Source organism: Heterodontus francisci, chromosome 12 (genome assembly GCF_036365525.1).
Source record: "Heterodontus francisci isolate sHetFra1 chromosome 12, sHetFra1.hap1, whole genome shotgun sequence".
Lineage (NCBI taxonomy): Eukaryota > Metazoa > Chordata > Chondrichthyes > Heterodontiformes > Heterodontidae > Heterodontus > Heterodontus francisci.
In genome coordinates, this window is record NC_090382.1 from 111,888,963 (window position 1) to 112,015,067 (window position 126,105).

General features: G+C 42.4%; 3 protein-coding genes across 6 annotated transcripts; all 3 read left to right on the forward strand.

Moving 5' to 3' along the window:
- Positions 1 to 827: 827 nt before the first annotated feature.
- On the forward strand, positions 828 to 70,886 carry LOC137376077 (protocadherin-10-like). 4 transcript variants are annotated; one of them, XM_068044095.1, is made up of 2 exons: positions 828 to 3,496; positions 69,859 to 70,886. In XM_068044095.1, exons 1-2 carry the CDS (start codon positions 1,040 to 1,042, stop codon positions 70,006 to 70,008), a joined length of 2,607 nt encoding a protein of 868 aa, XP_067900196.1. In that variant the 5' UTR covers positions 828 to 1,039; the 3' UTR covers positions 70,009 to 70,886. The 4 variants fall into 4 exon arrangements, with proteins under 4 accessions (XP_067900196.1, XP_067900197.1, XP_067900195.1 ...); XM_068044096.1 differs by lacking the exon at positions 828 to 3,496 and adding an exon at positions 14,276 to 16,959; XM_068044094.1 differs by lacking the exon at positions 828 to 3,496 and adding an exon at positions 32,278 to 34,853.
- On the forward strand, positions 47,283 to 56,571 carry LOC137376086 (protocadherin-10-like). Its single transcript, XM_068044116.1, has 3 exons — positions 47,283 to 49,718; positions 55,947 to 56,165; positions 56,431 to 56,571. Exons 1-3 carry the CDS (start codon positions 47,283 to 47,285, stop codon positions 56,569 to 56,571), a joined length of 2,796 nt encoding a protein of 931 aa, XP_067900217.1.
- A 39,992-nt stretch (positions 70,887 to 110,878) lies between the features above and the next one.
- On the forward strand, positions 110,879 to 113,353 carry LOC137375749 (protocadherin gamma-C5-like). Its single transcript, XM_068043138.1, has one exon. The coding sequence runs from the start codon at positions 110,879 to 110,881 to the stop codon at positions 113,351 to 113,353; it is 2,475 nt and encodes an 824-aa protein (XP_067899239.1).
- Positions 113,354 to 126,105: the final 12,752 nt, after the last annotated feature.

A 126,105-nucleotide genomic window follows, 5' to 3' on the forward strand; every position in this document is an offset into this window, starting at 1 on the left:
ACTGCCAAAGGTTAGAAAAGAATTAGGTTTTAAGCAAGTAAAGGGGTGGGGGGGGGGGGGGGGGGGGTGTTGTGTGGGGGGGGCGCGAGTTGGAGGGGAAGAGAACAAAAGGGAAGGTGTGCGATAGGGCACAGGGCAGGTGAGACAGCTTTATTATTTAATCTCTCTTACCCTCTGCCCAATCACACACCTATCCTTTTGTTCTCATCCCTACCAAATGCCAACCGACGCTTCACTTGCTTTACACCTAATTCCTTTATAACCTTTGCCAGTTCTGATGAAAGGTCACAGACCTGAAACGGTAACTCTGCTTCTCTCTCCACAGATGCTGCCTGATCTGCTGAGTATTTCCAACACTTTCTGTTTGTATTTTGTCAAATAGAATGTTGTCGTTTATTGCGAGGGGAACTGAATACCGGGCATTGCTAAGCAAGCGTGTAAACAATCAGCCAGAGCAATTTGAATAGACGGTTTCATCGATTGGATTGATTTTTGTTGAGCCATTCAAGCATTGATGAGCAAGATTAGTCAAATTAAAGGTGTTCAGTACCATGAAATACAATACTAATTAATTTACATGTCAATGAGGACATCATATAAATCATATAATAAAATGTACATCAATGTCAATTAAAGTTGCACAACGTTAAATGCACAAAACAATACTTCGGGTGTTCAGTAGAGGCACTATTGCTTTAAGAGTACTTGCTGTGGTTATTGGCCGAGTCTCTTTGTGTCGCTGTCCACCAATGAGATGAAGAAATGTGGCAGAGGATCCAGCACCACTCCCCCTTCACCAAGCACTGCGCAGTATCGAAGAAACGAGAGGCAATCATCATTCCATGCACTGGATTCAGATCTGAGAAGTGCCCGAGAAAATCTAAGGGGATTTGTACAAATAATCTTGGCGCTGTAGGAAGAATACAGCTTTTCATCTGAAAAACCAAGGTAATGAACAATTACGTTCTTGCCGTTACAATATGGAGCGTAAAATTCATCTGAGAATAAGGCCGTTATATTTGCAGTACTTTGATCCAGAATGGCGTCCATACTAAACAGCCGAGTATCGCAATGGTCCGTTCTTTACGTGATACTCCTGTATCTTTCTGATTCAGTATATGGGAACATTCGCTACTCTATTGCTGAGGAATTAGAGCCTGGTACCTTTGTTGGAAATCTTGCTAAAGACCTCGGGTTAGATGTTAAACATCTATCTGAGCGCAGCTTTCGGATTGCATCTGAAAACAAAATACAATATCTAACCGTGAATTTAAACACGGGAAGTTTGCTTATAAAAGAAAAAATAGACAGAGAGCAGCTTTGTGAACAAGGCCTCATTTGCGTTTTAATGTTGGAGGCTTTGATCGAGAATCCACTTAAGATATATCGTATTGAAGTTGACATTCTCGACATAAACGACAATGCGCCCGTGTTCCAGAAAAGGGAGTTTAACCTAGAAATATCAGAATTGACGCCGCTCGGAACGACTTTTCCACTCCAGAGCGCTCTTGACCCAGACATTGGAACCAACAGTATTCGCTCCTATCAACTGAGTCCAAACGAGCATTTCAGTTTGAAATTACAATCAGACGGCGAGCAAACTGACATCCCAGAATTCGTGCTGGAAAGACCCTTAGACCGAGAGCAACAACCGACTCATCGACTAACGCTGACTGCATTTGATGGAGGGAACCCGAATAAATTCGGAACCACTCAGATTAAAATTACTGTAGTTGATGGGAACGACAATGCCCCGGTTTGCGAACAAAACGTTTATCAAATCACCGCTGCTGAAAATACACCCAAAAATACTTTGATTGTGAAAGTAACTGCAGTAGATATGGACGAAGGCCTAAACGGTGAGGTAATCTATTCTTTCAGCGATCACACTCCTGATAAAGTGCGTGAAACATTTAGCTTAGATTCAAGAACCGGAGAAATCAGGGTAACTGGTATGCTGGACTTTGAAGAAGCAGACAATTATCAGATTTCGGTACAAGTTAAGGACAGAGGCCCACATCCAGTGGCAGTATACTGTAAGGTTTTGCTAATGGTTACTGATATCAATGATAATTCTCCTGAAATAATAACAACGTCTGCGTCGAGCACGATCCCAGAAAACGCTTCGTCGGACACTGCAGTAGCTGTTCTAAGAGTTATGGACCGAGACTCTGAAAAGACAACAGATGTTTACTGCAGGATCCCCAGAGATATCCCGTTTAAGCTGACCACTTCTTTTAATAACTACTATACGTTAGTCACCCATGGTGGTATCGATCGTGAAAAGGTGCCAGAGTACAACATTACCGTCATATGTACGGATACTGGCTCCCCTCCCCTCTCGACCGCGAAAACTATCCGAGTCCTGGTCTCAGACATAAACGACAATGTTCCACGATTTACGCAGCCTTCCTTCACCTTGCATGTACCGGAAAATAATGTTATCGGTGCTTCAATTGGTTCTGTCTCAGCCTTTGATCCAGATTCAGATCAACATGCCGATCTCACATATTCTATTTTGCATAGTCTGATACACGGTTTGCCTGCGTCCGCTTTCGTCTCAATAAATGCAGCCAATGGTGTGATGTCTGCTCACCAGTCTTTTGATTTTGAACAGATAACAAGTTTTCAAGTCCTTGTGAAAGTAAAGGATTCTGGATCCCCTCCGCTCAGCAGTAATGTAACCGTCAATGTGATCATCGTGGATCAGAATGACAATGCCCCTGTGATCGTGTCACCTTTGCCAAATAAAGGGTCGGTAGCAGAGGACACAATGCCAAGATCTGCCGATCCAGGTTACTTCGTTGCAAAAGTGACAGCCACGGATGCCGATTCTGGACTGAACGCACAACTTTCTTACCAAGTCCTCCAGCCCACTGATGAAAGTCTGTTTACCGTGGCACCAGAAACAGGAGAAATCTGGACGATTCGCCACTTTACACGTAAAGATTCACTCCGGAAAAAAGTCGTAATTTTGGTGAGGGACAATGGAATACCATCACTTTCATCTACAATCACCATCAGTGTATCAGTGCAGGATGATACTACGGAAAATGCATCTAATTTCGGCATGTTGGAGACGACTGGACCGTGGAAATATGATTTAAAATTTTATCTAATGATTTTATTTGGCTCAACCTCATTCCTTTTACTTGTGGCTATTGTATGTCTCGGTGCTAAGGTGTACAGGGATAGGAATGATATCAGCAGTGGCTTTTGCTGTTTTAATACTTCATATTTCTCTGGGAACAATTCGCTCCATGGAATTCAAAAGGCTAGTGTAAATGTTCAAATACCACACAATTATTCGGAGAAATATGAAAAGGAGACACTTCCACGACAATTTTGTTGTGATCCAGCTATGAATGATTTCATGTTTCTAAATTTAAATGGTTCGACTGCACCCATGATTGATGTTAACACTGGCACATGTCTCGCCACAAAACATGGAAACGCATTAAACTGTACAAGCAAGGATACTACTGGATTTCACCAGGTGAGAGGCGTCTTACTAAACATGTCTTGGACAAGCTGACTATAAAATTTTGAGGCTATGTAAAGACATAAAGGAGGAGGGAGAGCTGACCTTATTAACTAAAATAAAATTTCAGATACGCTTTTCGTTTTAATAAGGCAACTATCTTTGTTGTTTCCACGCAGTGTTTTGTGCGTACAACTTTCAAAGTTGACAATTTATCATTATTAACAGATTTCCATTTCAAGTTTTGGACCTCTTTATTCACCGTCATTGTCCTTAACTCTCCCCTACCTGACAGGGACAATTTTCTCGATACACCTCCCTTTGACCTTACTGTTTTCACCTTTGCAATACTTATTCTGAGCCCATATGTACTAAGATTCCTTGTCTTGTTGAATTGTTGCTTCCTCAGTGCGTCTTCTTCATTTTCCTTTCCTATTGCTGATATAAATTAGGCTCTGCCAGGAGTAAAGGAGACCTAGTTCAATCCATACGTTGATTGCTATCAGCACCAATCAAAACATAGCAGTCGAAGTGGTGTCTATTATGGAGAAGGCACGATATTGGATCTATAAGAATAATTCGTATAAGTACCAGAACTGGAGAAGGCACTCAGCATATATACTTTGCTGGAAGTGATTACTTGGTGATCTGAGTAACTAGTTACATATGAATAATCCAACTAAATTTTTTTTTAAAACCCAATCTGCCGAATGCTTTGTTTAAACTTACAATGGAACTACTGTTTCAGAACTTTCTATATTTACAGATTAATTGGACAAACTATGTCAGCAATAAGAAAGGAAAATGAAGAAGACGCATTGCAGAAGCAATAATTCTACAAGACAAGGAATCTTAGTACATATGGGCTCAGAATAAATATTGCAAAGGTGAAAAGAGTAAGGTGAAAGTGAGGTTTGTGGGGCAAATTGTCTCTCTCAGGTAGGGGAGCGGTTAAGGACAAGGACTGTGAACAAAGAGATCCAAAACTTGAAATGGATAACTGAAATAACTATAAATTGTCAACTTTGAACGTTATATGCACAAAACACAGCGTGAAAACATGGGGAACGACATGTACTGATTTATAGACTTGACAGACTGTGAACTAAATATGTATGGCGACAAAATGTTGAGGAAATATCAAGAAGCAAAAGATGAGGGCCGGAAGGTTGTGGTATTAATTAAAACACAACTCCAAGTTTTTCTTATTATTAACAAGATTGTGCTCAGACAGAGTCGATCTGGATGGAGGTCTCTTCATTACGCAGATATAAAGTGCAACAAAAACAGGTTATGTAAAAGGCAGCATTTTTTTATTCGTTCCTAGGATCTGGGCATCGCTGGCTCTGCCAGTATTTATTGCCCATTCCTAATTGCGCTTCAGAAAGTGGTGGTGAGCTGCCTTTTTGAACCGCTGCTGCCGTTGTTATGTAGGTACACCAACAGTGCTGTGAAGAAGGCAGTCCAAGAATTTGAACCAGTGACATTGAAGGGACAGTGATATAGTTCCAAGTCAGGATGGTGTGTGGCTTGGAGGGGAACTTGCAGATGGTGGTATTCCCATGTATCTGCTGCCCTTTTCTTTCAGCTGGTAGGTGTCCTGGTTTGGAAGGTGCTGTCGAAGGAGCCTTGGTGTGTTGCTGCAGTGCATCTTGTTGATGGTGCACATTGCTGCAACTGTGCGACAGTGGTGAAGGAAATGAAGGTTCAAGGTTGTGGATGGGGTGCCAATCAAGCGGGCTGCTTTAATCTGGATGGTGTCGAGATTCTTGAGTGTTGTTGGAGCTTCACCCAACCAGACAAGTGGAGAGTGTTCCATCACACTCCTGTCTTGTGCCTTGTAGATGGTGGACAGGCATTGGGGAAACAGGAGCTGAATTACTTGCTGCCAAATTCCCAGTCTCTGACCTGCTCTTGTCGCTGTAGCATTTATGTGGTGAAGTTCAGTTTCTGGTCAATGGTAACCCCCAGGTTGTTGCCAGTGGTGGATTCAGCGATGGTAATACCATGGAACATCAGGGTGAGAATTTAGATTCTCTCTTGTTTGAGATGGTCATTGCCCGGCACATGTGTGTTACGAATGTTACTTGCCACTTATCAGCGCAAGCCTGGATATTGTCAGGTCTAGCTGCATCTGGACACGGGCTGCTTCAGTATCGGAGGGGTTGCAAATGATATTGAACATCGTGCAATCATCAGCAAACATCCCCACCTCTGGCTTTATGATGGAAAGAAGGTAATTGATGAAGCACCTGAAGATGAGTGGGGCTGAGGAAATCCTTCAGTGATGTCCTGGGACTGAGATCTGCAACAACCACAACAATCTTCCTTTGTGCTAGGTATGACTCCAACCAGTGGAGAGTTTCCCCCCTGATTCCCATGGACCTTCGCACCTCACCTCTGGAGCTCAGCTCTTTTGTCCATGTTTGGACCAAGACTGTAATGAGGTCAGGAGCTGAGTGGCCCTGGCAGAACTCAAACTGAGTGTCAGTGAATAGGTTATTGCTGAGCAAGTGCCAGTTGATAGCACTGTCAATGACACCTTCCATCTCTTTACTGAAGATTGAGAGTAGACTGACAGGGTGGTCATTGGCTGGGTTGGCTTTGTCCTGCTTTTTCTTGATAGGACATAGCTGGGCAATTTTCCACTTTGCGGGTAGATGCCAGTGTTGTAGCTGTACTGGAACAGCTTGGATAGGGGTGCAGCTAGTTCTGGAGAACAACTCTTCAGCACTATTGCCGGAATTTTGTCAGGGCCCATAACATTTGCCGTATCCGGTGCCTTCAGCCGATTCTTGATATCACATGGAGTGAATCAGATTGGCTGAAGAGTGGCATCTACGATGCTGGGAACCTCAGCAAGAGGCCAAGATGGATCATCCACTCGGCACTTCTGGCTGAAGATGTCTTTTGCACTGATGTGCTAGGCTCCCCAATCGTTGAGGATGGGGATATTTGTGGAGCCTCCACCTCCTGTTAGTTGTTTAATTGTCCACTACCATTCACGACTGGATGTGACAGACTGCAAAACATAGATCTGATCTGTTGGTTGTGGGTTCACCTGATGCTGCTCCTGGCATACAGTCATGCACTCTTCATTGAACCAGGCTTGGTCCCCCATCTCGATGGTAATGGGGTGGAATATATGCCAGGCCATGAGGCACAGATTGTGGGTGAATACAATTCTGCTGCTGCTAATGGCCCACAATGCTTCATGGATGCCCAGTTTTGAGCTGTTATATCTGTTCTATCCCATTTAGCATGGTCGTAGTGTTACACAACACAAAGGTGGGTATCCTTAATTTGACAACGGGACACTATCTCCACAAGGACATTGCAGTGGTCACTCCAATCAATACTGTCATCGACAGATGCATCTGCGACAGGTGGATTGGTGAGGACTAGGTCATGTATTTTTTTCCCTCGTGTTTGTTCCCTCATCACCTGCCATAGACCTAGTCTAGCAGTTATGTCCTTTAGAACTCGGCCAGTTTGGACTGCAGTGCTGCTACTGAACCACTCTTGTGATGGACATTGAAGTGCCTTTCATATGATCACTGCTTCTTACATTTGGTGTTCAACATGGAGAAGCACTGGTTCATCAGCTGAGGCGGTGGAGGGGGGCAGAGGAGGGGGGTAGGTGGTAATCAGCAGGAGGTTTTCTTGCCCGTGTTTGACCTGATGCCATGAGACGTCATGGGGTTTATTGTCAATATTGTGCACTCCCAGGGCAACTCCCTCCCAACTGCATGCCACTGAGCTGCCACCTCTGGTGGATCCGTCCTGCTGGTGGGACAGGACATACCTATGGACGGTGATAGTAGTGTCTAGGATATTGTAAGTTTTGATACCATGAATATGACTATTTCAGGCTGCTGCTTGGCTAGACTGTGGGGCATCTCTCCAATTTTGACACAAACCCCAGATGTTAGTAAGGAGGACTTTTCAGGGTCGATAGGCTGGGTTTCCAGTGCTTAGGTCGATGCCAGGTGTTCTGTCTGGTTTCATTCCTTTTAGTCATTTGGTAGTACAGAACTTTAGTATTGCTGAAAATAGAGACATGTTGCCGAAGCTTTTCACCTTGCACTCATCAGGACAATCCGAATGAATTGCAATGTCAGGGAAAGCAACAACTTTATACTGTATGAGAAGAGAGTGCTGATTTGTTAGCAAGTGAACTCTGATTGGTACGGGCATTGCCATGGAGAATGGACCAGTTAATGGTGACTGACAGTTGACTGTCAAGATTTGTTTGAAATTTAAAGCAGGCAGCTTGAATCTGACTGGTCAGGGCATTGCTCTGAGGGATGGACCAGCGAATGGTTGTCACCTATTTTGTTTTGCTGAAACAGGCACAATGTTTGTACATGTTCTTTCTATCTGCAAAGAACAGGGCCCTTGGCATTAATATATGTCGCTTCCAGTACATGCAAATTTGCCACACTGCAAGCCCTCCTGACAATCTTAAATTAGTTGCCAGCGTAATTCTTAGCACACTGAGGATTATTTAGCAAATGTTATCCAATCATGGAATCACATCTAATGTTGGACACTGTGTTTTGAGATTTGCTGGCATGGGCTGGTTGGGTACGGCCTGTACCTTGCCCGTTGTGAACAGTGGGAGGGACATGTTGTTTGATACGATCCGCCAGTCTTTGGGATATATGGCCGAAATACCTAGCATCACACCGTTGAGCAACAGGTGAAGCACATATGTGGTGATCGCCACTGACAGGATGCTGCCGTCAGGCCAAAAGGATATCCTGCCTATCACACAAATGTGTAACATGACATATACATTTCAGTGCCAGTGTGATGCTGGGTTTATAGGCTGTATGTCCCGAAGACTGTTTTACTTGAGGCCCTCAGAGAATGTCAGGAATAAATGCTGCTTGAATGTTGGTAAAGTTATTGACCATGTGTCCAGAAAGTCTTCCAATAAGTTCCAAAGTTCTTCTGCACAATTCTAGTCGCAATCACCATATGAACATAAAATGGTGAATATCCTTTTTAAGTAGCACTGGAAGTCGACAACAATGCAGTCACTGTTGGTCACTGTTGGACAGGGCGTTAGTTGAAGGATTATCCAACAGAATTACGGTGCAACCTCTTGAATGAGAGGTAGCAAGCATTTTGTGGCAATCATGTTTGATAGGCCTCCCAGTGGCAGTTCCTAGCACTGGCTTGAACTCTGGTACCACGATGATGCCTTGCGCTTAACGCAGGCTAAACTGGAGTTGCAGCTTAAGAGCCCAACCTGGGCACGACTTCAAAAATCGCCTCTATGAAGTTTCCAACCCAATATTTGAATTGTGCTAGTTTGTTTCGAAGAAGGGGAAGCGCTTTATGTATTTATGATCGAAATAGTAGTTAACTTTCTAAGTACAGGAAACGTGTAGTTTAATGTTTAAATGTTCAGCCTGATCATATCTAAGAAGAATGGTCATTCATTGCAAAATCTGTTTACTTGCATGACAACATAGGCTTGTGAAGGTGCATTTGCAAACCATACCGTTTATAATTTCGACGGGCTGATTAAAAATGAAGGATTTAAGGAACTTGCATTTTGTCTCTCCGATGTAAAACTGTTTTGAAATATCGAAATTGTTTATTATTTTGTGTAAACATGTTTATGGTAACTAATTAATCAGACTCTTTTGAAATTATGGAGCATGGAAAATAATTATACGAATACAATATATATTTAAGTGAACTTTTCAATTGACCTTTCAATTGATCAGTATTGAAGCGGGGACCTCCACCGAGTCCAATGTCCTTTTTGGCGCCTCAAAGTTATTGCCAAAAGTGAGATGAGTTGCCTGTGAGTTTACTGCACGTGAGACTGTCATCAGTATGGTGATGGAAACATACTGGGTCCTGCCACACCGGGATGAAGAAAGGAACCAATATTTATGGCTCTGTGAAGAAATATATATATTCAGTTATTTAAATGTTCAATGCTTTTCGTAGGTCCTGCGAATGGTAGCTTTCTAAAACAGCACGCTGAAGGTCTGCTTCCAGTGATATCAGGTTGCACCTTCCACCGTCCTTTTACCGAAAGGCGCCGGGGCCCAACATGAGGCCCCAACGTCCGAACTGATGGAAAGCACTAAATTTTCTTCCTAACCTGCATTTTCACGGATGGGTGCAGTTGGAACCGTGACGGACAGCAGCGGGAGAAATGGATACACAATAGTTTGTGCTCCCAGGTTGATTTCTGCGACCACACTTCCCCAAATCCTCGAGAGTACATATGATGAATTGGGGTAGGGAAAATCTGATTAATTCTACAGAAACTTTGCGGAGCTCTCGTCCTCTTCTAGTCTATGAAGGTCCAAAGTAAATAGCTGAAATGTCGCAGCTGTGATTGCAAGTAAAGTGCTACATCTGCATCACCATTTTGCTTTTGGGGATGTTTGGACTGCTGTGTTTTCTTGAATAATTTATATACGTGGGTGAATTTGGAATCGGTAAACTGACGGATGTCAGTGGAATGTCATAGCCATTGTTGGTATCCTGTCACAATCTGAAATTATCTTTTCAATCTACTAGACATACGCAGATTGCAGGAAGTACGCACGAACGCTTCCATTGCACCATTCATGCACCATATAACAGTTTACTAAAATGAAACAGATGTTTCTAGGCATAGCTGTCAGCTCACAGGATAGTCTTCCCTGGTGAATCTTTAGACAACGCGGTTGAGAGCGCCAATGGAGTAGTACAGTACTCCAGATTGTATACATTCCTATTCCATGGCACTGAAACTTAACCATGAAGGAATTCCAGTGGACTGTTATTTGTTCCCCCGTCAAATAACAATGAACCTGCAAGGTTAAGTACAATTTTTGATCATCCTTGAGATTGTTTGTTGGATAAACTCGGATTGTTTTCACTGGAACGACGGAGGTGGAGGGGCGACATGATAGAGGTTTACAAAGTTATAAGTGGCATTGACAGAGTGGATAGTCAGAAGCTTTTTCCCAGGGTGGAAGAGTCAGTTACTAGGGGACATAGGTTTCAGTGGTCATTTGTTTATTGGCAAAGCGATCAAATAGGATCAAAGAATCGAGAGGTAATTCTGGAAGCAAATAAGCTTATGAGGACTTGGATGGAAATGAGGGAAAGTAGACAGAGCTGGAGTTTAAGGCAGAGTGGTGGGGGGAAGATGTTGGGGAAGGACTGGTTTCGTGGCAGAGGTGTTAAAGAAGCAGTGGTGACAGTTGAATATATAGCCCCTGTCTTGCTATTAAACATATTCATGATCCCCTGGCGCTTGTACTTATTTGTGAGTGTGGAGTACCATGGAAGATGTTTAAGTAGGAAGATGGGAATTGTAAAGTAGAACCAAGGATTCCAATGTGATCGTACACTAGAACATTGTTTTTGAAGAGGTGATTGAGTCTACTATAGATTGATATGTTGCAGCCAAATCTGGTGATGTTTTGCGAATTCAGGTTATATATGAACATGTGAATTAGGGGCAGGAGTAGACCGCGCTGCCCCTCGATCCTGCTCCTCCATTCAACAAGTTCATGGCTGATCTGATTGTAACCTTAACTCCACATTTCCGTCTGTTCTGATAACCTTTCAACCCTTTGCTTATCAAGAATCTATCTACCCCTTGCGTTTAATATATTCAGAGACTCTGCTTCCACTGCCTTTTCAGGAAGAGGGCTCCAAAGACTTACGACCCTCTGAGAGGAAAAAAGAATCTCCTCATCTCTGTCTTAAATGGGTGACCACTTATTTATAAACAGTGACCCCTAGTTCTAGATTCTCCCACAAGGGGAAACATCCTTTCTGCATTCACCCAGTCAAGACGCTCAGGATCTTATATGGTTAATCAAGTGGCGTCTTACTCTTCTAAACTCCAGTGGATACAGGCCTGGCCTGTCCAATCGTTCCTCATAAGCCGCCCACCTCCCACCCCCCACCCCCCACACAACCAACCCCCGCCGCCCATTCCAGGTATTAATCAAGTAAACCTTCTCTGAACTGCTTCCAATGCATTTACATCCTTGCTTAAATAACAAGACCAATACTGCACACGGTACTCCAGACAGCTTTATTATTTAATCTCTCCTACCCTCTGCCCAATCAGACACCTATCCTTTTGTTCTCATCCCCTCCAACCGCCCACCCCCGCTTCACTTGCTTAACACCTAATTCGTTTATAACCTTTTCCAGTTCTGATGAAAGATCACAGACCTGAAACATTAACTCTACTTCTCTCTGCACAGATGCTGCCTGACCTGCTGAGTATTTCCAGCACTTACTGTTTACATTTCAGATTTCCAGCATCTGCAATATTTTACTTTTCTTAACATTCTATGGACTTTCCTAATTACTTGCTGTACTTGCCTAATAACCTTTTGTAATTCATGCACTAAAACACCCAGATCCCTCTGCATCTCGGAGCTCTGCAATCTCTCACCATTTACATAATATGCTTTTTTTTTTATTTTGCCTGCCAACATGGACAATTTCACATTTTCCCACATTATACTCCATTTGCCAGATCTACGACCACTCACTTAACCTATCTATATCCTTTTGTAGACTCCTTATATCCTCTTCACAACTTATTTTGCGACCTGTCTTTGTGCCATCGGCAAATTTAGCAACCATTCTTTCGGACCCTTCATCCAAGTCATTTATATAAATTGTAAAAAGTTGAGGACCCAGCACTGATCCCTGTGGCACACCATTCACTACATCCTGCCAACGGGGAAATGATCCATTTATGCCTACTCTCTGCTTCCTGTTTGCTAGCCAATCTTCTATCCATGCCGATATGTTACCCCGACACCATGAGTTTTTATTTTCCGCAATAACCTTTGACGTGTCACCTTACCAAATGCCTTCTGGAAATCTAAATACAGTACATCCGCCAGTTCACTTTTAGCCACAGCACATGTTACTTCTTCAAAGAACGCCAATAAATTGGTTAACCATGATTTCCCTTTCACAAAACCATGTTGACTCTGCCTGACTACCTTAAATTTTCTAGGTGCCCTGTTATAATATCTTTAATAATAGTTTCTAACATGTTTCCTATGATAGATATTACGCACACTGGTCTATAGTTTCCTGCTTTCTGTCTCCCTCCCTTTTTGAATAAAGGAGTTGCATTCACTATTTTCCAATCTAGTGGAACCTTCCCCGAAACTAGGGAATTCTGGAAAATTAAGCGCAACACCTCAACGATCTCACAAACCACTTCTTTCAAAAATGACAACAGGTTCTTATTAGAGCTATTCCAGTACAGATTGAAAAATAACGAGGTAGTGGATTTAATGCAATCATGCAGGTAATACAGTCTTAAAAGAAAGAAATGGCAAAAGTGAAGGTCGCAGCCAGAAGCCAGCGAGTAAATGGTGGGGCGAGGGGACGAGAAACTAATAATGTGTGGTCATGAATGGAGTTGGGAAGAACATTCAAAAGGACACTGCTAGTCCGAGAGGAACAGGGATGTTCAAAATATAATCCCAAATCTGCTGTTTCATAAACGTTCCACATCCTGAGACACAACCCTCTGAACACAAATTACAAACTACCGATCATAGCCTCGTTCCAGTAAACCAGGAGTGCCCGAGGAAATTTTTCCTCTTGGCGAAAAAGCATCAACTTCTTCTCTACCCAATTGAAAAGAAGTAGGGAGTTTGGAGCTGGTCCAAATTGCAGCCTTTTGCACTGCACGACATTGAAGTAAAGATGCAGTGGCATTCCAGTGTGATTGTCTTGATTTATCACACCAACCATCCATTTACGTTTCCGCTGAAATTTTACGTAAAGTTATTGAGTATCTGTATTTGTGAAATCTCCAATAGAATGAACACATTCAGATCTGCATCCGCCAAGACATTCCGTTTCCTGGCGCACTGCGTGCAATATTCTTGCACAAATGTGTGGAACAACCAGCTGTTGCCCTTCTCCTTTATTGTGGACTGATAAATACGTTTCGATGGTTTGGTTGGTGAAGGTAATATGTTCAGTCTTATAGAGACAAGCAGACGCCTAATGCGGAATGATACTGAAAACGTTTCAGGTTATGTAACCATTCCCAGAGATGATCAACAATCCGACGTCTGAATGATTGATAGAGCGAAATATTTAACAACGTGTATCACAATGCAGGCTACAATAATCACGTACCATCCGAAATAGGCAGCATTCCTTGCCCATCCCTCGCTGTCCGATAAAAAAAAGTGATGCGATTTCCCCTTGAAATTCTGAAGTCCTCCTCGTGCAGGAGTTTTTATTTCAAGTAAAAACAGGTAAAAGAAAAAATGTTTTACGGATGAGTATTCGCATTAAGCCTGGTTTTTAAGTCTGGTAAAGCACCAAGTCAAGACGGAGAAACATTTTACATTTGGTAGATGATAAATAAATGAATCATGCAAGCGTGTAAACAATCAGCCAGAGCAATTCGAATAGACGGTTTCATTTATTGGATTGATTATTGTTGACATATCCAAGCATTGATGAGCAAGATTCGTCAAAGGAAAGGTGTTCAATCCCGCGAAGTACAATACTGATCAAGTTATAGGTCAATGAGGAGATCATATAAATCATACAATAAAATGTACATCAATGTCAATTAAAGTTGCACAACATTATATGCACAAAACAATTCTTCGGGTGTTCAGTAGAGGCACTATTGCTTTAAGAGTACTTGCTGTGGTTATTGGCCGAGTCTCTTTGTGTCGCTGTCTACCAATGAGATGAAGAAATGTGGCAGAGGATCCAGCACCACTCCCCCTTCACCAAGCACTGCGCAGTATCGAAGAAACGAGACGTATTCATCATTCCACGCACAGGATTCACATCTGAGAAGTGCCCGAGAAAATCTAAGGGGATTTGTACAAATAATCTTGGCGCTGCACGAAGAATGCAGCTTTTCATCTGGAAAACCAAGGTAATGAACAATTACGTTCTTGCCGTTACAATAAGGAGCGTAAAATTCATCTGAAAATTCGTCTGAGAATAAGACAGTATTTGCAGTACTTTGATCCAGAATGGCGTCCATGCTAAACAGGCGAGTATCGCAATGGTCCGTTCTTCACGTGATACTCCTGTATCTTTCCAATTCAGCCTATGGGAACATTCGCTACTCAATTCCTGAAGAATTAGAGCCTGGTGCCTTTGTTGGAAATCTTGCTAAAGACCTCGGGTTAGATGTTAAACATATATCTGAGCGCAGATTTCGGATTGCATCTGAAAACAAAATACAATATCTAACCGTTAATTTAAACACCGGAATTTTGCTTATAAAAGAAACAATAGACAGAGAGCTGCTTTGTGAACAAAGATTCACTTGTGTATTAATGTTAGAGGCTGTAATCGAGAATCCACTTAAGATATATCGTATTGAAGTTGAAATTGTCGACATCAACGACAATGCGCCCGTGTTCCAGAAAAGGGAGTTTAACCTAGAAATATCAGAATTGACGCCGCTCGAAACGATTTTTCCACTCCAGAGCGCTCTTGACCCAGACATTGGAACCAACAGTATTCGCTCCTATCAACTGAGTCCAAACGAACATTTCAGTTTGAAATTACAATCAGACGGCGAGCATACTGACATCCCAGAATTCGTGCTGGAACGACCCTTAGACCGAGAGCAACAACCGACTCATCGACTAACGCTGACTGCGTTTGATGGAGGGAACCCGAATAAATTTGGAACCACTCAGATTACAATTACTGTGCTTGATGGGAACGACAATGCCCCGGTTTGCGAACAAAACGTTTATCAAATCACCGCTGCTGAAAATACACCCAAAAATACTTTGATTGTGAAAGTAACTGCAGTAGATATGGACGAAGGCCTAAACGGTGAGGTAATCTATTCTTTCAGCGATCACACTCCTGATAAAGTGCGTGAAACATTTAGCTTAGATTCAAGAACCGGAGAAATCAGGGTAACTGGTATGTTGGACTTTGAAGAAGCAGACAATTATCAGATTTCGGTACAAGCTAAGGAGAGAGGTCCACATCCAGTGGCAGTATACTGTAAGGTTTTGCTAATGGTTACTGATATCAATGATAATTCTCCTGAAATAATAACAACGTCTGCGTCCAGCACGATCCCAGAAAACGCTTCACCGGACACTGCAGTAGCTGTTCTAAGAGTTACGGACCGAGACTCTGAAAAGACAACAGATGTTTATTGCAGGATCCCCAGAGATATCCCGTTTAAGCTTACCGCTTCTTTTGATAACTATTATACGTTAGTCACTCATGTTGGTATCGATCGTGAAAAGGTGCCAGAGTACAACATTACCGTCATATGTACGGATACTGGCTCCCCTCCCCTCTCGACCACGAAAACTATCCGAGTTCGGGTCTCAGACATAAACGACAATGTGCCACGATTTCCGCAGCCTTCCTTCACCTTGCATGTACCGGAAAATAATGTTATCGGTGCTTCAATTGGTTCTGTGTCAGCATTTGATCCAGATTCCGATCAAAATGCCGATCTCTCATATTCTATTTTGCATAGTCTGATACACGGTATGCCTGCGTCCGCTTTCGTCTCAATAAATGCAGCCAATGGTGTGATGTGTGCTCACCAATCTTTTGATTTTGAACAGATAACAAGTTTTCAAGTCCTTGTGAAAGTGAAGGATTCTGGATCCCCTCCGCTCAGCAGTAATGTAACCGTCAATGTGATCATCGTGGATCAGAATGACAATGCCCCTGTGATCGTGTCACCTTTGCCAAATAAAGGGTCGGTAGCAGAGGACACAATGCCAAGATCTGCCGATCCAGGTTATTTGGTTGCAAAAGTGACAGCCACTGATGCCGATTCTGGACTGAACGCACAACTTTCTTACCAAATCCTTCAGCCAACTGATGAAAGTCTGTTTACCGTGGCACCAGAAACAGGAGAAATCTGGACGATTCGCCACTTTACACGTAAAGATTCACTCCGGAAAAATGTCGTAATTTTGGTGAGGGACAATGGAGTACCATCACTTTCATCTACAATCACCATCAGTGTATCAGTGCAGGATGATACTCCGGAAAATGCATCTAATATCGACATGTTGGAGACCACTGGACCTTGGAAATATAATTTAAAATTTTATCTTATGATTTTATTTGGCTCAACCTCATTCCTTTTACTTGTGGCTATTGTATGTCTCGGTGTCAAAGTGTACAAGGGTAGGAATGATATCAGCAGTGGCTTTTGCTGTTGGAATACTTCATACTTTTCTGGAAACAATTCGCTGCATGGAATTCAAAAGGCTAGTGTAAATGTTCAAATACCACACAATTATTCGGAGAAATATGAAAAGGAGACACTTCCACAACAATTTTGCTGTGATCCAGCTATGAATGATTTCATGTTTCTAAATTTAAATGGTTCGACTGCACCCATGACTGATGTTAACACTGGCACATGTCTCGCCACAAAACATGGAAACGCATTAAACTATACAAGCAAGGATACTACTGGATTTCACCAGGTGAGAGGCGTCTTACTAAACATGTCTTGCACAAGTTGACTATAAAATTTTGAGGCTATGTAAAGACATAAAGGAGGATGGAGAGCTGAGCTTATTAACTAAAATAACGTTTCAGATTCGCTTTTCTTTTTAAAAAGGCATCTATCTGTGTTGTTTCCACGCAGTGTTTTGTGCATATAACTTTCAAAGTTGACAATTTATAAATATCAGCAGATTTCCATTTCAAATTTTGGACCTCTTTATTCACCGTCATTGTCCTTAACCTCTCCCCTACTGACAGGAACAATTTTCTCGATACACCTCCCTTTGACCTTACTGTTTTATACTTTGCAAAAGTTATTCTGAGCCCATATGTACTAAGATTCCTTGTCTTGTAGAATTGTTGCTTCCTCAGTGCATCTTCTTCATTTTCCTTTCCTATTGCTGATATAAATTAGGCTCTGCTTGGAGTAAAGGAGACCTAGTTCAATCCATATCAGCTATCAGCACCCATCAAAACATCGCAGTTGAAGTGGTGTCTATTATGGAGAAGGCACGATATTGTACCTATAAGAATAATTCCATTTGCTTGTGTTGGTCAGTAATTGTGTCCCCTGATTTAGACTTGAGGGGGGCGATCTTCCTGATGGTTGGCCCAAAAGCTCTCATAATGCCATCATACATTCCTCTGATGTTTCCGGTTTTGGAGGTCAGCTGAATACGACTGCATAGGTGTTGCCAGTAGTCATTTGCGCAGCGCCTGGCTGTTATTTGTGCAGCGCCTCTGGCTGCTTTAAGTGCTGCAGATGTTAACTCGCTGGGGGCTTTCTTGTAGTTCAATAGTGCAATGCATTTAGTGACTATGACAGGTTCCAACTGTTCAAAGTGGGATTGAAACCAATCTGCGTTCTGCTTCACATGTTTGCCATAGGTGGTCATTGCTGAGTCAGAGATAGCGTCTCTGATGTGTGCCCACTTGGTCTCTGCATCCCCTGTAGGAGTGTTTTGAAGGGCTTTTTCAAGTGAATTGAGAAACTTATGTTACAGCTGTGCATATGAAATTCTGCTAATGTTGATGCACGGGCGGCCCTACTGCTTGGAGTGATGCAGCTTCTTTGGTTTGAGTCTAACCTTGCTGCACACCAAAGGAGTGGTCGGTGTCACAGTCCATACTGTGGAAGCTTTGTGTGATTTGAACGCTGTTTAAAGAGGCTCGCATTGCGACGATGAGGTCCAGCTGGTGCCAGCAACGTGTTCTTGGGTGCCTCCAAGAATCCTGGTGACAGGGTTTAGTCTGAAAGAATGAGTTGCTGATGCAGAGGTTGTGATAGGTACACAACTCAAGCAGCCTCTGTCCATTCTCATTCATCCTTCCAATGCCATAGCACCCAAGGCAGGAGGGCCATGAGTCATGGTCGGCCCCAACCCTAGCATTAAAATCCCCCAGCAAGGACAGATATTCGCTATTGGGGATGCTACTAATGATATTATGGAGTTCCTCGTAGAACTGGTCTTTAACTTCAGGTGGGGAGCAGAGTATTGGAGAATAGATGTTGAGTAGGTATACTGGACCAGAGGCAGGGAGCAGTCGGATGGACAGTATGCGTTCCGAGCCATTTGAAGGTGGCTCTATCATACAGAGCAAGGAATTTCTGATGGTGAAGCCCACTCCATGCTGTCTTGGTCAGACCCCTTTCCTATCCTGAGTGGTATGAAACAGGACTGTGATCTTCTCCTCACTTCTGCTCTCACATGCGTTCAAGTCTTCAGAAGAAGGAAATTTCCTCCACACAAGATCAGATGGCAGGTTGTTTAACCTTGCCCGTCTAAGAGCAAATCCCAAAGTACGGAAAGTCCTCATCAGGGAACTCCTCTTTGCTGACGATGTTGCATTAACATCCCACACTGAACAGTGTCTGCAGAGACTCATCGACAGGATTGCGGCTGCCTGCAACGAATTTGGCCCAACCATCAGCCTCAAGAAAACGAACATCATGGGACAGGACGTCAAAAATGCTCCATCCATCAATATCAGCGACCACGCTCTGTAAGTGGTTCAAGAGTTCACCTACCTAGGCTCAGCTATCACCAGTAACCTGTCTCTTGATGCAGAAATCAACAAGTGCATGGGAAAGGCTTCCACTGCTATGTCCAGACTGGCCAAGAGAGTGTGGGAAAATGGCGCTCTGACACGGAACACAAAAGTCCGAGTTTATCAAGCCCGTGTCCTCAGTACCTTGCTTCATGGCAGCAAAGCCTGGACAATGTATGTCAGCCAAGAGCGATTTCGCAATTCATTCCATCTTCACTGCCTCTGGAGAATCCTTGGCATCAGCTGGCAGGACCATATCTCCAACACAGAAGTCTTTGAGGCAGCCAACATCCCCAGCATGTACACCTTACTGAGCCAGTGGCACCTGAGATGGCTTGGCCATGTGAGCCGCATGGAAGATGGCAGGATCCCCAAGGACACATTGTACAGTGAGCTCGTCTCTGGTATTAGACCCACCGGCCGTCCATGTCTCTGCTTTAAAGACGTCTGCAAACGCGACATGAAGTCATGTGACATTAATCACAAGTCGTGGGAGTCAGTTGCCAGTGATCGCCAGAGCTGGCAGACAGCCATAAAGGTGGGGCTAAAGTGTGATGGGTCGAAGAGACTTAACAGTTGGCTGGTAAAAAGACAGAAGCGCAAGGCGAGAGCCAACTGTGTAACAGTCTCAGCAACCAATTTTATTTGCAGTGCCTGTGGAAGAGCCTGTCACTCTAGAATTGGACATTATAGCCACTCCAGGCGCTGCTTCACAAACCACTTACCATCTCCAGACGCTTACCCATTGTCTCTCGAGACAAGGAGGCCAAAGAGAGAAGAGAAGAAGAATTCGTATAAGTACCATAACTAGTCAGTTTCACTAAGCATATATACTTTGCTGGAAGTGATTACTTGGTGACCTGAGTAACTAGTTACATATGAACAATCCAACGAAATAAAAAAACAAACCTAAGCTGCCCAGTGCTTTGTTTAAACTTACAATGGAACTATTATTTAGTACTTTATATATTTACAGTTTAATTGGACAAACTATATTAGCAATAGGAAAGGAAAATGAGAATACGCATTGCGGAAGCAATAATTCGACAAGACAAGGAATCTTAGTACATATGGGCTCAGAATAAATATTGCAAGGTGAAAAGAGTAAGGTGAAAGTGAGCTGAAAAGACCAAATTGTCCCTGTCAGGTAGGGGAGCGGTTAAGGACAAGGACTGTGAACAAAGAGATCCAAAACTTGAAATGAAAACCTGCTGATAACTATAAATTTCCAACTTTGAAAGTTATATGCACAAAACACAGCGTGAAAACATGGGGAATTCCATGCACTGATTTATAGACTTGACAGACTGTGACCTAAATACGTATGGTGATAAAATGTTGAGGAGATATAAAGAAGCAAAAGATGAGGGCCAGAAGGTTGTGGTACTAATTAAAAGACAACTCCAAGCGCAAAAGACAAGTTTTTCTCATTATTAACAACAATGTGCTCAGACAGAGTCTATCTGGGTCGGGGTCTCTGTTCAGTATGCAGACATAAACTGCAACAAAAACACGTTATGTAAAAGGCAGCATTTTTTTATTCATTCGTGGGATCTGGGCATCTCTGGCTACACCAGTATTTGTTGCCAATTTCTAATTGCCCTTGAGAAAGTGGTGGTGAGCTGCCTTTCCGAACCGCTGCAGCCCTTGGGATGTAGGCACATCAACAGTGCTGTTAAGAAGGCAGTCCAAGATTTTGAACCAGTGACAGTGAAGGGACAGCGATTTAGTTCCAAGTCAGGAAGGTGTGTGGCTTGGAGGGGGACTTGCAGATGGTGGTATCCCCATGTATCTGCTACCCTTGTCCTTCAGCTGGTAGGTGTCGTAGGTTTGGAAGGTGCTGTCAAAGGAGCGTTGGTGAGTTGCTGCAGTGCATCTTGTAGATGGTGCACACTGCTGCAACTGTGCTTTAGTGGTGAAAGAAATGAATGTTTAAGGTTGTGAATGGGGTGCCAATCAAGCGGGCTGCTTTGCCCTGGATGGTGTCGAGCTTCTTGAGTGTTGTTGGAGCTGCACCCAACCAGACAAGTGGAGAATACTCTTGTGCCTTGTAGATGGTGGACAGGCATTGGGAAAACAGGAGCTGAATTACTTGCTGCCGAATTCCCAGTCTCTGACCTACTCTTGTAGCTGCAGCATTTATGTGGCTGCAGTTTCTGGCCAATTGTAACCTCCAGGTTGTTGATAGTAGGGGATTCAGCGATTGTAATATCATTGAATATCAAGGGGAGATGTTTAGATTCTCTCTTGTTTGAGATGGTCATTGCCTGGCACTTGTGTGGTACGAATGTTACTTGCCACTTATCAGCCCAAGCCTGCATGTTGTCAGGTCTTGCTGCATCTGAACACGGACTGCTTCAGTATCTGAGGGGTTGCAAATGATATTGAACATTGTGCACTCATCAGCAAAAATCCCCAATTCTGGCCTTATGATGGCGGGAATGTCATTGATGAAACAGTTGAAGGTCGTTGGGGCTGAGGAAATCCTTCAGTGATGTCCTGGGACTGAGATGATTGATCTGCAACAACCACAACAATCTTCCTTTGTGCTATGTATGACTCCAACCAGCGGAGATTTTTCCCTCTGATTCCCATGGACTTTCTCACCTCACCTCTGGAGCTCAGCTCTTTTGTCCATGTTTGGACAAAGACTGTAATGAGGTCAGGAGCTGAGTGGCCCTGGCAGAACTCAAACTGAGTGTCAGTGAATAGGTTATTGCTGAGCAAGTGCCAGTTGATAGCACTGTCAATGACATCTTCCATCTCTTTACTGAAGATTGAGAGTAGACTGACAGGGTGGTCATTGGCTGGGTTGGCTTTGTCCTGCTTTTTCTTGATAAGACATAGCTGGGCAATTTTCCACTTTGCGGGTAGATGCCAGTGTTGTAGCTGTACTGGAACAGCTTGGCTAGGGGTGTAGCTAGTTCTGGAGAACAATTCTTCAGCACTATTGCCGGAATGTTGTCAGGGCCCATAACATTTGCCGTATCTGGTGCCTTCAGCCGTTTCTTGATATCACATGGAGTGAATCAGATTGGCTGAAGAGTGGCATCTACGATGCTGGGAACCTCAGCAAGAGGCCAAGATGGATCATCCACTCGTCACTTCAGGCTGAAGATGTCTTTTGCACTGATGTGCTAGGCTCCCCAATCGTTGAGGATGAGGATATTTGTGGAGCCTCCACCTCCTGTTAGTTGTTTAATTGTCCACTACCATTCACGACTGGATGTGACAGACTGTAAAGCTGAGATCTGATCTGTTGGTTGTGGGTTCACCTGATGCTGCTCCTGGCATACAGTCATGCACTCTTCATTGAACCAGGCTTGGTCCCCCATCTCGATGGTAATGGGGTGGGGTATATGTCAGGCCATGAGGCACAGATTGTAGGTGAATACAATTCTGCTGCTGCTAATGGCCCACAATGCCTCATGGATGCCCAGTTTTGAGTTGGTATATCTGTTCTATCCCATATAGCATGGTCGTAGTGTTACACAACACAAAGGTGGGTATCCTTAATTTGACAACGGGACATTATCTCCAGAAGGACAATGCAGTGATCACTCCTACCAATACTGTCATCGACAGAAGCATCTGCCACAGGTAGATTGGTGAGACTGAGGTCAAGTACTTTTTTTCCTCTTGTTGGTTCCCTCATTACCTGCCATAGACCTAGTCTAGCAGTTATATCCTTTAGAACTCGGCCTGTTTGGACTGTAGTGGTGCTACTGAACCACTATGTGATGGATATTGAAGTACCTTTGATACCATTATTGCTTCTTCCATTTGGTGTTCAACATGGAAAAGCACTGGTTATCAGCTCAGGCGGTGGAGGGGGGCAGAGGAAGGGGGTAGTTGGTGGTAGGTGGCAATCAGCAGAAGGTTTTCTTGCCCATGTTTGACCTGATGCCATGAGACTTCATGGAGTCTATAGTCAATGTTGTGCTCTCCCAGGGCAACTCCCTCCCAACTGCATGCCACTGAGCTGCCACCTCTGGTGGATCTGTCCTGCTGCTGGGACAGGACATACCGAGGGACAGTGATGGCAGTGTCTAGGACTTTGTAAGTTTTGATTCCATGAGTATGACTATTTCAGGCTGCTGCTTGACTAGACTGTGGGACATCTCTCCAATTTTGACACAAATTCCCAGATGTTAGTAAGGAGGACTTTTCAGGGTCGACAGGCTGGGTTTCCAGTGCTTAGGTCGATGCCAGGTGTTCTGTCTGGTTTCATTCCTTTTAGTCATTTGGTAGTACAGAACTTTAGTATTGCTGAACATTGAGACATGTTGTCAAAGCTTTTTCTCTTGCACTCATCAGGACATCCGAATGAATTGCAATGTAAGGGAAAACAACAACTTTATACTGTATGAGAAGAGAGTGCTGATTTGTTAGCAAGTGAACTCTGATTGGTACAGGCATTGCCAGTTAATGGTGACTGACAGTTGACTGCCAAGATTTATTTGAAATTTAAAGCAGGCAGCTTGACTCTGATTGGGCAAGGCATTGCCCTGAGGAATGAACCAGCGATTGGCTGTCACCTATTTTGTTTTGCTGAAACAGGCACAATGTTTGTACATGTTCTTTCTGTCTGAAAAGAAGAGGGCCCTGTGTATTAATATATGTAGCTTCCAGTACACGCAAATGCGCCACACTGCGAGCCCTCCTGACAATCTTAAATTAGTTGCCAGCGTAATTCTTAGCACACTGAGGATTATTTAGCAAATGTTATCCAATCATGGAATCACATCTAATGTTGGACACTGTGTTTTGAGATTTGCTGGCATGGGCTGGTTGGGTACGGCCTGTACCTTGCCCGTTGTGAACAGTGGGAGGGGCATGTTGTTTGATACGATCCGCCAGCCTTTGGGACACACCGTTGAGCAACAGGTGAAACTAGCTGTTTCACGCTGCGACTATGCAATAGCAACATGTGTGGTGTTTGCCACAGACAGGATGCTTTGGTCAAGCCAACAAGATATCCTGCCTATCAGACAAGTGAGTAACGTTACATATAGATTTCAGTGCGATTGTGATGCTGGGTTTATAGGCCCTATGTCCCGAAGACTGTTTTACTTGAGGCCCTCGGAGAATTTCAGGAATAATTGCTGCTGGAATGTTGGTAAAGTCTTGACCATGTGTCCAGGAAGTCTTCCTATGTGTTCCAAAGTTCTTCTGCAGAATTCTAGCAGCAATGACCATATGAACATGAAATGGTGAATATCATTTTTTAAGTAGGGCTTCAAATCGACAACAATGCAGTCATTGTTGCTCACTGTTGGACAGGGCGTTAGTTGAAGCATTATCCAACAAAATTATGGTGCAACCTCTTGAATGAGATTTAGCAAGCATTTTGTGGCAATCATGTTTGACAGGCCTCCCAACGGCAGTTCCTTGAACTCTGTTACTACGATGATGCCTTGCGCTTAACGCAGGCTAAACTGGAGTTGCAGCTTAAGACCCCAACCTAGGCACGACTTCAAAAATCGCCTCTATGACGTTTTCCAACCCAATATTTGAATTGTGCTAGTTTGTTTCTAAGAAGGGGAAGCGCTTTATGAATTTCTGATCGAAATAGTAGCTAACTTTGTAAGTACAGGCAAAGTTTAGGGGGGATGTGCGAGGCAGGTTTTTACGCAGAGTGTGGTGAGTACCTGGAACTTGCTGCCAGGGGAGGTGGTGGAAGCAGATACGATAACGACGTTTAAGAGACATCTTGACAAAGACATGAATATAAAGGGAATAGAGGGATATGGACCCCGGAAGTGCAGAAGGTGTTAGTTTCGGCAGGCATCAAGATCTGCGCAGGCTTGGAGGGCCGAATGGCCTGTTCCTGTGCTGTACTGTTCTTTGTTCTTTGTGCAATGTTTAACTGTTCAGCCTGATCATATCTAAGAACCATGGTCATTCATTGCAAAATCTGTTTACTCTCATGACAACATAGGTTTGTGCAGGTGCATTTGTAATTTCGACGGGCTGGTTAAAAATGAAGGATTTAAGGACCTTGCATTTTGTCTCTCCGATGTAAAACTGTTTTGGAATATCAAAATTGTTTATTATTTTGTGTAAACATGTTTATGGTAACTAATTAATCAGACTCTTTCGAAATTATGGAGCATGGAATATAATTATACGAATGCCATATATATTTAAATGAGCTTTTCAATTGACCTTTGCATGGTCAGTATTGAGGCAGGCACTTCCACGGAACCCAATGTCCTTTTTGGTCTCAAAGTTATTGCCAAAAGTGAGATGAGTTTCCTGTGAATTTCCTCCACGTGAGACTGTCATCAGTATGGTGATGGAAACACACTGAGTCCTGCCACACCGGGATGAAGAAAGGAACCAATATTTCTGGCTCTGTGAAGAAATATATATATTCACTTATTCAAATGTTCAATGCTTTTCGTAGGTCCTGTGAATGGTAGCTTTCTAAAACAGCACGCTGAAGGTCTGCTTCCAGTGATATCAGGTTGCGCCTTCCACTGTCCTTTTAACGAAGGACGCCGGGCCCCAAAATGAGGCCCCAACGTCCAAACTGACAGAAAGCACTAAATTTTCTTCCTAACCTGCATTTTCACCGATGGGCGCAGTTGGAACCGTGACGGATAGCAGCGGGAGAAATGGATACACAATAGTGTGTGCTCCCAAGTTGCTTTCTGCAAGCACACTTCCCCAAATCCTAGCGAGTACATATGATGAATTGGGTAGGGAAAATCTGATTTTTTCTACAGAAACTTTGTCCTCTTCTAGTCTGTGGAGGACCAAAGTGAATAGCTGAAATTTAGCAGCTGTGATTGTAAGTAAAGTGTTGAATCTGCATCACCATTTTGCTTTTGGGGATGTTTGGACTGCTGTGTTTTCTTGAATAATTTATATAATTGTGTGAATTTGATATCGGTAAACTGACGGATGTTAGTGGAGTGTCATAGCTATTGTGGGTATCCTGTTACAATCTGAAATCATTTTTTCAATCTACTAGACATACGCAGATTACAGGAAGTACACACGAACGCTTCCATTTTTACCTTTCATGCACCACATAACAGTTTACTAAAATGAAACAGAAGTTTCTAGGCATAGCTGTCAGCTCCCAGGATAGTCTTCCCTGGTGAACCTTTAGACCACGCAGTTGAGAACGCCAATGGATTAGGACAGTACTCCAGATTATGTGCATTCTTATTCCATGACACTCAACCTTAATCATGAAGGAATTCCAGATGAACTGTTATTTGTTCCCACGTCAAATAACAATGAACCTGCAAGGTTAAGTACAATCTTTGATCATCCTTGAGATTCGGTGCTCGCTAATCTTTGCAAGTGTCGTGCAGCTGCCAAGATCTGCAATTTCTCGGGCCTGCTTTGGATTCAATAATATACAGTTTATTGGATTACATAGCTGATCCAAAAGCAGGTAGTCTGTATACTGGTATACAGCATTAGATGGCTCCGTAGCTGAAGTTAACATGTGTGGGGATATGGTGCAAAGGTGGATATATGGAGGTAGGTCGCAGATCAGTCGTGATCACATTCAATGGCAGAACAGGCTCGAGGAACTAAATTGCCCACTCCTGTTCTTGTGTAAAAATTATATTCAACAAAGGGCTCCCGAGAGTGCGACCACTGAGCCTCGGCTATACCGAATTAATGGCTGATCTTGTCCAAAATCGGTTCTGAATATTAAACAAAATGGTACGCACCTGTCTTGAAACATTATTTCGCAGAAGGTGTGGACTGCAGCAGTTGATACTGGGCAGACTATCGGATTGTGAAAACATTCAACATAACAAGTAATGAACTTTAGTTTCAGAAAGCAGGAGTTCTTAAGGTACCCCGTATGTCAACACAGGAAGGAGAACTGTGCGTTTTAACACAATAATCATCCTGGATGAACAGGCAGTTAGGATGGCAAGCATTTGTCATCACCACGTATGTAACTGGATATATACGATTCATAAATAGATATGTAACTCAGTCAGACGAGCTGTTCGACAACCTATCAAAGCTAACAAATGTTTTATTTCGCAAGATTATTTTCAGACTCCATGCAGAAAATACTGTATTTGTACATCCAAAAGGACGAATATTCAGAAACGCGTAGAATAATTCTAATTAATATGCAGACCAAATGAAGAATATAAGAATTATAGAACAGAAATGTTTTCAATTAAAGTTGCACAGTTTTAAATGGACAAAACAGTTCTTTGTTGTGTTCAGTGGAGGCACTGTTGCTTTAAGAGTGTCTGCTGTTTTTATTGGTCGAGTCTCTGTGTCGCTGTCTACCAATGAGATGAAGAAATGTGGCTGGAGATCGCGCACCACTCCCTCTTCACCAAACACTGTAGCGTCTTAAAGATACGGACATACTCATGAATCGATGTTCTCTGTTCATATCTAAGAAGATGATTGAGACATTCTAAGGTTTTTTTTTTCAATAATCGAGACCACATCTCCGCGCTAGAAGTAGAAAAGCAAGATATTGTGTTGTTACGGTCTTGATGCAGCTGCAACGGCCGTATAACGTTTCGGAAAAACAGACATTCATAGCTGTAATACCTCCGCCCAGAATGGCCTACATGCGAAATATTCAAAGAGAAAGTGCAAGTTAAATGACTTATGGGTTTGGGCACAAAATGTTGGAGATGAGGGAATTATTGGCGATCAGGTGCTATTTTGCAAAGGCAGGGCGCCCACAGCTGGATTTCCTAACGTGTGGGACGATGTTGCTGGTTTCAGCAGGGAAAGGCTTCGTGTTTGTCAATGGATGAACCATTTACAATGCCAGTTGGCGTGAGAGCCAGGAGGTTCAGTGGTCATTGGTTTATGGGCAACGCGATCAAATAGGCACAGTGGCGCAGTGGTTAGCACTGCAGCCTCACAGCTCCAGCGACCCGGGTTCAATTCTGGGTATTGCCTGTGTGGAGTTTGCAAGTTCTCCCTGTGTCTGCGTGGGTTTCCTCCGGGTGCTCCGGTTTCCTCCCACAAGCCAAATAGACTTGGTAGGTAAATTGGCTATTATAAATTGTCCCTAGTATAGGTAGGTGGTAGGGAAATATAGGGATAGGTGGGGATGTGGTAGGAATATGGGATTAGTGTAGGATTAGTATAAATCGGTTGTTGATGGTCGGCACAGACTCGGTGGGCCGAAGGGCCTGTTTCAGTGCTGTATCTCTAAACTAAACTAAACTAAAAAATCGGGAGGTAATTCAGGAAGCAAATAAGCTTATGAGGACTTGGATGGAAATGAGGGAAAGTAGACAGAGCTGGGGTTTAAGGCAGAGTGGTGGGGGGAAGATGTTGGGGAAGGACTGGTTTCGTGGCAGAGGTATTAAAGAAGCAGTGGTGACAGTTGACTATGTAGCCTCTGTCTTGCTATTAAACATATTCATGATCCCCTGGCACTTGTACTTATTTGTGAGTGTGGAGTACCATGGAAGGGTTTAAGGAGGAAGATGAGAATTGGGAAGTCGAATCAAGGCCTGTTTTTGGATTCCAATATGATCCTACACTGGAACGTTGTTTTTCAAGAGGTGATTGACTCTACTATAGAATGATATTTTGCAGCCAAATCTGGTGATGTTTTGCTAATCCCGGTTATATACGAACATATGAATTAGGAGCCGGAGTAGACCGCACTGCCCCTCGAGCCTGCTCCTCCATTCAACACGTTCATGGCTGATCTGATTGCAACCTTAACTCCACATTTTCGTTTGTCCTGATAACCTTCCAACCCCTCTGCTTCCACAGCCTTTTCAGGAAGAGAGCTCCAAAGACTCACGACCATCTGAGAGGAAAAAAGAATCTCTTCATCTCTGTCTTAAATGGGTGACCCCTTATTTTTAAACAGTGACCCCTAGTTCAATTTTCTCCCACAAGGGGAAGCATCCTTTCCGCATCCACCCTGTCAAGACACCTCCGGATCTTATATGTTTTGATCAAGTGGCCTCTTACTCTTCTAAACTGCAGATGATACAAGCGTGGACTGTCCAATCTTTCCTCATAAGTCGCCCCACCACCACCATCCCGCCACCGCCCCCCCCCCCCCCCCCCGCTCCCCATCACCAACCCCCGCCGCCCATTCCAGGAATTAGTCTAGTCAACCTTCCCTGAACTGATTCCAAAGCCTTTACATCCTTGCTTAAATAAGAAGACCAATACTGTACACTACTTCAGATATGGTCTTACCAATACCCTTTATAACCTCCCTACTTTGTTATTCAATTCCCCTCGCATTAAACGAGAACATTCTATGAGCTGAAATACAAACAGAAAGTGTTGGAAATACTCAGCAGTTCAGGAAGCATCTGTGGAAAGAGAAGCAGAGTTAACATTTCAGGTCTGTGACCTTTCATCAGAACTGCCAAAGGTTAAAAAAGAATTAGGTTTTAAACAAGTAAAGGGTTGGTGGGGGTGGGGGATGCTGGTGGGGAAGAGAACAAAAGGGAAGGTGTGTGATATGGCACAGGGCAGGAGAGATAGCTTTATTATTTAATCTCTCCTACCCTCTGCCCAATCAGACACCTATCCTTTTGTTCTCATCCCCACCAACCGCCCACCCCCGCTTCACTTACTTAACACCTAAATCCTTTATAACCTTTGCCAGTTCTGATGAAAGATCACAGACCTGAAACATTAACTCTGCTTCTCTCTGCACAGGTGCTGCCTGACCTGCTGAGTATTTCCAGCACTTACTGTTTAAGTTTCAGATTTCCAGCATCTGCAATATTTTACTTTTCTTAACATTCTATGAATCTCTCACCATTTACATAATATACTTTTTTTTAATTTTGCCTGCCAACGTGGACAATTTCACATTTTCCCACTTTATATTCTACGACCATTCACTTAACCTATCTATATACTTTTGTAGCCTCCTTATATCCTCTTCACAACTTATTTTCCTACATATCTTTGTGCAATCGGCAAATTTAGCAAGCATTCTTTCGGACCCTTCATCCAAGTCTTTTATATAAATTGTAAAATGTTGAGGACCCAGCACTGATCCCTGTGGCACACCATTCACTACATCCTGCCAACGGGGAAATGATCCATTTATGCCTACTCTCTGCTTCCTGTTAGCTAGCCAATCTTCTATCCATGCCGATATGTTACCCGGACATCATGAGCTTTTATTTTCCGCAATAACCTTCGATGTGTCACCTTACCAAATGCCTTCTGGAAATCTAATTACAGTACATCCGCCAGTTCCCTTTTATCCACAGCACATGTTACTTCTTCAAAGAACGCCAATAAATTGGTTAACCATGATTTCCCTTTCACAAAACCATGTTGACTCTGCCTGATTACCTTGAATGTTCTAACTGCCCTGTTATAATGTCTTTAATAATTGTTTCTAACATGTTTCCTATGATAGATATTACGCACACACTGGTCTATAGTTTTCTGCTTTCTGTATCCCTCCCTTTTTGAATAAAGTAGTTGCATTCACTATTTTCCAATCTAGTGAAACCTTCCCCGAATCTAGGGAATTCTGGAAAATTAAAACCAACGCCTCAACTAGCTCACAAGCCACTTCTTTCAAAAATGACAACAACAGGATCTTATTAGAGCTATTCCAGTACAGATTGAAAAATAACACCTCAGAAGCGGACCATGAACTTGCAGAAAGAGACGAGGTGGTGGAATTACAGCAAACATGCAGGTAATACAGTCTTAAAAGAAAGAAGTGGCATAAGTGAAGGTCGCAGCCAGAAGCCCGCGGGTATATGGTGGGGCGAGGAGACGAGAAACTAATAATGGGTGATCATGAATGGAGTTGGGAAGAACATTCAATAGGACTCTGCTAGTCCGAGAGGCACAGGGATATTCAAAATATAATCCCAAAACTGCTGTTTCATAAACGTTCCACATCCTGAGACACAAATTTGAACCTCTGAACACAAATTACAAACTACCGATCATAGCCTCGTTCCAGTAAAAAAAGGACTGCCAGGGGAAATTTTTCCTCTTGGCGAAAAAGCATAAACTTCTTCTCTACCCAATTGAAAAGAAGTAGGGAGTTTACAGCTGGTCCAAATTGCAGCCTTTTGCACTGCACTACATTGAAGTAAAGATGCAGTGGCATGCCAGTGTGATTGTCTTGATTTATCACACAATTTCCGTTTCCTCTGAAGTTTTACGTAAAGTTATTGAGTATCTATATTTGTGAAATCTCCAGTAGAATAAACACATTCAGGTAAGTATCTGCATCTCCCAAGATATTCAGTTTCCTGGAGGCGTTGCGTGCAATATTCATTTACAAATGAGAGGAACAACCAGCTGTTGCCCTTTCTCCTTTATTATAGACTGATAAACACGTTTTGATGGTTTGGTTGGTGAAGGCAATATATTCAATCTTCTAGAGACAAGCAGACGCCTAATGCGGAATGATACTGAAAACGTTTCAGGTTATGTAACCATTCCCAGAGATGATCAACAATCAGACTTCTGAATGATTGATAGAGCGAAATATTTAACAACGTATATCCCAGTGCAGGCTACAATAATCACGTACCATCCGAAATAGGCAGCATTCCTTGCCCATCCCTCGCTGTCCTTTAAAAAAGGTGGTGCGTTTTCCCCTTGAAATTCTGAAGTCCTCCTCGTAGAGGAGTTTTTATTGCAAGTAAAAACAGGCAAAAGTAAAACTGTTTTACTCATGAGTATTCGCATTAAGCCCACGCCATTTTAAAGTCTGGTAAAGCAGCACGTCAAGACTGAGAAACATTTTGCATTTGGTAGGTGATAAACTGATAAATCACGCAAGCGTGTAAAGAATCAGCCAGAGCAATTTGAACAGACAGTTTCATTTATTGGATTGATTTTTGCTGACATATCGAAGCATTGATGAGCAAGATTCGTCAAAGGAAAGGTGTTCAATCCCGGGAAGTACAATACTGATCAAGTTACATCTCAATGAGCACATCATATAAATCATATAATAAAATGTACATCAATGTCAATTAAAATTGCACAACATTATATGCACAAAACAAATTCTTCGGGTGTTCGGTAGAGGCACTATTGCTTTAAGAGTACTTGCTGTGGTTATTGGCCGAGTCTCTTTGTGTCGCTGTCTACCAATGAGATGAAGAAATGTGGCAGAGGATCCAGCACCACTCCCCCTTCACCAAGCACTGCGCAGTATCGAAGAAACGAGACGTATTCATCATTCCACACACTGGATTCACATCTGAGACGTGCCCGAGAAAATCTAAGGGAATTTGTACAAATAATCTTGGCGCTGTACGAAGAATACAGCTTTTCATCTGGAAAACCAAGGTAATGAACAATTACGTTCTTGCCGTTACTACAATGAGCGTAAAATTCATCTGAGAATAAGACAGTATTTGCAGTACTTTGATCCAGAATGGCGTCCATGCTAAACAGCCGCGTATTGCAATGGTCCGTTCTTTACGTGATACTCCTGTATCTTTCCAATTCAGCCTATGGGAACATTCGCTACTCAATTCCTGAAGAATTAGAGCCTGGTGCCTTTGTTGGAAATCTTGCTAAGGACCTGGGGTTAGATGTTAAACAGCTATCTGAGCGCAGCTTTCGGATTGCATCTGAAAACAAAATACAATATCTAACCGTGAATTTAAAAACGGGAATTTTGCTTATAAAAGAAAAAATAGACAGAGAGCTGCTTTGTGAACAAGGCCTCAGTTGTGTATTAATGTTAGAGGCTATGATCGAGAATCCACTTAAGATATATCGTATTGAAGTTGAAATTGTCGACATCAACGACAATGCGCCCGTGTTCCAGAAAAGGGAGTTTAACCTAGAAATATCAGAATTGACGCCGCTCGAAACGACTTTTCCACTCCAGAGCGCTCTTGACCCAGACATTGGAACCAACAGTATTCGCTCCTATCAACTGAGTACAAACGAATATTTCAGTTTGAAATTACAATTAGACGGCGAGCATACTGACATCCCAGAATTCGTGCTGGAAAGACCCTTAGACCGAGAGCAACAACCGACTCATCGACTAACGCTGACTGCGTTTGATGGAGGGAACCCGAATAAATTTGGAACCACTCAGATTAAAATTACTGTGATTGATGTGAACGACAATGCCCCGGTTTGTGAAAAAAACGTTTATCAAATCACCGCTGCTGAAAACACACCCAAAAATACTTTGATTGTGAAAGTAACAGCAGTAGATATGGACGAAGGTCTAAACGGTGAGGTAATCTATTCTTTCAGCGATCACACTCCTGATAAAGTGCGTGAAATATTTGGCTTAGATTCAAGAACCGGAGAAATCAGGGTAACTGGTATGTTGGACTTTGAAGAAGCAGACAATTATCAGATTTCGGTACAAGCTAAGGACAGAGGTCCACATCCAGTGGCAGTATACTGTAAGGTTTTGCTAATGGTTACTGATATCAATGATAATTCTCCTGAAATAATAACAACATCTACGTCGAGCACGATCCCAGAAAACGCTTCGCCGGACACTGCAGTAGCTGTTCTAAGAGTTACGGACCGAGACTCTGAAAAGACAGCAGATGTTTACTGCAGGATCCCCAGAGATATCCCGTTTAAGCTTACCACTTCTTTTAATAACTACTATACGTTAGTCACCCATGGTGGTATCGATCGTGAAAAGGTGCCAGAGTACAACATTACCGTCATATGTACGGATACTGGCTCCCCTCCCCTCTCGACCGCGAAAACTATCCGAGTTCTGGTCTCAGACATAAACGACAATGTGCCACGATTTCCGCAGCCTTCCTTCACCTTGCATGTACCGGAAAATAATGTTATCGGTGCTTCAATTGGTTCTGTGTCAGCCTTTGATCCAGATTCCGATCAAAATGCCGATCTCTCATATTCTATTTTGCATAGTCTGATACACGGTATGCCTGCGAGCGCTTTCGTCTCAATAAACGCAGCCAATGGTGTGATGTCTGCTCACCAATCTTTTGATTTTGAACAGATAACAAGTTTTCAAGTCCTTGTGAAAGTGAAGGATTCTGGATCCCCTCCGCTCAGCAGTAATGTAACCGTCAATGTGATCATCGGTGATCAGAATGACAATGCCCCTGTGATCGTGTCACCTTTGTCAAATAAAGGGTCGGTAGCAGAGGACACAATGCCAAGATCTGCCGATCCAGGTTACTTGGTTGCAAAAGTGACAGCCACGGATGCCGATTCTGGACTGAACGCACAACTTTCTTACCAAATCCTTCAGCCCACTGATGAAAGTCTGTTTACCGTGGCACCAGAAACAGGAGAAATCTGGACTATTCGCCACTTTACACGTAAAGATTCACTCCGGAAAAATGTCGTAATTTTGGTGAGGGACAATGGAATACCATCACTTTCATCTACAATCACCATCAGTGTATCAGTGCAGGATGATACTACGGAAAATGCATCTAATTTCGGCATGTTGGAGACCACTGGACCGTGGAAATATAATTTAAAATTTTATCTAATGATTTTATTTGGCTCAACCTCATTCCTTTTACTTGTGGCTATTGTATGTCTCGGTGTCAAAGTGTACAAGGGTAGGAATGATATCAGCAGTGGCTTTTGCTGTTGGAATACTTCATACTTTTCTGGAAACAATTCGCTCCATGGAATTCAAAAGGCTAGTGTAAATGTTCAAATACCACACAATTATTCGGAGACATATGAAAAGGAGACACTTCCACAACAATTTTGCTGTGATCCAGCTATGAATTATTTCATGTTTCTAAATTTACATGGTTCGACTGCACCCGTGATTGATATTAACACTGGCACATGTCTCGCCACAAAACATGGAAACGCATTAAACTATACAAACAAGGATACTACTGGATTTCACGAGGTGAGAGGCGTCTTACTAAACATATCTTGCATAAGTTGACGATAGAATTTCAGGAACATATAAAGACATAAAGGAGGAGGGAAAGCCGACCTTATTAACTAAAATAAAATTTCAGATACGCGTTTCTTTTTAAAAAAGCAACTGTCTGTTGTTTCCACGCAGTGTTTTGTGCATATAACTTTCAAAGTTGACAATTTATAATTATCAGCAGATTTCCATTTCAAGTTTTGGACCTCTTTATTCACCGTCATTGTCCTTAACTCTCCCTTACCTGACAGGGACAATTTTCTCTATACACCTCCCTTTGACCTTACTGTTTTATACTTTGCAATACTTATTCTGAACCCATATGTACTAAGATTCCTTGTCTTGTAGAATTGTTGCTTCCTCAGTGCATCTTCTTAATTTTCCTTTCCTATTGCTGATATAAATTAGGCTCTGCCAGGAGTAAAGGAGACCTAGTTCAATCCATACGTTGATTGCTATCAGCACCAATCAAAACATAGCAGTCGAAGTGGTGTCTATTATGGAGAAGGCACGATATTGTATCTATAATAATAATTCGTATAAGTACCATAACTGGTCAGTTTCACTAAGCATACATACTTTGCTGGAAGTGATTACTTGGTGATCTGAGTAACTAGTTACACATGAACAATCCAAGTAAATAAAAAAACAAACCTAATCTGCTGAATACTTTGTTTAAACTTACAATGGGACTACTATTTCAGAACTTTCTATATTTACAGATTAATTGGACAAACTATATTAGCAATAAGAAAGGAAAATGAAGAAGACGCATTACAGAAGCAGTAATTCTACAAGACAAGGAATCTTAGTACATATGGGCTCAGAATAAGTATTGCAAAGGTGAAAACAGTAAGGTGAAAGTGAGGTGTATGGAGAAAATTGTATCTGTCAGGTAGGGGAGCGGTTAAGGACAAGGACCGTGAACAAAGAGATCCAAAACTTGAAATGGAAACCTGCTGATAACTATAAATTGCCAACTTTGAACGTTATATGCACAAAACACAGCGTGAAAACATGGGGAATTCCATGTACTGATTTTTGGACCTGACAGACTGTGAACTAAATATGTATGCCGATTAAATGTTGAGGAAATATAAAGAAGCAAAAGATGAGGGCCGTTAGGTTGTGGTATTAATGAAAAGACAACTCCAGGTGCAAAAGACAAGTTTTTCTTATTATTAACAAGAATGTGCTCAGACACAGTCTGTCTGGATGGAGGTCTCTGTTCGTTACGCAGATGATTCTCGACAGGAGCGAGAGTAACAGGGTAGTGGTTATGGGGGACTTTAACTTTCCAAATATTGACTGGAAATACTATAGTTCGAGTACTTTAGATGGGTCTGTTTTTGTCCAGTGTGTGCAGGAGGGTTTTCTGACACAGTATGTGGACAGGCCAACCAGGGGCGATGCCACATTGGATTTGGTACTGGGTAATGAACCCGGCCAGGTGTTCGATTTAGATGTAGGTGAGCACTTTGGTGATAGTGATCACAATTCGGTTAGGTTTACCTTAGCGATGGGCAGGGACAGGTATATACCGCAGGGCAAGAATTATAGCTGGGGGAAAGGAAATTATGACGCGATTAGGCAAGATTTAGGATGTGTAGGATGGGGAAGGAAACTGCAGGGGATGGGCACAAACGAAATGTGGAGCTTATTCAAGGAGCAGCCAATGCGTGTCCTTGATAAGTATGTACCTGTCAGGCAGGGAGGAAGTTGTCGAGCGAGGGAGCCGTGGTTTACTCAAGAAGTTGAAGCGCTTGTCAAGAGGAAGAGGGCGGCTTATGTTAGGATGAGACGTGAAGGCTCAGTTCGGGCGCTTGAGAGTTACAAGCTAGCCAGGAAGGATCTAAAGGGAGAGCTAAGAAGAGCAAGGAGAGGACACGAGAAGTCATTGGCGGACCGGATCAAAGAAAACCCTAAGGCTTTCTATAGGTATATCAGGAATAAAAGAATGATAAGAGTTAGAACAGGGCCAATCAAGGATAGTAGTGGGAAGTTGTGTGCGGAATCAGAGGAGATAGGGGAAGCGTTAAATGAATATTTTTCGTCAGTATTTACAGTAGAGAAAGAAAATGTTGCCGAGGAGATTACTGAGATACAGCCTACTAGGCTAGATGGGATTGAGATTCACAAGGAGGAGGTGTTAGCAATTTTGGAAAGAGTGAAAATAGATAAGTCCCCTGGGCCAGATGGGATTTATCCTAGGATTCTCTGGGAAGCCAGGGAGGAGATTGCAGAGCCGTTGTTGTTGATCTTTATGTCGTCATTGTCGACAGGAGTAGTGCCGGAGGACTGGAGGATAGCAAATGTTGTCCCCTTGTTCAAGAAGGGGAGTAGAGACAGCCCTGGCAATTATAGACCTGTGAGCCTTACTTCGGTTGTGGGTAATATGTTGGAAAGGGTTATAAGAGATAGGATTTATAATCATCTTGAAAAGAATAAGTTCATTTGTGATAGTCAGCACGGTTTTGTGAAAGGTAGGTCGTGCCTCACAAACCTTATTGAGTTATTCGAGAAGGTGACCAAACAGGTGGATGAGGGTAAAGCCTTGGATGTGGTGTATATGGATTTCAGTAAGGCGTTTGATAAGGTTCCCCACGGTAGGTTATTGCAGAAAATACGGAAGTATGGGGTTGAAGGTGATTTAGAGCTTTGGATCAGAAATTGGCTAGCTGAAAGAAGACAGAGGGTGGTGGTTGATGGCAAATGTTCATCCTGGAGTTTAGTTACTAGTGGTGTACCGCAAGGTTCTGTTTTGGGGCCACTGCTGTTTGTCATTTTTATAAATGACCTGGATGAGGGTGTAGAAGGGTGGGTTAGTAAATTTGCGGATGACACGAAGGTCGGTGGAGTTGTGGATAGTGTCGAAGGGTGTTGTAGGGTACATCGGGACATAGATAGGCTGCAGAGCTGGGCTGAGAGATGGCAAATGGAGTTTAATGCGGAGAAGTGTGAGGTGATTCACTTTGGAAGGAGTAACAGGAATGCAGAGTACTGGGCTAATGGGAAGATTCTTGGTAGTGTAGATGAGCAGAGAGATCTTGGTGTCCAGGTACATAAATCCCTGAAAGTTGCTACCCAGGTTAATAGGGCTGTTAAGAAGGCATATGTTGTGTTAGCTTTTATTAGTAGGGGGATCGAGTTTCGGAGCCACGAGGTCATGATGCAGCTGTACAAAACTCTGATGAGGCCGCACCTTGAGTATTGCGTGCAGTTCTGGTCACCGCATTATAGGAAGGATGTGGAAGCTTTGGAAAGGGTGCAGAGGAGATTTACTAGGATGTTGCCTGGTATGGAAGGAAGGTCTTACGAGGAAAGGCTGAGGGACTTGGGGTTGTTTTCGTTAGAGAGAAGGAGGAGGAGAGGTGACTTAATAGAGACATACAAGATAATCAGAGGGTTAGATAGGGTGGATAGTGAGAGTCTTTTTCCTCGGATGATGATGGCAAACACGAGGGGACATAGCTTTAAGTTGAGGGGTGATAGATATAGGACAGATGTCAGAGGTCGTTTCTTTACGCAGAGAGTAGTAGGGGCGTGGAACGCCCTGCCTGCAACAGTAGTAGACTCGCCAACTTTAAGGGCATTTAAGTGGTCATTGGATAGACATATGGATGAAAATGGAATAGTGTAGGTCAGATGATCGGCGCAACATCGAGGGCCGAAGGGCCTGTACTGCGCTGTAATGTTCTAATTCTAATTCTAATTCTACTTCTAAATATGAACTGCAACTGAAACAGGTTATGTAAAAGGCAGCATTTTTTAAATTCGTTTATGGGATCTGCGCATCGCTGGCTTTACCAGTATTTATTGCCCATTCCTAATTGCGCTTGAGAAAGTGGTGGTGAGCTGCCTTTTTGAACCGCTGCAGCCCTTGGGATGTAGGCACATCAACAGTGCTGTTAAGAAGGCAGTCCAAGATTTTGAACCAGTGACAGTGAAGGGACAGTGATATAGTTCCAAGTCAGGATGGTTTGTGGCTTGGAGGGGAACTTGCAGATGGTGGTATTCCCATGTATCTGCTACCCTTGTCCTTCAGCTGGTAGGTGTCCTGGTTTGGAAGGTGCTGTCGAAGGAGCCTTGGTGGAGGGAATGTCATTGATGAAGCAGCTGAAGATCGTTGGGGCTGAGGAAATCCTGCAGTGATGTCCTGGGACTGAGATGATTGATCTCCAACAACCACAACAATCTTCCTTTGTGCTCGGTATGACTCCAACCTGTGGAGAGTTTCCCCCCTGATTCCCATGGACCTTCGCACCTCACCTCTGGAGCTCAGCTCTTCTGTCCATGTTTGGACCAAGACTATAATGAGGTCAGGAACTGAGTGGCCCTGGCAGAACTCAGACTGAGTGTGAGTGTATAGGTTATTGCTGAGCAAGTGCCAGGTGATAGCATTGTCAATGGCAACGTCCATCTCTTTACTGATGATTGAGAGCAGACTGACAGGATGGTAGTTTGCAGGGTTGGCTTTGTCCTGCTTTTTCTTGATTGGACATAGCTGGGCAATGTTCCACTTTTAGGGTAGATGTCAGTGTTGTAGCTGTACTGGAACATCTTGGCTAGGGGCGCAGCTGGTTCTGGAGAACAAGTTTTCAGGGCTATTGCCGGAATGATGTCAGGGCCCATAGCCTTTTCCGTATCCAGTGCCTTCAACCGTTTCTTGATATCACGTGCAGTGAATCAGATTGGCTGAAGAGTGGCATCTGTGATGCTGGGGACCTCAGGAAGAAGCCAAGATAGATCATCCACTCGGCACTTGTGGCTGAAGATGTATTTTGCACTTATGTGCTAGCGTCCACAATCGTTGAGGATGGGTATATTTGTGGAGCCTCCGCCTCCTGTTAGTTGTTTAATGATCCACTACCATTCTCGACTGGATGTGGCAGAGTGCAAACCTTAGATCTGATCTGTTGGTTGTAGGATCGCCTGATGCTGCTCCTGGCATACAGTCATGCACTCGTCATTGTGCCAGTGTTGGTCCCCCGTCTTGATGGTAATACGGTGGGGTATATGCCAGGCCATGAGGCACAGATTGTGGGTGAATACAATTCTGCTGCTGCTAATGGCCCACAATACCTCATAGATGCCAGTTTTGAGTTGGTATATCTGTTCTATCCCATTTAACATGGTCGTAGTGCTGCACAACACAAAGGTTGGTATCCTTAATTTGACGACGGGACTTTATCTCCAGAAGGACAGTCCAGTGATCACTCCTGCCAATACTGTCAGCGACCGAAGCATCTGCGACCGGTAGATTGGTGAGAATGAGGTCAAGTATTTTTTTTCCTCTTGTTGGTTCCCTCACCACCTGCCATAGACCTAGTCTAGCAGTTATGATGTTTAGAACTCGGCCAGTTTTGACTGTAGTGGTGCTACTGAACCACTCTTGTGATGGACATTGAGGTGCCTTTGATACCATCACTGCTTCTTCCATTTGGTGTTCAACATGGAAAAGCACTGGTTCATCAGCTGAGGCGTTGGAGGGGGGCAGAGGAGGGGGTAGTTGGTGGTAGGTGGCAATTGACAGGATGTTTTCTTGCCCATGTTTGACTTGATGCCATGAGACGTCATGGGATCCATAGTCAATCTTATGCACTCCCAGGGCTACTCCCTCCCAACTGCATGCAACTGAGCTGCCACCTCTGGTGGAACAGTCCTGCTGGTGGGATAGGACATGCCTAGGGACGGTGATGGCAGTGTCTGTGACATTCTAAGTTTCGATTCCATGAGTATGACTATTCAGGCTGCTGCTTGACTAGACTATGGGGCATCTCGCCAATCTTGACACAAATTCCCAGATGTTAGTAAGGAGGACTTTTCAGGGTCGACAGGCTGGGTTTCCAGTGCTTAGGTCGATGCCAGGTGTTCTGTCTGGTTTCATTCCTTGTAGTCATTTGGTAGGACAAAACTTGAGTATTGCTGAAAATAGAGACATGTTGCCGAAGCTTTTTATCTTGCACTCATCAGGACAATCCGAATGAATTGCAATGAAAGGGAAAGCAACAACTTTATACTGTATGAGAAGAGAGTGCTGATTTGTTAGCAAGTGAACTCTGATTGGTACAGGCATTGTCACGGAGAATGGACCAGTTAATGGTGACTGACAGTTGACTGCCAAGATTTATTTGAAATCTAAAGCAGGCAGCTTGACTCTGATTGGCCAAGGCATTGCCCTGAGGAATGAACCAGCGAATGGCTGTCACCTATTTTGTTTTGCTGAAACAGGCACAATGTGTGTACACGTTCTTTCTGTCTGAAAAGAACAGGGCCCTGTGTATTATATATGTAGCTTCCAGTACACGCAAATGCACCACATTGTGAGCCCTACTGACAATCTTAAATTTGATGCCAGCGTAATTCTTAGCACACTGAGGATTATTTAGCAAATGTTATCCAATCATGGAATCACATCTAATGTTGGATACTGTGTTTTGAGATTTGCTGGCATGGGCTGGTTGGGCACGACCTTTACCTTGCCCGTTGTGAGCAATGGAAGGGGCATGTTGTTTGATACGATCCGCCAGTCTTCGGGACATATGGCCTCAATACCTAGCATCACACCATTGAGCAACAGGTGAAGCTAGCTGTTTCACGCTGCTACTATGCAATAGCAACATGTGTGGTGTTCGCCACTAACAGGATGCTGCGGTCAAGCCGAAAAGATATCCTGCCTATCACACAAATGAGTAAGGTGACATACAAATTTCAGTGCGATTGTGATGCTGGGTTTATAGGCCGTATGTCCCGAAGACTGTTTTACTTGAGGCCCTCAGAGAATTTCAGGAATAAATGCTGCTTGAATGTCGGTAACGTCTTGACCATGTGTCCAGAAAGTCTTCCAATAAGTTCCAAAGTTCTTCTGCACAATTCTAGCAGCAATGATAATATGAACATGAAACGGTGAATATCCTTTTAATTAGCGCTTGAAATCCACAACAATGCAGTCACTGTTGGTCACTGTTTGACAGGGCGTTAGCTGAAGTGTTCTCCAACAAAATTACGGTGCAACCTCTTGAATGAGAGGTAGCAAGCATTTTGTAGCAATCATGCTTGACAGGCCTCTAAGCGGCAGTTCCTAGCGCTGGCTTGAACTCTTGTTACCACGATGGTGCCTTGCGCGTAACGCAAGCTAAACTGGGGTTGCAGCTTATGACCCGAACCTGGGCACGACTTCAAAAATCGCCTCTGTGAAGTCTTCCAACCAGATATTTGAATTGTGCTAGTTTGTTTCTAAGAAAGGGAAGTGCTTTATGAATTTATGATCGAAACAGCAGATAACTTTGTAAGTACAGGAAACGCGTAGTTTAATGTTTAAATGTTCAGCCTGATCATATCTAAGAACAATGGCAATTCATTGTAAAATCTGTTTACTATCATGATACGAATACCATATATATTTAAATGAGCTTTTCAATTGACCAGTATTGGCCAATTGACCAATTGGTCAGTATTGAGGCGGACACTTCCACGGAACCCAATGTCCTTTTTGGTCTCAAAGTTATTGCCAAAAGTGAGATGAGTTTCCTACGAGTTTCCTCCACGTGAGATTGTCATCAGTATGGTGATGGAAACATACTGGGTCTTGCCACACCGGGATGAAGAAAGGAACCAATATTTCTGGCTCTGTGAAGAAATATATATATTCATTTATTCAAATGTTCAATGATTTTCGTCGGTCCTGCGAATGGTAGCTTTCTAAAACAGCACGCTGAAGGTCTGCTTCCAGTGATCTCAGGTTGCGCCTTCCACTGTCCTTTTAACGAAGGGCGCCGGGGCCCAACATGAGGCCCCAACGTCCAAACTGACAGAAAGCACTAAATTTTCTTCCTAACCTGCATTTTCACCGATGGGCGCAGTTGGAACCGTGACAGATCGCAGCGGGAGAAATGGATACACAATAGTCTATGCTCCCAAGTTGCTTTCTGCAAGCACACTTCCCCAAATCCTAGCGAGTACATATGATGAATTGGGTAGGGAAAATCTGATTAATTCTACAGAAACTTTGTGGAGTTCTAGTCCTCTTCTAGTCTATGAAGGGCCAAAGTGAATAGCTGAAATTTAGCAGCTGTGATTGAAAGTAAAGTGCTGCATCTGCATCACCATTTTGCTTTTGGGGATGTTTGGACTGCCGTGTGTTTTCTTGAATAATTTATATACGTGGGTGAATTTGGAATCGGTAAACTGACGGATGTTAGTGGAGTGTCATAGCTATTGTTGACATGCTGTCTCAATCTGAAATTATCTTTTCAATCTACTAGACATACGCAGATTACAGGAAGTCCGCACGAACGCTTCCATCGTTACCTTTCATGCACCATATAACAGTTTACTAAAATGAAACAGATGTTTCTAGGGATAGCTGTCAGCTCCCAGGATAGTCTTCCTTGGTGAACCTTTACACCACGCGGTTGAGAACGCCAATGGAGTAGTACAGTACTCCAGATTGTATACATTCTTATTCCATGGCTTGGAAACTTAACCATGAAGGAATTCCAGATGAACTGTTATTTGTTCCCACGTCAAATAACAATGAACCTGCAAGTTTAAGTGCAATATTTTGATCATCCTTGAGATTCGGTCGTCACCAATCTTTGCAAGTGTCGTGCAGCTGCCAAGATCTGCAATTTCTCGGCCCTGCTTTGGATTCAATAATATACAGTGTATTGGATTACATAGCTTATCTAAAAGCAAGTAGTTTGTATACTGGCATACAGCATCAGATGGCTCCGTAGCTGAAGTCAACATGTGTGGGGATATGGTGCAAAGGTGGATATATGGAGGTAGGTTGCAGATCAGTCGTGATCACATTGAAGGGCGGAACAGACTCGAGGAACTAAATTACCTACTCTTGTTCTTGTGTAAAAATTATATTCAACAAATGGCTCTTGCTTCCTTTCCCAATCGCTTCTGAGTTACCTTATCATAGTCATGGGTTGTAAAACGCGTCACTTGATGAAGGACTACCAGCCCAGCACTACATGTTCTATCTGCTATCTTGTAAATGATACTGGATAATTTATGTTTGTACATTGAGCACAATCCAGATGATTGTAGGGCTGGATGAGTTTACGGATAGAGGTAGAAGTGACACCACGGAGGGATTTGAACAACGATCTGAGAATTTTAAGATGAAATCAAGTGTATTCAATATGTTTGTTCTCTGGGAACTGATATGGGTTGATGGAAAAACGGGACCTGGAGAAACAATGAACGCTGGGGAAATGTCGATTGCAGGGTTGCTGAAGGTCAGAGGGAAGTAGAAGGATGGGTCCATGAATGGATTTAAACAGAGGTATGAGCATTTAAAATTTAATGCTTTGGGGATTGAAAGCCAAAGTAGATAACGAGGACAGGCAAGTGGGACTTGGTGCAGCATAGGATATCGGCCGTGCGAACTAAAGTTTATCCAGGGTGAAGACTAGCAGGACAACAAGGAAAGCTTGAGAATATAGGTGCAAAAGACATGGATCAATGTTTCAGCAGCAAATAGGCTGAGGTAGGGGTGGGGCAGGTAATGTTTCAGAAATGGAAGGAGGTAGCCTTTCTGTTGGATAGGCTTTGTGAAATGAAAGTATAACTTAATTAGGAAATATACAGTTCATTATCTGTGCATTAGTGCTTACAATCAGTCTATCCCAGGTGCATTCACCTACGACTCATACGATAATCAATAAGAAGCTATTATAGTAGTCTCCACACGGATTGGATCCAAAAAATAGTCAAATAAACAAAATGGTCAAATCTTGTGTGCCAAGCAACCCCCCAATATATAAACAATCGCCTGCAGATGCTGAAAATCTGAAATAAATAGAGAAAATGCTGGAAATACTCAGAAAGTCAAGCAGTATCTGTGCAGAGAGAAGAGGTACCGTTTCAGGTGAATAATGCAGCTAGCTAATAAAATACTTCAGCTTAAATAGCCATTGTCATAGATAATTCTCCAATCAGAATAGCTCTGCAGATGGTTAACTCATTAGAATTGGTTTATCCAATGATTTTCTTAAATTGTTTTGTTGCAACCAGGTCAGAAAGGTGTCTGGGGGCCTTTTGCTGTCTTCACCTGGTCTTATTGGATACACAGTTTTTTTAACACACTGTATTTTGAGCTCCACCTTGTGAATCCTTGATCACAGCTTTCCAATTATAACGCAAAGAAATGAACACATCAGGTTTTCTTAGGTTTAAAGAAGAAAAGTGAAATTTATTAAACCTTGACTTAAATTCTAATTCGGTTAATGCCTACGGATACATGCCGCTCCCAAGCTGGCATGCACATGTGATTTGCACATGCAAATAGAGACAGAAAAGAGAAGAAAAATAAAATGGAGAGTTTTGAGGCAATCTCTGAAGAGGTTTTTTTTTACTGTGCTTCATGCTCGCTGTAGGGTCTTTGATTGTAGGTAGTCTTGCTTTTCGTTGGGGCCCAGTATTTTTCTTAAACCTTGTTCACTGAAGGAGACTTTTCTCTCCTGGGGTTCATATGTCTTCAATGGTTTCCGAAGCTGGTGAGAGCGAGATGAGAGCAGACAGGAGGGAGGTCTTTTCCAGTCCAGGAGCACACAGCTTTCTGAGTTCAAATTCCGCGTTGGAAGTTCAAATTCAAAAACCTCCAACAGTAATTTAGTCATGTGACCCAAAACCGGTCCGACCACGTCTGTTTCCGTATTCGGCCACTTTAGCAGTTAACCTGGAATGCTAGCCTTTCCACCTTCAACGTCTGGTAATCAAAAGTCCATTGTGGATTAAATTGGAGCACGGAATAGCCCCTTTGTCTTTTGAAGTACTATCTGTTGATATGCTAATGTTTCTCGCCAGCCAAATTCTCCAATTGGTTTTTAAAGCAAGTTCTTCCTTCACCAACAACAGGCCAAAATCAATGTTCATGTGTCGAAATTCATTGTCTTCATTCTTGGCAGGTGGGGGGCTTACTTGGCATATTGCTGTAGCCCTCGATTTAATTCTATGGTTAACGTGAAGAATCTTCGTACGGTCTCAGAGCATTAATCTACGTACGACCAACTGAAGGCAAGTCGTTGAAAAGTTCTGAGTCTGATTATATCACCAACTAAATAATAAGAAAATTAATAACGTATATACATATAGCGCTTTTCATGTCGTCAACACGGCTTAACATGCTTCCCAGTTAAGAATTTTGAAGTGTAGTCCTTGTGATACAGTAGCCAAATGGGGCACCACCAGAACATCCAACAAAATCAATCAGATAAATGACCAACCTGTCTGAATTCCTCTTCTTCAAAATATGACTTTTCTTGCCATCCACCTGAGCGGACATATGGAACGTTGCTTTAACATCTCATCTAAAAGGTGGCACCCTTAATAGTCCAACATTCATTCAATATTGTACTGAAGTGTTGGCGCAGATTATCTGTTCGTGTCTCTGTACTGTTACTCGAACGCATATGCTTCTGGCTCAGAAGTGAGAGTGCGACCACTGAGCCTCGGCTATACCGAATTAATGGCTGAGCCTTATCCAAAATCGGTTCTGAATATTAGACAAAATGATATGCGCCTGTCTTGAAATATCATATCACAGAAGACGTGGACTGCAGCAGTTGATACTGGGCAGACTATCGGATTGTAAAAACATACAATGTAACAAGTAATGAACTTTAGTTTCAGAAAGCAGGAGTTCTTAAGGTAACCAATATGTCATCACAGGAAGGAGAACTGTGCGTTTTAACACAATAATCATCCTGGATGAACAGGCAGTTAGGATGGCAAACATTTGTCAACGCCACGTATGTAGCTGGATATATACAATTCATAAATAGATATGTAACTCAGTCAGACGAGCTGCTCGACGACCTATCAAAGCTAACAAATGTTTTATTTCGCAAGATTATTTTCAGACTCCATGCAGAAAAGTACATCCAAAAGGACTAATATTCAGAAACGCGAGTATAATGCTAATTAATATGCACACCAAATGAAGAATATAAGAATTCTAGAACATAAATTTTTCAATTAAAGTTGCACAGCTTTAAATACACAAAACAGTTCTTCTTGTGTTCAATAGAGGCACTGTTGCTTTAAGAGTGTCTGCTGTTATTATTGGTCGAGTCTGTTTGTGTCGCTGTCTACCAATGAGATGAAGAAATGTGGCTGGAGATCTAGCACCACTCCCCCTTCACCAAACACTGCAGCGTCAAAGATAGGGACATACTCGTCAATCGATGTTCTCTGTTCATATCTAAGAAGATGATTGAGACATTCTAAGGCTTTTTTGTAATAATCGTGGCGATCCTAACAAGACCACATCTCCGCGCTAGAAGTAGAGAACCAAGGTAATGTGTTGTTACGGTCTTGATGCAGCTGCAATGGCCGTATAATTTTTCGGAGGAACAGACATTTATATCTGTAATACTTTCGCCCAGAATGGCCTACATACGAAATTTCCGTGTGACACAGTGGCGTTATTCTTTGCTGATACTCATACTTGTTTTAGATTCAGTTGGTGGAGACATTAATTATTCCATTGTTGAAGAACAAGAGCCTGGTGCCTTTGTTGGAAATATTGCAAACGACCTGGGTTTAGATGTAAGCCAACTATTGGCGCGTAGGTTTCAGATTGTATCCGGACGAAGAACGAAATATCTGGATGTGAATTTAAACACCGGAATATTATTTATCAAAGAAAAAATAGACCGGGAAAAGCTTTGTGAACAAAGGCTTGTATGCTTTTTAATGTTGGAGGCTGTGATTCAGGATCCTCTAAAGGTAAATCGTGTTGAAGTTGAGATTCTCGACATAAATGACAATGCGCCCGCATTCAAAAAAAATGAATTGCGACTCGAAATCTCAGAAAAGGCGTCGCCTGGAGCGCGCTTTCCGCTACAAAGGGCTTACGACCCGGATACTGGAACCAACAGTGTGCGAGGCTACAAACTGAGCCAAAGCGAACATTTCACACTAGAAATGCAAACAGACAGCGAACAAAGCGGCATCCCAGAACTCGTGATTGAACGGCCTCTAAACCGAGAGCAACAATTCATTCACGAGTTAACACTGACGGCGTTTGATGGAGGGATCCCCGAGAAATTCGGGTCCACCCAGATTAAAATTACTGTGCTTGATGTCAACGACAATGTCCCAGTTTGCGAACAGAACTTTTATCAAATCACCATTGCCGAAAATGTACCCAAAGACACTGTGATTGTGAAAGTAAATGCGGTGGATATGGATGAAGGTCTGAACGGTGAAGTAGTCTATTCTTTCAGCGATCAGACTCCTGATAAAGTCCATGAACTATTTAGCTTGGATACAACAAACGGAGAAATCAGAGTAATCGGCAACGTGGACTTTGAAGAAGCAGCCAATTATCAGATTTCGGTACAAGCTAAGGACAGAGGTTTGCATGCAGTGCCAGTATACTGTAAAGTTCTGTTACAAGTTACTGATGTTAATGATCACGCTCCTGAAATAATGATAACTTCAGCATCAAGTTCGATTCCAGAGAACGCTCCTTCAGAAACAACAGTAGCTGTTTTAAGAGCTACAGACAGAGATTCCGAAGAACTGGGAAATGTGTATTGTCACATCACCAGAGATACCCCTTTTAAACTTGACACTTCTTTTAATAACTATTACACTGTGCTCACTGTGCTCCATATTGATCGTGAAGAGGTGTCCGAATACAACATTACCATTATATGCACGGATGCGGGCTCTCCTCCCCTCACTACCAACAAAACCATCCGAGTTCAAGTCTCAGATATAAATGACAACGCGCCGCGCTTTACGCAAACTTCGTTCACCATGTATGTGACAGAGAATAATGGTATTGGTGTTTCAATTGGTTCTGTATCAGCATTTGACCCAGATGTTGGCAAAAATGCCATTCTTTCTTATTCCATGACGGATAAACTGCTTTTTGGTTTGCCTCCGTCCACGTTTGTCTCGATTGATTCAGCCAGCGGTGTAATGTTTGCGCAGCGCTCTTTCGATTACGAAGAACTCAGAAGTTTTCAGGTTCTTGTGCAAGCAAAGGATTCAGGATCCCCTCCACTTAGCAACAACGTAACTGTAAATGTGATCATCGTCGATCAGAATGATAATGTCCCTGTAATTTTATCGCCCTTAACAGCAGAGGAAACCATGCCCGGATCTGCCGAACCGGGTTACTTAGTCACTAAAGTGACAGCCACAGACGCCGATACTGGACAGAACGCCCGTCTTTCCTATGAACTTTTTAAACCCACCGATGGAAGTCTGTTTACTGTGGCTTCTGAGACAGGAGAAATCTGGACAATTCGCCGTTTTGGGGTCAAGGATTCACTCAAACAGAAACTCGTAGTCTTGGTGAGGGATGATGGAAAACCCTCACTTTCATCTACCGTCATTATTAACTTATCAGTACTTAATTATGATTCCGAAACAGCACCTAATGTCAATATCCTACAGAATATAGGAGCATCCACATCCGATTTAAGATTTTATTTAATCATATCTTTTGGAATAATATCGTTTGTGTTGTTTATAGCTATTATAGTCCTTGCTATTAAGGTCCATAAAAGTGGAGTTAAAATTAAGGGTTGCTGCTGCTCTGAGAACACGATATATGGAACTGAAAAGTCTAGTGTGAATATTCAAATACCTTCTAATTATATGGGAGTGTGCGAAAGTGAAATCCTCCCTGGACCATTTCGCTATGAAGTGTATCCAAGTTTAGATTCAGCCTTGAAGGATTTCATGTTTTCAAAGTTAAATGGCCCTGCCACACCCAAGATTAATACCAAAACTGGCACATGTGTGGTGGAGGAGAATGGGACGGCATCATACTGTATGAATAAGGAAACCATAGAATCCCATCAGGTAAGATATATGCTTTTCCAGTTTCTATTACTTGCAATCCACTTGCTAACTCGATTTATAATACTAACTGTAATCGATTGAATAGTACAACATGTAAGATCCAAGTAAACAGAACGGGAAATCAAACTGCCGATTGCCTACTCTGAATCACGTATTAATTGATAAGCAAAATGATCCACAGTACAACAACGGGGCACTGATTTTTGACGTCCGGCAATAGAACTTTTAGTATTAAGCAGAAAAGCACAGGGCGAATGTTGAAAATCTGGAGTGAAAAGAGGACCAATTTCAAATGTGCCACAGGTCAATAACGAGATGGAAAATAATGATGGTTTATATTTCCAAATTAATGGATTTTCCTAACAATCCCAATGAAGGATTTTATAGGAAATCGAACACTATGTTTTCCTATGGTTTCCAAAATATATATAAATATATGATCAGGTATTTTACTGTCAGAGAGACTGTAGTTTAAACTGAACAATTGTTTTAACAGGATTTATCCATAGAAGGGTATTAATAATAAAATGGGATGATTGGCCAGATAAGAAAGTAGTACATCTGATGTCTGTCATTTATTCTTCACTGAATGGCTTTAAATATTCAAGTCGAATCAGCTTATATCAAGTTATTGATTTAGAAACATTAAGAACAGTCGTAGGTCAATTTGTATATTTGGCTGCTATGACATTCCATTAGCTCACTGTGGCTCTGCACCTCAGTTACATTATTCTGCCTTTGCTACCTTGATACCCTTACATAACAAAAATCTATCCACCTCAATCCTGAAATCTTGAATTTTCCTAGGATCCACAGCCTTTTGAGAGAGAAACTTCTAAATTTGTATTATCCTTTGTGTGGAAAAAGTGCTTCCTGATTTCACAGCTGGATGGCCTTAATCTAACTTTAAGGTTATGCCCCCTTGTTCTGGATTCCCCCACCGAGAAAATAATTTATTCCTATCTACCCCATTAAATGCTTTTAATATCTAAAAAAAAAGCTCGATCTTCTGACTTCTCAATCTGCTATAATGAACGGAATACAAACTAAGTATGTGCCCTCATATTTTCATTTTCTAAGCCCTAATATCATTCTGGTAAATCTAGGTGACACTTCTTCCAAGGCCAGTATTTGCTTCCTATCTCGCACCACAACTATAGTATGCCAACTGTGCTGTTTCCTACTTTCATGCTAAAGTCTGGTGTTGTTTCTAACCCCGAGGCAGTAATTATCAGATTTAACCTAATATAATCAAAAGGGTTATTAACAAACAAATGTTGGCAAACAATGAATGGGCAAAAGGAGGAAACAGAAAACGAAAATGATTGTGTAGTAATATCAGAACTATATCAAATAATTCTGAAGAATGCAAGTAATATTTTGGAATATGGTGCAAGTAATGTGAATAACTCTAAGCTATTGACACTGGGATATTAAATGGAATGCTGCAACTCCACATTATAGAGTTTGCAGAGAGAAAATAGAGAAGGGGTGGAGCAATGCAAATATAGGGAAAGATAATGAATTTATATATACACACTAATATACTAATAAACATGCCAGTATAAGTTTAATGTTAATGTACTTGCCATCTGTCCAGCTAGTAATTGGGAAAAAATCAGAGGAAAAGTTTTTTTTTCTTAAAATGTTGGAAACACTCAACAGGTCAGGCAACATTAGAAGAGAAACAAATACAGATAACGTTTAGCTGTGATTTAAATTATTGACCTGGAACGTTAAATATGGTTTATTTCTTCAAGTATGCTGCCTGACCTGTTGAGTGTTATGAGCAATTTTTATTGTTATGTAAAATTCCCAGCAGTTGCAGTGTTTTTTTTTTTTCTTAATTATTTTCTGGATGTTAGTGATACTGGCAAGTCTGCATTTATTGTTCATCCCCAGTTGCACTTCGAGAGTAGGTGTTTGACCTCTGCTCGAACAATTGCTGTTCTTTTGGTGTTAATGCTCCCATTGTAGTTTGCACGACTTTGCAGTGCGAGTGTTTCTCAGTGGTAACTGGGAGCGAGATACTCAAAGACTTTTCCTGTGGCATGTCCCGGGGTTATGACCAAAGACTCCTGACAACCAAAACCATCTTCCTTTCTGTCAAGTTCTAATCTAGCTACTGGAATGTTGTCCCATTGAACCCCATGAACTTCAATTTTGTGAGGGCTCCTTCGTGCCATACTCAGTCATGCTATAACAGCTACTCTCAGTTCTACCTCTGGCATTTGATTGTAAAAATAAAGAGAATTGTAGGTTTCTAGAAATGGCATGCAGTTGCTTCCATTATTGTTTTCTGCACTAAGGACCATGGTTATTCTCAATTTAATCTTCAGCGGTAACTATTTTTTGGCCAAAATAGAGGATCACTTTGGAAACAATTGTTATGTTACCATTACATATGAAATACTCAGGTTATTCTATAGAGTTCAATATCATTGCATAATTGTACTTTGAAGGGCCAAGGTACACAGCATATTAGCAAAGATAATACTGACTTTCCATAATTAAATTATGAATATAAAATAGGCCTTGCAAGTATGTAGTTTGTTAACATGGGAAAAGCCCCAGGTCAATTCATAGAAGTAGGGAGGGGAAATTGACACTGAACCTGGGAGGAGGGATGAGGAGGATTGACCAAAAGCTTGATTTGTGAAGAGGGTCTTAGTAGGGTCTAGGAGATAGAGGGGCCTAATGGATAATTTTGGGAAGGAATTCCAGTGAGTTGGAGCAAGTTGACTGAAGACACAGTCACCAACTACAGGATGAATGGATGTTGGGATGCTCAAGAGGGTGGATTAGAAGAACTAATGTTTTAGGAAGGCCTAGGCCTGGAGGAGGTTAAGGAGAATGATAAACAAAGGCTTGGAGACAGTTAAACAAAAAGATGATAATGCTAAATTGGACAACAGAACCCAATACAGGGTCATGGACAGCAGGACTTCATGCAGGATAGAGGTTGAGTGGGAGAATTTTCAAAGGACAGAGTCTGATGATGGGTGGACAATGGAAGCTTGGTCAGAGTGATAAGTTGGAACAGTCGAGTTCAGTAGCAAAAAGTGTATGGAATTATAGAATTGTAGATTGGTATACTTTATGACTTTTGTACTCCATGCCTCCATTTATGAAGCCCTGTGTCCCACATTGCATATTACCTGCTTCGCTAAGCTGACTTCAAATATGTGTGCACAAGCAGCCCCAGATCTCTGTCATCTTGCAGCCACTTCAAAATTGTAGCCTTTAGTGTATATTGTCTCTCCTCATTCTTCCTACCATAATGTATCACCTCACACTTTTCTGCATTGAATTTCATCTGTCATGTGCCTGCCCATTCCACTAAACTGACTATGAATACCTGCAATCCTGCAATCTATTACTAGCAGAATTTAAGAGAAATGTCTTCTGTATATTCTGAAATTAAACCCTCTACACCCAAGGCTATGTCATTAACATTCGGGACACAAAAGTGCCACGCAATGGCTATCTCCAACAAGAGATTATCTAACCATCTCCCATGACATTCAATGGAATTGTCATCGCTGAATCCCCTACTATCAACATCTTGGGGGGTTGCCATTGACCACAGACTAAACTGGACCAGCTATATAAATACTGTTGTTACAAGAGCAGGTCAGAGACTGGGACTTCTGTGGTGAGTAACTCACCTCTTGACACCGCAATGCCTGTCCACTATCTACAACACATAAGTCAGGGTCTGGTGGAATACTTTCCAATTGCCTGGATGATTGCGGCTCTAAAAGAATTCAAAAAGCTCGACACCATCCAGAACAAAGCAATTCGCAAGATTGGCACCTCATCCACCAATTTAAACATTCATTCCCTCCACCACTGATGCGCAGTGGCAGCAGTGTGTACCATATGCAAGTTGCACTGCACCAAATCACCAAGGCTCCTTTGAAAGCACCTTCCAAACCCGCGGCCTCTACCACCTAGAAAGACAAAGGCAGCAGACACATGGGAACATCACCACCTGCAAGTTCCCTTCCGAGCCACACACCATCCTGACTTGGAACTATATCACTATTCCTGCACTGTCCCTGCATTAGAATCCTGGAACTCCCTTCCTAACAGGACTGTGAGGGTACCCGCACCAGATAGACTACAGCGTTTCAAGAAGGCGGCTCACCACAATTTTCTCAAGTGCAATTAGGGATGGGCAACAAATGCTGGCCCTGACAGCGATGCCCACATCAAATGAAATATTTTTTTATTAAGTATAAATCCAAAGCAGCAGTGGTCCTAGTACTGAACCTTGGTGAACTCCTCCGTATACCTCCCTTCAGCCCAAAAAAACAATCATTCAACACAGCTAGCTGTTTTTAATTCCTTATCCATTTTTATTCCATGCTGCAATGGCTTCTATTAGTTCATGTGCTTTGATTTTGCTAAAAGCCTGACATGTGTACTTTATCAAATGCCTCTGGAAAATCCACCCACTCATCAACTGCTCTACACTCATACACCTCTCTGCTACCTCATCAAATATCTCACTCAACTTAAGCAAAGATGATTCGCTTTTTTTCAAATCGTGTTAGCTCTCCTTCATCAGTCCTTGATTTTTTTTAAAGTAGCTTTTAGTTTTCTCCTGTTTGTTGTTTCTGAAAGCTTGCCCACCACCAACGAAAAACTGACAGGCCTGCATTGGTCAGGTTTATCCGTTTCACCTTTTTGGAAGAAGGGTGTAACTTTTACCACCCTCTAGCCCTTTGGCACCACCCAGGCATCTAATGAGGATTGGAAGATTGAGGCCAGCTGCTGCACAATTTCTACCCTTATCTTCCTCAGCAACCGAGAATGCATCCCATCCATACTGGATGATTTGCCCATATTAAGTACTGTCAGCCTTTCTAGCACCTCCTTTTTATCTATTTTTTTCTCATCTAGTATCCCAGCAACCTCCTCGTTTTCCAGAGATTTGGCAAAGACCGCTTCCTTTCCCTGCAAATCTGCTCCTCTATCTGTATCCCACTATCTGGTTGCCTCTAAAATACATCAAGTCGCGTGATACTTATTTTATAGTATTGTAACGCCTACCAAATATATTCAGTCCTTGACCCATCAAGGGCATTCTCTATCTAGCACTGTAATGATTTCCTTAGTCAAAACTGCTATTCCTCCTTCTTTACACCCCCCATAGTTTCTGAATACATCGCACAAAGGAATGTTGAACATCCAATTCATCTTCACAAAGGTCTCAGTTATCACCACTACATAATATTTCTACCTGGCTACTTGCACCTGCAGCCCACTGCCCCTATTAATGAGAATACATGCCTCCACGCAGATGCACACCAAAAGTAACTTGGACCTGTTTATATTTTCTATGATCTCAACCAATTCTGTATTATTTCTAACTCTAACTGTCTCTCCTAGTCCACTGTGCACCTTGATTCTACTTTTCAATATTAATCTTGGTGCCCAACATCCTGCTGAATTATTTTAAACCCTCCCCTTCAGAACCAATTAATATGCCAACAAGGATATTGGTCCCCGGTCTTTTCAGGTGCAACGCGTCCATCTTGAACAGGATCCTCCTCTTACGTAAGTGGTCCCAATACTGCGAGAGTCTTCAGCCCTCACTCCTCCGCTATGCTTCTAACTGCGCATTAAATGCCATATCCTCCTATTTCTACTCTCACTAGCTTGTGGCACTCTAGAATAGCAGTGGAGTAATCCAGAGATTAGCACCTTTGAGGTCCTGCTTTTTAAGTTTGTCCCTAACTCTTTAAACTCTTACTGCCGAACGCCACCCTCTTTCTCCCATTGTCGTTGGTTCCGACATGGACCATAGAACATAGAACATAGAACAGTACAGCACAGTACAGGCCCTTCGTCTCACGATGTTGTAGCCCATAGCTTTTGGTTCTTCTCGTTCCCCCGCAGAATTTTATGTACCATCTCCATAATATCCCTTACCCTTGCATTAGGATGGCAACACACGATACGACGTCGGTAACAGAACTTACGGTCTGTCCTCCTGGCTCTTGAATCTCCAATTACGACTACGTCCCTATACGTCACTCTATCCTCCTTTGCAATCCTTTGCATTCCCTTCAGGTATCGTTACCCTCAGCAGTATTAAATGCTAGACATCATTTTCAGAGTGCCACACTCCGGGAGGATCCCTTCACTGCCTGCCTCTTCCTATCCTTCCAGGTGATCACCCACTTGTTATTCTGAAATCTATCTGTGTAATGGTTTCAGTGGCAGATGGTCTCGGTCGGAGTCAGTGCTGTTACGGAGTTGGAAGAAGATGGTTTTTGTGATAAAGAAGGTAGAAAATCAGAAGCTCATCTTCGAGTCAAACGGGGCAATGAGGATGTACACTATCCAGTTCTGCCTGACACAGTGACCAGAAACAGCGATAAAGTCAGTGTCAGGAATAGTGAGTTCAGGAAGACATCTGAGCATGATTACTTCAAAGTAAGAAAATTTATGCCAATCCAAGATTGAATGTTTGAGGCTGCCAAACTACCGTCGAAGGATTGAAGCAGATAGCAAAGAGAAGGGATGGGATTCATTGACGTGAATGGAACAGCTGACTGCAGGCCTATGGATGACGTCATCAAGAGCTAGCATGCTGATCAGGAAGAGAACGGCAGTCAAAGATATTTCCTTGGGCGCTTCAGAGATGAGGTTCTGCTGATGAGAAGTAATTTCTCGTGACCTTTTGGTTGTAATCATACAGGGTGGAGTGGAATCAAGTGAGGGTAGTCCTATGGAATTGCACAGTGAAGGAGAAACGTCAGAACAGAATGATATCGACAAGAAGTTTTGGATTTATTTTTGGAGAAGTCGAACATTTGTGTTGATCATATTGACGTTTTGAAGTTTACCAAGGGAATAGAAATAATCGAAATATTGTGGAATTTAATTAGCATGTAAAATTTCAGCATATCAAGGAATGTACTTCATAATTCGAAAGTTTAAAATGAGAGGAGTAATTGCTTTCACTAATAGAGTTGTGGAAGACACTTCCTGAGAACTCTGGCTAAGCAAAAATAAAAGGTTAGAACGAGAGGCAACTGGATATGCTTCTGGAAAAATAAATGATGGAAGAAAAAGAGAACAGGCTGCTGTGTGGGATTGATCTATGCAAAAGACCAATCCAGCTTTTGTTGCTCAGAATTTTTTTTTGTCCATGATGTTACTTGGAGTCAAAGTATATAATATCAACAATGAAAAATGCAGTTTGAAGAGAGCCGATTTTTCTTTTGATCTTCTGCAGTGTAATTGTTAAGTGCCTTACAATCGGTCTAAAAACTTTATAGCTAGAACTGACCTCTGGTCAGGTTTATGCAAAGTGTAATAATCAAAGCAATTGTACTATAAGAACCCGTAATCGAGCCTGTTAATCAAAACACGCCTCTTCCATTCACCCTGGCGCTAGAATTTCCCAACGTTCAGAATAAATGTTCAGAGTTTTACCTGCTTATGAATGCTTGATTCAATTAATTTTATCTGCCTGTAGTATAAAGTTAGACTTCATCTCAATTTTAAGCTTTATTATTGTATCATTTCAGAAGGTTTTCCTTTTTAGGGAAAGAATAATTTCATTTTCTGGATTTCAATATAACAGAAGTTGGAGTAAACATCCCATAAAGTATCACTATCTGATGAGGGATAATGAGCGATCATACACAATAGTAGTGCGCTTTCTTCTGATCAGGAATACTACATTACGGGAGAAGTATTCTGCTCCAGTTGACATTTGGCAGAATTTATAATTGTGGAAGTTTTCAATAAATTCACATAATAAACTTGTATCGTACAATGTACCATTCTTTTAGGTACATTATAAAGCAACATTATAAAGCAAGGTGAAAATGCATGTCATTAGTGAACAATAATTCTCCTGATTATTCCAAACAAATCCCCGAAACTGTATTGATAGTTCTGGGAAATACTTGGCATTATTTTTTGTCACAGGTACAGCTGGTGCACTGGTGGTTTGTTAGCAAGAAATGTAATTCAACAGCTTTCTGTACAGAATAAATTACATTTTCTTTATCGCTGACGTACCAGCAAATAGATGAAGCATATGTACTATGATTTTTTTTAACAAGATGGAAAAGGTCCCAATCAAATTCATGGCAAGGCATATGAGCCAGAAGCAACGTAGCAGCGATAGTAAATTAGGAAATAGAACAGAACTTTTTCAATTAAAGTTGCACAATGTTAAATGCACAAAGCAATTCTTCTGGTGTTCAATAGAGGCACTGTTGCTTTAAGAGTATTTGCTGTTATTATTGGCCGAGTCTCTTTGTGTCGCTGTCTACCAATCAGGTGAAGAAATGTGGCTGGAGATCCAGCACCACTCCCCCTCCGCCAAACACTGCGCAGTATCGAAGAAACGAACAGGACTCATCTATCTACGGTCTCCATTCATCTCTAAGAGAGGGTCCGCGAAATTACAAGTTATTTATACAAATATTCTCGGTGATTTTGCCAATGGAAACCATCTCGGCGGCACACGCAAAACATAAATCGTCATCAGGAAAATCAGAAAAATGAGCAAATATGGTCTAAACATAGCAAACGCTGAACAATTCCTCGGAGAAGCCGGCAGCTAGATTTACTGTACGTTCATCCATAAATGGCCTACACGCTAAAATACCCTGTGTCACAATGGCACCTCCTTTTTTTAATACTGGTATATATCTCGGGTTCAGTTTGTGGGAGCATCCGATACTCAATTCCTGAAGAATTAGAGCTTCGTGCTGTTGTTGGAAACATTGCTAAGGACCTGGAATTAGATGCAAGCCAGCTTTCAGAGCGCCGGTTTCGGGTTATATCGGAGTATAAAAGGCAATATCTAGACGTCAATTTCAACACTGGAAAACTGTTCATAAAAGAGACAATCGACAGGGAACAGCTTTGTGAACAAAGCCTCACGTGTGTACTGATGTTGGAGGCTGTGATGGAAAATCCATTAAAGCTGTATCGTCTGGAAGTTGAGATTCTCGACATAAATGACAATCCACCCGTCTTCCAGAATAACGAGTTACACTTAGAAATCTTCGAATATGTATCGGCCGGAGCGCGCTTCCAACTCCAGAGCGCGCATGATCCGGACGCTGGAACAAACGGTGTCAGGACCTACCAACTGAGCGAAAATGAACACTTTATTTTAGAACTAAAAACAGGTAATAAGCAAACTGTCATCCCAGAATTAGTACTTGAAAGGCCTCTCGACCGAGAGCAGCAGTCAACACATCAGTTAACGCTGACTGCAATTGATGGAGGGAGCCCTGAGAAATCCGGAACAACCCAAATTATAATCAATGTATCTGATGTAAACGATAACGCTCCTGTTTGCGAACAGAATGTATATGAGATCACTACTGCAGAAAACGTACCGAACGGTTCTCTGATAGCGAAAATAAAAGCCATTGATATAGATGAAGGCCTAAACGGTGAGGTCGCCTATTCTCTCAGCGATGGAACCGCAGATAGATTACGGCGTCTCTTTAGAGTAAATTCCCAAAATGGAGAAATCAGTGTCGATGGTATTGTGGATTTTGAAGAGGCAAAGGACTATGAAATTTCGGTGCAAGCTACCGACAGAGGTCCTCATGCTGTGCCAGTATACTGTACCGTCCTAATAAAGGTAGTGGATGTTAATGATAACGCTCCTGAAATAACTGTGACTTCTAATTCCAGTCCGATCTCAGAGGATTCACCTTTAAAAACTCCAGTCGCTATTTTAAAGGTAATAGATCGGGATTCTGAAGAAAGGGGAAATGTTCACTGTTATATCGCGGAAAATATTCCCTTTAATCTTGTTAACGCTTTCAATGACTATTACACAGTAGCACTTGCTAGTCATATAGACCGTGAAAAAGTGCCTGAGTACAACATTACAATCACATGCAGGGATGGAGGTTCCCCTCCGCTAAATAATCACAAAACTATCCACATTCAAGTCTCAGATGTAAATGACAACCCGCCACGCTTTACGCAGCCTTCGTTTACTATGTATGTGACAGAGAATAACCGTATCGGCGCTTCCATTGGGTCCGTGTCAGCCTTTGATCCAGATTTTCGTGAGAATGCCAGTCTGTCTTATTCCATTTTTGATAGGCTGGTACGTGGCTTGCCTGCGTCCACTTTCGCCTCAGTCAGTTCGGCCAACGGTGTGATATTTGCTCACCGCTCGTTCGATCACGAAGAACTGAAAACGTTTCAGCTTTCTGTGCTAGTCAAGGATGCTGGATCCCCTCGGCTCAGCGACAATGTAACAGTGAATGTGATCATCGTAGATCAGAATGACAATGCTCCTGTGATCCTATCACCGTTGACAAATAGAGGTTCTGAAGCAGCGGAGACAATTCCCAGATCTGCTGATCCTGGTTACTTAGTTGCTAAAGTCACGGCCACGGATGCAGATTCTGGGCAGAATGCGCACCTTTTCTATCAATTTCTGCAGCCCACAGATGAAAGCCTGTTTACTGTATCTCCGGAGACGGGAGAAATCTGGACCATCCGGCGTTTTGGATTCAAAGATTCACCCAAGCAGAAACTCGTAATTTTGGTCAGGGACAGCGGAAAGCCACCCCTTTCATCAACAGTCAGCATCAACTTGGCAGTGTTGGAGAGCAATACTGAAAATGCATCTAATATCGGCATGTCGGGGAATTCAGAACCGTGGATGTCTGATCTAAGACGTTATTTGATTATATCTTTTTCTGCCATTTCATTAATTTTTTTAACGGTTATTATAATCCTCGCAATTAAGATCCAAAAAGGCAGACATGGAATGAATGATTGCTGTTGTTCTTGGCCCATGTTAATGCAGAAGGATTCGCGACATGGAATTCATAAGGCTTGTGTGAATCTTCAGTCACAACCACATTTTACAGGGGTACACGAAAGCGACACGCTCCCTCAAACGGTTCAGTACGAAGTGTGTCCAGATACAGCCATGAATGATTTAATGTTTCTCAAATTATATGGCCCTGCTGCACCGATGATTAACATCAAGACGGGGTCGTGCGTCCCGCAAGAAAATGGAAAAACATTGAATTCTGCATTTAAGGCTATGATAGAGTCGCCTGAGGTGAGTCGTGCTTTCAACCGCTTCAGAATTCATTATCGTATTTATACTAATGTCTAAACCTGGCAGTATTAGTGATCTCATTGAGAAACATCAGATTATCTTCAACTAAGCCGTGACAGTCAAAACAATTATATTGCCAGATTGCATAGCTGAATTAGGAAAATTCTTAAATTCCAAAATATTTTGAGCTGCAAGAGAACTACAGACCCATATTTATCTACGTACTCTTTTGCCATCAGTGAATAAAATTTCATTATTAGTCATTTCATCATTTAAATTAGAATAATGCTAGCCTTCTAGAGCTCATGTAATGAAAACGATACAATGAAAATGCTCGCCACAGCTGAAGCTGAAATTTCCGCTTGCTGTCAAATACTTACATAATTCATCATGTTCTCTGCAATTTCATAGAATTATAGAATACTATGGCGCAGTAGGATGCCATTCGGCCCATTATACCAGCTCTTTGAAAGACATATTCCCATTCCCCTACTCCTTACCTATAAACCTGCAACTTTTCCCCTTCAAGTCTTTATCCATTTCCCTTTTGAAAGTTACTATTAAATCTGCTTCCAACATTCTAGCAGGCAGTGCAAGCCAGATCATAACAATTCACTGTGTAGTGTTGTTTTGCTCATGTCGCCTCTAGTTAGTTTGACTCTGTTTCTCTCTCCAAATATGCTCCAGACCTGCGAAGTTTTTGCAGGATTTTTTGCTTTTATTTAGGATTTCCAGCATTTGCTTTTTTTGCTCTTATCGATAAACTTTGCTTTAATCATTGCAAAGGCTTGTGCAGAAATTATACTAACAAAGGCGATGGTCAAATTAATCTGTACAAATATAATTAATTCCACAATAGGAAATGAGAGCTGCGACACAACATAAAGTGCAAGCTAGTAATGAAAAGTTAGTATGAAAAAGTTAATCAGCCCATTATGGTCATCCCAATAGTGCTCTAGATCCACAACCAGTATTCAACTATATTTTTAACTTCCCTAAATATACTACTTTAAAGTCGTTGACAGGCAGACTATTCCATTTATTATTATTTAGGCAAGATAAAGTTGTAATCTCTGTTCTAAATTTATGATGCACTAATTTCCATGTTTGTCATTGTCCTACTAGTCTAAATTATTCTCGTGTAACGTTCTGAGTTTATTCCATGTATGACATTTAATATTTTATGCACCTCAGATATATTCTCCAAAGTTCTTTGCTTGGCTGCTGAGCTTAAGTTTCTCTAATCTAGAATTAAATCAGAGTATCATAGAATATTACCGCATAGAAATAGGACATTTGACTTAACAAAACTGTGCTAGATCTGCTCCACATACGTCTAGTAACATAACCCCATTCTCATGATTGCCCTCTCTACCCTTGATGAATACTCTAGGTTTGCAAGGAGCCATGTAATATTCTTTCAAAATAGTGTGAAGACTACTTCAACAGCCAGTTGTTGCAGAGAATTCAACATGCTAACAATGCTGTTTATTTTTTTTATTCCATCATGGGATGTGGGCATCACTGGCAAGGCACGCATTTGTTGTCCACTCCTCATTGCCCTTGACAACTGAATGACTTGCTATACTATTGCATAGGGCAGTTAAGAGTCAATCACATTGCTGTGAGTCTGGAGTCACATGCAGGCCAGACCATGCAAGGACAGCAGATTTCCTTCCCTAAAGGACATTAGTGAACCAACAACAATCGATTATAGTAATTGTGCCATGAAACTGAGACTAGCTTTCAATTCCAGATTTGTTGTAAAAACAAGAAATGCTGGAACCACTCAGCAGGTCTGGCAGCATCTGTGGAAAGAGAAGCAGAGCTAACGTTTCGGGTCTGCTTCTCTTTCCACAGATGTTGCCAGACCTGCTGAGTGGTTCCAGCATTTCTTGTTTTTATTTCAGATTTCCAGCATCCGCAGTATTTTGCTTTTATTCCAGATTTGTTGTAGTTTATTGAATGTATTAATTCAGTGAATTTAAATTCCACCAGCTTCTGTGGAGGGATTTGAATACATGTCCCAAGGGCATTAGCCTGGGCCTCTGGATTACTAATTCATTGATATTACCCACCATGCCACCGTCTTCCCCTTAAATAGTTTCTAACCGCCTTTAAATTGTTTCTGCCGTGGTTCTAAATTTATGCGCTGTTGTTACGATCTGTCACCCAATAGAAACTCTACTTCGTCTTGATCCTGGTAATCTTTAAGACCTAGATTATGTCACCTTCGCCGCAATCTACCCAACTTTAACACAAGAGAGCTGCACTTGTCGAATCTCACTTCCTAACTGCAGCTATTCCGCCATGGTAACATTGTAGTGTAAAACACCCTCTTTATACCCATCCTAATGCATGTGCATTCTTTTCAATCCAGCGACTATTTCATATATCACTGGAATTGCCCTCTAGCCAGTGTATTATAACCCTTAATATAACTGTAGACTTTAACGACTCTAACCAACTGAGCTTTGCAACATTCTATTAGAACCTAGTCACTGTTAGAGGTTGCAGTTAATGTCCTGATAAAAACTGTACTCTTTATCTGAATTGTACAGTTTTGGTTGAATTAGTTCTCTCATCAAGTTAAGGGATAGTGATGCTGCAGAAAAGAATAATGCTTCCATTTTGGTCCCAGTATATTAGGCAGTCCCAGATCAGCTATACTGCAGACAGGTGTAAAACGAATCTCTCTCCACTATCTCACAACAGAAATCAAAAAGACAAGCCACTGTGATAGAATTCATTGTGTAAAACTGTTAGAGAAGATTATATTTCATGGTATAACCTGTGCACCATCTAGATGGATTAATAATTGGTGTTGCAATAGATAATGTTGGCAAATGGCGAAAAAAATCTCTGCTTGGAAAACATAAATCAATGAAGTTCTTGAAACATCTGTTTTTCCAGCAACTATGACACTGCATTAGAATTTAACGCATAGCAGATGAAACGATATAAATGGAAGTATTGTTACAGTTGCTGAGAATGTAAAGCTTACCGAAGGAAAGAGATTAATAAAGACTACTGAGGGGATCTTGGGCAAATTAATCACCCAGCTTGAGATGTAGCAGATTTACTTAAATATGGATAAGTGTCAGGCACTGCCTATAAAAAAAAGTTATCAAAGCGTTTAGCAATAATGGTTCCCTTTTGGTGCACAGGTATTAGCATATGTTTTGCCTCGATTGTCTAACTAAGGTGTGCTGACTCAGCATGAAATCACCATTGCATTGAGCATATTCCTATTGTTTCGGGCTCAGAACCAAATTTGGCATCTTATTTAGCTACGAAACCATCATTCGATCTATAACAATAAAGGACCCTATTTTAGTAAGGCGGTGAATTGGAGAACTAGGCAAGCCGAATCATATTAAGTTTCATGTCGACTCTTCCCCTTAAAGAGGGCAACATGATCAAAATTCGCAGAGCGTCTGATGCACAAAGAAACGATATTTGAAACAAAAAAGTGAACAAGTTGAATTAGGACGGTGATCCCAGAAGATATTAGAATAAATGTTCCATGTACCTTTTATTCATTCTCGGGATATAAGCGTCGCTAGCAACCCCAGCATTTGGTGCCCATTCCTACTTGAGAAGATAATGCTGAACCGTCTCCTTGAACGGTTGCAGTCAGTGTAGTGAAGGTGCTTCCACAGCGCAGTTATGTAAGGATTTCCCCAAATTATTTCGGTCGCCAAGCCATCGTCACATCTACGTTTTACGCCATTACTTATTGAACCATCGTGCTAATCCACTGGGCTACTGACTATAACAAATCCTTGCTGTCAGTGATAGTGGCCGTTCGCCTGTCAGACACCCGGCTGGCCGAGAGAGCTTTTGCATCTGCGAGTTTTGATAATCAGTACATTTACTGGGCTTGCAATAGGTCATGCAGCGGTTTGGGGGCGGGGATGGGGTTGTGTTGGTGATGCTGTGCAAAGGGCGCAGCTTCCTGCTACCCCTCAAAAGAGATTTTCTTAGTTTTTCTGCACCATGAACAATAATTTTGCGACACGCTCTGCAGGTCAAACGTTCTTAAAATCTACAGCTGTGCCCGAAAAGGCTGCCAATCAGGATGTATCATGTCAGCAATGGTCATGTATGGTTTATATTTTGCTAGATGTAGGAGGTAGGTTTAGAATTTTTTCATAGAAATTGATTAAACTATTTGGACACGGAGACCAATTGGATAGTCCTAATTTTATCAATTAGGTTGGGAGATGGACACCAGAAGTAGAAGTACAAATAAGGTGCATAAAGGAGTGAGAAAATTGGATCGTACTTGCGAAAGAAGCAGCACCATATTCGATAGGAGAATGAAACGGATTTCGAGGAAAACAAAAACAAGCTTAGAATGCATGTATGTAAACGCACAAAGTGTGGTGAATAAAGTTGGTAAGCTAAAAGCACCAATGGCCAAATGGGAATATGATGTAGTGGCAATAATGGATAAGTTGTTTAAAATGGTGAGGACTGGGTGCTTAATATTTAAGGATGCAAAGTGTTTAGAAAAGATAAGCAAGGAAACAATTGAGGTTGGGCGGCAGTACTGATTAGGGAAGACATTGTCTGATGGGAAAGGGAGGATATAATTGAGTGGACAAAGAGAGAATGCATTTGGTTAGAGTTGAGAAGCAAAAAGGGGATGATTACTGGGGTATTCTGCAGGCCTCCAAATAGTGAGGGAGAGATAGAGAAGCAAATCTCAGAGAAGTCACAGAGATGTATACGAACTATAGAGTGATGATACTGGGGAACTGTAATTACCCAAATATCTATTGTGACAATGTTAGAGTAAAGGAGGAGGAAGATTGTTCTGAAATATGTTCAGGAGAACTTCCTTGACTGGCATGTCCTCAGACCAACTAGGAAAGAGGCATTGCGAGAACTAGTGCTTGGAATGAGGTGGACAAAATGGACAAAGTGTCAGTGGGGTAAGATTTGGATAAGAGTGATCATCGTGTCATAAGCTTTAGAACAGTAATGGAGAAGAGCAAGGAATAACCAAAGCAAGAACTTCTAATTTGTAAGCGGGCTAACTTCAATGGGGAGGACAGGGGATCTGGCCAGGGTAAAATGGAGTCAATGATTGACAGGAAAACTGTAACTGAACAATGGGTGATAATTAAGGGGGAGAAATTTCAGGTACAGGCTAGATACATTCTAACAATGGTGATAGGTAGGGGACCCAAAGTCAGGACTCCTTTGATGCCGAGGGAGACAGAAAATATGATGAAGCATTTAAAAAAAGGTGTATGATGCATGTCAGGTGAATTCTTCAAGCGAGAAGCAGGCTAAATACAATAAGTTGAGAGTGGAAGTGAAGAGGAAATACGATTGGCAAAGAGAGATTATGAGAACAGAATGACAGTCAACAAAAAAGGACACCCAAAAATCTTCTTGCAGCATCTAAATAGTAAATGGGTAGTAAGAGGTTGGGTGGGGACCTATTAGGAACAAAGACGGTGATATATACTTAGAGGCAAAGAGCAAGGCTAGAATACTTAATGAGTACTTTGTTACTGTGTTTGATAAGGATGAGGAGGCTGACAAAGTATGGGTAGAAATGGAGATGGTAGAGGTACTGGATGAGGTGAAAATTGATAAACAGTGTGAAAGGATAGGTTGGCTATGCTTAGAGTGGATAGCTCGCCTAATCCGGATGGCTTGCATACCAGGTTGCGAAAGGAAGTGTGCATGGAGATAGCAGAAGAGCTTGCCACAACCTTCTAATCTTCCCTAGTTACTGGAAAAGTTTCAGAGGATTGGAGATTGGCAAATGTGACATCCTTATTTAAGAAAGGGTGCAAGGACATTCCTAGTAACTACAGGCCAGTCAGTTTAACATCTGTGGTGATTATGGTTTTAGAAACAATAATCAGGGGAAAGAATCAGCAGGCACTTGGAGAGGATTGAGTTGATTAAGGAGGGCCAGCATGGATTTGTAAAAGGGATATCGTGCTTTACTAATCTAATTGATTTTTATTGAAGGGGTAGAGAAGGTTGGTGAAGGGAAAGCAATGGATGTTGCCTATATGGATTTCAAGTACCACATAAGACATTGGTTAACAAAATGGAGGCTAATGGAATAGGAGTGCCAGCGTGGATAAACAAATTAACGTAAGGAGAAAAAAAGTGAGTCGGGGTAAATGGTCGTTTTTCATACTGGGGGATGGTGGACAGTGCTGTTCCCCAAGGTTCAGTGCTAGGATCACTATATATGTACTATAACTCGGTATTCGAAAACAGAGTAAAATTGCCAATAATACCAAAATTAGAGGTGTGGCAGACGGAGAAGAGCTAATGAAATTGACTGCAACATGACATAGATAGGCTCGTAGAATGAGCAGACAAATAACAGATGAAGTTAATACAGAGACATGTGAGGTGTTACATTTTGGCAGAAGGGATAAGGTGAGGCAATTCTATTTTTATTCATTCATAGGATGTGGCTGTCGCTGGCCAGGCCAGCATTTAGTGCCCATCCCTAATTTCCCTTGAGAAGGTGGTGGTGAGCTGCCTTCTTGAACCGCTGCATTCCATATGGGGTAGGTACACTCACAGTGCTGTTAGGAAGGGAGTTCCAGGATTTTGACCCAGCGACAGTGCAGGAATGGAGATATAGTTCCAAGTCAGGATGGTGTGTGACTTGGAAGGGAACTTGCAGGTGGTGGTGTTCCCATGCATTTGCTGCCCTTGTCCTTCTAGTTGATAGAGGTCACGGGTTTGGAAGGTGTTGTCTAACGAACCTTGGTGCATTGCAGCAGTGCATCTTGTAGATGACACACACTGCTGCCACTGTGTGTCGGTGGTGGAGGGAGTGAATGTTTGTGGATGGGTGCCAATCAAGCAGGCTGCGTTGTCCTGGATGGTGTCGAGTTTCTTGAGTGTTGTTGGAGCTGCACCCATCCAGACAAGTGGTGAGTATTCCATCACATTCCTGATTTGTGCCTTGTAGATGGTGGACAGGCTTTGGGTAGTCAGGAAGTGAGTTACTTGCCGCAGGATTCTTAGCCTCTGACCTGCTCTTGTAGCCACAGTATTTATATGGCTACTCCAGTTCAGTTTCTGGTCAATGGTAGCCCCCAGTATGTTGATAGTGGGGGATTCAGCGATGGTAATGCCATTGAATGTCAAGGGGAGATGGTTAGATTCTCTCTTGTTGGAGATGGTCATTGCCTGACACTTGTGTGATGCGAATGTTACTTGCCACTTATTAGCCCAAGCCTGGATATTGTCCAAGTCTTGCTGCATTAAGACACAGACTGCTTCAGTATCTGAGGAGTTGTGAATGGTGCTGAACATTGTGCAATCATCAGCGAGCATCCCCACTTCTGACCTTCTGATTGAAGGAAGGTCATTGAAGAAGCAGCTGAAGATGGTTGGGCCTAGGACACTGCCCTGAGGAACTCCTGGAGTAATGTCCTGGAGTTCAGATGATTGACCTCCAACAACCACAGCCAACTTCCTTTGCGCTAGGTATGACTGCAACCAGCGGAGAGTTTTCCCCCTGATTCCCATTGACTTCAGTTTTGCTAGGCCTCCTTGATGCCATACTCAGTCAAATGTTGCCTTGATATAAACTAAATGGTACAATTCTAAGGAGTGTTCAGCAACAGAGGGACCTGGTATCAGGTGTCAGGACATACTGAGAGAACAGTTAGCAAAGTACATGGGGTCTTGGAATTCACAAATAGAGATATGAGTACAAAAACAGAGAAGTTATGCTGAATATTTATAAAGCTCTGGTTAGGCCACAACTAGAGTATTAAGTCCAGTTCTGGTCACCACACATTAGGAAGGATGTGAGTGTCCTTGAGACGGTGCTGAGGAGATTTACCAGAAGGGTTCCAGGGATGAGGGATAGTCGCTATAATGTTAGGTTGGCGATGCTGGGGCTGTTCTCCTTGGAGCAACGGAGATTGAGGAGCGTTTTGATAGAGCTGTACAAGATTATGACAGGTTGAGATAGTGTTGACAAAGAAATGCTTTAACCAATAGTTGATCGTACAGGGAGTAGGGGACACTGATTTAAGGTTTTGGGAGAGAGATGCAAGAGCGGTGTCAAGAAAAAACATTTTTACACAGCAACTGGTAATGACCAGGAACTCACTCCCTAGGAGGTTGCATAGAGAAAACATAGACAATGAATGATTTCAAAAGGAAATTGGGAGGGCATTTGAGGAAAATAAACTTACGGGACTATGAGTTTAGAGTGGGGAAATGAAAATGATTGGCTTGCTCGACAGTGAGCCTCGATGGACAGAATGGCCTCCTTCTGTGCCGTAAATGATTCTATGGCTGTATTAAGTAAGTCATTAGTTATCATGGAGCGAGAAAGGCATTTTACCCCACCAGTAAGAACCTGTAAGCAGAGTCTTTTTAAAAGAGAATGTGAGAATGGGAAGCTATACTGTAATGATACATTCAAAACTTTCTCCATCAATGAGCATAAATATCATATATAATATGCACACTGCTTATCTGGAATGAGCTCTGCTATTGCCTTACATCAGTGTCTAATCTTATATGCGTGCGTGAAACGTATGTGGGGGGCACTAACCTGAATACAATAAATACGATATGGAATTGATACCAGGATGTTATCCTCCATATGAATACACAAGCGGAGTGAACCACAGACGGTAATAGAGTCAAATCAGATTGAACATTAACATAAAAATTTACAGTTCCATCCAGAAATGTGAACAGCTGCGGTGCTGAATGGTTCTCATCTACCTGTGAAACAGGTTTCCAACGACTAAAAAAAATGCAGGTAAATAAAATATTGTTAAGTAGAAGTGCAAGAAAATCCGTATTTCCAGTGCAAGATAATTCGTATTCCCAGGTCAATTTGAGGTATATTTTGGAAGCTAATAGATGATTTGCATGAAATTATTAAATATGCGTCAGTGCGATGTTTCCCATGCTAATGTAAATATGTGTTAATATGTGTGAAAGACCCCTTGTTGTCCGCACAGTGATGTTACTTGTATAGGTGCGTATGAACAATTTAGTCTTTAAAACTTGCTTTTTCTTTTCTATTTTCAGACATATGGGAACCGACATCGGGATTTGGAGCAATCCTCCATTGAAAGATGCTCTTCAGGACAATATGGGATTGGGTTGCTCACTTCGGGTAAAAACGAAGTGGAACCTGACCCCAGAAGGCTCGTAGAAATACATTCTCACGCCTTATAGGAGTTCTGAATGGCTAATTAACGAAACTAAGTAATGATTTTTCTATTAATACAATGAGCAGGTTGACAAAAAATTCTATTTGCACTGCTTTCTCTGCCCAACTTAACTGAATAATGTTGTGTATCTAGATGCATCAACTGTGTACAGTCCAAATGCATGTTCCCAAATGAGCCACGGCGGTGTGAGTCAGAATAATCCTGATCTACATGTAGAGATGAATCACGGACATTTATCATGCTTTGGTTCCACAGGTACATAATGTTCTCCACGACGCTCTGGAATGTTGCATAGAAAGAGTCTTGCCTGTCTAATGGACCTGATATGTCTCATATTCAGATGTTACAAGTCTTATCGCATATGTGACACTTCTTGACAGAATTATTGCAATTCCAGAATAACTCTTAGTTTTTGTAGTTTCCCGATAGAAGATTCGTATCTTATTGGAATATAACCCAAATTTCCAGTAGATTCTTCATCCTCATTACTAGGCAGAGAACTAGTTCTGGCTGAACGGAACAGAGCTAAATGAAGACGATGGATGAATCATGGTCTCATATAACAGGCAAAACATATTGCCCATACAACTAGGAAATGGAAACAGTTACAGGCAACCTTTTGGAAGAGATTTACAGATGTAGCGAAGTGCAACAGTGGACTATTTTGACACTGTATTAGAGACTTCAAAGGCTGCTATTGACTTGTTTGCGCATTGAAATTTGTTTCTTCGCCACCTTTCAACCTTTTAATTGGTTGTTGTTGTGTCCGTTAAGCTTTCCATGTTACTTTACTCAATATCATAGTCTATGTGTAAGGAGCCTTTCACAGGGGCAAGTAGCACTGTCAATGTTCTGAACAGTACATCTCGATGTTCGTGAATCTACTTTACCTAATAAATAAACAGTTCTCGTTCAGAGAAATCTGCCTTCTTGTATTCTCTTGGGCTTCATTCAAGCCGCTGCTAGCAACTAGACATCAAATGACATTCATTTTAATTTCCATTTGTCAACATACATGAAAATGCAGGATCAGTTTCGTTGAGGCCATGCATTTAATTGTGGTAATTGTAAAAGACCAAATTTATCGCCATTTAAGTGCATTTAAAAACCTGCTACCAAATTGTGAAGTACGACCTACATCCTTTTAATAAAAGTTGAACGATATGTACAAATGAAATGAATAAACTTTAATCTAAATATATGTAGTTGTTTGCTGGAAGCATAATGCAGCGCACTATAAATTATAAAACGGCCATTTCACCTTCATGGATCTGTTTTGGAAACCAATTACATGGGAAGACAGTCGACTCTATCTGTCGGTTTCTTGAATTGAGATTGAAATAATTTCAGCTCAATTTATTATTGGCACTCCACGCCTGTCACAAAACTTCTCATGATTTCTCATACGAGATACTAAAATGATCATAACAGTAATAATGCAAAAAGATGAGTTGTGTCGGGAAGCAATAAAAAGCACAGGATTAATAACATCATATTTTTTAACCCTTTTTCTGTCTGCCTTGTAATTGAGGGAAGAATGATGGCGACAGCAGTAGGGAGAACTAGATAGAAGAAAATCAAAGGCAGAAGTGAAGGCCTGGTTCAGCAGATGAACAGTTGAAGATGCATCGTGTGAACGGAGGCACACGATCTGAACCGTTTAGCGTTCGAAAGTATATCATCAAGTTACTTCGGGGACACAATTTTTCAAGGGCTGAAGCAAAAGCAAAAGGAAGGGTGAATGGGGAATATGCGTTCATGGGGATGTGGGTTGCGCCGGCAAGGCCAGCATTTGTTGTCCACCCCATTATGAGGGATACAAGAAACTAATCAGATTTGGTCTTGTCTGTGATTGAAACAAGGGGAGTAGAGGAACCACGGGAGAAGACGAGGTTGAGCAGATCGCAATTAATGGGTAGGAGAGTTTATAGAAAGGAAATATTGAGTTGGTGGAAGGGAGTAATGAAAGCAGAGGCACAGAACAAGGTGAGTTGTGATGAAGATTCAAATCATGAAGAACTAGGATTTACTCAGTGAAACGTTGAGGGAAGAAAAGAGTGAGGATGTCTCTGAGAAAAAACTGGACTGGGGCTTGGGTGGGCAATAGAGAACGAAAATGTGAAACAATAAGCGAGAGGAGTGGAATAAGATGAGGTAATTAAATGAGGAGAAGGTGCTAAAAGGAGCAGGGGGAGAAAAACGGGTGAAATTTAGTGCTCAGGTCCACGTCACTTCTCCTGTAGTTTGGGTGGATTAGGAGGCTTAGACGGGTGGGAGTCTTCAGCGTGGGGAAACATGTCATCACCCAAGAATCATCATTCCCATCAAGGTCATAAGAGCAATGCAATCATCCACAATACGATGTAATGGACAACAAAGACCGAATTCCTATTGCGGAGAGATCTGGAGAGGGGTGTAAATTATTGATCCGCAGGTAGAGCTCAATGGATCACCGATTAAGATATGATAATGGTTGTCACAATTAGCCCATAATCAACACGCTAGCCAAGAAGCTTGACGAGAATGCAATTTTGGGTAGTTGCTGCTGGTAAGGAGGCAGCAATGAGTATCTCGATAGCAGCTTTAGCGAATGCAGAGCGGCACAGAAGGTACGCTTACGCAAGTGGGATTTAATTCATTAATGGCAATGTGTCATGTTTTACGATAGCAGCACATAGTACAGAAGTAACTGGAGATTGATTACTCCAGGCTTCTTTGCTATGTATCAGTTTCAGATCAAAATTATTTCATGGTTAACATTGTATTATTGTCTTTAGGTGTTATTGTTCACTATATTCTCCTGACAACAATCGTTTAAGTGCATGCAAATGGAGACTTTAGTTCTCCTCGGCACTCTTAGAACAACTCAAGAATTTAATATTTCACATGAAGTCAATGGAATGAAATATCGGGAGTGATATAAAACGGGTTGCTGACTTCCTATAAGCCATCATACATCAGTGCACAAAGTCAAGATTGATCCTGGTGAAACTGACTTTACTGACGATAACGGTGCCAGAAAACGCACTCCCAGGGACAGTGATAGAGAATACGGGAACGACAGAGCGGATATATTTCTTTTAAACCTGCCTCTACCTTGACAACTGCTATTAATTGATTTCTGAGAGCTTACTGAATCATGAACTGGTTTCTGACTACAACATCACAATCACAGTGTGGGGAATGACGTTCCCCCAACCCCCTCACCCGCCCCTTTCCACTCACAGAATCATATTGGTTCAGGTTTCTGATATTAATGACAACGCGCCAAGATTTGAGCAGCCTTCATAGACAGGTTACGTAACAGGAAACAATATTGTCGGTGCTTTCAGCTCCACAATGCAAGCTTTTGATCACGATTTGGATCAAAATGCCCATCTGTCCTATTCAGCTTTGGGTATAATAACCTACAGGAGTCTATAATCAAAATTATTTCAAGTAACTAAGTCAACGGTAATATTTACCTACAGCGACCTTTTGATTTCGAGCATCTGAAGGTCTTTTGTTTCGGGGTTACCATCATTGGGAAACAATGCTACTGTTAACATAATTATCTACGTTCAGAATAATCTACGTTCCAGAGTATGTACAATATGCACTGCCGAAACACTTCTTCGACAGCACCTTCCAAACCCGCGGCCTCTACCACCTAGAAGGACAAGGGCAGCTGGTGCATGGGAACCCCACCTCTTGCAATTTCCCCTCCAAGTCTCGCACCACCCTGACTTGGAAATATATCGCCATTCCTTCATCATCGCAAGGTCAAAATCCTGGAAGTCTCTACCTAACAGCCCCGTTCACGTACCTACACCACATCAACAGCAGCGGTTCGAGAAGGAGACCCGTCAACACCTTCTCAAGGGCAACTAGGATGGGCAATTACGGTTGGCCTCGCGCAACGCACCCCGACCCCCATCATCCCCCCCTCCCCGCCCCCACCCCCACCCCCCATCATCCCCCCTCCCCGCCCCCACCCCCACCCCCCATCATCCCCCTCTCCCCGCCCCACCCCCAGCCCCCATCTTCTTAACAAGAAATTTAACTTAACCTGCAGTAATCATATCCTGGCTAAAAGTGCAGGGAAGGAGTGTCGAATTCTGCGCTGGCTGGCTACCCTCCAAACTCTGCAATTCTGTGCAATCTCCAGCGCTCATCGCCACCTGGATGGCTGCATATGCAACAATTGAAAAGAAGTTTGATATTGTTTATGTTATTTTGGGGGGTTGCATTCAACAACATTTCTAGAAAACATAAAACTGTAACTGTGCCAAAGATGCCTGAACTGAGCCATTGTTTTCTCTTTGATAGATAGCGTTCTTTCATGGCATAGTAATGTATTATTTTAAGAATATTTTCGTTAACTGTATCTGGTATCATCTGAGTTGACGGCATTGTGAGTGGTTACTTACAGGATTCAGCAGTTTCTTTGCCTGACTGTAAGTTAGACTTAATCAAATTGAACTGCATTGCAGTTTTCAAAAAAATAACCTGTGGGCACACAAGTAGTGTTAATTTCGGCAGTATCAAGGTGAACACTTTACCACACCGATCAAGACTACTGCTGCATAGCTTTTTCGTGTCTGGTGGTTGCCAAAATTGCTTCCAGTTAATATATACTGGAAAAATAACAGTACTAATGGAAAAGAGGGGCAAGAAACCACGATGTGTGGACAAGAGAACTTTCCTGATCAGTATATTTCCAGCACAACGAGGAGGCAAACAGTGCTTCGTTTGGTTCTGCGGGATGAAATCGGGCAAGTGGAGCAAATTTCAATGGGGTTGCATTTAGAAAACAATGACCATGGTATCACGAAGATTAGAGTGGTTATGGAAAAGGAGGAGAATGTGGATATCCTGAAGGGGAGGAGCGTTAATTTCAGAGAGTTGAAAGGCGTTCTGGCCCCGGGAGATTGGAATCAAGGATTGGTTGGCGAAAACAGCAAGTGAGCAACTGGAAGCCTTCAAAAAGGAAATAGTTCGGGTACAGACTATACACATTCGCATGTCGTTGAATAAAAGGCCATCGGAAGCTACAGTTCCCTGGATGACTAAAGGTCGAGATTAAAACGAAAAAGGAAAAAAAGGAGACTTCAGATACATATCAGGCTCGTAATAAAGTAGAGAACAAAGCTGAATGCATAAAGTACAGAGAGAATGAAAAATGAAATAAGTGCGGAAAAGTGAATGAACAAGAATAGATTCGCGAGTAACTTGAAGAAACCCCAGAAGTATTTTATAAACAAATAAGTAACAAAGGGGCAGTGACAGGGAGGGTGGGGCCAATTATGGACCAAAAAGGACAACGTTTGGAGTCAGAAGGCATAATTGAAACACTAAATGAGTACTTTGCATCTGTATTCACTAAATAAGGGGATTTTGTCAGCATGATAGGAAAGAAGGGTGTAGTAGGGAATTAGACGGGACAGAACTAGATAAAAAGGAGGTACGAAAAGACTGACATCACTAAAAGTAGAAATGTCATATGTTCTTAGAAACATAGAAAATAGGAGCAGGAGTAGGCCATTCGGCCCTTCGAGCCTGCTCCGCCATTCGTTATGATAATGGCTGATCATCCAACACAGTAACCTGTTCCCGCTTTCGCCCCATACCCTTTGATCCCTTTAGACCCAAGAGCTACATCTAACTCCTTCTTGAAAACATACAATATTTTGGCCTCAACTCCTTTCTGTGGTATCGAATTCCACAGGCTCACCACCCACTGGGTGAAGAAATTTCTCCTCATCTCAGTCCTGAAAGGTTTACCCCGTATCCTTAGACTATGACCCCTGGTTCTGGACTTTTCCACCATCGGGAACATCCTTCCTGCATCTACTCTGTCAAGTCCTGTTAGAATTTTATAGGTTTCTATGAGATCTCCCCTCACTCTTCTGAACTCCAGCGAAGATAATCCTAACCAACTCAATCTCTCCTCATACGTCTGTCCCGCCATCTCAGTAATCAGTCTGGTAAACCTTCGCTGCACTCCTTCTATAGCAAGAACATCCTTCCTCAGATAAGGAGACCAAAACTGCACACAATATTCCAGGTGTGGCCTCACCAAGTCCCTGTATAATTGCAGCAAGACATCCCTTCTACTGTACTCGAATCCTCTCGCTATGAAGGTCAACATACCATTTGCCTTTTTTACCGCCTATTGCACCTGCAGGCTTACTTTCAGCGACTGGTGTATGAGAACACCCAGGTCTGGCTGCATATTCCCATCTCTCAGTTTACAGCCATTCAGATAATAATCTGCCTTCCTGTTTTTGCTACCAAAGTGTATGACCTCACATTTATCCACATTATACTGCATCTGCCATGCATTAGCTCAATCACTCAACTTGTCCACATCACCCTGAAGCCTCTCTGCATCCTCCTCACTACTCACCCTCCCACCCAGTTTTGTGTCATCTGCAAATTTGGAGATATTACATTTAGTTCCCTCATCTAAATCATTAATCTATACTGTGAACAGCTGAGGTCCTAGCACCGATCCCTGCGGTACCCCACTAGTCACTGCCTGCCATTCAGAAAAAGACCCATTTATCCCTACTCTTTGTTTCCTGTCTACCAACCAATTTTCTATCCATCGCATTACACTACCCCCAACCCCACGCGCTTGAATTTTACACGCTAACCTCTTATGTGGGACTTTGTTGAAAGCCTTCTGGAAGTCCAAATAAACCACATCCACTGGCTCCGCCTCATCAACTCTACTCGTTACATCCTCAAAGAATTCTAGTAGATTTGTCAAGCATGGTTTCCCTGTCATAAATCCATGCTGACTCTGTCCAATTCTACCACTGGTCTCTAAGCGCTGTGCTATAAAATCTTTAATAATGGACTCTAGAATTTTCCCCACTTCCGACGTCAGGCTGACTGGTCTATAATTCCTTGTTTTCTCTCTACCTCCCTTTTTAAATAGTGGGGTTACATTAGCTACCTTCCAATCTGTAGGAACTGTTCCAGAGTCTATAGAATCTTGGAAGATGACCACCAATGCATCCATGGTCTGAATAGGCTGCATCCAAGGTTGCTGAGGGAAGGGTACAGTTATTAGATGCCTTGGCCAGAGTCCTCAGATATGACAGTACAGAAGATTGTAAATATTACATCCCCGGTCAAAAAGGAAAGACTGCAAAACCTGGCAAATAGAGGTTATGTGGCCTAATGTGCATGGCGGGAAACATTGAGATACAAAAATCCGATATAAAATTAATTGTCACTTGGAAAAAAATGGATTCATAAATGGCATCCAGCATGAATTTGTGAAAAGCAAGTTTTATTCGACTAACTTGATTGAGTTATTTGATAAAGTAGCAAAGACGTTTGCTGAAGGCAATACGGTTGGTGTTGTGTATATGGCCTTGCAAAAGATGCGTGATAAAGTATCAGAAAAGAGACTTGTTAGTAAAATTAATGCCCAAGAGATTAAGGGGACAGTGGCAGTGGGGATACGAAATTATCTACGGGATAGAACCCAGGGAATAGCGGTGAACAGTTGGGTTTTTTTCAGAGTGGAAAAATGTATACAGTAGTGTCCCCCAGGTTTGTGTGTTAGGACCACTGCATTTTGATGCTATTATTGACTTGGATGTGGGCTTTATTTCAAAGTTTGCGGGTGACTAATAACTCGTCTGTGTGGTGGAGGACATGTTTAGGTAGAGGATCTGGATCGGCGCAGGCTTGGAGGCCCTAAGGGCCTGTTCCTGTGCTGTAATTTTCTTTGTTCTTTGATAACAGACTTCAGAGGACATAGAAAGAATAGTGAAATGGGCAGCCATATGATAGATTTAATTTAATGCGAAGAAATTTAAGGAAACGCATTCTGATATAAAGAATGATGAAAGGCAATTTAAACTAAAGGGTCCAATTTCCAAGGACCGTGCAGGACGAAGAGACTTGGGTGTCTACCTACACCAACCTTTGAAAATGGCAGGAAAAGTTGAGAAGTCTTTTTTTAAAAGACATATGGCATCTTTGGCTTTATGAGCACCGGCATAAGGTACAAAAGCAAGGAACTGATACCAAACCTTTATAGATTTCTAGAGGCGAGGTGAAGATTTTTTTATGCAACGAACTGTTATGGTCTGGAATGGACTGGCTGAAAATCTGGTGGAAGCAGATTCGACAACTACTTTCAAAAGGAAATTAGATAAATACTTGCAGGGGAATATTTGCAGGACAATGAGGAAAGCGCTTTCAAAGAGCCCGCATAGGCATGATGGGAAGAATAGCCCCCTTCTGTGCTATACCACTCTATGATTTTTGATTCTGTGACAGTAGAAACGGATGGCAGTAGTGGAAGTGGTACATGACCTTCAGCAGATGCTCTGACTGAAGGAGGAAGTTTGTAGAAGCAGAATGTCATACTTAACCCCAAAAATGATCAGACTGCCTTGAGATAGCATTCAGGAAATTTTCCAATTCACCTGTTGAATGTCATCCATAATTGGAACTGTTCGCCTGTACCATCACATCCTGACAGCAACTGAATGATTTAAACGTGATTGGTCAAGTAATTATTTCCACGTGGATCCGGTGATTTCTGATGAGCTGTTCAATATGACCTGCAAAGTCTCCACAAAGGTATGGATACATCTTTTAACAGACAGAATTAATTTGTGCCACTATTATGTTATTGGGGGTTTTCTAAGATATAAATTGCACTCACACGGAAAGAAAAAGATCGACCGTCGACCAGATGCTACATCAGCTGGACATATTTATAATAAAATAATCTGCCAACTGTCGATTATGCACAGCAGCTGAATATATTTTTGTGCAATGTCAATTGCGGGTCGATTGGTAAATTGGCCTTTGTAAATTGCCCCTAGTGTAGGTAGGGGGTAGGAGAATGGTGGGGATGTGGTAGGGAATATGGGATTAATGTAGGATTGGTATAAATGGGTGGTTGTTGGTCGGCACAGACTCGGTGGACCGAATGGCCTGTTTCAGTGCTGCATCTCTCTAATCTCTAATCTCTAATCTGTACATGATTCCTATTTCTAAGACAGTCATCTGAAAACATCTAAATGAATAAATGAATAAAACAAGCTCGTTCTTATCTGCCACATCGAAACGTGTCTTTATCGGGAGTTAGGCAAGCCATTGTCATCTAATTGTATGTTTGCCTTTATCTCGAAATTGGAAGTGTATTTGCAGAGGGGACGATCGCGCAGAAGTTTCAAAGCAGCTTATTACGTTGTATTCATGCGGGTCTCTGGAGGAGGTCGTGGTCCTCCCAGCTTAAACCCGTTCATTTCCTCACATCCTGGAGCTATCTGACCACTATACACGGTTCCAGTAGCACTATGACTCAGTAAAGATAGATGGACCACGTGCAAACTTTAAATTTTCTTTGGAGGCTGATATTCAGAGGAATAGTATTCCTTGAAAGTAGAATATCCGCATGATGCAAATTGTTACTTTAAATTACTCCACACCTTCAATTTGAACCTTGCAGCGAAGAGTACAGAACATTCTAAAATTACCGTCAGGGTACTCAAATGTGTATGAAATTCACTCTCTTCAGGTCCTTTACTTAGGTCATTGATGGTCATCTGCGTGCGGCTGGCAGTTGTTTCTCCGGGTACTTAGACCTGGACATCATCAAAGTTTCCCAATACTTTTTATTGTTGACAACCTCTCTATAAGCTGTTCACCTATAATGTCAGGGATCTTTGGAAAGTATACAAAAGAGTGTCTGAGACAATGCCTGAGTGTTTTAAATCGTTGTCGTTCGGGCCACAAGTTCTGTATACCACATTGCTGCTAAACATTCCATCGACAATGGACTTCACTGCAGCCAATCTTTGATCCAGCATGTTTTAACTGTCAGAGGTGTAGATATTTTCTCTGAACTGAGTGTTTTCATCTCTAATACGGACCTCCACAATCTGCCTATCCTCAGAAATATGACTGCGAAGAAATTATGGATATCGTCTTGGTTTAAAGACAATTTGCTGCTATACTGATTGAAGCTCTTTATGCACTTTTCATTATGAGGTGCTGACATTTCTGTGATGGTCCATCACCTCGCCTTGCAGTGTAAAAACGATGGTGCGCATTGTGACTTATTTTACGTTATATCTATCCATTGGGGTAATCATCTGGAGTAAATAACTTAAATAACTGATCTTGCAAAGTATCATGCCAAAATGCTATAATGCATTGGACAAAATGCATCGTCTTTGGAAAGCTGAATAACTATGGTGTTCTCGCATATTGTAACAATACTAAGTGGGTAATCATTATCTGAATCTGTAAACGATGTAAACTTTGGCGCTGTCGCAATAAGTATTCTTTCTGTAAGATTATTGCTTAGCTATTGAATCGGTCTGTAGGAAGCAAATATTAAATTATATAGTGACTCAAAGTACATCATAAAAAGAAACCACAGTCATCCAGTCAAGTGCATTTCTATTGTACGTCCACACAACATAATGATTACCTACGGAGGTATCTTCGCTTTAGCAAATTTTCAGTGATGTGAGTTCTCTTGTGTGGCTGTTTATAACTTCCCTTTGCAACTGTCTGCAGACTTTATGCAGTCTCAAAATTATAAAAAGTAACGTTAATGTTTATTTTTCCGCGAGTTTAGGAGTATTATTTCGTTTATTCCTTCATTCTTCCCGCCGTTGGTCCGTTTGCTTATGTGACGGTTAAAGCTATCGATAGCAATGCTAATACTAGGAATTCTTTTTACATTTTTCTGATTGTGCCTTTCGACAACTTCACCTATTGGAAAGGCACATCGTGAAATAGCGGGCCCACGGCTCGTGAGTATCCACTTTCAGCAGCAGAATATCTGCGCCCACCTATCAACGGCTGAGGCCTTCCATTAGCTGTGTTAGTGGAGAGTCAGTTACTATCCGCAGCAAGGGTATAGCTTTGGTAGATAGCGATGTCACCACCGGTTATTTGCAAGGATATCATGATGTTTCCAGCGTACTCAAAACGAGCATTGTGCTACCAGCTAATGTGCTGCTCAAATGTGCATCAATATGTAATCAGCATGGCAAACACGTTCAACTCTGATCCCACTGACCAGCTTCGCACAACTAATAAATATAGCTTATCTGATACACTTGCAAAATTAGACGGGATTAGTGATAATCAAAAAGCCAAATCAAGACCTTCCTGGGCGCCAGTAAGTAACAATGTTTGTGTTTCAATACTTCCATGTGTCAAACCCTGGACGACATTAATGGGACAAAACTTCATGGTGCAACTTGATTGACTATTTGTTTTAGTCTAGATATTCATTAGATGATGCATAAGGACTTTAAAGTGAAGGCTTGACCCTGGTGATCAGTAAATATGGAACGGGTCAGCATGTAACATATAGTGCCATGTAGTTTTGGCTTATCTACTTGGTACATAGTATCGTCGGTAAGTCTTGCCTTGCCAGTTTCTCCAAAGTGTTTTCATCTACTATATCTGTTCACGGGTCTAGTGTTCAGTCTGCTCACCGCCTCCTTTCAAGCATGGTGCATTTTCCAATTTGGAATTAGGATGCGCTCAAATACCAAAAAAGGAAAAAGTGCCAGAAAATCACCTAATGCAGCAATAATTCCACTTCACTAGCCATCAAGCAGCAGGTTGGGTTCTGTGCTGCTCGGTCACTTACCCACCTGCTCCATTTCATTATGTTTACATTACCTTGTTTTTACCCACCACTACCCCTGCTCCCCTCCCCTTTCCTTGCTTCCCCCTCTCCACCTCGCGCTGTTGCCCACATATAAAACTTGCAAAGTCTGTCATATGGTATTCAGAGGGAATTGTGTGGCCTTACACACGTTGACATGCCGATACAGCAAGCAATTATGAAGGCTAATTATATGTTAACCTTTACTGGAATGGGTTTAGTGTAACTAAGTCTTGCTAGAATCATAAAGGGCCTTGATCAGACCCCACATGGAGTACTTTGTTTTCATCTCATAACCTACGGAAGGATATATTTACCTTGGCAACGATGCACTGAAAGTTGACTAGGTTGGTTCCTTAGATGAGAGGGTTGCCATATAAAGAGAGATTGAGTAGAATTGGCCTATATTCTCTGAAGTTTGCAAAAATGAAAGGTGATAGAATTTTCATGGTTGGAGAGTCTAGAACTAAGAGTCATAGCCTCATGATGACGGGCCAGCCATTTAAGGCCGAGATGAAGAGAAATTTTTTCACTCTGAGGGCTCTGAGTGTTTAAAATTCTATACCCCAGAGGGATGTGGATGCTCAGTCGTTGAGCATTTTCAAGAATGAGGCCGAAAGGTTTTTGGACATGTAGGGACTCACGAGGTATCAGAATAGGGCAGAGAGCTGGAGTTGATTTCAAAGATTAAGAATTATCATTGAATGGTGGAGTGGGCTCAAGGGGGGATATGGCCTACTCCTGTTCCTATTTTTTATGTTCTTAAAGATATTCTCGATCTTTTTAACTGCTGGCAGAATTTCAAACTAATATTTCCTTCAATCCGGCCATGTCATTTTTCCAGTAATCCCTAAGCATGTCTGGGTTTCGTTGCTGCATTTGAATTACGCTAATGTGCACAAGACACAAAATTAGGTGAATTAGATGACTGGACCTCAATAATTACATTTCTATTTGGTTCTGGAATTTGGACATCGTTGGCAAGACAAGCATTTATTGTCCATCTTTCATTGCCCAAGAGAAGGTGGTGATGACACGCCTTCTTGAACTCTGCAGTGCATGTGGTATCGAAGCACCCACAGTGCTGTTAGGGAGGGAGATCCAGGATTTTAACACAACAACAATGAAGATTCACGATATATTTCCAAGTCAAGATGGTGTATAATTTGAAGAAGACCCTGCAGATGGTAGTGTTTCCATGCGCCTGCTGCCTTTGTTCTTCTAGGTGGTAGAGGTTGCGGGTTTGGAAGATGCTTTGGAGGCTTTCAGGAGCTACTCCACTGCATCTTATAGATGGTGAATAGTACAACGACGATGTGCTTGTGGCAAAGGGACTGATTGTTTAAGGAGCTGTATGAGGTCACAATCAAATGTGCTGCTTTATCCTGCATGGTGTCAAGTTTCTTCAGTGCTATTGGAGTCGCACGCATTCAGGTAAATCGGAATATTCCATCACACTACTGACTGGTGTCTTGAAGACAGTGGGCAGGCTTTGGTGACTCAGATATAAATTACTCGACGCAGAATAACCACCCTTTGACCTGCTCTTGTAGCCACAGTATTTATGACCTGGTTCAGTTAGGTTTCTGGTTTATGATGACTCCCAAGATGTCGATAGGGGGGAATTCAGCAATAGCGCTGTCATCGAATGTCAAGTGGAGATAGTTAGAGTCCCTCTTGTTGAAGATGGTCATTGTTTGGCACTTTTGTGATGCAAATTTTGCTTACCACTTCTCAGCACAAGTCTGAGGTTTGTCCTGGTCTTGTTGCAAGCGGGCATAGATTGCTTCATTATCTGAGGAGTTGAGAATGGAATATTGTGCAATTCTAAGTGACCATCCGCATTTCTAACCTTATGATGAATGGAAGGTCATTGATGAAGCAGCTGGAGATGACTGGGCCAAGTACACAGCCCTGAGAAACTCCTGCAGCCACGTCCTGTAGCTGACATGGTTGGCCTCCAACCGACACAACCATCTTTCTTTAGGTTAGTTATGACTCCAGCCAGTCGAGAGTGTTGCCCCTGCTTCCCATTGACTTCAATTTTACTGGGGCTTATTGATGCCACATTTGGTCAAATGTTGCCTTGATGTCAAGAGCAATCACTTTCACCTCACCTCTGGAATTCCGATTTTTTGCCGATTTTTATACCAAGGCTGTGATGAGGTCTGGAGCTGAGCTGTCCAGGCAGAACAAAAACTGAGCATAAATGAGTACGGACCACTTGTTCGTACTGTCGACGACATCGTCCAGCATTTTCCTGATGATTGAGAATACACTGATGGGGCGCTAATGAACCAGATTGGATTTGTTCTGCAGTTTGTGGACAGGACGTACCTAGGAAAATTTCCACTTTGTTTGGTAGTGTTGTGGCTGTGCTGGGACAGCTTTGCTAAGGTTGTGGCTGGTTCTTGAGCCCAAGTCGAGATCGTGCTGGTGCCCAAAGCCTTTGCTGTATCCATTGTGGTCACCTGTTCCATAGAATCATAGAAGGTTTAAGGCACAGAAAGACGCCACTTCACCCATCGTGCCTGTGCCGGCCAAAAAACGATCCACCCATTCTAATTCCACCATCCAGCATTTGGTCCGTAGCCCTGCAGATTATGGTAATTGAGGTGTATATCCGAACTCATTTTGAATGATTTGAGGGTTTCTGCCTCAACTAGACTTTCAGGTAGTGAATTCCAGACCCGCACCACCCTCGGGATGAAAATGTTTTTCCTCATCTCCCCTCTAATTTTTCTACCAATCACTTTAAATCTATGCCCCCAAGTCACTGATCTCTCTGCTAAGGTGGATAGTACCTTCACTCTTTCTAGGCCCCTCAAAATGTTGTGCATTTCAATCAAATCTGCCCTCAGCCTTCTCTGCTCCAAGGAGAACAATCCAAGCAGATCCAATCTTTCCTCACAGCTGCATTTTCCAGTCCTGGCAACAACCTCATAAATCTCTGTACCCTCTCTAGTGCAATTACATCCTTTCTGTAATGAGGTGACCAGAACTGCACACAGTACTCAAGTTGTGGCCTAACTAATGAGTTATACAGTTCCAGCATAACCTCCCTGCTCTTATATTCTATACCTTGGCTAATAAAGGAAAGGATTCCTTTGCCTTCTTAACCACCTCATCGACCTGTCCTGCTACCTTCAGGGATCTGTGGACATTCACTCCAAGGTCCCTCACTTCCTCTACACTTCTCAGCATTTTGTCATTAATCGTGCATTCCTTTGCCTTGCTTGACCTGCCCAAATGCATCACCTCACACTTCTGCAGATTGCATTCCATTTGCCACATTTCTGCCCATCTGACCAGACCATCAAAATCTGCCAGCAGCCTACAACTATTCTCTTCCCTCTCTACCACACGACTAACCCTTGTTTCTTGTTTTTACTTGGAGTGACACAAATTCACTGGCGAATGGCATCAGTTATGCTGGGGGCATGAGGAGGAGGCCATATGGCTCATTCATTTGGCACTCTGGACTGATGATGGTTGCAAGTGCTTCAGCCTTGTCTTTTGCACTCGCATGCAGGGCGCCCCCATTATTGAGGATGGGGATATTCGAAAACCTTCCTCCTCCCTTTGCTGTTTAAATGCCTGCCACCATTAACAGCTTGATGAAGTCACGTACAACAAAGGCAAGGTCTCCTTCCATGCTGTACACTGGGGGATGCTGATATCGAGGAAGCCGTACAGGCTGTGGACTGGCCTGCTCACCAGGGTCACGATCCACTTGTTGACGAAGAAGATGCCAATGGAAGCGAGAGCCTGATAACCCTGATGAAGTCCTTTCTTAAGTGCATTACTACTCACCAATTAATGAAGGTGCCCCACCAGCATTCAGATCACTGCAGGACAATGGTGGGAGCTGCAGAAATGTTTTATTGCCTGCACCCCCTTCCTCAACCCCCTCCCACCCGCTCCCCTTCCTCAACCCACTCCCCCCCACTCCCCCTTCCCAGCTCCCCCTTCAAGCACCCCTCCCACATCACCCCCCTCTCACCCCCTTCCCCCCACCCCCTCGCACCCCCTTCCCAGCTCCCCCCTCGCACCATCTTCCCCTCGCACCCCTTTCCCCTGCACCCCCTCCCCTATTCCCCTTCAGCCCCCTTCCCAGCTCCCCCTCGCACCCTCTTCCCTCCACCCCTTCCCCCCACCTCCTCCCACCGGTATCCACCTGTCCCTGAGCAGGGGCTCTAACAACCCCGCTGCCTTGTGGGCGTGTTGGGAGAGACCACGGCTAAGGGAGTAAACCCTAACAGAAAATCCGGAGCGGAACCCCGAAGGCAGTGATGCGTCACCTTTGGCATGTTTCCGGCAGTGCCTGCAGTCATAGCGGTGCCAAACGCGTGCTCTGCAGTCCTTTGGACCCCACCATGAAGGTCGAGAGGGGGGTTTGGATGCTTGGGCAACTCACAACCTCCATACATCCGCCCAGGCATACGCCATGGAGAGGTCACTCCATAGCCGCCTCATAGCAACCAAAACAACACTGGAGGCAACAGTTATGGGTTTTAAGTCCAGCTCAATTGGCGTAGAGATTGGGCGCCACGGGTTGCCTTTGTTGGTGGGAGTGGTCATCGCATCTCACTGGACAGCTACCGCCCACCTCAAACCAGGCAGCCCCCAGTCAGTAAGGTTCTGTCATGCTGCTTCAATGGGTGCTTGGAGCTCAGGGTCATTGCCTGAAACGTGGACTGCAACATCGCATCAAACAGCACGACAAAAAAGGAAAGAAGTTACCAGCCCTTCGTTTTGCAAGCTGGAACTTTGTCACCACAAAGGCTCTGCAGTCGTCACTACCTATACTGTCATGGACAGATACATCTGCAACAGTTAGATTTGGATGGACTAGGTCAGGTAGATATTTTTCTCGTGATGGTTCTGTCACCCAAAGTGCATTCTTGTCCTTGCTACCCTCAGTGCTTCTTCCAAGGGTGTTCAACATGGAGAAGTATTGATTCATTAGCTGAGAGAGGGCGGTAGATTATCTACACATTAAGTTTTCTTGCTCAGGTCTGACCTGATGCAATGAGACTTTATAGGGCCCAGAGCCAATGTTGAGGACTCACAGAGCCACTTGCTCCCGACTGTATGCTGCTGTACCGCCACCTCTGATGGATCTATCCTGAAAATGGGGCAGGACATACATCGGCTTGGTGGTGGGATGGTATGATTCTTCAGCATGACCATGTCAGGCTATTGCTTGATTAATCTGCGGGACAGATCTCCTAATTTTGGGACATGTCCCCAGATGCTCGTGAGAAAGAATTTTCAGGGTACAGTGGGCTGGGCATACCTTTATCTTGACTGGTGGCCGATTTGGCTTTATTTGGCTTCGGCATTTTCCGAGCAGTGTCATCGAACTGAGTGGCTTGCTCGGCCAATTCAGATGACAGTTAGGAATCAACCACATAACCATGGGTCAGGAATCATATATAAACCCCTGACCAGGTGATGGCAGCAGATTTCATATTTAATATTTCATAGCAGAAAACATATTACTTAACCAGACAGGTTTTTATGACAATCCGGTAGTTTCATGTCCACATTGCTGATGATAACTTGTTTTTCCAGATTTAGTTAATGAAATGAAATTATATTCCCCAGTTGCCGTGGTGTATTTTCAATTCATTTCTCTGGATCATTAGCACAGGTGTCTGGATCACTAGTCCATCACACAGCCACTATGCAAACGTGCCGTTTAAATGGAGGTTAGTTTGCCATCAAATTGTACACCATTGACTCAAAATGCAATTGTCATCTGTGCATCCCGAGTTTGCACGATAAGAAGAGTGTTCACTTGGACTCATCTGATATGTTGGAAGACCTAACAAGGAAAAGCTATCCCCATTAACAATTGGTACAAGGTCCAGGGAACACAGATTTAAGGTTTTGGGCAATCGAGGCAGAGGGAATATAAGGCAGCACTTTCTTATGCAGTGGATGGAAATGGCCTGGAACTCTCAAAAGAACAAACAAAGAACAATACAGCACAGGAACAGGCCATTCGGCCCTCCAAGCCTGCGCCGATCTTGATGCCTGCCTAAACTAACACCTTCTGCAATTCCGGGGCCCATATTCCCTTCGTTTTCATGTATTTGTCAAGATGTCTCTTAAACGCCGCTATCGTATCGGCTTCCACCACCTCCCCTGGCAGCACGTTCCAGGCACTCACCACCCTCTGTGTAAAAAACGTGCCTCGCACATCCCCTCTAAACTTTGCCCCTCGCACCTCAAACATATGTCCCCTAGTAACTGACTCTTCTACCCTGGGAAAAAGCTTCTGACTATCCACTCTGTCCATGCCGCTCATAACTTTGTAAACCTCTATCATGTCGCCCCTCCACCTCCGTCGTCCCAGTGAAAACAATCCGAGTTTTTCCAACCTCTCCGCATAGCTAATGCCCTCCAGACCAGGCAACATCCTGGTAAACCTCCTCTGTGCCCTCTCCAAAGCCTCCATGTCCTTCTGGTAGTGTGGCGACCAGAATTGCATGCAATATTCAAAGAGTGGCCTAACTAACATTCTGTGCAGCTGCAACATGACGTGCCAATTTTTATACTCAATGCCCCGACCGATGAAGGCAAGCATGCTGTCTGCCTTCTTGACTACCTTATCCACCTGCGTTGCCACTTTCAGTGACCTGTGGACCTGTACGCCCAGATCTCTCTGCCTGTCAATACTCCTAAGGGTTCTGCCATTTACTGTATACCTCCCACCTGCATTAGATCTTGCAAAATACATTCCCTCACATTTATCCGGATTAAACTCCAACTGCCATTTCTCCGCCCAAGTCTCCAACCGATCTATATCCTGCTGTATCCTCTGACAATCCTCATCATTATCCGCAACTCCACCAACCTTTGTGTCATCTGCAAACTTACTAATCAGACCAGCTACATTTTTCTCCAAATCATTTATATATACTACAAACAGCAAAGGTACCAGCACTGATCCCTGCAGAACACCACTAGTCACATTCCTCCATTCAGAAAAACATCCATCCACTGATACCCTCTGTCTTGTACGACTGAGACAGTTCTATATCCATCTTGCCAGCTCACCTCTGATCCCGTGTGACTTCACCTTTTGTACCAGTCTGCCATGCGGGACCATGTCAAACGCTTTACTAAAGTCCATATAGATAACATCCACTGCCCTTCCTTCATCAATCATCTTCGTCACTTCCTCAAAAAACTCAATCAAATTAGTGAGACACGACCTCCCCTTCACAAAACCATGCTGTCTCTCGCTAATAAGTTTGTTTGTTTCCAAATGGGAGTAAATCCTGTCCCGAAGAATCCTCTCGAGTAGTTTCCCTACCACTGACGTAAGGCTCACCGGCCTATAATTTCCTGGATTATCCTTGCTACCCTTCTTAAACAAAGGCACAACATTGGCTATTCTCCAGTCCTCTGGGACCTCACCTGTAGCCAATGAGGATGCAAAGATTTCTGTCAAGGCCCCAGCAATTTCTTACCTTGCCTACCTCAGTATGCTAGGGTAGATCCCATCAGGCCCTGGGGACTTATCTACCTTAATACTTTGCAAAACACCCAACACCTCCTCCTTTTTGATAATGAGATGACTGAGACTATCTGCACTCCCTTCCCTAGGCCCATCATCCACCAAATCCTTCTCTTTGGTGAATACTGATGCAAAGTACTCGTTTAGCACCTCGCCCATTTCCTCTAGCTCCACACATAGATTCCCATCTCTGTCCTTGAGTGGGCCAACCCTTTCCCTGGTTACCCTCTTGCTCTTTATATATGTATAAAAAGCCTTGGAATTTTCCTTAATCCTGTTTACCAATGACTTTTCATGACCCCTTTTAGCCCTCCTAACTCCTTGCTTAAGTTCCTTCCTACTGTCTTTATATTCCTCAAGTGCTTCATCTATTCCTAGCCTTCCAGCCCTTACAAATGCTTCCTTTTTCTTTTTGACTAGGCTCACAATATCCCGTGTTATCCAAGCTTCCCGAAACTTGCCAAACTTGTCTTTCTTCCTCACAGGAACATGCTGGTCCTGGATTCTAATCAACTGACGTTTGAAAGACTCCCACATGTCAGATGTTGATGTACCCTCAAACAGCCGCCCCCAATCTAAATTCTTCAGTCCCTGCCTAATATTGTTATAATTAGCCTTCCCCCAATTTAGCACCTTCACCCGAGGACTTATCGCTATGCACAAGTATCTTAAAACGTATAGAATTATGGGCACTGTTCCCGAAATGCTCCCCTACTGAAACTTCGACCACCTGGCCGGGCTCATTCCCCAATACCAGGTCCAGAAGGGCCCATCCCGAGTTGGACTATCTACATACTGTTTCAAGAAGCCCTCCTGGATGCTCCGTACAAATTCTGCCCCATCCAAGCCCCTAGCACTAAGTGAGTCCCAGTCAATATAGGGGAAGTTAAAATCACCCAACACTGCAACCCTGTTACCTTTACATCTTTCCAAAATCTGTCTACATATCTGCTCCTCTACCTCCCGCTGGCTGTTGGGAGGCCTGTAGTAAACCCCCAACATCGTGACTGCACCCTTCCTATTCCTGAGCTCCACCCATATTGCCTCGCTGCACGACCCCTCCGAGGTGTCCTCCCGCAGTACAGCAGAGATATTCTCCTTAACATGTAATGCAACTCCCCTACCCCTTTTACTCCCCATCTATCCCGCCTGAATTCTAAATCCTGGAACATTTAGCTGCCAATCCTGTCCTTCCCTCAACCAAGTCTCTGTAATAGCAACAACATCATAGTTCCAAGTACTAATCCAAGCTCTAAGTTCATCTGCCTTACCTGTTATACTTCTCGCATTGAAACAAATGCACTTCAGACCACCAGTCCCGCTGTGATCAGCAACATCTCCTTGCCTGCTCTTTCTCTTAGTCCTACTGGCCTTATTTACTATGTCCTCCTCATTTATTTCACCAGCTGTCCTCCTGCAATGGTTCCTACCCCCCTGCCACACTCGTTTAAACCCTCCCGAGTGATGCTAGCAAACCTCGCAGCCAGGATATTAGTGCCCCTCCAGTTTAGATGCAACCTGTCCTTCTTGTACAGGTCCCATCTGTCCCTGAAGAGAGCCCAATGGTCCAGATATCTGAAACGTTCCCTTCTACACCAGCTGCTCAGCCACGTGTTTAGCTGCACTATCTTCCTATTTCTAGCCTCACTGGCACGTGGCACAGGGAGTAATCCAGAGATGACAACCCTAGAGGTCCTGTTTTTTAACTTAATAACTAACTCCCTAAACTCCCCCTGCAGGACCTCATTACTCTTCCTGCCTATGTCGTTGGTACCGATGTGTACCACAACCTCTGGCTGTTCACCCTCCCCCTTCTGAATGCCCCCCGTCCGTTCAGAGACATCCTTGACCCTGGCACCAGGCAGGCAACGTACCATCCTGGAGTCTCTTTCACGTCCACAGAAGCACCTATCTGTGCCCCTGACTATAAAGTCCCCGATAACTATTGCTCTTCTGCACTTTGTCCACAACGATGGTGGAAGCGGAGACAATCACTAACTTCAAGAGGAAGTTTAATGGCCAATTGAGAGGAATAGGCTTGCAGAGCGACGGATATCAAACCAGGGTGTAGGACTGACAATGTAGCTCCGTGGAGAGCTGGCATAGACTTGATAGGCTGAATGGCTTCCTTCTGTGCCATAAATCATTCTATTACTCTGCGAACCATTGTTCTTACCAATATTCAGAACTGAATACGTATTGGAGGGGGAGGTGAAATCAGGGGACTCCTGCAATACATTCCTCGTCCTCCTTGACTGCCTGGCGGTCACCCTTTCACTCTCTACCTGCACACCCTTAAGCTGCAGAGTGATCACATTCAGAACTGTGCTGTCCAGAAAACCCTCAACCTCGCAGATGCAGCGCAGTGATTACAGCTATCGCTCAAGCTGCAAAATCCAGAGCTTGAGCTTCTCCATCTGACGACATTTCCTGCACATGTGGTTATCCAGGGCACGAGAAGCTCCTGGAATTTCCACATGGAAATGGATGTGCACTCCGTGGGACTGAGATACCCTGCCATGACTCTATTTACTGGACTGATTAAACTAGTTAGCAATAAACTGAAGTATTATATTACAGCCAAGTGGTAAGGGGTGTGGGTGGTTCCCACTGTTCAACTCCCAGTTGACAGCAGTAAATGTTTTTGTTACTAAGATTTTCACCCCTTTGTGTTTTATTTGTCAAATGACCAGACAACCATGGGTTTTCTTGTCGGTTTAAAACAGAAGATTAACTATTTATTGAGCAATATTCATTCCCAAAATGGTCGCAACCGCACGCACACATGCTTTCACTCACATGCACACAAATACACACACACACACACACAAGGAGGGATAGACAGGGAGGAAAAGGGGTTAGTGATTTTGAAGCGAGATAGGTTTATGGGGTTCACAGTAAACCTGTTGAATCTTCTCGGAGGTCAATTTCTTTTTTAAAGTTACAGGCCTGGATTTTTTAGATTTCCAGGGTAGCTGAGACTTAAATCGAGAGATGGGGGAATCACTTTCAGTTCTTAGCTGCACCAGGTTTCTTTTATTCATTCATGGGATATGGGTGTCGCTGACCAGGCCAGCATTTATTGCTGATCACTAATTGCCCTTGAGAAGATGGTGGTGAGCTGCTTTCTTGAACCACTGCAGTCCATGTGGAGTAGGTACACCCACATTCCTGTTAGGAAGGGAGTTCCAGGATTTTGTCCCAGCGACAGTGAACGAACAGCAATTTAGTTCCAAGTCAGGATGCTGTGTGACTTGGACGGGAAATTGCAGGTGGTGCTCCCATGCAAATGCTGCCCTTGTCCCTTTCAGCGATAGTGGTCCAGGGTTTGGAAGGTGCTGTCGAAAGTGCCTTGGTGCATTGCTGCAGTGCATCTTGTAGATGGTACACACTGCTGTCACTGTGCGTCGGTGATGAAGGGAGTGGATGTGCGCGGCTGGGGTGCCAATCAAGCGGGCTGGATGGTGTCGAGCTTCTTGAGTGCTGTTGGAGTTGCACCCATCCAGGAAACTGGAGAGTATTCCATCACACTCCTGACTTGTGCCTTGTAGATGGTGGACAGGCTTTGGGGAGTCAGGAGGTGAGTTGCTCGCCGCAGGGTTCCTCGCCTATGACCTGTGCTTGTAGTCACGGTATTTATATGGCTCCTGCTTTTCAGTTTCTGTTCAGTGGGAACCTGCAGCTTGTTGATAGTGGGGAATTCAGTGATCGTATGACATTGAATGTCAAGGGGAGATGGTTTGATTCTCTCTTGTTGGAGATGGTCATTGCCTGCACTTGTGTGGCATGAATGTTACTTTCCATTTATCAGCCCTGTATTGTCCAGGTCTTGCTGCATTTCTACATGGACTGCTTCAGCATCTGAGGAGTCGTGAGTGGTGCTGAATATTGTGCAATCATCAGCAAACATCCCCACCTCTGACATTATGATTGAAGGAAGGTCATTGATGAAGCAGCTGAGATAGTTGGACTATAACACTACCCTGAGGAACTCCTGCAGTGATGTCTTGGAGCTGAGATGATTGACTTCCAACAACCACAACCATCTTCCTTTGTGCTTGGTATGACTGCAATCAGTGGAGAGTTTTCCCCCTGGTTCCCATTGACTCCAGTTTACCTCAGACTCCTTGATGCCATACTCTGTCAAATGCTGCCTTGTTGTCAAGGACAGTCACTCTCACCTCGCCTCTGGAGTTCAGCTCTTTTGTCCATGTTTGAACCACGGCTGTAATGAGGTCAGGAGCTGAGTGGCCCAGGCCAAACCCAAACTGAGCATCACTGAGCAGGTTATTGCTCAGCAAGTGCCGCTTGAAAGCACTGTGGGATCACTTAGCTCTGTCTATCGTAGGCTTCCTCCGCTGTTGGGCATGAAGTAGTCAGATTGACACCTCATTTTGAGGTATGCTTGATGCTGCTCCTGGCATGCCCTCCTGCACTCTTCATCAAACCAGGGCTGGTCTCCCGGCTTCATGGTAATGGTAGAGTGGCGGATATACCGAGCCATTAAGTTACAGATTGTAGTTGAATACATTTCTGCTGCTGATGATTGCCCACAGCGCCTCATGGATGCCTAGTTTTGCATTGCTAGATCTGTTCTAAATCTATTCCATTTAGCATGGCGGTCGTGCCACACAACACGATGGAGGGTATTTGCAATGAAGATGGGACTTGGTCTCCAGAAGGACTATGCAGTGGGCAGATCAATGCTATCATGAACAGATGCATCTTCAGCAGGCAGATTGGTGAGGATGAGGTCAAATATGTTTTCCCTCTTGTTCGTTTCCTCACCACTACCTGCAGACCCAGTCTAGCAGATATGTCCTTTAGGATTCGGCCAGCTCGGGCAGTAGTGGTGCTACCGAGCCACTCTTGGTGATGGACATTGAAGGCCTCCACCCAGCGTACATTCTGTGCCCTTGCTACCCGCAATGCTTCCTCCATGTGGTGTTCAACATGGAGGAGTACTGACTCATCAGCTGATGGAGGGCGGTTGGTGGTAAGCAGCATTTCTAGATGGTTTAAGTGCTCCTGCCAAGTGTTACTGTATTTTAGTACATCATCGAGATACACTACACAGTTGGGAAAACTGGCTGCCACCTGATTCATTAATCTTTGAAAAGTGGCTGGGGCAATTTTCTTTAGCACAAATGGCATCACGCAGCACTGGTAAAGACCGTCAGGTGTTACAAAAGCCGATATCTCTTTGGCTCGAGGAGTCAAAGGAACTTGCCAGTATCCCTTTAACAAGTCGATCTCGGTAAGAAACCTATCACTGCCCACTCTGTAGATACTGTCTTCTAAACGTGAAATTGGGTGGAAGTCTGCCTTCATTACTACATTGACTTTTGTGTAGTCGATACAAAACCGGATTGACCCGTCAGGTTTGGGTACTAGAACTATTGGTGAACTCCAGCTATTTTGACTCGGTTCAATCAAGTTGTTTTCCAGTATGTATTGGATTTCTGCATTTACTTGGGCCTGTTTGTCTGTACTTAAGTGGTAAGGATGTTGTTTGAAAGGAACAGATTCCCCTATATCCACATCATGTGTGGCTAATGTTGTACATCCTGGCTTATCCCTAGAGACTCTTTTAAATGTTGTGAAAAGTCTGATTAGGTTTTCACTTTTTTTTAAATTCTTTCATGGGATGTGGTCATTGCTGGTCAGGCTAGCATTTGTTGCCTATCCCTAATTGCCCTTGACAACTGAATGGTTTGCTAGGCCATTTTAGAGGGCAGTTAATAGTCAACCACATTGCTGCAGTTCTGGAGTGACAGGTAGGCCAGACCAGGTCAGGATGGCAGATTTCCTTCCCTAACTGGCATTAGTGAACAAGATGGGTTTTTATGACAATCAATAATAGTTTCATGGCACCATTACTGAGACTAGCCTTCAAGTCCAGATTTGTGTTAATTAATTGAATTTAAATTCCACCAACTGCCCCGGTGGGATTTGAACCTATGTCCCCAGGACATTAGCCTGGGCCTCTACATTACTAATTCAGTGACATTATCACTACGCCACCATCTCCTTGTTTTGCTTTTAAGTGTAAAAGCATGTTGTCTAATTTTCCTCGCCATTCTGTAATCGCTAACTTGGTAATTGGTGGTTCAATCTGAGAATTTCCTCGGGCTGCTTCTGCCTCATCCTCACTATCCTTTTCCTTCTGAACAGTCCCAATTACCTGACATACCTGTACTAGCTTATCTTCCTCCCTGCGGTAATATTGCTTTAATATATCGATGTAACACAGCCGCTTCTTCGTCTGGTGATCAGGGGTGTCAATCAAGTAATCTACTTTACCCACTCTTTTGATCACTCTATATGGGCCACTGAATCATGCTTTTAATGGTTCCCCTTGTAACAGTAACAACACCAATACTTCATTCCCTGGTTGAAAATTGCGGGTTTTTGCATTCTTATCTGCCCATTTTTTCATACTGTCTTGGTATGTTTTAAGGTGTTCCTGAGCCACACCAATAGCTTTTGTGAGCCTTTCCTGGAACACGGATACATATTCTAGTATCAAAGATTCATTCTTTTGTTCTAAGAATCTGCCTTTTCTGAGGTTTAGAGGACCTCTTACTTCATGTCCATAAACCAGATCGAAAGGACTGAAGCCTGTAGATTCATTTGGTGCATCTCTGGTGGCAAATAAAAGAAAATCGAATCTTTTATCCCAGTCGTGTGGATATTCGTGACAGTATATTCTAATCATTGTTTTGAGAGTTTGGTGATACTTCTAAAGTTCCCTGTGACTGTGGGTGATACGCTGAAGATTTCAACTGCCTAATGCCCAAACTGACCATGACTTCTTGAAATATCTGGCACATGAAATTAGAACCTTCATCAGATTGAACTTCAAGTGGTAACCCATATCTCGTAAGGAATTGGGTTAACATTTCTACCACTATTTTAGCAGTAATTGTCCTCAAAGAAATGGCCCCTGGAAATCGAGTAGCCATATCCGTAATAGTAAGTATTTATTGATGTCCCATTTTTGTTTTTGGCAAGGGTCCTACACAATCTACCAATACCCTGCCAAATGGTTCCTCAATTAGTGGTATGGGAACTAGTGGTGCCGGTTTTATGATAGGTTGTGGTTTTCCCACCAGTTGGCATCTCCTAAAAAATTGTCTCAATCCTTTGTAAGGCCTGGCCAGTAATAATGTTGGCTTATACGTGATTTGGTCTTCTGGATTCCCCTATGTCCTGCAAGAGGAATGTCATGTGCTAAGCTTAATAATCCCTAGCGATATTTAGGTGGTACCACTATCTGTTCAACAACTGTCCAGTCTTCATCCGCAGGTCAATGAGGCAGTCTCCATTTCCTCCTCAAAAACCCGTTTGCCATATAATAGCCACTGGAACTCCTTTCGCCCCATCTTCTGTCAGAGCCATCTGTGCCATTCGGCATAACTTTGGATCAGCTTGCTGTGCTGCAATTATAGAAAATCTGTTAAACATCTCATTTGGATTATCTAAATCCCCGAATAAGGTTTCAGATACTCGGCTATCTGTTTGTGGTGACATTTGTGCCCCCGACAATGGATCCTGTTTAGCCATTGCTCGAGAGACTACACATGCAGGAAATATTCCTGGAACTTGTTCCTGTAATTGTTCTGTTTCGCTAACTTCACTTAGTTCCTCTATAATTATAGGAGAAAGTGAAACTTTTGATCCAGCCAAATCATTTCCTAGGAGTAGATAAATTCTCTCTCCTGGCAAACTGTGGACAACTTCTACAGTTACCATCGTAGATATCAAGTCACTCTCTAGGCATATGTTATACATAGGTACGGGTATATACTCCCCGCCAATTCCATTAACTAAAACTTTAGCATTCAAGGTGCTCGCTGGTGGAAACGTTATATCTTTCCCCAGCAAGTGTGTTTGGGTTGCTCCTGTATCCCTGAGTACAATGATAGGTTTTCCTGCCTCACTTAAAGGATATAGAGTTACTTGCCCCTTTGACAAAAATTCATTATAACTTTCGGATATCTTATTCTTAACCTCTACACTTACCTTATTTTTCTGTATCTGGTATTACAGCTGCCGTTAAAGCTATGGCCTGGTCTGCTGTACTCTCAGTCAGAGTCTTTTCCTCTGCATTAGCTTTGCATACCCCAACAATTCCTTTGGCTTTACCTCACAATTTCCAGCATTCTGAACGAAGATGACCTGTTTGTGGCAACGAGAACACTTTGGCTTGTGAACCTCAATTCTACACTTGACACCTTCCTTTCTGACCTGAGGAGGTGATCCTGGGGCATTCCCAGCTGTTCCTTCTTGTCCTCAGCTACTTGTCTTCCTTTCACTCTCTCACTTTCTATCGTTCTCGGGTTTATGGGGGTGATGGACAAAGGGTTTTGGCTATTCACAAGCTCGATAGGGATAGGATCTATTCCCATTTGGAAGAAAATGGGCTTATCAGTGATAGGCAACATGATTTTGTGCAGGGAAGGTCATGTCTTACCAATTTAATAGAATTCTTTGAGGAAGTGACAAAGTTGATTGATGAGGGAAGGGCTGTAGATGTCATATACATGGACTTCAGTAAGGCGTTTGATAAGGTTCCCCATGGTAGGCTGATGGAGAAAGTGAAGTCGTATGGGGTCCAGGGTGTACTAGCTAGATGGATAAAGAACTGGCTGGGCAACAGGAGACAGAGAGTAGCAGTGGAAGGTAGTTTCTCAAAATGGAGACGTGTGACCAGTGGTGTTCCACAGGGATCCGTGCTGGGACCACTGTAGTTTGTGATATACATAAATGATTTGGAGGAAAATATAGGTGGTCATATTAGCAAGTTTGCAGACGACACTAAGATTGGTGGAGTAGCAGATAGTGTAGGGGACTGTCAGAGAATACAGCAGAATATAGAGAGATTGGAGAGTTGGGCAGAGAAATGGCAGATGGAGTTCAATCAGGGCAAATGCGAGGTGATGCATTTTGGAAGATCCAATTCAAGAGTGAACTATTCAGTCAATGGAAAAGTTCTGGGGAAAATTGATGTACAGAGAGATTTGGGTGTTCAGGTCCATTGTTCCCTGCAGGTCAATAGAGTGGTCAAGAAGGCATACGGCATGCTTTCCTTCATTGGACGGGGTATTAAGTACAAGAGTTGGCAGGTCATGTTACAGTTGTATAAGACTTTGGTTCGGCCACATTTGGAATACTGCGTGCAGTTCTGGTCGCCACATTACCAAAAGGATGTAGATGCTTTGGAGAGGGTGCAGAGGAGGTTCACCAGGATGTTGCCTGGTATGGAGGGTGCTAGCTATGAAGAGAAATTGAGTAGATTAGGATTATTTTCATTAGAAAGACGGAGGTTGAGGGGGGACCTGATTGAGGTGTATAAAATCATGAGAGGTTTAGACAGAGTGGATAGCAAGAAGCTTTTTCCCAGAGTGGGGGATTCAATTACTTGGGGACACGAGTTCAAAGTGAGAGGGGAAAAGTTTAGGGGGGATATGCGTGGAAAGTTCTTTATGCAGAGGGTGGTGGGTGCCTGGAACGCGTTGCCAGCGGAGGTGGTAGATGCGAACACGATAGCGTCTTTTAAGATGTATCTAGACAGATACATGAATGGGCATGAAGCAAAGAGACACAGACCCTTAGAAAATAGGCGACAGGTTTAGATTTAGGATCTGGATCGGCGCAGGCTTGGAGGGCCGAAGGGCCTGTTCCTGTGCTGTAATCTTCTTTGTTCTTTGTTCTTTGAAATCATCAGCAATTTACGCTGCTTGCCTAGCTTTCAAAACTCTCAGGTTATCTACATGAGTTCTGACTACTGAAGGAATTGAATTTTTAAATTCTTCCAAGAGAATCAATTCTCGAAGGTTCTCATATCTGGTTTCCATCTTTAATGCCCCTATCCAACGGTCAGAATTAATTTGCTTCACTCTCTCAAATTCTATATAGATCTGCCCAGCCAGTCTCCATAAATTCCGAAACATCTGACAGTAAGCCTCATGGATTAACGCAGTGAGAATAGTCTTTTTTGCCATCTCATAATCTGCAGATGCCTCTTCAGGGAGCATGGCATAAACTTCATGAGTTCTGCCTATCAACCAGCTTTGCATAAACAGTGTCCAGCTTTCCTTCGGTCATTCCATCTGTTTGGCTATTCTTTGAAAAGATATGAAAAATGCCTCTACGTCCCTTTCCTCAAATTTAGGAAGAGCTTGTATAAATTTAATAGCTTTTTGCTGGGTCCTGGGCTGAATTCAGATTCTTCATGACCCGAATTTTCTTTGGAGTCAAGATTTGTCTTAATTCCATCTCTCTTAACCTAAATTTCTTCTCTTCCTCCCTTTCCTCTTTTTCAAGGTCAAATTATCTTAACTCATTTTCAGCCTCAAGTTTTCTTATTGCTATTTAATTCTATTTTTCGTGTTCAAGCTCCAATTTGTTTACTTCTTACTGATTCTTAGCCAATTCCATTGCATTATTCTGTGACTCACTATCTTTTTCTTCTTCTAATTTTATATGTTAGGCCATTATGTCATTTATCACTGTATTTTTGGCACCCGATTTCAATTCTTACCTCAATTGTGCCGCAAATTATTTTAGTTTATTCTTAGTTTAAAGTTGTCAAGTCACTGAGGAACACATTCACCTTTCCCAGAAACTTTGCTGCAACTGCTAATGCCATTCTGATGGCATAGACTGTCCCTTATTACAGACGAAACCGGGTTCCTTTTTTTCACAAATTATTACCCCCCTTATAATTCAGGCAATTGTCATTAGATTTGGATCCCAACAATCGAGCACCCCAATTAATATGATCCCAGAGACGAGCAATAAATATGATTCCAAGCGTGAACCCCCAATTAATCGGATCCCGGACGAGACACCCAATTAATATGTTATGACCGAGGAGGGAGCAATGCACTGTCAGTTCAGTCCCATCACTCCACAGGTCACAGCATATTATTAATGTTTTCCCACCCAACCAGAAAACAGCTAAATTAAACACTCCAGTAACCCGCAGAATAAAACAGACCAAACTGTTGACAACAAAAAATTAACTCGTTATTAAAACTAAATCTTAAACATTATTAAGATAGCCTTATGTTTAAAGACCAAATAACTTTTTATTTTAATCTAACTCTCAAAATTCACACACATACACTCAAAAGAATGGTTAACCAGTTTTTAAAAATTATATTTTAAACATTTGCTGTTTCTTAAGAATAAATAAATAACTGGGTTATAAATGTTTGTGGGTTACGTTAGTGATGGGTGAAGTATCCTAGTGTGAAAATAATTGGATGCCACTCGATGCCTCCACACAGATTTAATGGCAGTCTTTTGTTGATAGGAATTCAAAGCACTTCAGCTGCAGCAAGCATCAAACAGTTCTTTCAACATGGGGTATAATGACAGGTCTATGTTTGGATTTTAGATTTGGCACATTTCAGCTGAAGCTTTCCTGCAAATTCCAGAAAACATGATCATTCAAGAGAGATTCAATCTTGAAGCAAAGACTCTTAGACTCAAAGTAAAGAAAAAGGAATTTTGCTCCCTCCAGTAATAAGAAAGTTCTCTTCAAAAGGGTTCTCTTTCAGCAATTAACACAGCCTGTGGCTCATTGTAGAATATCTACTGAGAGAATTCTCTACTTTCAAGGCAAGCACGCTTCAATGGTATCTCTCAAAACTGGTTTTAGCTGGTTTTTACACACAGTTAAAAGTTACATTACACCATATGACCTCTCCACTCTGTTACCATTGTCTAGGTAACAGGTTCAGCTGGCACACTGTGCCTCCTAGTTTTTAAGGGTGCACTGTTTTTAAACAGAGTCTTAAAGGCACACTGTTTTAATCAGAGGAGAAAAAAATAGTCTGTGACACCCTGAACTCCTTTAGCTGTATGCTCCTCACCCCGGGGCTCTCCGACCATCCAAGCAATGAACTGCGATGCTGTGACATCAGTCCTTGATTTTTTTTTTTACTGATCTGCTCCCATCATTTTCTCCCTGACAACCCGCTTTTATCTGAAAGACTCCAGCATTGTTTTTGCTCAGGTTCGTTGTCTCTGACCCATTGCAAACGATGGAAGTGTTGTAGCCAGTGAGGTAAATTTATTAAGATTCAAATTTCCATTTAATTATCATTTCGAAATGCAAAATTATGTTTTCTAACTTTAGAGTTGAATTTGTGTCAACATTCATTATTTGCCCAATGTACATTTTTGAATGGGAAGATCATGTTTGACGTCCATTTAAGCTTGCTATACAACATTTTATCTGCTGAAATATGTTGGCCATGTGTCCTCATTGCTACTCTCATTTTCATGCAGCATGCTTACTAAACGTGAAATGGACAGAGAGAGAAATGTTCCTGGTGTCCCCTTGAATATTAAATGTAGAATCTCATTGCTTTTCAAGCATTGGTAGAATCAACTTTACATTACACTAGGCAATGTATACAGAGAAATAGAAGCGTGGAACAACGACCTAACGTCTTTCGTGCCTATATCTGGAGGAATCATGCGTTATTTGGTGAAGATTTGATCTGCTATTTGTTTGTTTTGCGAAGTCTTGAGCAAATTCAAAAGAATGTGGTGGAGGAAATTTCTTCTTTGCGCCCTGTGTCGTGAAATGGCAAACCATTTCATAAAGAATCCTTACAATATTATTTGTCGCGTCCAGACAAAGTCTCTCACCCTGTATATGATTGCGTTCGATGTACCAATAGCTGGAAATCTCCAGGAAGCCAATTACAACGTACAATTCATCACATGAAAAATAATGCTTATCTCAATTGATTTTAATCTGCACAAATAAGACAAATCGACTCGTACCACAATTGTGTAAATTGGTTTGAACGAAGGATTTTAGAATACAGCAAAGGAGGACCAAGCAATTGATAAAGAAAAAGGGAGAATAGATTACGAATGTAGACTATCAAAAAACATATAAACGGACTGTACAAGCTTCTATAGGTTTTTTAAAAGAAAGGTTTGGCTAAGACAAATGTGGGTCCATTACAGGCAGAGTCAGGCAAATTTATGATGGGGAATCGAGAAATGGCAGAGAAGCTAAATGATTTCTTTGTGTCTGTCTTCACTGAAGAAGATACAAGAAATCTGCCAGAATTAGAGATTCAAGGGACTAAGGAGAATGAGGAATTGAAGAAAATTGGTATTAGTAAGAAGGCTGTATTGGAGAAATTAATGGGGTTGAAGGTGGATAAGTCGCCGGGACCTGATATTCTCCGTCCCAGAGTGTTGAAAGAGGCAGCTATGGAGATAGTGGATGCATTGGTGATCATCTTCCAAAATTCTATAGATTCTGGAATGGTTCCTGCAGTTTGGAAAGTAGCAAATGTCACCCCACTATTTAAGAAAGGAGAGAGAAAACAGGGAACTACAGATCTATTAGTCATACATCATAGCAGAGAAAATGTTAGAATCTATTATAAAGGATGTGATAAATGGACACTTGGATGATAGTGCTCGGAATTGCCATAGTCAACATGGAATTATGAATGGCAAATCATGTTTGACGAAGCTGTTGGAGTTTATTTGAGGATGTTAGTAACAGAAGGGGAGTCGGTGGACGTAGTATCCATGGGTTTTCAGAAGGCTTTTGATAAGGACCCCACAGGAGGTTGATTAGCAAAATTAAAGCACATGGGATAGAAGGTAATGTACTGGCATGGATTAAGGATTGGTTAACAGGCAGAAAACAGAGAGTAGGAATAAACGGGTCATTCTCACGTTGGCAACCTGTGACTTGTGCGGTAGAGCAAGGATCAGTATTTTGGCCCTAGCAGTTAGAACCTTAGAACCATCGAAAATTTATGGCACAGAAGGAGGCCATTCAGCCCGTCTTGTCTGTGCCAGTCGAAAAAACTAGCCGCCTAATCTAATCCCACCTTCCAGCACCTGGTCCATAGCCTTGCCGGTTACAGCACCTCAGGTGCATGTCCAAATAACCTTTCAAAGCACTGAGGGTTTTTGCCTCCACCACCATTCCTGGCAGTGACTTCCAGACACCGACCACCCTCTGGGTGAAAATATTTTTCCTCAGGTCCCCTCTAATCCTTCTACCAATCACCTTAAATCTGTGCCCCCGGTATGTGACCTCTCCGCTAGGGGAAACAGGTCCTTCCTGTCTATCAGTCTAGGCCCCTCATAATTTTGTACACATCTATTAAGTCATCCCTCAGCCTCCTCTGTTCTAAGGAAAACAACCCTAGCCTATCCATTCTTTCCACATAGCTGCAACTTTCGAGCCCTGGCAACATTCTTGTAAATCTCCTCTGCACTCTCTCCAGAGCAATTATGTCCTTTCTGTAATGTGGTGACCAGAATTGTACACAATACTCCAACTGTGGCCTATCCAGCGTTTGATACAGTTCCAGCATTACATCCCTTCTTTTGAATTCTATACCTCGGCCAATAAAGTAAAGCGTTCCATATGCCTTCTTCACCAGTCCTGACACCTTCAGGGACCTGTGGACATGCACTCCAAGGTCTCTCACTTCTTCTACCCCTCTCAGTATCCTCCCATTTATTGTGTATTCCCTTGCTTTATTTGTCCGCCCCAAATGCATTACCTCACACGTATCTGGATTGAATTCCATTTGCCACTTTTCTGCCTACTCAATCAAACCATTGATATCATTCTGGAGTCGACAGCTATCCTCTTCATCATCAACTACATGGCCAATTTTTGTGTCATCAGCAAATTTCCTAATCATGCCTCCCACATTTATGTCCAAATCATTAATATGTACCATAAACAGCAAGGGACCCAACACTGAGCCCTGTGGAACGCCACTAGAAAGAACTTTCCATTCACAAAAGCATCCCTTGACTACTATCCTTTGTTTCCTGGCCATGAGCCAATTCTGGATCCGACTCGCCACATTCCCCTGTAACCCATGGGCTTTCATTTTACTGACCAGTCTGCTGTCTCGGACCTTGTCAAATCCCTTACTAAAATCCATGTATACCACGTCCACTGCACTACCCTCATCGATCCTTCTTGTTACTTCCTCAAAAAACGCAATTAAGTTAGTAAGACATGACCTTCCCTTAACGAATCCATGCTGACTATCCCTGATTAATCCGTGCCTTTCTAAGTGGCAGTTTATCCTGTACTCAGAATAGATTCTGACAATTTACCCACCACCGAGGTCAGACTGACTGGCCTATAATTATTTGATCTATCCCTCTCACACTTTTTAAACAATGGTACAACGTTCACAGACTTCTAATCGTCTGGTACCTCTCTTGAATCTAGTGAAGATTTAAAGATGATCCTCAGTGCATCAGTTATTTCCTCTCTGGCTTCCTTTAACAAACTGGGATGCAATCCATCCGCTCCTGGCGAGTTATCCACTTTCAAGGATGTCAGACCCTCCAGTACTTCCTTTCTCATTATGCTTATCGTATTTAATATTTCACACTCCTCCTTTTTAACTACAATGTCTACATCAACCCTCTCCTTTGTGAAGACAAAGACAAAAAACTAATTATGAACCATGTCCACATCTTCTGTATCCACACATAAGTTCCCTTGTACTTCTCTGACAGGCCCTACCCTTTCCTTAATTATCCTGTTGCTGTTAATGTACTGAAAAAACATCTTTGGGTTTTCCTTGACTTTACCAACCAATAATTTGTCATGTCCACTCTTTGCTTTTCTAATTTCCTTTTTTACTTCACCCCTGCACTTTCTATACTCCTCTAGGCTTTCTAAAGTATTAAAATTTTTGTGATCATCATAAGCTTTCTTTTTCTGCTTTAACTTACCCTGTAAGCTTCTAGATGACCAGATGATAAATTTGACAGTACCGCCTTTATCTTGGTGGGGACATGCCTATACTGTGCCCGTAGTATATCATTTCTGAATGCCTCCTACTGGTTTGCCACTGCTTTTCCTTCAAGTTGCTGTATCCAGTCGACTTTCTCCAGGTTACCTCTCAGTTTCTTAAAATTTGCCTTCCCCAATTTAGAACTTTTGCTCCTGCTTTATCTTTGTCCTTTTCCATGATTTTGCTAAAACTGACTGCATTATGGTCATTATCTCCAAAATGGTCACCCACTGTTACTTAAAGCAGAGGTTGACAGATGTTTAAATACCAATGACATAAAGTAATATAGGGGTAGTGTGGGGGAAAGGCATTGAAGTGGAGGATCAACCATGATCGTATTGAATGGTAGAGCAGGATTGATGGGTTGAATGGCCTACTCCTGCTCCTATGTTTCTATGTTCCTATGTCCTATGTTCCTTACCTAACGAAGGACATATTTGCCCTAGATGCAGTGCAATGAAAGTTCACGAGACTGGTTCCTGGGATGAACTGCTTATTCTACGAGGAGTGATTGAGTAAACTAGGCCTGTATCCCCTGAGTTTAGAAGAATGAGAGGTGTTCTTATTGAAACATATAAAATTATTAAGAGGTTTGATAGGGTAAATGCTAAAAAAAAAGTTTCCCCTGACTTAGGAATCGAGAACATGGGACCAGAGATTCAGAATGGTCAGCCATTTAGGATTGGGATGAGAAGAAATTTCCTCCCTCAAGGCGTTGTGAATCTCTGGAATTCTCTACCCCAGAGATCTGTGGATGTTCAGTTGTGGAGTATATTCAAGACTGAGGTCACTAGATTGTAGGGTGCTAAGTGAATTAGTGGATATCGTGTTCGTGCAGGAAAGTGGAGTTGATGTAGAAGATCTGCCATGATCTTATTGAATGGCGGAGCAGACTCAAGGGGCCAAATGGGGCCTACTTCAGCTCCCATTTATTTTGTTCTCATGTTCTTCTAGCTTCCCAAGTTATCTCTTTATTCAGTCATGAGACTCCCTTCCTCTTTTCCTCCTGCTGTCACTGAGAAGCAATACGTGTCTTAGTTAAACTTGCTAATTTCATTACAGAGGGAATGCACTCTGATGTTCAAGTGTCGCGTTTAACAGAAACTTCCACATTTAAACCTCGGGAATATCTGGAAATAAAATTTACCCCACACTGCTCTGCATCGGATGCAATCTATAAAATTAAATAAATGCATTATAATGAAACAGCATTGAAAATATTGTATAATGAAACAAATTAAATACAATCCTTTCACGACAGTCCTTGAATTCTACTACGTAGCAATACAGTGTAAGTTTCCTTTTCATTATGGATTTGACAGCTCCAGGTGAAATAGTATTGCCCAATCTGAATCCTCTTTGGAATAAATATGATTCAAAAGCAGAGAACAGCCAATAACTATGGTCCTGAAGATGTGATAGGATATCAAATGACGACACGTTCTTTATTCATTAATTGACAATCGAATACAGGGAACGCAAAAAGAACATTAATGGAGCACTTAATCCTTCTTTAGGTTGGATGTGAAGCTGATTGTTTATACAATATAAAGATACAATTAACTTGCAATAAACCCATGTCAGGTCCGAAAGATGTGCGCAAAACGTGGAAAATGTTCCGTTCTCCAACACTGACATAAAACATTGCATTCAACCGCTAAGTGTGATTTGATAATAAAAAATGCACAAGCTTCTTGAAACCCTATATCTAAATGTTTTAGTAAACACACAATGATTCAATTTTTACATGTAGAGATTTAGAGAAGGTGTTTTGACACCAAAACATAAGTCGGCGTCGAAGAAGAAAAAACTGGATAAGGAGACTGAGCTCCAAATGATACTTTCCTTGGAAACATTATTTTAAAATCTGCCGTTCGCAGATCGAGATACCATTTAAATGGCATTTAAATCAATCAACAGACCCGTTTATGGACCAAACTATTTCCTCAAGTGGAATATTAGATATTTGAAGAAAGGGTTCTAACCACCAGCTTAGCTCATCGATAACGTCGATCAAATAAATCCGTGCACAATTTGTCAAATGGACTTTAATTCAAGTTGAAGTTTACCAATGAGTTTGAAGGTTCCCTCCCTGAAGAATCCAAATATTGCAATCTTTTAAACTATCTGGAATATATACAATGAAACGTAGAGTAGATCGATACCGCATAATAAGTTCCGAAGAAGGGTCACTGACCCGAAACGTTAACTCTGCTTCTCTTTCCACAGATGCTGCCAGACCTGCTGAGTGATTCCAGCATTTCTTGTTTTTGTTTCCGCATAATTTATGTTCGTCCAAATCTTTTGTATGATGTGTCAAATTATGGATGTTCGTTCCTTTCATTTTGACCTATGATACTGGGGAAAACTGAGAAACCAAACGTCATGGTTGTGGATGGAAAACAAACTCCTAACGTACAGGGCACAGTAGCAGAGTGGTTATGTTGTTGGTCGCAGTAATAGCGAGGCCTTACTAAATAATTCAGAAGACGTGAATTCAAATCTTTGCCACGGCAGTTGGTAAATTTAGTGAATACATCAGTAATGGTGACTATTAAACCAACGGATTGTCTTAAAACCAGAAGGGATTCCATAATGTCCTTTTGACAAGGAAACATATCATTCTTAGTTGATCTTCCCGATGTGTGAATCCAGACCCACAGCAAAGTGGTAGACTCTGAAGTGGCCACAGAAATCATAGAAATTTTACGGCACAGAAGGAGGCCACTTGGCCCATCGTGTCTACCCTTGCCAAAAAACGTGCTACTGAGTCTAATCCAGCATTTGGTCCGTAGTCCTGCAGATTATGGCGCTTATTCAGACACCTTTAAAATGGGTTGCGGGTTTCTGCCTCAACTACCCTTTCAAGCAGTGAGTTCCAGACCCCACCACCCTCTCGGTGAAAACAGCTTTCCTTATCTCCCGTCTAGTCTTTCGACCAATCACATTAAATCTATGCCCCCTAGTCACTGACCTCTCTGCTAAGGTAAATAGGCCTTTCACATCAACTCTATCCAGGCCCCTCAAAATTTTGTACATTCCAATCAAATCTCCCCCCAGCCTCCTCTGTTCCCAGGAGAACAACACCAGCCAATCCAATCTTTCCTCATAGCTGCATTTTTCCAGTCCCAGCAACATCTTTGTAAATCTCCTCTGCAACTTCTCTAGTGCAATTACATCCTTTCCCTAATGAGGTGACCAGAACTGCACACAGTACTCAAGTTGTGGCCTAACCAATAATTTATACAGTTCCAACATAACCTCCTTGCTCTTATATTCTATACTTCGGCTAATAAAGGAAATAATTCCATATGCCTTCTTAACCACCTTATCGACCCATCCTGCTACCTTCAGGGATCTGTAAACATTCACTCCAAGGTCCGTCACTTCCTCTACACCTCTTAGTATTCTCCCATTAATTGTGTATTCCTTTGTCTTGTTTGACCTCCCCAAATGCACCACCTCACACTTCGCCAGGTTGAATTCCATTTACCATTTTTCTGCCCACCTGAGCTGTCCATCAATATCTTCCTGCAGTCTTCATCCATCCTTCTCGTTGTCTACCACACGGTCAATCTTTGCGTCACCTGCAAACATCCTGATCATACCTCCTACATTTACGTGCAAATCGGTAATATATACCATAAAAAGTAAGGGACCCAGTACTGAGCCCTGTGGAATGCCACTGGAAATAGCCATCAACAGTTACCTTTTGTTTCCTGCCACTGAGCCAATTTTGTATCCATCTTGTTACATTTCCCTGGATCCCATGGGCTTTTTAAATCAGTGCCATGTGGGACCTTGCCGAAAGCCTTGCTAAAATCCATGTAGACCACATCAACTGCATTACCCTCATCAATCTGCCTGTTACTTCTTCAAAATGTTCGATCAAAGAACAAAGAACAAAGAACAGTACAGCACAGGTTCAGGCCCTCCAAGCCTGCGCCGATCTTGATGCCTCTCTAAACTAACACCTTCTGCACTTCCGGGGCCCATATCCCTCTATTCCCTTCCTATTCATATATTTGTCAAGATGTCTCTTAAACGTCGCTATCGTATCTGCTTCCACCACCTCCCCTGGCAACAAGTTCCAGGCACTCACCACCCTCTGTGTAAAAAACATGCCTCGCACATCCCCTCTAAACTTTGCCCCTCGCACCTTAAACCTATGTCTCCTGGTAACTGACTCTTCCACCCTGGGAAAAAGCTTCTGAATAAATGAAAAGAATGAAATCCCTTCTGGACTATATTGATATTACAGCCACTGTTTTAGGAATGTTTCTTTTCACCAAAACCTTTGTATTATACAGTTGTAATGCGCCAAAATGAAGCAAAGGATAATTCTAACAATAACTAACGAATCATTTGGCAGCCCTTTTTTCTTCCTGGTCTTTTTTAGACACACTGCAGTTTAAAATGTTTGTAACTTGTTCCAGATTAAGCCTTCAAGAGCTACAATTACCCCAGCACGCCGGGACATACCTACGCAATTCATTTCAGTCATGAACATGAATAATATTACGTCCGATTAAAACAAATAAATTGCACATTCTACAAAATGTTGGAACAAAGAATCTAGCAAAAATTTGATTGCATAACCTGATTACATTTGAGTCAGTGATTAGTAATTAGTTTCTTCTTGAACCAATATGTTTTTATTGTTTATGACAATTGGAGATGCCTTAGTAGCAGCCAAAGAAGTCTTCATCTACTGTGTTAAGGGTGTCATTTTGTGGTCTTCTCATCCCTTTATAATTGCACCATACTGGATAAGCGGACAAAGTTGTGGCGTGGTTACAGCGTTCTGAGTTCAAATTAAACCACAGCAAGTTATGAAACCGAAGTCAATAAATCTGTCAGTTCTGGGCTAGTGCCAAAATTGTTGTGCCTTGTACTAGATTATTGTAAAAAGGCCACTGCTGCCCAGGCATACACTAGGTGGTTAACGCCGAACGCCCTCAGGGCAGTAAATTCTGCCTTCCAGCGTCACATTCTAAGAACAAATGACGAAAATGTATCTCGCGTGTTACGTTCCACTGATAAAAAAACAACTGGATTATTAATGATACAGCAGTCGAAATAGTACATTCAGACAAAGTCAATCTGTATGGATAAATGCACGATAATAGATCATCAATTTCTTGCTAATCTTTCTTCGAATTCTTTGAAAAGACGTTGTTGATGTGAATTGTTCGATTATCTTCAATGGTACAGCAGAGATTAGTATCGAACTGATTGAAAAAGCTACACTTAAAGCAGGAGAAATTGTGCTGCCTTATTCTGCCATGGAAGAAGTACACTTGTGCTTTGAATTCATTTCAACGGTTTCCTAGTGATAACGTTTGTTTTGTTTTCCGTCTTAAAATTGTTATGTAGCGAACGGATAAAATTCGTAGTAGAACTTATAATAACTGACTTTTGAAGAAATTGAAAATTCCGAAATAATTAGAGGGTCCGATATAATTTTGATTGCACAACCATATATGTAAGTAGTGTGCTGCTAGTTACAGAACACGCCAGCTTTTAGAAATGTGAAATGGAGATTGGTTAAATGTCTCTGTGCTTCCATCCACCAATCAAAGACTGAAAAGGTCCTGGAGATCCAACTGCCGCCCTTCCCGTCACAACCAGACGCAGTGTGGAATCAGAATGGCTGCCGTATAACACTGTGTTAACGTTATGCGTAGAAACGAGGATTATTCTATAGGAAATAAGTTAACATTTCAGAAATAATCTCAGCGATTCAAGTGAAAATACAGGTACTTTTCGATCTCTATCTTCTTCTGGTGAAAGAAAATATAAAAGAACTTATTCCTGAACAATAAAGGATTGTGTGCTATACGTAGAATTGGTCGTTGTTAAAATGGCCTTTGTTAAAAGGAATTGTTGGATGAGATGGCAAATATTTTACTTCATAATACCATCGTGGGACGTAATTTCTGGACAGATTCGTTACTCAATTCCCGAGAAATTGAGCCCTGGTGCTTTTGTCGGAAATATTGCGAACGATTTGGGGTTAGATGCAAAACAACTGTCTGCTCGCGGTTTTCGAATTATATCGAGTGCCGAGAAACAATATTTGGACGTGAATCTAAACAAAGGAATTTTGTACGTGAACAACAACATTGACAGGGAACAGCTTTGTGGGTCGAGTATCACTTGCATATTAACTTTACAGGGTGTGATTCAAAATCCACTGAACATGTATCGTGTAGAAGTGGAGATTTTAGACGTGAATGACAATGCGCCCAGTTTTCCACAGAGGCAGTTCCGCTTGGAAATATCTGAGTTGGCAGCTCCGGGCTCGCGCTTCCCGCTCGAGAGGGCGCACGATCCGGACATTGGAACTAACTCCCTACAAAGCTACCAGCTGGTTCCAGAAGGGCATTTTATCCTGGATGTACAGACGCGTAGTGGGGATGGAAAGCTACCAATGCTATTACTACAAGACCTGCTAGATCGAGAAAAACAGGCGACCCACAAATTAGTCCTAATTGTCAAAGATGGCGGTGTCCCGCAGAGGACTGGTACAGCGGATATCATGGTCATAGTAAAGGATGTTAACGACAATGTGCCTACTTTTACCCAGTCGGTTTATAGAGTGCGATTGTTAGAAAATGCACCGATAGCGACATTGCTAATCAAACTAAATGCATCTGACTTAGACGAAGGTTCTAATGGAGAGATCCTGTATTCTTTTAGCGGCCATACTTCCATTAGAGTCCGTGAACTGTTTAGCATGGATTCAAAACAAGGGGAAATCAGAGTCAAAGCAAATTTAAATTATGAAGAATCTACGGTTTATGAGATTAACGTGCAAGCTGTGGACCGGGGTCCCGTGGCAGTTCCTGCGTATTGTGATGTTCTAGTAGAGATAGTAGACGTGAATGACAACGCCCCTGAAGTGATAATAACATCTTTGTCAAGTCCCGTCCGCGAAGATGCTCCAACAGGGACTGTGATAGCCCTGATCGCTGTAACGGATGCAGATTCTGGAGAGTATGGAGAGCATCGCTGCTACGTTGCAAACAACGTACCCTTCAAACTGGAGTCTTCCTTTGACAACTACTACAGATTGGTTACTGACCAGCTGCTCGATCGCGAAGCAGTAACGGAGTATAATGTTACAATTTTATGCAGTGACGCCGGCGCTCGTCCTCTCTCCGCTTACAAGTACATCATGGTGCAGATTTCAGACATAAACGATAACGCACCCCGCTTTACGCAGTCTTTATATACCACATATGTGGCAGAGAACAACATCATCGGCACATCCATATGTTCAGTAACAGCCCAGGATGTGGATCAAAGCGCTCGCCTGTCCTATTCTATTTTAGAGACCCTGGTTAAAGGTTCTCCCGTGTCCAATTATGTTGATATAAATTCGGAAGATGGCATCATATTCTCTAAGCGCTCTTACGATTACGAGCAGCTCAAAACATTTCAAATCCGAGTCCAAGTTCAGGATACTGGATCACCACCACTTAAAGACAACGTGACGGTGGATGTGATTATTCTGGATCAAAATGATAATACTCCGGTGATCCTGTCGCCACAACCCGAATTTGGATCAACAGTAGTCGAGACGATCCCTGGCTCCGCCGAATCAGGATATTTAGTAACTAAGGTGACCGCAATCGATGCTGATGCTGGTCAGAATGCACGCCTCTCATATCAGCTGCTGCAATCGACCAATCCTGATCTTTTTACTATTGAGCCTGACACGGGGGAAATCTGGACAATCCGCAGTATTAACAGCAAAGATTCTAATAAGCAACGGTTGGTTATCCTCGTGAAGGATAACGGTAAACCATCACTATCGGCCACAATGGCCCTCCTCTTAACAATGATGGATATTGTTACAGAAAGGCTTTCCGATGTCTCTGGTTTGTCAGAAGATCCCGCGTTTGATTTAAGTTTATACTTAATTATTTCCTTAGCGGCAACGTCGTCAGTATTTTTCGTGGTTGTAATTATTCTCGCCGCTAAAGTTTACAGACACGAAATTGAATGCAGCAGGCACAACTGTACCTACTGCTGTTTCGAACAAAGTAGTCATCTCGATGGATTGCAAAAAGACAACAGGAATTTACGTATCCCTGCGAATTATGTCGAAGTATTCGGGGGTGACCCTCTGTCTCAGCGTTTCCGCTATGAGTCCTACTCGACTTTGGGTTCCACCAACAGAGACTTTATATTTGTCAAAACATCCAGTTTAGGAACAAATCAGAATGTCGTCAAAGTTGAAAACTGTGCGACTGAAGCGAACGTGAAAACGGCGAATTCTGTCAAAAGATCGAGCGAGGTGAGACACATACTACTTATACGGCAGATTTAGGTCACGAATATTCATTGGTCTATTACAATATAAATGGGATGCATTGCGCGGCAGTACACCTGTCTGGTCCTTCCATTATTATTAAGTTACATCACCAGAAGTCCCCTGTTCGCGACCTAGTCAGAATGTTTTGAAGTACATCGCTCGAGAGACATCTACACAGTTTCATATCAATTGCTTGCTCGTGGCATCAGGGTTATTAGCACTGCAAAGTGAAAGATGTTTCACATCGGGAATTCAATGTTGCCATGGAACACACTCGAATCAGGTATGCTATAATTCACTTAGATCCGGAGAAAACCCGTCCCAATAATGTACCTCAATCTTTCCTTACAGAAGTATATATTTCATTTCCGACAGCAAATTTCCTGTGCCAATTTAATGACAACAGGTTTGTAATTGAGCAGAGGTTAGTTGATATTGCTCAAAACTTTAATCACATTGCACCCTTACAGTAAACGGGTAGACGGGCCCCGTGCCATCAATTTAAGGAGGTTTAGATCCAAAGCTTCAAAGATGAGAATGTGTTTACCAGCTCCGCGAACCTATCTCCCATGTTGTTCTAAATGGAGAAATAAGCATCAATCTAATTTATATAGTCGTCAATGTCAAAGCAGGCTACGTCAAGATAATGGGACGGCTGCTTATAACCAGACCTGTCTCTAAACGTAATATTTATTTCTTTACCGACCATGAGAAATGCGCAGCGATTTGAGGAACATTTTTACTGTATTTCTGTGAGAATATTCCACAATAATTTATGAATGCAGCTAACGTTTGTACTGAGTTCACCCCTCCCCTAACCCATATGGGATTCATGGTAGACCAAAATTGTGTGGCATAAGGAGGGAACAGGGCCCAAGGATCAATATTGTAAACACAGACTGCTTATCATGATGGGCCAGTGATTATTTACGTAAACCCTTTCTTCAGGATATCAAGTCGGGGAAGACAGCATTGCATTGTTAAGGGAAAATCGTGTTTAACAAGTTGCTGGAGTTTTTTGAAGGGGTGGCAAAGAGGGTTGATGAAGGTAATGCTGTTGATGTGGCGTACGTGGACTTCCAAAAGGCATTTGATACAGTGCAACACAACAGACTTGTCATAAAAGTTATAGCTCATGAAATAAAAGGGGCAGTAACAACATGGATACGAAATTGGCTGAGTGACAGGAAACATAGTAGTGGTTAATGGATCTTTTTTGGGCTGGAGGTAGGATTGTAGTGGAGTTGCCCAGGGGTCAGTGTTGGGAACCTTGCTCTTGGTGTACATGGCACAATTTCAAAACCTGTAGTTGTTCCAAAACTTGGAAGCATTGTGAACTGTGAGCAGGATAGTGTAGAACTTGAAAAGGACTTAGAGAACCTGGTGGAATGGACAGGCAAGTGACAGAAGAAGACCAATGCAAAGAAACGTGAAGTGATTCATTTTGGTAGGAAGAACATGGAGAGACAATATAAAACAAAGGATATAATTGTAACAGGGGCACAGGAACAGAGGGACTTGGGTGTATATGCACATTGAAGGTGGCAGGACAGTTTGAGAGTACAGTCAATAAAGCAAACAGTATTCTCGGCTTTATTCATTGGGGCATAGAATACAAAAGCAAGGAAGTTATGTTGAACTTGTATAAGACACTAGCCCAGCCAGAGCTGGAGCATTGCGTCCAGTTCTGGGCACCACATATAAGGAAAGATGTGAAGGCATTTGAGAGAGTGCAGAAAAGATTCGTGAGATGGTTCCAGAGATGAGGAACTACATTTACAAAGATAGATTGAAGGTTGGGACTGTTTTCCTTGGTGAAGAGAATGCTGAAAGGAGATTTGATATAGATATTCAAAATGATGAGTGGTTTTGACAGAGTAGATAGAGAGAAACTGCTCCTCCATTGAATGTGAGTGTCGCTGGCAAGGCCAACATATGTTGCCGATACCTAATTGCCCTTGAGAAGGTGTTGCTGAAATGCCTTGTTGAATCGCTACATTCCTTGTGGTGTAGGTACTCCCACAGTACTGCTCAAAAGGATTTCCACATTTTTGATCCAGCGACAGTGAAGAAATGAGGCTACAGTTCCAGGTCAGGATTGTGTCTGTGGCTTGGAGGGGAACTTGCAGGTGGTGGTGTTACCATGCATCTGCTGTCCTTGCCCTAATAGGCAGTAGAGGTCGCGGATTTGGATGGTGCTCTCGAAGGAGGCTTGGTGAGTTGCTTCGATGCATCTTGTAGATGGTACAGGCTGCTGCCACTGTGCACCAGTGGTATAGGGAGTAAATGTTTAAGTTGATGAATGCAGTGCCAATCAATCGAGCTGCTTTGTCCTGGATGGTGTTGAGCTTCTTGAGTGTTGACGGAGCTGCACTCATCCAGGCACTGTCCGCTCATCACATCCAACCAGTTCCAATGCAACCAAAATCAAGCTCTGTGACGTAAAATAATATTCAATATACTGCCTAGTGTATTCCATGAGAAAGAAAAGCTATTTTAGGAACACGTTATGATTCAAATTAATGCATTTTCTCATAGATATTCAGATAGAAAAACAACGTAAAATAATTATGTTCCTCAGAATCACTGAGCAGTACCGGGTATTAACATGCAGCAAAGATAATTCCTGGATTGGCAAAATTCCACTTTAAAAAAAACATTGGATGTTGTTACGACCGAGGCTGGAGAAATGCATTGTCTTTCTCTAGTTCCTCTTCTCCACGGGTCACAATATATATTTTAATGTTTTACCCAGTTATCAATATGGCCCATTATATAATTTAACTAATTTAGTTTCGGAACAAAAATCCACCAACCAGGTTTCTTTAATAAACAACAAAATTATTAATTCATTATATAAGACTTAGTCGATAAAGATGCAAAGCTTTAACACACAATTTGAAACATTGAAGTAAATGATATATATATATATATATATATATCTCCTTCTAAAATAACCCAGCACGTGCACACACACAAACACACACTGATTAAAGAAAAATAAAGAAGCTTTCTTTGTGGAGATCAACTTTACTAAAAAGACAAAAGATAGCTTGGTCAAGTACTTGTTAATTCTTGAAGAAAAAGGATAAGATTTGGAATGTTCCAGATGGCCATTTGGTCCGGCAGCTGTCACTGAGATCTTTCTGGAGCAATCCTTTTTAGGCGACTATGAGGATTAGTCTGGCAGGCATTTCTGGAGAATCGCTGCATCAGGGGTTTCAGCTATCACACTGTCTTCTCCAGGTTTCTCAATAAGACGAAAAGGATGAGTTGGTTGCTTCTCTCAGCAGGCAATCCCAACTAAGCTTTCAAACAGTCCACGCCCCAAATCAGAAAAACCAAAACTCCTGACCATCATAAACCTAGACATGCGATTTCTCTGAAAACAACTCCAATAGCCAGCAAGGCTCCTTATGTTGCTTTAACTTCATTGTTTCTTCCAGTAAGTGTTTGTTTTTAAACAGAGCCCCAAGTGTGCTTCTAGTGACCCTTTAAAGAAAACCAAGTTCAGCGTCTCCTCACAGTCTTTTCAACACGATTCCTCAAAATTTTCATAATAGATGCACCTTCATAACACCTCCACCCTTGCAGGAATGAAACGCTATTTTTAAATGTGTTTAAATGTGCTTCATTATAAAGTGTGGACAGAAACAGAACATGAAAAAATATTAAAACTCATTTACACACATTCTCATTCACTCTTTACGCATAACTAATACAGTTCTGCCCAGTATCATCTTCGCACTCTGATAACTCAAAGCAAAGATAATTTCTAGTCAATTCATCAGAAATTACATTGGTTTTTTTCCAGCAATGTGGATAATCTTTAAGTGATAGGTCTTCAACACTAATCTCCATCGAAATAGTCTGGCATTCTGGTTTTTGAATTTTTTTCACAAAGTCTATGGGGTTGTGATCAGTATATACTAGTGTCTTTCTGTAGCGGTGGTGCACATATACTTCAAAATGCTTAAGAGCTAGTATTAAGCCCAGGGTTTCTTTGTTCACTGTAGAGTCTCTCTTTTGTGTAGAGTTAGCTTTTTGGAAAAGTATTCCACTGGCCTTTCAATGCCTCCCTCATCTTGTAACAGATGCCCCCAGGTCACTTGGATAATTTCTACCTTGAAGGGCTTCGTTAAATTTGGGGTAACCAACACTGCTTCATTGAGCACAATTGATTTCAGCCTCTCAAAAGATGCTTGGCACTCCCCTGACCACACTAACTTCGCTTTCCTTTGTAGCAAATCCATCAGCGGAGCAACTATACTGCTAAAATCTGGAAGACTTGCAGTAGAAACCACCCATCCCCAAAAATCTTATGATTTCGCGCTTAGCCTTAGGGGCAGGGAACTCCATCAATGCGTGTACTTCTGCTGTTCTTGGCAACACTGGTCCTTTTCCTACTACATACCCTAGGTCAGTTACCCGCAGTTTTGCAAATTCACTTTTGGCCAGGTTTATCACCAAATCAGCCGACTGTAATCTTCTAAACAGAGCTTTTAGTTTTTTCCAAGTGATCCTTACCAGTGTCACTGTATACCAGCACATCATCAAGCTGAACCACATAGTTAGGAACACTGGCTACCATTTGGTTCATTAGTCTCTGGAAAGTTGATGGGGGTTTGTTTTAGCCCGAGTGGCATCACTCAGCATTGGAAAAGACTGTCTGGTGTGACAAAGGCTGATATTTCTTTAGTTTGGATGTTAAAGGAACCTACCAGAAATCTATTTTTGTAAGAAACGTGTCATTGCCAACTCTGTCAATACAGTCTTCGAAACGAGGAATTGGGTAGGAGTCTGCCTTTGTGACTGCAGTAATCTTTCTGTAGTCCATGCAAAATCAAGTTGAACGATAAGGCTTAGGCATAAACACGACTGGGGAACTACAGCTGCTTTGACTGGGTTCAATTAGGTGGTTTTCCAACATGTATTGGATTTCTGCTTTCACCTGGGCTATTTCTCTGGACCTATCCAATAAGGATGCTGTGTTATAGGCGAGAATTCTCCTACATCCACATCATGTATGGCTAAGGTTGTACAACCTGGTTTGTCCTTACAGACTCCTATAAATGCTGTGAGTAGCCTTGTTAGGTCTACTCGTTGTTTTACATCTAAATATGAAAGCATAGTGTCTAATCTCCCTAACTATTCAGTGTCAGCTAACCGATAGTAGGAGGTTCAATTTGGGAATTGTCTAGGCCTCCTTCTGCCTAATCCTCACTATCCCTTCCGTCCTTCACTGTTCTTACTACCTGGCATAACTCTGCTTGTTTATTTTCCTCCCAGCGATGATACTGTTTCAACATACCTATGTGACACAGCCGATTCTTTTTCCAGCAATATGGGGTGTAAATCAAATAATTTACTTTACCAATCCTTTTGACTACTCTATATGGACCACTGAACTGTGCTTTCAGCAGGTCGCCCTGTTAAGGTAATAATATGAACACATCATCCCCTGGTTGAAATGGTCTGGACTGAACATGCTTGTCTGCCCATTTCTTTGTGGTTGTTTGGGAAGCTTTAAGGTGTTCCTGAGCCACTTTGCAGGCTCTCGTGAGCCATTCCCAGAGCATGTATACATAATCTACCATGGAAGGTTCGTCCCTATATTCTAAAACCCGTTCTTTGCTTAATTTTTGAGGACCTCTTATCTCATGTCCATTAACTAATTCAAGAGGACTAAAACCAGTAAACTCATTAGGTGAATCCCTCATGGCAAACGAAAGAAATCCCTTTGTCCCAAACATGGGGATATTCATGACAGTATGTTCTGATCATCGTTTTGAGGGTCTGATGGTACCATTCTAACGCCCCTTGTCTGTGGATGGCATGCTGAGGCCTTTAACTGTGTTACACCCAGATTACTCATAACTTCCTGAAAATCTTTAGACATAAAATTGGAAGCTTTATCCAACTGGATCTCAATCAGCAATCCATATCCATCTCTACCACTACCTTTGCAGAAAGGGTTCTCAAGGGAATGACCTCTGGAAACTGAATAACCATATCCATAATAGTGAGTATATATTTGTGTCCCACTTTTGTTTCAGCAAAGGTCCCACACTGTCTACCAATACCCTTCTAAATGATTCCCCAAAAACTGGTATGGGAATTAGACGTGACAGTTTTATGGCAGGTGTGGTTTTCCCACAATCATGTGTTGAGAATTGGTTGACAGACAGAAAACAGAGAGTAGGAATAAACGGGTCTTTTTCCAGGTGGCAGGCAGTGACCAGTGGAGTACCACAGGGATCAGTGCTTGGGCCCCCGCTATTCACAATATATATTAATGACTTGACTGAGGGAACTAAATGTAATATTTTTAAGTTTGTATACGACACAAAGCTAGGGAGAATGTAAGCTGTGAGAAGGATGCAAAGAGGCTTCAATGTGATTTGGACCAGTTGGGTGAGTGGGCAAATGCATGGCAGATGCAGTATAACGTGGATAAATGTGAGGTTACCCACTTTGGTTGTAAAAACAGAAAGGCAGATTATTATCTGAATGGTGATAGATTTGGAAAAGGGGAGGTGCAACGAGACATGGGTGTCCTTGTACACCAGTCACTGAAAGTGAGCATTCAGATGCAACAAGCAGTTAGGAAGGCGTATAGTATGTTGGACTTCATTGCAAGAGGATTTGAGCACAGGAGGAAGGATGTCTTACTGCAGTTATACAGGATCTTGGTGAGACCACATGTGGAGTATTATGTGCAGTTTTGGTCTCCTTATCTGAGGAAGGATATTCTTGCCTTGGACGGAGTGCAAATAAGATTTGCTAGGCTGATTCGTGGGATGGCAGGATTGACGTATGAGGAGAGATTGGGTCGACTAGGCCTATATTCACTAGAGTTTAGAAGAATGAGAGGGGATCTCATAGAAACCTATAAAATTCGAACAGGACTAGACAGGCTAGATGCAGGGAGGATGTTCCCGATGGCTGGGGAGTCCAGAACCAGGGGTCACAGTCTCAGAATATGGGCTATGCCATTTAGAACCGAGATGAAGAGAAATGTCTTCACTCAGAGGGTGGTGAAACTGTGGAATTCTCTAACGCAGAAGGCAGTTGAGGCCAAGTCATTAAATATATTCAAGAAGGAGATAGATATATTAATGCCAAAGGGATCAAGATATTGGGGAGAAAGCGGGAACAGGGTACTGAAGTGAACGATCAGTCATGATCTTTTTTAAATGGCCGAGCAGGCCCGAAGGGCCGAATGGCCTAATCCTGCTCCTATTTTCTAGGTTTCTACGTTTCTATGTATGGCACGTTTTACAAAATTGCACCGCATCCTTGTGAAGACCAGTAAAAATGTCGACTTATATGTGATTGGGTCTTCAGGATACTTACATGTCCTGCCATATGAATTTCATGGGCTATTCTTAGAATTTCCTGGCAATACTTGTGTGGTACAACTATCCAGTAAACCACTGTCTATTCCTCGTCTGCAGGTCTGTGAGGTGGTCTTCATTTCATCATCAGAATCCCATATTTAATATAATAGCCTTCCAGAACTTCCTTTACTTCAGCTTCAATTAGAGCCAATTGTGCCCCTTTATTTAACTCTGGATTGGCTTGCTGAGCCTTGATCAGAGAAGACTTATTGAACATTTCCTTCGGATTATCCAAATCTCCAAAGAAAGTTTCAGTTAGCCGAATATCTATCTGTGGTGCCAATTTTACCTCTGACAATGGAACCTGTTTAACCATTACTCGGGTCACTACACATGAATGAAAAATTCTTGGAATCTCTTCCAACAATTGCTCTGTCTCCTTAACTTCACTTGGTCTTTCTGTGACGACTGGAGACGCCACCACCTTCATTCCAGCCAAATCATTCCACAGGACTAAGTCAACTCCATTTACAGTCAAACTATGGACAACTCCAACAGTTACCATTCCAAACATTAGATCACACTCCAGGTACACCCAATACAAATGTACGGGTATATACTCGCAACCGATATCATTCACTAAAATTGTTGCATTCAATGTGCTCTCTGATGAAAAGTCATGCCTTTCCCCAGCAAAAGGGTTTGGGTGGCTCCTGTGTTCCAGTGCAAAACTATAGGATTACCTGCCTCAATTTAGGAATAAGGAGTGAATTTTCCTTTTGACAAGAATTCCCTATAACTCTCAGGTATCTTGTTCACGTCCCTGCACTCACCACGGTTTTTGTACTTGGCCTTACTTCTGTAGTCAGAGCTGCAGCCTGATGTGCCCTACTCTCTGTCAGAGCCCCTTTCTCTGCATTGGCCTTGTATACCCGAATAGCTCCCTTGGGTTTACCCTGCAACTTCCAGCACTCTGCATGAAGGTGTCTCACCTTGTAGCAATGGAAACACGTAGGCTTGCAGACCTCACTTCCACCCTTTTCACTTTCTTTTCTGCCTGTGCAGGAGAACATGGGGCATTCACAGCTGTCCCTTCTTGTCTTTGGCTATTTGCCTTCCTTTCACCCTCCTACCTTCTATCCTCGGTTTTGTGAGGGTGACGGGAAAAGGGTATGGAGTTGTGGACAAGCTTATAATCATCAGCGATCGCAGCTATCTGTCTGCCTGTTGAAACCTTCTGGTTCTCGACATGGGTTCTTACTAACGGAGGGAGTGTTTTGTTTTAATTCTTCGAGGAGAATTATTTTCCTAAGGGTCTCATACGTGGTCTCTACCTTTAGCACACACATCCAACTATCAAAGTTAATTTGCTTTACCCTCTCAAATTCTATACAAGTCTGCACAGGCTGTTTCCAGAGGTTTGAAAATTTCTGCCTGTAAGCTTCAGGGATCAATTCATAACCAGCGAGAATAGTCTTTGCGTCATTTTTAGGAGAGGCGGTGGCGTACTGGTATTGTCACTGGACTAGTAACCCCGAAACCCAGGTATTGTATTGGGGATATGGGTTCAAATACCACCACAGCAGAAGGTGCAATTTGAATTCATTTTTTTTTAAATCTGGAATTTAAAGCTAGTCTAATGATGGCCATGAAACCATTGTCGATTGTTGTAAAAACCCATCTGGTTCACTAATGTCCTTTAGGGAAGGAAATCTGCTGTTCTTACCTGGTCTGGCCGACATGTGACTCCAGATCCACAACAATGTGGTTGACTCTTACATGCCCTTGAAATGGCCTAGCAAGCCACTCAGTTCAAGGGCAATTAGGGATGGGCAATAAATGCTGGCCTGGCCTGCGACGCCCACATCCCATGAAAGCATTTTTTAAAAATCTCATAATCTGCAGAAGCTTTCTCAGAAAGCATGGCATAAACGTCATGAGCTCTGCCTATCAACCTACTTTGTCTGAGCAGTGTCCAGATTTCTTTCAATCACCTCATCTGTTTAGCTAGCTTTTCAAAAGAAATGAAAAATAACTCTAGGTCCCTTGTCTCAAATTTTGAAAGGACTTGCACAAATTTTAAAATCTCCTCACTGGGTCCTGCATTTGAGTCAGTTTCTTCCTCATGAGAACTTTCCCTGGAGTCAAGGTCACCCTTTTGTTTTAGTTGCAACTTTTTTAATTGGAATACCCTTTCTCAATCTCTTTCGTCTCTTTCTCTTGCCCTTTCTCTCTCCTGCCTCTCTTTTTCCGTTTCTCTTTCCCTTTACATTCTATTTCCAGATTCTGAAATGCTCTTTCATTTTCCTTTTCTGCTCTCTAAAGTGTTTCTCTTTCAACTTCAATTTTTCGCATTTATTTTTTCCTGTTCAATCTGCTTCATCTGCAACCGAATTCTAGCTAAGTCAACTGAACTACCATCTGGATTGCCTTTTCCTTCTTCCCATTCCAAAGGCTGTGCTATTACCTCAATTATTTCTGCTTTCATAGCTCTGGTTTTAACTCTAACTCCAACTTTTCTGCCAATGCTATTAGCCTAACCTTGGTTCAGGTTTGCAAATCATTCATGGTAAATCCACCCGCTCTATGAAGGTCATAACAACTGACACAGTCATTTTGATTTTCACTTAATATAGCAAAATTCACCATAAAAATCTTAATCAGCTCCAACCTCAGCAATTCCCAGCACTCGTATTTGTCTGTGCATTTAGAATCCTGCAAGATTCGCCAATTATATGTTATGAACGAGGCTGGAGAAATGCACTGTCCTTCTCTAGTTCCACTTCTCCACGGGTCACAACATATATTTAAATGTTTTACCCAGTTACTAGTATGGCCAATTATATAATTTGTCTATTTTAGTTTCAGAATAAAAATCCAGCAACCAGGTTTCTTTAATAAACAACAAAATTATTAATTTATTATAAAACATGACTTATTCAATAAAGATACAAAGCTTTAACACAGTTAAACCAATGCATCCAGTGTCTCTGCCACTTCCTTTAAGATCCTCGGCTGCAGGCCATCAGGTCCGGGGACTTGTCAGCCTTTAGTCACATTAGTATTCCCATTACTTTTTCTCTGATGATAGTGATTGTTTTATGTTCCTCCCTTCTTTTTGCCTCTTGATTTCATGGGATGCTTTTTGTGTCTTCTACTGTGAAGATGGATACAAAATATTTGTTCAAAGCCTCTGCCATTTCCTTGATTCCCATTTTAAATTCCCCAGTCTCATTCTCTAAGGGGCCAATGTTCACTTTAGCTATTCTTTTCCTTTTTATATATTTGTAGAAGCTTTTACTGTCTGTTTTTATATTTCGTGCTAGTTTACTCTCATAGCCTAATTTCTCCCTCTATTTTAAGTTATCTTCTGCTGATTTCTAAACTTTTCTCAATATTCTGGCCTACCACTAATCTTTGCAGCATTGTACGCATTTTATTTCAATTTAATAACATCCTTGACTAGCTTAGTTAGCCACAGATGGTGCATCCAGCTCTCTGCTGGCCACTTCAGCTGTTTTCAAGCTTTTCAGAAGAGATGAAAAATGCTTCCACATTGCCCTCATTGAACTTTGGTAGCAAGTGGGAGAAATGTAAGATCTCAGCACCCGGTTCTGAGTGGGGGGTAACTCCAGGAAGGTACTGGCTCGAATGTGAACATTTTAGTACTCCAGCACTGAAACTACAAGAAAACCTGTACTTACGTTTTTTAATTGTTGTTCGGGATCAATTTGGCTTCCCACTTCAAATTCCCCGTTTGTCATTGGGTTTGATCCCAGATGTGAGCCCCCAAACTTCTGGTACAGTCAAGTGAGGAGGGGTCAAAGGACTTCTTGCTTTTCCCTCTCCTTATTTGACCACAACAGGTTTGGTTTTTTTTAAGTCGATATGCTGACCAATTCAGTAGATATTTGATTACTTACTTGCTATTTTAATAACAAGAACCAAATGGGCAGGTTTTTTTGAGTTAACAAAGAAAGAAGTTAACTTTAGTGTACCTAAACCAAACTATTGAAAATAATGAACTACGTGCCATTTTCACTCACACGTACTTTAGAGGTTTACACACATGCAGATAGGTTTCAGAGTGGGGAAAGGTAGATTAGTTGACCGCAAGTCCATAGAGAAAAGGATAGACAGTCTGTGGGGTGTGGTGATTCGGCTGGTTTCTAGATGAATTCGGTGGTCCTGAGGCATTTAGTTTGAAAAGGTGGATGATTGGTTTGGTGGGTCTCTTAGAGGCAGCAATGTGGATGATTTCCTCCAATTAGCTTTCTGATTGTTGCCGGAGTATGGAAAGTCTACAGGTAAGTGTTTGATAGCTTTCACGCTGGAATGGAGAAAGAGAGAGAAAGAGACAAAGAGTGAGAGAGAGAGAGACCTTCGCTTGGGTCTTCACATGTCAGAGTCCAGAAGCGTCTCTCCTATGCTGCAGAGAACATCAATGAACATTACAGCACAGGAACAGGCCATTCGGCCCTCCAAGCCTGCGCCGATCTTGATGCCTGCCTAAACTAAAACCCTCTGCACTTCCGGGGTCCATATCCCTCTATTCCCTTCCTATTCATGTATTTGTCAAGATGCCTCTTAAACATCGCTTTCGTACCTGCTTCCACCACCTCCCCCGGCAACAAGTTCCAGGCACTCACCAGCCTCTGTGTAAACAACGTGCCTCGCACATCCCCTCTAAACTTTGCCCCTCTCACCTTAAACCTATGTCCCCTAGTAACTGACTCTTCCACCCTTGGAAAAAAGCTTCTGACTATCCACTCTGTCCATGCCGCTTATAACTTTGTAAACCTCTATCATGTCAACCCTCCACCTCCGTCGTTCCAGTGAAAACAATCAGAGTTTATCCAACCTCTCCTCATAGCTAATGCCCTCCAGACCAGGCAACATCCTGGTAAACCTCTTCTGTACCCTCTCCAAAGCCTCCACATCCTTCTGGTAGTGTGGCGACCAGATTTGCACGCAATATTCTAAGTGGGGCCTAACTAAAGTTCTGTACAGCTGCAGCATGACTTGCCAGTTTTTATACTCTATGCCCCGACCGATGAAGGCAAGCATGCCGTATGCCTTCTTGACTACCTTATCCACCTGCGTTGCCACTTTCAATGACCTGTGGACCTGTACGCCCAGATCTCTCTGCCTGGTGATACTCCTAAGGGTTCTGCCATTTACTGTATACTTCCTACCTGCATTAGACCTTCCAAAATGCATTACCTCACATTTGTCCGAATTAAACTCCATCTGCCATTTCTCCGCCCAAGTCTCCAACCGATCTATATCCTGCTGTATCCTCTGACAATCCTCATCACTGTCCGCAACTCCACCAACCTTTGTGTTGTCCGCAAACTTATTAATCAGACCAGCTACATTTTCCTCCTAATTATTTGTATATACTACAAACAGCAAAGGTCCCAGCAC

Coding starts and splice junctions, on each gene's coding strand:
- LOC137376086 (XM_068044116.1), top strand. CDS start 47,283: ATGGCCTACATACGAAATTTCCGTGTGACACAGTGGCGTTATTCTTTG. Junction 49,719..55,946: donor AAACCATAGAATCCCATCAG/GTAAGATATATG, acceptor TAATGGTTTCAG/TGGCAGATGGTCTCGGTCGG. Junction 56,166..56,430: donor CTGAGCATGATTACTTCAAA/GTAAGAAAATTT, acceptor GTAATCATACAG/GGTGGAGTGGAATCAAGTGA.
- LOC137376077 (XM_068044093.1), top strand. CDS start 58,339: ATGGCCTACACGCTAAAATACCCTGTGTCACAATGGCACCTCCTTTTT. Junction 60,802..69,858: donor CTATGATAGAGTCGCCTGAG/GTGAGTCGTGCT, acceptor TTCTATTTTCAG/ACATATGGGAACCGACATCG.
- LOC137375749 (XM_068043138.1), top strand. CDS start 110,879: ATGGCCTTTGTTAAAAGGAATTGTTGGATGAGATGGCAAATATTTTAC.